This window comes from Podarcis erhardii (genome assembly GCF_964252035.2).
Source record: "Podarcis erhardii genome assembly, chromosome: 7".
NCBI lineage: Eukaryota > Metazoa > Chordata > Lepidosauria > Squamata > Lacertidae > Podarcis > Podarcis erhardii.
Genome location: NC_138511.1, coordinates 51,605,586 through 51,749,764, shown reverse-complemented (window position 1 = coordinate 51,749,764; position 144,179 = coordinate 51,605,586). Strand labels below are relative to the sequence as shown.

Below are 144,179 nucleotides of genomic sequence, written 5' to 3'. Positions count from 1 at the left end.
GTCTTAGTTAATCCCATTTCCATCTCAGTTTTTTAAAAAATCTGCTTGGAAATCCATAGGCATTTCCACGCGCATTTATTAATATATAAATATACAGTGGTACCTCAGGTTACATACGCTTCAGGTTACATACGCTTCAGGTTACAGACTCCGCTAACCCAGAAATAGTGCTTCAGGTTAAGAACTTTGCTTCAGGATAAGAACAGAAATCTTGTTCTGGTGGTGCAGCGGCAGCAGGAAGCCCTATTAGCTAAAGTGGTGCTTCAGGTTAAGAACAGTTTCAGGTTAAGAACAGAGCTCCGAAACGAATTAAGTACTTAACCTGAGGTACCACTGTATACTGTGTTATTTTGCCTACTATGCACATTTTCGCAAACAGGTTCTCCTGAATCTGGTTTTGGGTTACATTTACAGACATATGCATTTTTGTGCATGCTAGATTATATTTTATTTTTTGTACACTTTATTTTTTTGTTCCAGATCTGTAGGGAAGTGTGAATTTTGAATGATAATTGTATTCAATTCACATACTGGTTTGGGAAGTGCAAGTAAGGGTTATTGTCTCATTAAAATGCCAGCTAAACTGAACTAATTGGTTCCCTTCCCAAAACAAGGGTGACCATGTTTTGCATTCCCCAGATATCAGAAGGAATGCCCTATCTATGTTTGTTTTCTTTTCTTGGCTTGGTAAAATAGAGACAAAACCATTCCAAGGCATGGTTTGTTGTTGTTTGTTGTTGCAAGCAAGCAAGCAACAACACTGCAATAGGGTGGAATCCTACAAATGACAAAATGGCATGATCAGGATGTGATCCATAATTCCTTTATATCTAGTAATGTGTTGTTTCGGAGAAACTGAGTTGTAAAAAAACAGCTGCCTCATAATAAGGAATATCACATTATTCAAGGGAGATTTACATGTCATTTGATGGATTGCATCTATACAGTTAACACAGCCTGTGACAAATTCAAATTTGCAACTGCTGTAACTGTCTGAAAAGCAAAGGTAATGACAGGTTCATTACAGCAAAAGCAGCTTGTATTTATTATCCCCCCCACTTTGGTTATGTAAGATTTAAAGAATGTTCTGTTCCTGTACTGATGCACCAGATTGAATAAAGAAAATCTCCACTCTGAAATCCATAATTTATTATCGTCTTCAAACTATAGCATCCTGATCACAGAATCACAGGACATTTAAAAGTTTTATTTTTCAAATGCATTTAACATACAATATGTAATGCATCCTAGAATTCATAGCTGATTTTGTTAGATATATATATATATAGAGAGAGAGAGAGAGGGAGGAGAGTTTTTGGATGTCAAGATTGAAGTTTAGGGCAAGTGTTATTTAACAGGTAAAGAAATCTGTTTAGTGGAGCCTGAACTGTGAAGTCAAAGTACAACAAACACACACAGTTTAAATGCCTGGAATTTAATACACATTTGAATGTGATCATTATATCAAAGGAGAGAAATTATGGCTCAAAGGGCAGTGAGGAGACTGAAAAGGTCTGCCTTTAGTTAGACTAATGAGAGGGAGAGCATTATTGCAAACATCCCTTTATATATCTAAGCTGGTAATTAGCAACATTATTAGTATGTTTGAGCAATTCCAGAGATCAGTTTCTTCCATCAAAGATTAACTGCAGCTGCTTCTTTCCCTGTGTTCTTCATAGTGAGATGCTGCTTACCCAACTGTATTCATATTCTGCTTCTCATTCTCAATCTCCCCTCCACTGTACTGATCACATTTCTCGATAAACCTGACAGTCTTCTTGAGTCGGTAAGTAACTGAAATGGAACTGGATTCTTTTGAGTTCAGGAGATTTTCTCAAAAAGCAAAAATGTACAGGTTTAAAATATACCACAATTATATGTAAAGAAAAGTTCTTCGCATTGGCATTGGGGCATTCTGTAATTCCCTTGAAAAGTTTCTGCCTTCTTTGATATGCATTATTTTCTTACCTTATGCTCTGACTATGTATTTATATTCCTTCTTTCTTCCTGTGTGGGAAGGCAGCACACATAGGATTCTCAGTAAGTCCTTGTCATGTGTTACTCACTCTGAAACAATATGAAAACTGAAACACGGTCTTTCTTTGAAATTTGCACTTTTCCAGTTTTTGCAGTGCAGTTATCCAACTAATAATGTGTACATAAATGCGTATACTAAGTGTGCGAAAAATGTATGTGCTAATGAAAACGATGTACAAAAATGGATTATATTGAGGGAAATTGCTTGCAGGCAATTTTGGGACTGAAGCATGGATAGAGCTTAGAGTTTGACTTCTTTGATCCATCTCTTGCTTACAGTTTCTGTTTTGTTTAGTTTCATTTACCCCTTCAAGGCCTCTCTGTTCTTGTCTCATGCTTTTTCACATTGTGAGTCTGCAGCTACCTTCTTCTGCATTTAACTTTTGAACAGCACCTGGCATATTTTCAGAATCTTTTAAAGAATCGTAATTCGACAACGATAAGAAAATCACTTTTCTTGCAATACTTTCCTCACATCCAGCTCCCGTGGAAGACATTGCCTGTTTCCTGATGTAAATGCAGAATGCAGAACGAAAAAGAAGATTAAATTAAGCTCTTGGAAACCACCTAGTGTCGTTCTGTTCTGATGTTAAGTCTAATAAATCACTATACATTGCTGGTTGTTAGCAATAATGGATATCCTCAAAAAGGCTCACAGTCAGCAAAGGGACATGGTAACCAGGCCAAATCCACATATATGATTATATACTGGTGCAGCCAAGTTTTTCTTTTCCTTTTTTGGCCCAATAACCACTCTTGTTGAGATGCTAACTGTATAACTCTCTTTTGTTGCCTATGTTTTTAAAGGAAGTTAGAGACAGTGGCCATGATCCACAGGGGAGGGGGTGCTCTGCAGGCATCCAGTTGATGGGAAATTCCCCCTTTGATATGCAGCCTGCACCAACAGCTAGCTGTTTTTGCCATGTGTTAGAAAACTTTTATTCAGGCGGGACTTTAGGGAATAATAGATGTGACCCTTCATAGGCCCTTCAGATTTATGAATTTTACCTTTATTATTTCATTTTTTAAAAAAGATAAACCACTTTCATACTAGTGATCTATAAATGATTATAAATGAATAAATATGTAGTTTAGTCCTCAAATTGCTATCTAAAGAGCTAGTTTGGCATGCCAAAATTATTGGGGGCAACCTGTAGGGTTTTATTTTATTACTATGTCATATCAAAATGCTTCTGAAATAGTGTTTCAAAGTTGGTTACTTGGGGTGGGTGGTGGCGGTGAGGGGGCTTATTTTCAAGAAACATTTAGAGACCCCTGGGCCTCATGCAGTAAGTTGATTCTAGTCATATGTTCCCCATAAAAACCCACAACATTGTGGTGCTAGAAGCTGCTTGTTCCAGGGACTGCTGAACCTTAGCTTAAGAACCATTGGATGTAGTGCTCAGCCCTTGCTTTCTGGCTTCCTATGAACCTCTGTGAGAACAAGATGCTGGACTAGATGGGCCAGCAGGCTCTTCTTGTGGTCATCCCAGACTAGGGGGTTGGATTTGAAACTGGTTTTCTCCCTGATCCTAGACCACACTTTCAGAATAAACATTTTCTCACACTACACCATTTTTTAATTGATAATAAATACATTGGAAAACACTTGCCATCATCAGTGTGGCGTGCCACAGCCTTTGAGAAGCACTGTCCTAGACCAGGCATAGGCAAACTCAGCCCTCCAGATGTTTTTGGACTACAACTCCCATCATCCCTGACCTGTTAGCTAGGGGTGATGGGAGTTGTAGTCCCAAAACATCTGGATTGCTGAGTTTGCCTATGCCTGTCCTAGACCAACACTCAGACATATAAGCAAGACAAAGAACCAAGCAGAAATTGGTTCAAGAGGGCTGGACATTTAGACCACCATGACTTAAATTCAGTGATGTAAGAAGTAAGTGTAAGTTCATATGTTATTATCACACACATGGCTGCAGATTGAATATCAATCACTTATTTGCAGCTGTGCTCACAGTTCATTCAAGATGATAGACCTTGGTAGATACAACTGTCTAAATATAGTCTAGGACCGGTGGTTTTCTTACTTTGTGGAGTCTCAAATTGCTTGTGCCTCACGGACTTCATGCATCATACAGGGAAGCTCCTACCTACATAGCAGATGTGCTCCTGCTGTCCTGAGCTGGGTGTCCTCCTAATGTCCTTACCTCAAGATGCTCCTAAGAGCCTTTCGTTGGCTGGCTTATAGTGAATCAAACTTGAGAGAGGCAATTGATCAGCCTTCTGGGCTGAAGTACAAAAACTGTGTTAAAACTGGATGAAACAATGTGCAATAGGCTCAGGGCACAATATGCCTATATGAAAGTATTGCTGTCCTTTTCCATACGGATGTTCCTGCACATTATTTATTTATGCCAGCAGTTCTTAGCTGTGTTCTTTAATGCTGTGAAGAATCTACAAACCTGCAGCCATGAAAGTACAATAATAAAATCAACAATACACTCATCATCCATAAAACATCTATGAATATCAAAAGCAGCCAGATAGAAATCTAAGAGCAGGAGGAGCCTTTCCTGTCTAAATTTGAGCTTATGAAGCTCAAGGTTTTAGGTTAAGGTTGAATTCCAAATCCCCTTTGCACCAGGCTGGCAGTGGTGATGTTGCATTTGGCCAAGGTGTTCCTCTGCCCAGGCCCTCTGGCCTCTACCTGCAAACTGACACCAGCACCATTTCATTGGTATTGAGCTCCTCCTCCTCCTGGCTGAATAGGCAGGTGGGTGGAAGTGTGGCTGGTGGATTTTCTATTACTGGCAGACAGTGAAATGTCCTCAAATGGAGTGTTCCAGGGGTGGGGAGGGGTTGAGACAGCTTGGGATCTGTTGGATCCCAAGTCAGCCCCACTGCCATCACGTGAAGCCACCAAGAGAAATTCACAATGAAATGCTGGTAAATTTTTGTGAGGATTTTTAAAAAAGTACATTGTTGTATATATGTGGAAAACTGGAAAAACGAGAACCTTGGAGCATCAAAACTGGCAGATTTCTCCATCCACAGCAGCAGTGAGTTTGTGGGGATATGCAGTGTGTCAGTCGTTGTGGGCTCTGGCAAATCCCTCACTTTGTCAGATGCTGAAGCCAGGCCTACTCCAGGGTCTCAGGGAGAGGTCTTTCGCCTAGGATTTGTGCCAACAGAAGCGTTTTTCTCCAAAGGCAAAGCCAAAGGCAAAGGCACCACTGAATACAAATGCCTGTATCCCAGCCTTTTTGTATTCAGCATTAATAAAATCACTAAGCCTGAATGTGAAGCCAGTTTCATCCAAACTCCAACCAGAGAATTATTACTGACAGCCCATGTAGAAGCGGTCTGCCAAAAAAGAATGATTTGTTTCCAGTTCGTAAGAGAGGCTTCCTCTCTCAAAGCTGCACACGATGGAAATTTGTGGAGTAACCCATCTTTGTCCAATTTACATATGGAGCTGCATTTCAGGTTGCATCTGATTTAATATCCTATGTTCTCCTCTAGGAACGTCTGAGCAGCCAGCCAAATGCTTTAGTCAGCAATTCCATTGCTTTTGAAGAATAATAATTAGCTACTCTTATATGATAATGATGGATGTACACAAGTTGGTAGGAAAATGTTTGCCAGTGTGTTTCGGGGGGCTGGTGTGTGTGTGTGTGGAGAATGGGACATTTTGACTTTGATTATGCCACTCCTTATTCCCATAAACTAACACCCGTAGAGCTCAAATAGCACTGATGACAGCTTACAATAATTAAAATCAACGATACAAATCTTATAAATAAAACATGTTGAATGTTGACCAGATGTTGCCTAAATATTCAAATTTAATTATTTTAAAGATGGTATGTTGCATTTTTATTACTGTGCATCACCCTGGGATCCTTTTGATAAAGTCAGTGGTCTATACATTTCAAAATAGAAATAAATAAAATAGTCATTGTCAATTTGATGCCTGCATTTGGCATCCCATTACATTTTACTTCAGCATTTTATGTTAGTTCATCCTTTTCAAAAAGCAGACATGCAATCATGTTTAGCTTTTGTTTTTAGGTTTCATATTGTTATTTTTATTGTTTCTTTTATAGTTTATTGATTTGAATTGTCAGCTGCTTTGGATGAGCCTTCTGAGACTACCTTGAATATTCCTAGAGACCGTGCTTTTTTCCTAAAAAAAATGTTTAGGAGTACTCTCATTTTTCTACTCCTATTGAAATACTGCCCCTCAATGAGGCCAAACTTTTAGGGGTATGCGTACCCCCAGAAAAAAGCACTGCCTAGAAGAAAACCCCAATCCCACATAAAACAGGATGGTCAGTCCGTCGAGGTGGGGAGGTGGAGAATGGAGTAGTGGAAGTGTGTGTGTGTCCTGGAGGACTCTGTGTCCTGCTGAAGCTGTTGGCCACTAGCCTAAACCTTGCACACCCAACCTGTAGTGCTGTCCACAAGTGGTATGTAGTCTCAAGATTTCCCTGGGAGGGCATGTGGCCCCCTGGCCAAAAAAGGTCTAAAAGACACTAAGTGCTTCAAACTGCTTTGAGGTTTTTTTGGTAAAAATATAAAGCAATATAGAAATGGTGATAATGATGATGATACTATTACTACTACTACTACTACTACTAGTAGTAGTAGTAGTAGTAATAATAAGCCAGTGTCAGCTGGAGTGGGCCCTCAGAGGCCTTGCATTCACCCAGGCATTTATACCAGGTTTGCTAAAGGGGGAAGAAAATACAGGGTACATTTGAAGCTTCTCTCATTGCCAGGGATGCCACTACTCTGTACCTAATTTTTATTTTCTTTCTCGGGGATTGGAAAGTTGTTTTCCCTCAGCGGCACTGAGAATTCACTCTCCCATACAGAATGAGAAAGAATTCTCATGGGAATTTACTCCCTTATGTAGCCTGTGCATTTGTTTTGCATAAACAGTTTTCTTTTGACTTGAGAACACAAGCTGATAAGGCAGCAGGAGTCCTACAGTTGTTGTTGTTTTATGGGCTAGATGTATTTTTTCTTTAAAGGGAACCTGATTGGGATTGGAGTCCTGGTGCTGAGAGAAGGGGCTGGAGTTAGCCCTTTCTACCTATGCCATTTATGGGAGCCAAATTGCCCTTCTGGACAGGGCTAACCTAAGACATTTTGCTGCCCGAGACAACTAACAAGATGGCATCCCCACCCATTCAGTGTTCAGAAGCTGACGGGACTGAGAGTTCATTCTTATTTCAATGCTGTGTGGCAGCATCCTCCCCCATGAGACAGAGCAGCAGCTGAGCTTAGTGGGTGGAGGACAAGCAGTGTGACATAGTCCACTAGCAGCTTGTCACTGTCCCATCTGCTGCCTGAGGCAATTGCTTCACTCAGCTTAACAGTAGAGCCGGCCCTGCTTTTGGAGCTAATATTTGGCTTGCTGGGCAGTACTTGCAGGTCTTGTAAAATGTGTAGAACAAGTGTGGGAAACTTTCTTCCACTTGAGGGCCACATTCTCTCATGGGAAACTTCTGGGGGTCATATACCTGTGAGTGGGCAGGGTCAGAGGCAAAAGTGGGAGGAGGCCTGAGGCAGCAATGCTTCTGAATACGAGTTGCTGGAAACTACAGGAGGGGAGAGCGCTCTTGTGCTCTAATCCTACTTGCTGGTTTCCCACAGGCAACTGTTTGGCCACTGTGTGAAAAGGATGCTGGACTAGATGGGTCACTGGTTTTGAAATAAATATTTAGTTCATATATATTGACTGGTTTGTCCTCACGATAGCAAACTGACTAACGAAAGCTATAAAATAAAATAATCAGAAAATCTTATTGCCACATATAAAAACCAAATCACAGCAATAAAACAGGTCGTCCATGAAAATGTCCACATTAAATACTGCCAGAAGCTTGGGTAAACAAAAAGCATTTGGATGGCAGTTGGAAACCTAATGGAGTAGATATTTGCTGAATAGAAACAGGCGAGTTCTCTCTATTTGCCTCAGATTAACATGGAAACAATTGAGTTCTCAGGGGACGGGAGGGAAATCAAGGGAAAACCGTGAATCATTTCTGTCTGAATTACCCTCTGCCCACAGCAGTTTCCCCCCTTTCCCCTGGAGACCTCTCAGCTATCACCCACTGTCAGAAATCTTCTCCCAAATGACAGCAGAGGGGTGAACAGGTACAGCATTGCAGCACGCCAGAACACAAGGCTCTGGAGCCCCTGAGCAAAGGCAGTTCTCTCAAGGGTACTGCATCTGCAGGCACAACTGAAATAGCCATGTGCTTCCTTCTTCCTTATTATTTTATGAAATAAAACAAGCAGGTAAAATAAAGAAATGTGTATTGTATTAATATACTTGGATATGCAGAATTATTTCAGCCATGGTTTCAGTCCTGCTCTGGAGTGCAACAAGGCATGTTCCAAACTTGGGCCAGGACTCTGAAGTTACTCTGGGAAGGATTGAGCTGAAACTGAGCCCTCATACAGCAGCAGCAGCAGCAGCAGCAGCAGCAGACACAGCCCAATTGCTAGCAGTATCTGTGTTGCAAGATACTGTCGTGGCTCTGGGTGGGAGACCTCAGAGCTTCCTAAGTCTTCTGGAGTGAAGTGGAGTCTTCTGAGTCAGAAGACAGCAGTGCCACATCCTTGGTTCATGTTTCTGCTACTAGCATGCCCTTCCCTTTCAAGTTCAGAGTCCTTGCCTCCCTCACCTGATGAAGAGGCATCTGAGTTCTGATACTGTGTCCATTTTTCAATTTTTCTTTTCTGGAGGAAAATGTTATTTGTGCATCAAGCAGGTTTCCTAACTTTGCCTGTATGGCAGATCCAATTCTTCAAATATAAGACTGTCTTCATCTTATGCAAATATTGCTCTTATATAGGTGCATTAGGTCTCATTGGCATTTAGACTTTCCTTTCTCTCTGGGTAGTTTTTCACAAATTTAAAACACACACAGACAGAGATATATATAGAGAGAGACTGTCCCAAGAAACTTGACATTGAAATATGCCTGTGTTATGAGGCAAGCTCAAGGACTGAAAGAGAGAGATAAATTATTCCAGTAGGATGACAATATAATCAAGATGCGAGATGCATTGAAGTCTTTCTGTGGGAAATTCTGAGAAAATTTTGGTTGGGATGCCTTTTCTATCCATCTTATTCTCCAAACTCAAAACACTTCAGAATTGTTCAGAGAGCAGAAACACGGCAAGCAAATGTACACAAAGGAGGAACCAGAAACTTGGCAGTAGAACCACCATGACCTCATTTCTTCAGTTGGTCATTTGCTATGATTAAGGGTATACAATTGTATGACATAGATCTTTCTCTGTAGGTGTGTTTGGACAAGTCCACCACATGATCAATAAACCTGTGAGGGTAGACAGGAGGTTCTGTGTTTGCTGCCCTCACCCAACACCACCAACAGGGTGGGACTGCAGGTACACTCTTCAAGCCAGCAGGGCTCCCAGACTCTCAGCTTTTATTAAGGTGGTGGTGGGAGAAGTAAATTGGACATTGCTAAATAAAGTTAGAAAGGAAACTGTGGAGGCAGTTCAAAGCCTTCTGCACTCAGTAAGGCAGCACTCCTAAGTTGCTAAGTGGTAAGAAAGAATAAACGCTGACCACAACCTCCTGTGACTTGGGCTCCCAAAGCAGCAGAGGCTGGTTGCAGCTAGCCTGATGTTAGACAGGGGAAGATTCTAGGATATGTTTGGTTAAGCACTTTCCCCTACGTTCATGTAATATCATCTCCTCCCAAAGTGCAGTGCCTTTACAGAATAAAACACAATTGGTTGTCCTTGTTATGTTTTACTCAGAGCTTATTTCGCTTGAAGTAAATGAGACTTTATTTCTATTATTTATTAATATACAGTTACAGATAGGTAGCCGTGTTGGTCTGCCATAGTCAAAACAAAATAAAAAAATTCCTTCCAGTAGCACCTTAAAGACCAACTAAGTTAGTTCTAGGTATGAGCTTTCGTGTGCATCTGAAGTGTGTATCTGAAGAAGTGTGCATGCACACGAAAGCTCATACCTAGAACTAACTTAGTTGGTCTTTAAGGTGCTACTGGAAGGAATTTTTTTATTTTGTTTTTATTAATATACAGTAATCATTAAACTAAACTAAAATATAAATTGAATCAGCCAATACAACCATAAAATAATCAAACACAGCTGTTTGCAGTTAAAATTCCCAAAGAAGTTGTGCTTTAACACAAGGACACTTTTTCCTCTATCAAGGTTGGCAAAATGTTTTGTGTGTGTATATATGTTTTGTTGAAACTGCACATGCTTAAGAATATCTCTCTTTTTTTGCTTATTTATTAAGGTTGGCTAACCTTTTTGTTAGGGATGCGGGTGGCGCTGTGGGTTAAACCACAGAGCCTAGGACTTGCCGATCAGAAGATCGGCGGTTCAAATCCCTGCGACAGGGTGAGCTCCTGTTGCTCAGTCCCTGCTCCTGCCAACCTAGCAGTTCGAAAGCAAGTCAAAGTGCAGGTAGATAAATAGGTACCGGCGGGAAGGTAAACAGCATTTCTGTGCACTGCTCTGGTTAGCCAGAAGTGGCTTAGTCATGCTGGCCACATGACCCGGAAGCTGTATGCCGGCTCCCTCGGCCAATAAAGCGACCCCAGAGTTGGCCACGACTGGACCTAATGGTCAGGGGTCCCTTTACCTTTACCTAACCTTTTTGTTGTTGTTTTGTTCCTTTGCTGTGAATATCAGGTTTTTAGACAGAGGCTGGGTGACCATTTGTCAGGGATGCTTTAGCTATAATTCCTGTATTGCAGGGGGTTGGACTAGATGACCCCTGGGGTACCTTCCAGATCTACTGTTCTATGATTCTATTACACACACACCACATTATACTAATGAACACTACTTTAAAATGTATTCTATTAGGGGAAATCACTTTAAAATGTGTATATTAGGCAAATCTGAATATAATTATTACACTGAATACAAAAATATTAGGACAAATGTACACTAAAATGCTGTGAAATGTTCATGAGAAGCTTTTTTAAAATGCAAATGGTGTGGAAAGTGGTGAATTGAATTTAAGATTGGAATAAGAGAAACTGCCACTGGCAGATTCATGCCCTTTAGTAAAGTCGTGGATGTAACATTAATGAACAAACAACAAAACAAATGTGATTTAAACAAATGAATGGCAAAGTGAATGAGGAGCTGAATGATGAGAAGAAGTGAAATAATGAAATGCAAATGAACTCTTTGCACCCCTCTGGCCATTTTGCCAGGTGAACAGCTCTGCACATCACTGTTACCTGTTGTGGGAGACTCTCCTGCACTTCACAGTGACCGTAGCTTCTCTCCATATCTCTGTTATTCAGGTGACCACTCTGCCATATCCTTCTCTTTCCTCTTTATCCAAGGCTATGTTTATTTAATTGAAGTATTCTTACTCCTCTCTTCACCTGAAAAAGCCTCTCCTCCTCCCGGAGGGGAGGGATTGTGATCTGGAGCCATTCCCGCGCTCTGCAGGGGGTGTTCCGGCCCCTGCTTGCCATCACTGCTGCTGCGCTGTGCTCCCCGGGCAGCCTACCAATCGAGGGGAGGCTTGGGGGCGGGGTTTAGCCGCTCAAATGCAGCCGCGGCAGCTCCTTCCCCTCATTGCGCTGCCGGATTTCAATGGGTCACCCACCCACCTTCCCTTTAGTTCACTGCTTGGCTCTTGACATTGCTATGGACCTGTGGTTGGTTGCCTTGGTTGCCCAAGGGGCCTGGTAGGAATTTTTATCCAACTGGCAAATTGGCACCAGCCACTTGGTTTTTCGCCTACCTCGTAGCAAATCGTCACAACTTTTAGGTATTGGCAGTTAGGCATTAGAATATGTTGCCATCGCCTACCCCTTCACTTTATGGGTATTCCGTTAAAGGAATCTGGCGGTCATGGATCCTGTCCGATGCCCTGCGTGGCTGGGGGCCATGGCACGACCCCCCGGTGACATCAGGGGTGAGCTTACAGCTGTATTTGCATCAACAGGCTCACCCTACTCGTGGTTAACCCTTGTTAGACTCACTCCTTCCTGAGGGGATGGAGTACAGCTCTGCTGTTTATCCAATGCCTAAGCCAATACCTCTCATATGCTGTAATCAATAAAGTTGTGGCCTTTTTTACCCATTAACCTAATATACTGCATCCAAGTGTCTTTCTTATCCTCAAGTGGGTGGCGAGTCCTTGAATCACAAGAGCTGGTGACATAGAATCACTGGGTTGAATCCACACTTAGTCATGCTAAGAACAGACACAATGAATTGAGTGGGATGGCTACTGCTTTCATTGGGTGATATCCAATGCTACTCATGCCCGGGTATAACCATTGAAATTAATAGAATAGACAATGGGTGTAACTCTGACTATGACTTACATTGGAAATCCCCCAGTGGGTTTAACCTGAGCATAACTAAAACTGCAATCCTGCACTCACTGATCTGGGAATAAGCCCCATTGCATTAATTAGGATAAATTTTGAGTAGACATGGATTTGTATTCAGAGTAGCCCCACTGAAATTGATGTATCTCATTTATGCCCATCATTTCCATTGTATCTACTCTGAGTAGGCCTAAAATGGCATACAATCCATAGTTAAGATTGTACTGCGAGCCAATACACATACTAACAATCCTTGTCTGCAGGCATGCAATTGAGAAGACATAATGCAAACTGAAGAAAGGGTAATGAATACAAATTCTGTTTCCCTCCCTACTCCATCTGATTCAAATTAAAAGAGATTCCAATTAAGCATTAGAACAAACTTTTTGACAGTAAGAGCTGTTTGACAGTGGAATGGACTACCTTGAAAGCTGGTGAATATTCATTCCTTGGTGGTTTTTAAGTAGTGGTTGGCTGGCCATCTGTCAGCATTGCAGGGGCTTGGATTAGATGACCGTTTAGGTTCCTTCCAGTTCTATGATTTTAAAAACTTCTGTTTTTATTGCTCTATAAATTGCCCTGAAAGAGAAACATAGCTGATACACTTCCCAAAATAAAATAGTATAAGATTTCAGCTAATTCTTTGGCATATATTTTTTAACTTGTTCCACTTTGGAATGTGTGCTTTTAAATTTTTTGTTATTATTATTGTTACTGTAAGTCAGAGGAAAGGGGATTTCTCAGGAAAAGAGGCACAGCTTCTCAAGAATTGCTTGCTAAATCTGATGCTATGATGATGAAATTTCTAGAAACTGCTTGACCGAACTGGAAATTGCAATGCCAGGCTAAGGGCAAATGCTGTGACTATTGTGGTAGTTCCCAAATGAAAATAATAATCCCAGGGCAATGCTGCAGTCTCCCATTTCAATGTTTGGACTGGAAATAGTAGTGGTGGTCTTATGGACAGATTTCCCCCAAAGTCCATGGACACGAGTTCATTAGGGAGATTGGGCCACTGCCCCACCACCTCCCAGTCTGACCACAACCAGTTGCCACCTACCTGCCTTCTTCCTTGCAACTAGTCCAGGCCATAGCTATCAATGTTTCCCTTTTTTAAAGGGAAATTCCCTTATTCCGAATAGGATTCCTCGCAAGAAAAGGGAAAGGTTGACAGCTATGGTCCAGGCAATGCTCATCAACTTCCTTTCCTTCCTTAGTCAGAGTGCTGCCCTTGTTGAACAGAGCTACAGTCCTTCCCAATTATTATAGCCCCAATTATATTTTAAGGGGAAAGACACTTGACTAAGGACAAGAGCAGAAGTCTCAAGTGAGTCAGCCCAAATATCAGTCAGCGTCAGAAGGCAAGGCAATAGCTCAGTGGTAGAGCATCTACTTTCCACGCAACAAATCTCTGGCTCAACCCTCAGCATCTCCAGGTGGGGCTGAGAGAGATGATGGTCTGAAATCTCATAGGTGCTGCTGATCAATGTACACAAAGTGAGCTAGATGGACCAATGTTCTGACCCAGTATAACCCAGCTTCCTGAGTTAGGACCAGGAGGCAGAATCAAAGAGCAAGATCACACCCACCCAGGGCCTGCCTGTCCATGAAACAGGATGAAGTAGCCGTCTGAGGCGGTGAATCTGGATGCCCTGGGAGGGGCGGCAGACCCACCTGTTGTTGCCTCTGCCCACTCCCACTCCTCTTCCTCTCATTCTGATGCTGATATTCACTTCACCCTTTTGTTCTGAGGCTGATATCTTCTCCCCCTTCTCACCCCGATGCTGATTTTCACTCCCTGCGCTCACCTCAACTGTCAGGGGGAGCACCATTTTGTGGTTTGCCTCAGGCACCCAAATGCTGGCCTTGAACCCACCAGAGTTCAGGTAGATCTTGTCACTCAAGCATCGCACCCAGATGGCAGGAAGATACTTTCTACTCAGGAAAAGCCAAAAGCCAGCCTGGCAGCTGGAGCTGGTCTAGAGACGGCAGTGATGGATTGCACATGGGGCAGCAATCTAGCCAGATTACTGCTGGCTTCTACGTGGGGGGGGGAGGGGAACCAGCTCTTTTTATGGAGGGAATGTTTACATCAGAATAACAGCAGTTTTATTCTTAAGGTACTTCACCCCTGGAACTTTAGGATAACAAATCACCTATTTAACTTTGGCAAGGACCTCCCCCCACCCCCAAAATGACATAAGAGTCTAGCTAAATTGAAGGGCCAGACAGCTTGGCAGCATCTGCAGTCTCTGTCTTAACTATCCCTCCCTTCATCTCTTGTTGCTGCTTGTATCTTTTTCTCTCCCCACCCCCTCAAGCGTAGAAGACTGATGATATCACCCATCTGGTCATCTTCCAATGTAATCTACACACACGGCATTATAGAGAAGGATGTTCTAGTATGAAATAAGAGGAATCCAGACTTTCACCCCATCTGCTCTATACATTTAAAGCAGGGTCCTACCACTTTAAGCAGTCATGGTTTTCCTGAAAGAATCCTGGGAGTTGTACTTTGTTAAGGTTGCTGGGAGTTACAGTGGTACCTCTAGTTGTGAACGGGATCCATTCCGGAGGCCCGTTCGCAACGTGAAAAGCCCGCAATCTGAAGCACCATATCTGTGCAGGTGTGTGGCGCGATTTGGCACTTGTGTGCATGCATGAAGCGTGATTTAGTGCTACTGCACATGTGTGAGTGGCGAAACCCAGAAGTAACCCTTTCTGGTACTTCTGGGTCACCGTGGGACGCAACCTGAAAAAACGTAACATGAGGTATGACTGTATTAAGAAACCCTGATTCTCCTCACAGAGCTAAAATTCCCAGAATTCCCTGGGAAGAGGGATTGATAGTTAAACTACTCTGAGAATTCCATGAAAAGACGAATTGATTGTTAAACCACTCTGAGAACCAAGAATCTCACCTTCTTGGGAACATGTTCCTAATACTCCTGACTCTAATACTCTTGACTGATGCTTGCTAGGAAATTCACTTGTGAGAAAAGAACATTCGGAGTGTCACAACTAATTACAAAAGCCATGGCCTTGACAAGAGTACACAGTTTTCAGCTTGCAAGGCTTAACACTAAACAAGAAAAATAAAGAATGCCAGTAACCATCACAGTAAGATTTTTAGTTACATTGGCTATCCCTCATAAGTACAATTTTAGACCTTTCCTCCAGTTCAATTCAGACTTTTTCATTTATTTTATTTCCCAGTTTTAAAGTATTTTAATCTCCACCTTGGGATTTGAGGGATTTATATTTATATTAATGTTTTGGTTTTTGTGTTCTTTATATTTATAAACTGGGCGTTTTGATAGTCATCTCTTAGAACATAGTTGAAAGATGGAATATAAATATCCAGTGTTCATATATAAAATGGAATAAACTGTATGAATAAAGAGTTTCCTATGGGATTGTTTTTCCCTAAGGAATGCTGGCTGAGAGTCAGGCTAGGGTGGTGGTGGGGAAACATGTCTCCTGTAGCCTTCCTAATTTTGCTGGACTCCAACTCCCATCATCCCAGTACAAAAAAGCAGCACAGTATATCTGAAAGAGACAAAATTAGGTTGGTAAAGTACTTGAGTTGGTAGTTTTGATCTGTTTTCCAGTAACAATTCTTTTTTGAATCTGCCTTAGTTCAGTAACTAACAGCCACAAAAAGGAGAGTCCTTTAAGTACACGACAAAAGCATTACCTGTCCAAAGATGAAGGTGAAGAAGATGTGGTTTGGCCAAAAAGAAGGAAGTGTTTTAATATGGTTTAATATGGTTTGAGCAATTTGTTTTAAGCATGTCATTTTATATAATTGGTGAACATGCTGCCCCTGTCATTGCCCTCCTTTGTTAATAGTGCTTCATAAATAAGTGTTTAATAAATGCATAGGTCTGGATGTTAGGATATAGTTCTATTCCACCTTAAAAGGGTCAGGCATGACTGTTGTGTATCACATGCCTGTTTACGTCCAGCACAGTCGGCTGGGAACTTCCGTTGTATGTTGCTTTTGCTATACTGCTGTTTTACTGGACACAAAGGCAAGCAAACATGTTTTCCTTTGTTCCTGAACTATGCTGAATAAATGTTGTACATTATGCTCTGTCTGCCTCTTCTGCTGTGTGATGATTTACACACTCTGCTGACAGAGCGTGCACAGGTCTCTAAACGTATCTGAGGCTCGTGTCGCTAATTGATGCTGTTCTAAGGGAGACCGGCTGCTGGCCGGTGGCTGGAGCCAACTGGGGGCCTGCCTGATGCCCCCGTCTTCCCGGCAGTATCCCAACACTGGTATGTCTAATTCCCCCATTGCCATTTTTCAAACTGCACATCATCAGCTTCTCAACAGCACAATCCCAGCCCCAACTGTGCACCCTCCCCCGGTAATTTACCTGGGAGGAATAGGCAGAGGCAGAGCTAGGTTCTTCGGCACCTGGAGTGGCGCACTGCACCTGGGGGCATCCTGGGGGGGTGGCTAGGCTTGCATGTTCCTGGGGAGCTAGCCACACACCCGTGACTCTCCCCTAAACCATCGGGGAAAGGGGGGAAGCTGCTCCGCTTTGCCAGCGGCCTTCCCCCTTCGTTTTGACAGCTCGGGAGTCGGGGGAGGCCTGGGAGTCACGGGCAGGCGGTGCACCAAATCTCACCCCCCCCCCTCAGGATGACACCCGGGGCAGACAGCCCCCATCCCCTACCACCTTGCTCCGCTACTGGTAATAGGACTACTTTCTGAGAAGACATGGTTAGGATTGTCCTGCTAAGCAGCTGCAGCGAACAGATTCCTCCTCCCAATTTTGGTGTTGCTGCAGCCAACCTGGGTGAGGCAGAGTGGTGGCCATGCTGGGGCTGTGCAGGGAGTCAGAGGGAGCACCTGATTGGCTTGATCAGTGTCCCTGCATAGGCCCAGACTTGCTGCCCCCTGCTCTGTTCTGGTGCCAGCTAGGTAAGCTGCAGTGATGCGGGTGTTGGGAGGGTAGATTCGCCCCAACACAAGAGCAGCTACTGGGTTCAAAGCAGCCATCCTAAAACATACTGTACTTTTCTGTGTATTAGACGAGGGTTTTTTTCCCTCCAAAATAAAGTAAAAAATAGGGGGTTGTTGTTTTATACATGGGTAGTGCAGAGGGGGGGACGGGCGATTGGTTGCATCCGCGAGAGCATCTAGCGATTGGGTGGGTGAATGGTGTCTGCTGCAAGGGCTGCTTTGTATTGGCTGCTGCTTTGTCCATTGGGTGGGCTATTAGCAGATGCAGCAAGGGCTGCTTTGGATTGGCTTCCACTTCAGCAATTTGGTGTGCGTCACTTGCCATTGTGAGTGTTTGCCAGTTGGGTGAGTGATATTCGGTTTGGCATTTCCCCCACAAATTGCTCAACAACTCTGGTCAATCCCCCCCCCCCAAAAAAACCCTCAACAACTCTGGTCAATTCCCTCAACAACTCTGTGCCATCTCTCCCCATTTTCTTAAATTTGAGCCCCCCAAAATAGGGGGCGTCTTATACATGGGGGTGACTTAGAGACGGAAACGTACAGTATTTCTTGGGCATAGGGATGAGCACAGCTGCCCTTTGCTAGGCTGCCACAGATATCTCCCCCATCCACTCACTTGTGTTGCACTGAAAATCACGTTGGATTAGAAGCAACCAGGATGGGCGAATCGGTCAATTTTGGTTATTCTCAGTTTCTCATGTTTTCTCTCAGAAGTTCAGTTCTTAGTTTCCACATCAGTTTGTGATCTTTTTGTTTAAGAAAGTCTTCATGTAATTTCATCAGCATTTTTAGTGCAAATTTCACCTGCTGTGCATCTGTTTCTATGAAATTGTGCCTAATATGCATATCTTTGCAAAGCAGTTTCACCTGATATAATGCATTTTGTTTGCCATTTTCACTAATATATGCATTTTACACACACGTCCCCCTTTTTACACGTTGCTTGGCTGAAGAATTACACCGCAAGATTTGAAGAACTGATAATGTTGAAGGGCAGCTGTGTTTCAGTTCATGTCTCATTTGGGAAAGTGTGCACCGCCCCCCCCCCCCAAAAAAAATCTTTACTAAGGAGGCTGCCAAAATGAACCTAGAGGAATTTCTGAATAAACTGGTGTAGGACTGCTCAGGACAAATCAGAGGCCTTGAGAGGTATTCAGGTGAAATGGTTTTCTTGACTAACACAAACTGTTCACAAAGAATCAAATTTAATTTGGACACTTGGAAGTAGAATGCTAGGGTGTCTATATTTGCCAGATTATTTTATTATATTAACCTAACAGAGTTTGCCAGAATTCTGCAGATTTAAATCTCAAAGACCTGTCAGATGGGGGTTCTAGGCCTAGCAGATGAAGTTTTAGAGAGAAGGTGTAGTAAAAGTCAAATTCACAGATAACAGTGTTTGTGTAGCAAAGCTGTGGTTATAATATTGCTGGACTTGTAAAGATGACTAATACTTTAAAGACTCGGGGGTGGGATGGATCTAGTTATTCCAGGAAATTGGCAGCCTGATAACTCGAAGATTAGTAGCGTTAGGAATGGCTCAGATCTGCAGAGTAGAAACCAGATTGCAAAGTCATCTGTGGCCTGTGGACCAGAGGTTCCCTACTCCTGAACTAAGTCAGACTGAGAATTGACTTAATGGAATTGTTTAAGGCCACTGATTTCAGTGGGTCTACTCTAATTAATGTTGGACAACATCCAAAATGTTTGGCAGATGATTAGACGTTTGAGCCTGAAGGGCAGAACTTTTGGCTGTTTAATACATATTAAAGTATTAAATTAATAATGATTAAAGTATTAAATTGATTAATAAAAGAAATTAATAAAAGTTAAAAGAAGAGCAAAAACAACTCCCTTGAATTTAGAAGCTTTTAAAACTGATTAGCTAAATACTCCTGTTGCTTGTCCTTGATGTCTGGTGGTTTCATCAGTGCTGCTGAGGTAATTATTATTATTTTTTGGTCTTTTGTACAGAGAGCAATTGTGGAAATTTCCAGTATAGCAAAAAATACAAGTATCTAAGGTATACAAGTCTTCTATACCTTTACTTGAAAGAAAGTTACTTTTAAAATAATGAGACTTACTTCTGAAGAGACATGTGCAGGTTCATAAAGTGAGCAGAGCCAAAAAAGCGGGGAAATAAGAACATTCAGCACCAAGACAAATGGTAAAAAGTCAGGACCACCAAGAAAACTGTACACTTTACGAAATATATAATTATTTACAAAAATAATAATAGTAGTCACTTTTTAACACAATGGCCAATCTACAACATATATTGAAGCACATGACTTCTCCCAAATAATCATGGGAACTGTAATCTGTTAAAGGTGCTGGGACTTCTAAGTCTGTGAGGGGTGAACTACAGTTTCCAGGAAGTCACATGTTTTAAATGCATGGTGTAAAAAGATGTATGTTGTGGATGTGACCAATAATAAAATTCCTATATAAAAAAACAAATAAATTCAGCTTACAACCTAACTAAAATAAACACACTGGTTGCCAAACAATAACATACCGTAAAATGTCTTCTAAATGCAATAACAAGGCACCAAATTGATTGAAAAGCAAAAGAATAAATAACTAAATAGCCCATGGGGGGGGGGGAATACCACAACCCAGCATTTTCAGTTGCCAAACATAGTTCAACCATATGGTCTTCTTCAGCAGCACATATTGAAAGGCTGAAATATTTATTTGAATTTGGCTGCAAGCTGCATTTACATGTGTATTATACTATTGTATCCAGAAGGTTTTTAACTTTTTAAAAAAATTATTGCATATTGTAAAACTTTTACTTTATTATTATTATTTTATTTTATAATTCATGCAATTGACATTATCACAGTCATCTAAAGGAGCACAATTATTAAGTCATTAAAAGTCCCTAACATGAAATTATTAAATACACCATACAGTTATTTTGTTAGAATAAATATTATAAATAAATAACTATAAACACAATACTTGATAACAACAAGAAAATACTGTTAGGAGTTTGTGGATTGCCTGGATCCCTTTTCTAATTCCTGGACCCTTTTCTAATTCCTGGGTACCGGACACTGGATTTAGCATTTTTAAATCAAGCCAGTCTTGCTTCCTGTGCTCCGGAGATTGCCTGGGATGGGCCACTAAGGAGAACAAAAAGAAGGTGATAAGGCATTAGGAATCTGCTAGAGAGAGGGGCCCCTGCTTTGGCTCAGGGTTAGTTAGCAAGACAGAGGCCAGAGTTGGAAGGAGAGTTGTTGTTTAGCATTGAATTTGGCTGTGTTGTGTTCTAGGGGGAAAGGCTTTCAGTCTATAAAATGCAGCAAGCTGGAGCAGAGGGACAGAGGGCCATGGCTGATTTCTGCTGGCATCCAAGGCCGTGGGCGTGGGAGTAGCAAGAACCTCTTGTAATTCTGTGAGTCCCTCCGTCATAGGCTCAGGGGTATATATATATATATATACACATACCATATATCATAAAGACACCACAGTCTTGGGTGTGCCTCATTCTAAAATGAAACACAAGCTCTGGGTAAATGCTTGGAACCCTGGCATCTCACACTGCCTGTGGTGATTGGGGTAGTGTGCAACAATACTTTGACTGCTGTCTGACCATTGTTTTCCATTTAATTTAAACCTTTCTCTGGGTATATTATTGTTATTTCTTCACAACTGTATATAACAATCAATTCCCTGGCCTGAAAGAATAATAACAATTATAATGTGCATTTATTCATTTCATTATATATAAAAATGTCTCAAAACACTTTGACGAGAAAACAAAACATAGCAACAAAATTCCTAAAGTGCCCCATCTAATGATACCATGAAAAGGACAAATCCTGCCCAACCCCACTAAAAGGGGTGCCCTGCTGGTGCTGCTGCTTTTTATAAGATGGCTTACACTGTAAGTGATATTGACAAATTCATTAGCTGCTTCTGAGTGATATTTGAGTTACACTTGTGCCCAGAGGAGCCCGGATGTAGTAGTGAGAGAGAAGGTTTGTTTGACTTTCAGCAGCCTTCCAAAATGTTTTTGTGACATCATTAGATTTCTTCCCCTCTCTTTCCCATAAAGTACAGAAGGACCCACCATTAGAGAACGAGGATAGGTGTGTGATTAAAGCAGCTGTCTGTGAGCTCAGTTTCCAGATCCCTAGAATATTGAGGATATGACTGAAAACTCTTAGTGAGTCAGTGAAAATTGTTTTCTTTTGCTTGTTGCTGAAAACTAAACAGATTGTGGAGCTAAACACTGTGGGTGGTATTCAGCTATGTTTTACTCAGAGTATACCCATTGAAATCAAGGAATTAATTCCACTGGGCTTAATGTAAGGAAAACATAGTTGAATCCTGTCTTGCCTTGTACAGAACCAATGGTATAATGACCATTTTAAATAAAGCTTTCCTGAATGGACTTGAATTCCGCATTCTTTCCCAAACACAAACCAAATTGTGCTGAGCAAGAGGAACACAGCCTATTTTTGGCATAACAATGTGCTGCTACTTAGCATCAGATTAGGGTCAATTTACACTAAGTCTGCTTTCAAACTGTTATGTAACTGAGTCAGAGGTAGGTCACTGTGTCCTGTTCTGCATGTACAGAGCTTGCAGATTTTGAAGAGGGGGTGGGTGGGTTGGCGGAACAGGTGGCAGGATGCGGAGTGGCAGGGGGAGGGAGCGAAAGGACTGGACCTTGGAGGTCCAAAGTCCAAGCAGTTTCTTGCAATGTGTTTAAAAACCAGGCACCGTGGCATTGGAGCATTAACGGATTTCTACAGCTCATGCAACCCTCTATCATTTCCCTCCAAATAGAATTTTGCTTTAAAAGATCAAAGCAACTCATATTAGCTCAGTCATCCCGGCAATAACTTAGCAAAGCAGGAAAGTATTGTTAGTCCCATCTAATTTTGGAGCTCGCCCAGGTAGCCTGTTTATGGAGCTTCTGTCCTGATTTGCTTGCACAAAGCTTGTGTAGAATATATTTAAATTGTTTTTATACTACAGTGGTACCTCGGGTTACTTACGTTTCAGGTTACAGATTCCGCTAACCCAGAAATAGTACTTCGGGTTAAGAACTTTGCTTCAGGATGAGAACAGAAATCGTGCTCTGGTGGCGTGGCGGCAGCAGGAGGACCCATTAGCTAAAGTGGTGCTTCAGGTTAAGAACAGTTTCAGGTTCAGAACAGACCTCCAGAACGAATTAAGTACTTAACCCGAGGTACCACTGTACTTCACATTTCCAAAGGAAACTCCAACTGGTTTACAACTGGCATTAAATAATCAAATAGATGGTAACAACAACAACAACAACAACAACAATTTATTACTTATATTTACTTCCCCAGCCACACTACAAATGAGAATCGGAGACAAACTCATGTAACATTGCTTGTAGGTTTACAAGAAGTTTTGTAAGGAGTACTATATAAATTACAGTATTGTAAAATGATTTAGGAAGGAGATAATTAGGAGACTAAGTTTAAAAGCATTAATTATAATAATAAAATGCAAGATCAGATAACAAATTTGAAAAATACTAGACAGGATTGACGGAAGTCTCAGGCTATAATAGCCAAAATGAGGATGATGTGATGTGATGTGAAGTTTTGTTTGGAAAATATGTGCAAAAACTAATAAAAATGTTTTTGGTTTTTTTAAAAAAAGAGAGAATCCGAGACAAACTCAATGATCCACATTTAAAGCAACAGAAAAAGCAGGTAAACAAAATATTCTCTTAGGCGTGAATAAATACAAATAGAAAGCAAGGACAATATTACAATAACAATTGCACTTATAAACATGACTAAACAAAATAAAGGAAAAGGGAGGTGTACACATAGCTTCTCCCCACGGTTCAGTTCACACAGTGTTATTAAGCAACTTTGGAACATGCAAAAATGTTACAACTCAGACTCTCACTCAGGGCCAGATTTAGGTTTGATGAGACCCTCAGCTACTGATGGTAATGGAGCCCTTTATATGTCCAGCTGTCCTTTGTCAACAACAATTTGTTGCTGGTTTTTTTGTGTTGAATATATGCTATATAGTAATTTATGGACCTAATAGGTATCTAAAGCCATTTGAACATAACTTATTTGTTTTTTATCTTATATTTTGAAAATGTACGTCCAGGTTTTTTTCCTTTAATTTTTTGGGGGGCCCCAAGAGAGTGGGGCCCTAAGCTATAGCTTGTTTAGTTTATACGTAAATCTGGCACTGCTCTCACTCAAGGCAGCAAAAAACAAAACAGACACAAGCAATTGCAGTTACCACCCAATCATGCATCACTCACTTATTCTATAGGATAATTAAAATTGAAAGTAAAAAATTAAAAGATTTGCCCTTTCCATGCCTCTACACACTTTTAACTCTTGTGTGTTTAGACAAAACACCTGCTATTTTCTCTTTATATTTCAGGCTTGTAAATAAATGAAATGCAGACATCCGAAAACCTTGTTATATAGAGCAGTGTTTACCAAGAGCTACTTTATGCTGCCTGTTTGCTACAATTTACCTAGTTACACCATATGTTGCACACATTTATTATCTTGGTAAGGCGTTGTGATGACATTCATCAACTGCAAAAGTCAAAGCTTTTCTTCTGTTAGTCATTGAGATGATTCAGTAATGCAGCACCAGAACTGTATTTAAAATTTTGTAAAGACTGAATAACATCTCTGCAGCAAATGTTAAGGGTTTTGCTGCTTTGAGTTGTGTCTTTGTGATAACCAGCCTCAAACAACTGACATGCTAAAGTCTAAAGAATGCATGAAGGGGCTATTGCTATAGAGTAAGCTGCCAGGCTTAGCCTAGCTCACTTCCCTTTACCTTGGGAATAAAGAGCTAATCAAGCCTGTTGTTCATCCCCACCCCGGTCTACCCAAGAAGCTCAGTGTGTGCAGAGGTGTGTGGTTGTTCCAGACCAGCTGCATGGGCTCTCACAAGCTACTCTTGAGTTGATATACACAGAATTTAGGAACTTTCACCTCTTTGTAACTAAGCTATGTTTTCCTGTCTGTCCAACCTTCTGAAGCACATAAATCTTGACCTTTGGAGAGTTTGTAAGTAAACCACTTTTCAGTTTACCAAACACGTGCTATTTCCCTATCCCTTTAGATTCCAAGCCTACATCATGAGATGAGGTTTCATGTCTGCCATATGCAGGAGAGACAGCAAGGAAGCAAAAGCGCAGGAGGTTGGGGTGGAGCTTAGGTGTCTAGTGGGAAACCACAAAGTGTATTTTCCATGACGATCTGTTAGTCATAGAAAATACACTATAGGGGTATGAGGGAGGCTGAGCCAGTTCCAGCAGGAACTGAACAGGAAGAAGAAACAGTCTCATGTCCATTGTGGTTTTCTGAGGGGCTATTTACTGAAACCTTTCATAGGCACCATAGGTGGTATTTGTGAGCATATTGGCTCTGGTGGGTGTCATGATGGTAACCCCTGGTCTACTCTGCTTCAGCAGTTCCTCTCTGTTAGAGAGGATCTTTTCCACTCTCTACTTCCTGATCCTTCTAACTATAGATGACAAACATTGAACATAGTCTGTAGGTGACTGTGGAGGCCAATTCTGGATCTCTGCATTTCCGAAAGCTTGAACAGACATTACTCCTCCTTCTTTAAATATCACAAATAAACTGGGCTCACTCTTAATTTGCCACCAACTTAGACAGCTTTAAAATAAGTTTTAAAAAATCCATGGGGGATAAGGCTATCGCACTGGCTATTGGTCATAATTTGTATGCTACCTCCAGGATCAGAACACCAGGGAGCCACAGCAGAAGAAGGCCATTGTCCTTATGTCCTACTAATTGGCTACTTTCAGAAAGTGGATGCTGGCCTAGATGGAGCTTTGCTCTGATCCAGCAGGGCTCTTCTTATGCTTTTGTGATTACGTTGCATGATGCCCATTGTCGTGAATCTCGAGCAAGACTTGGGATGCTGCTGTGTGTGTGGCACTCCTTTGTCCGTAAGACACTCCCTTATACTTTGGCTATTTGCCCCAGTGGCACTTGTTTTATTTTATGAAACTACAACCTTGTTTTTTGTATACAAGAGGGCTTGAAAGAACACGCAGAGGCTACAAACATGTTCCTGGACTCCGGGCATTAGTTAGCATTATACTGTAGTCATGGGAACTCTGAATCATTGTTGAAGGATTGTATCTCATGAATAATGCATCCCAAGCTATTCAGTCCGATTTCCTGTATGCTAGAATATTAACAATTTCCTCCACTTGGGATTCATATTTGTCCTTTTCTATATTTAACAGTAGCACAAGTCTTTTATTTATTAGGTGGCATTTGCCTAGCGCCGCCAAGATGCATTTGCTGATGCTTCCTCTTTGTTCTTTAACATATTCAGAGCTTGCTTTCGAGATTCCTTACAAAAATGTCCCCATCTATTAAAGTTATTAATGAAGTGAAACACATTAATATGCATTTCCCTGAGGGGTGTTCACAAAAGAAATCCTCATAAGCAACACAAATAAATGGTGGATTCTAATACAGCAATATGTAAACATCTGTAATCAGTAGAGGCCACGTCAGGGGAAGCTGGAATAAACTATTTCCTGAGTCCTGTGATGCTGAGCGCCAGATTAAGTTTGGTGGCTGGGCTCTAAACTGTTTTGTTTGTGACTGTGTTATGTACTTTTGTGATTTTGTACTGTAAACTCCCCTGTGATCCTCAGGTGAAGGGCGGTATATAAATTTAATAAATGAAAATAAATAATAAAAGCTACACTGGTGTAGCAAAAGCCTAGATCACATCATTTGTGAATCTCTCCCCATCCCTATATCTCTAATCTTGCTCCAATCTTAAAGGGGAAGGAGGGAACTCAGAAAGGCTTTTGCAAGCCTCCTCCCTCTTTCCTTTTAAGCTCCTGATCTTGGACACTTAAAAGGAGGCAGGAGGAGGCTCCTTTCTCTTTAGGTTTGGAGCACAAGGGATTTTGACTGCATGGTGGCCCCACCCACCTGTCAAATTTGACCCACGAGACAAATCTTGATAAGGATATGACTAGTGGAGCCAGAATGGTTTTCCCACTCCTGGTTTAAATAAAGAAATAACATGTAAAGCCCAGTGTAGCCACAGTAAGCATGATTGCAGCAGAAAATGCGAAACTGGCCCTCCAGAGTAAACCTTGGCAGTGCAGTGCACAGGATCAAAGTGAGAATCATGGTGTTGAAAAACAAGCTCTTGACTCTCTAAATAAATTGAAGAATACATAGCCCACTTACCCCTGAGCAAGTTCAGTTTTCTTTTCACAAGTTTTCTCTGAACTAAGTGGGTTCTGGCTCGCAGCCAACCTGTTAGCCACACCGTTGGTTTGACCGTAATATGCAGAAGTAATTGTTTTGAAAGCTGACAAATGAATTGCCAGCTATTTGATCTAATTGGGTGTAAAAGCGGGCAAGGGTTATGCTTTTAAATGGTCTGAAGTGTTGAATCAGTTAGCAAGAGTCCTGAATAAACAGCTTTGGATCCAAGCTTCAAAGTCTCAGAGTCTAATGACCAAAATTGCATGGTGAGTCTGGTAGCCAAGGGCCAGTTTTCACTAATGAGGGAACCACTGAAATCATTTAGAAGGGAAACCCAAGCTGCTGCCTCACAGTTATTCTGGAAACATGTATTCATGGATGATGCAATCACAGTTTAATTTATGATTACACACCACTCCAACCTGCAGGTGGTGAGATACTCCAGGGGTTTCAAGTGCTTACCTAGGGTTCGATTTCCTGAGTTAAGGTCAGCAGAGACTGTATGTATGTTTCCTTTACACATACAGTTTATACAATATGAACATAGGATGGACGGGCCCATGGCATTAACAGCCCCAAATATCTTGCTTCTCCTTTTTCCATAGCTTTGGTTTCAGCGCATGTTGTGCATGTCTCTGCCTTTCAAGGTTCTAGCCTGTCTTTTCCAGCTCGCTCTCATACACAACTCTCTAGCTCAGCCTCCTTGGGGCCTCTTGTTCTCCATCACTTAGCTGTAGCCATTGTACCCTAGCTCATTGTTTTAGATGCTGATCTAAAGTGGCCAGCTAAGATCTTACAAAGAAACTTGTCTAACCTGTTAAGCAACCTCCTCTGCTAGATTCTAACCCTCACCAGATGCAGCATCCCAAGAACTGGAAGGGACTCAGGGCATAATCCAACCTGACCCCCTCCCCAAACATGGTGACTAAGGTCCCATGGTACACGAAGGATGGACAAAGATAGCATGCCACGTGGTACTCTCAGCTATGCCTGCTGGGGCTGATGGAAGTCTTGGGCAGGAGGTTGCGGAAGGCTAGATGGACTCATAAAGCATGGTGGCCATTGTTGGACTCCAGAAGTTGTTGGACTCCAACTTCCTCTGCTTGAAGTAGCATGGTCAATGCTCAGGGATGATGGGAGCTGGAGTTCAAGACCATTTGGATGGCTCCAGTTGGCTACCCCATCATAAAGGCTATGACCCACAATGGCTAAATGAAACTTCCCTATCCAGGAGCAGTGTGTCTCTGAGTATCAAATGCTGAAGGGGGGCAACAGCAAGGGAAAACTGTGGCTTTCATGCTCTACTCGCTGTCTCCCTGGAAGCATGTGCCTGTTCACCACTGGAAACAAAATGGGACTAGATCAGCTTTTTCTCAACTTCGGATCCCCAGACGCTGTTGGACTGCAACTTCAATCTTCCCTGGCCATTGGCCATGCTGGCTGGGGCTGGTGGGATTTGGGGTGCAACAACATCTCAAGGACTACCCCTGCAGCACTATAATGGTTAAATTGTGGGTGAACATATCAGACGACACAGCGATTCTTCAGACAGCTCTTGTTTATTCACAGGCCAGAACAGAACTGGGCTGAAGGGTTCAGCCAACCTGCTTATATAGAGCTCAACTACAAAGCAACAGTAACAATTTTCTGTAACTATCCAATCACTGAACGTCACTTTCAATTCCTTATTTGCATATGTGGACCTGAGTGAAAACTATCTACAGTATCCCCCTGCTGGCCCAGGGGGAGAAATTCAGTACATGACAATAACAGGGCAGGAATGAGCCCAGGTCAGTCTCAGACCTGTATACTCCCCTTCCTCTGGCATAGCTGCAAAGAGGAGTTTGGAAGCTTTAACTTTTGTTTTTAATTAGAGTTTAGCATAATGTCCCAGTGCTAACCTGTGGTTAATCATCTTCACTCTGATGTTTTGAAACGAGCCTGCTTCAGAACCTTGTTAGAAATTTGCTTGTGTGTTGTTTTTTTAAAGCCATAGTTTGGACGAAGACAGCATGAGACGCTAATAAACCGCTGAACTCCTGAGGACCATGCCAGAAGAGAGGGAAAGAGGAGTTCAAGGCATCCAAGCACAGCCATTATTTCACATTCTTGTAGGGTTATTGTTTCACCTTATTTGAGGAGTTGTTCTTTCTTCACAGTATCTGTTATTGAGCAAAGGGGCATATATACACACACTTCATGGAGGTTCCTCTTGCTTCTGGACACAAGAGAGAAAATGCCTTGGGTATTTTCTCTCTCTGCCAAAAAATCTACCTTTGGGGAAACTTACGGAGATTGTACTAAGAGACCAATTACTGGGAAGAGAGCTACTGGGATCGGGAAAACGGGCCATTTGGGAGTTGCTTTGCCTCATACACAGAAACAGCTTGTTTCTGAGGGGAAATGAGAGGCATCTGGGCACCCAGAGCCAGTAGAATTCTGCTAGGGCTGATGGTGTGATAAGAATAATGATATGTTGGGTTTTAATGACACCATTCACACATGTTAAAGGCTCATTTTGTTTACTTAATGGTAGCTTTTCCTTGTCACTAGTAAAATGAATGACTAAGGCTTGGTTGTTCCCCCAACTGGGAACGATTCCACAAGAATGAAGAAGGTGGATGAACAGGACCTCAGAGCCTGCTCCAGTTGGCCTGTGCTCTCCTTTACCACCAGCAGCCCTGTGATAAAATATAGGGGTGGAAGAAGAATATCCATCTTAAAAAATAAAAATAAAATGCAATGAATTTGGCTGTTCCGACTCAGCAGAGCGTTGCCTGCACCAAACTTCCTCTGGCTTCAGGCACCCACTTATTCTCAAGCTCCTTGTTAAAAATATATATTTATTTTAAATATATATATGCAAAATAGTTATAATATGTATTTTAAAAGTCAAGCTGCATGCACTACTGTTCTGCAGCATAAATTAATATTAATATAGAAGTATCCTTATACAGTATGCATGGGTAACTTCAGGAAACCTGGAGTATATATGCTTACAATATGTGCATATTATAGATGCACTTTTGCATTATAATTTCACTACTGTAACTTTTTTCAGTTTTCTTTTAAAAAGAAAAGCTATGCACTTAGAACATGTTTCCAAGACTTGGTGAAACTTGCCAGCTTTTTTGCTGACATGCATGCTTTTGTCAGGAATATATGGAATATTCAGGCATTGGATGTAAACTCAAAAATACAGATAATTAGGAGATTGGTAAGATAGTGGCAGGTTTTCAGATATGGACAATCAGAATTGCTTGCTAAGCCTTTACTTGGAGAAATTGAAATGGGGTTTGCTCTCCTGGAAGCATTGCTGAATAAGGCTGAAAAATGTTTTGTTTGTGATACATCTTTATGTAGAATATTCTAGGTTTAAGCAGCCAAGCATGTATAGGCAAAATGATAGCAACCTCTTGCTGCTAAGATCCTACAGGGAGACTTATCTATAGCTGAAACAAATAAAGGAGAAAAGCATCCTCAAAACACTAGTCATTGCTTATTCTTCAAAATTATTATATTTGTTAGTTGCTTTTCTCATAGAGGCACAAAGCAATTTATATTAAAACTAATTAATAACATCAAATAAAAATCCAAAAACACAAGTGTACAGATAAGAGGCAGGGCTTATAGATCCTACCTCACTACAAGAGGCCACAATGCCATCCTTCAAATTTAGGGTCAAAAGTCTGATAAAGTGAAGTCTTTTCCCAATGACTAAAAATAGATAAAGATGGCATCAGGTGTACCTCACCAGGAAAGCATTCACAGGTGGAGGGGGGCCACTACAGAAAAGGCCCAATCTTGTGTTGCTACCCTCAAAACTCCCATTGAGGGGCAGATGGAGGAGGACCTCTGATGACCATTGCAGGGTCTGAACTGGTTCACATTGGGAGAGATGGTCCTTGAGGTATCTGGGGTTCTGAGCTGCATATAGCTTTATACTTAAGTTGATGGTAAGAATCCAAAGTTATGTTCTTCTAATTATACCCCCCTGCCCGATTTTCAGTGAGGGCTTTAGAAAATTACGTTTGGCATGTTTATATTTACCACTTTTACTTTAAAACTCTCAAATATTTAAAATTAGTTGTAGAAGTAAATCCCATTTCTTTAAAAAGATCAGATGTTCCAGAGAAGAAGCAAGAAGCTGGATTTTGCTCCTCTTTGTAGAATTTGCAGCAGTTTGTTCAACAAGAGTAAGTATGGACAATATTGAAACGGGACTTATTCTATGTACATGTTTGGAGTGTTAAAGCACAATCCTATGCATGCTTACTCAGAAGTAAGTGCATGCAATGGGGTTTACTCTCAGTAAAGTGTTCATAGGACTGCAACTTTCAACTTACGAAGTATCGGATTGGTGTGGAAGATGTTAGTATATTCTCCTGTCTATTTTATATGACCCTGAGATGTCATTACATGTATCTGCATCAGAATTGTTTCTGGAAAATAATAAAAAATATTGCTACCAAGCAGAAACTACTTATATGATACATAAAAATTGCAGCATGTGTACATGCTAAAAATGTGGCATGTTCAATAGGATGGCTCTTGTTGCAAGAAGCTTTTAGTGTGTGTTTCTGGAATTAAGAGCTTTTAGTAGGCGGGATTTTTGCTTTTTGTAAAGTGAGTTTAAATTATTTAAATCATCAGCTAAGCCTTGAGACCATTTGACTGTAAATTACGGTAGATCTGAATTATTATTTTTTCCCTTTCTAATGCTTTATTATGAAAATCACATTTGGTAAGACTTCTGCTTAATTGGACTTATGTGGTAACACGCTTCTTTTTTCTTTTTTAATAATTTTTATTAACCGGCCAATCAAATCAAATCAAATCAAATCAAATCACATCGCATAAATTCCGAATTACAAAGCCGAATTTTAAATTTTGTTGAGGGGACCCATATTTCAAGATCCGAAGGGGGATTCTGATCATCTTCTTGCTACTGCGTTAATGTCCAAATCAGTCCAAACAAAGTTCATAATTCTATCCAGTCTTATCTTGCTGTTTCCACATCACATCTTGTTCATATATTTTCTCTTTTTTCTTTATGATCTCTTCTGATAGTTTCCTTAAGCCGATAAACACCAATAATAATCCTGTGTGAATTTTTCCGTTCTTCCAATCCTCAAATCGAGATGGTTTCCATATATCATCGCCTTCATAGATAACATCGCTCTTTCCATCATTAATTACAGAACTGTCGTTCTTAAGTCCCTCTGAGGAGTTTCACCCACAATATAAAAACAGCTCTATTTCTCTATTTCTCCTCCCAGACTTAAGTCCTCCAACAGAACTTCCCAATATGGCGACGGTATTTTTAACTGTGTCATTCCAAAGCCCTTATACATTCCACGCTCTTCTTAAAACATGCTTTGGTTCGAAAGTTTATCTTCACACAGCCTTAAATCCACAGCTTAAGTCCTTAAAACGACATTTCTGACTTGTGAGGGGGGTGGATTCTTGTTTAATCACATAAAGGAAAGAAAGGAAAGTTTTTTCCCCTCCCCCATCAGTCCCTTTGCCATACCGAGTCTTGGCGTATCTTCTCATGATTTATACTTGTTCCTCCGACTCGTCTTGTTTTATCAGAGATCTCTTCTGTTAGCAGTCTTTACTCCCCCTCCTTCCTTGAAATATGTGCATTCGCTTCATCCAAATTGTTTCTTTTGAAGTTCTTGCAGCTAGTGGCGCGGATCAGAGACAGCGTCCAGGAGCGCCGAAATCCCACAGGAGGGCATTGTGCCTAGTGCCCCCATCCCCACAAATTTGGGGGTGGTATAGGGCACAGCAGGCAAGGGCAGTCCCCCCCCCCCAATCCTGGGGGGGGTAGGGAGGCTATTTAGTCCCATCACAGCCTCCAAATTACCTTGTGTGGGTCGGAGAGATGTTATTGTCAGCCATCTTCTGATGAGCCCCTAGTGGCCCCTCTATGTGGTAACACACTTCTAGATCATGCATTTTAATGTCCCACAAATAAACTGAATGAATTTGAAGTTAGAAGTTGACTTTTTTTCTAAATCAAAATGCAAACACATTTTTTATGAATGCTGAAATGTAATTGAAATGTTTATATTATTGTATTTTTATTTTACAAGAAATGAATTATTTATCAAGGGATGAAAACAGAAACTTCAAGGAAGTTGTAGAGATTTCCTAAGTTTGGTGGTGATAATAATAATAATAATAATAATAATAATAATAATAATAATAATAATTACATTTTATTATTTATACCCCACCCATCTGGCTGAGTTTCCCTAGCTACTTTGGGCGGCTCCCAACAGAATATTAAAAACACGGTAAAACATCAAACATTAAAAACTTCCCTAAGAAGTTACTAAGCATTTAACAGTCCCCACCTTTTAGTTCAATGAAGCCAACCACAGAAATAGCATACCTCAATATTATCTTAAAACATACTGCTTTGCTAAGTGAATGCCTGCAAAGAGATCACATTCTGTCTTGCTGCACATCTCTGTGATGAAATAGAATCGCCCTCTTCAAGCACTTCTGCTTAAGAGATCTTCACTGTGCTCAAATCCTTTGTTTCCCTCCTGCTTCAGCAGTGCTCCATACATTCCTTTGAAATAATTCCCTCACTCGTTCAGAAGTCATGCAGCCTGAACCTGCTTGAGTACTGTTGGAAGTAAGCCCCACTGAGTTCAATACGATAGGCTTGCAGCCTTGCTTCAGAACTTGTGGTCCCTGTCATATTTCTAGTAGTTTGTTTTACATTTCACTTTTATCTGTTTTACATTTCACTTCTATCTGTAAACTGCTGATAAATGTTTATTTCATACAGGCATCCGAAACATTGTGAGCCACTGCACAAAGACTAACTGCAGACATTAATTAATAAGGAAAAGCATGTTTAGTTTCTGGAAGTTTCTTTATGTTGTTTTTAATTAGAGCTCTATCAGGGGAAAAAAAACCTCACTGGGTGCTCTGTCCTTCTAAGGAGCTCACTATATTATTGAATTCACTTACTTTGGGCACAATCAATCTGAAGTTGGAAAACTTGAGCATATGTTTAACAATCAATCCCACTGAAATCAAAGGGACTTAATAATCCTGTTTAACATCAGTTGAAATGCATCAGTTAATTCTGCATTCCCTACTTTTGATTGTTTACATGAAAATGGCTTTGAGAGCTGCTTTTATGAGATTTTCAGTCATAGCCTTAGCTCTGCGCTTAATTATTTCAAAAGATTTATTTAATTTTAGAACACATGTCCCAATCAATGTTAACACATGCCTTAAGCATTTAAGTTTATTGTCCTTTAAGCAGTTAGACACAGATTTTCATTAATTCAGTTACAAATGCAATGCATTTGCACACATGAGAGATTTTAGCTTGCAAACTTCCTGACAAGTTACTGGAAAAGTTTCTTAGTTGTATGCTGTGACATCTGTAGTAAATGTTATTTTAAAACTGTAGCACAGTTCCCATAAAATGGGTGTGGTTGGTCTATTCGCAAGGATTTTGGATAACGATAAGAAGATATTCATTATCTGTGGGAAAAGATAATAAACAAAGAAAGTGGTGGCAAATGCTTCCAGCTTGTTCTATTTCAGCTATTCCTTATTTTTACAATATACTTTTGAAAATAGTTCTATAAGCCAAATATTTTCATAGTTACAATGTTTCATTGTATTTGGTGTATCCTTTACCCAATATTGATTGTTAACTATTTGGGGGGATTCACCTTGGGCAAAATAATGAAGACCGCTGCTTGTGCCCACTCAGTCGACAAAATGAAACACTTCAAAAATAATAATAATAGCCATTGTTTATCAAATACCATCTTGATGTAGAAACACAAGTACTAAAAGCAAATCTGTCCCATGTTAGATTGGTGGTTTGGGAGTCATTTGTCACCAACAGTAAGTAGCTGCAGTTTTATGTGCTAATTGGCCAAATCCAGCTTTGGAAAAATGGTCGTTCCTCACACATAGGAAGCAGTCTTATACCAGATCAAACAAATTTCTCTTCTAGTCAGGCACAGCAATCAGCTATAGTCTGGCCTTGCCACACAACATGATAGATAAATGCTGGGCCCTCTCTATTTAAGCAATTAAAGGATCTGAAGGCAAGCACATCCCTTATGCTTTTGTCTTCCTAACTGAAATAGGAAGACAGATGTTTCACAGCAGCATTGGAGTAATGAAAGGGACCTCAAAAGCCACCCACACAGCAGTTGGAGCAGTATTTTCTTTTGGAAGACAAAAGATATTACCTGGGGCAACCATGATTTCATGTTTCTTTGATCTAATCCTGAGAAAGGTTAGATCATTCTGGGGATCGATATCTCTCACTGTGCTTTTTGCTTTCATTGCGAGCTGATGAAGGAGACCCGCGTATTGTACTGTAGTTGAGTTGTCGAGAGTGGTTCTGATTAGGATGCCTGAAAAGGAAGTCATTTGCTGCTTTAGGATTAAACAGGGCAACATCAGAACCAAAACTGCATCCGAGGTTAAGGACACTTCTGAAAAAGCCATTTTTACTCTGGAGAAAGAACAGCCAATCAGCAACTGTTACAGGTGAGGAGAGACAATTAAACCATAAATCGGAATCTTTCGCCTCCTTTTGCTGCCCTGTATCAGAGACTGGAAAAAAGGAGAAGGGACACCGAGTTGGGAAGTAAACTGCCACTCCTACTCCATGCATTTCAATGAGGTTTCAGTAACCTATGAGACAAAGGTTGTAGACTAAGACTGTCAGGCTGTAATCAGAATTACTTGGGCCAACCCTATGAAAAAGAGTTTTCAACAGTCTTCTCCATGCAGCTTGATATCCATTTCTGCTTACAGTGAATAACTATTATCAATGGTTACTAGCCAAAATAGGTATGTTTCACCTCCACTGCCAGAGGAATTATGCCTTTAAATACTAGTTTCTGAGAATCACAACCAGATAATGTGCTATTGTACTCAGGTCCTGGTTACAAGCTTCCCACAGGCATCTAGTTGGCTACTGTGAGAAAAGGATGTTGGACTAGAAGGGTCAGCTGCCTGATCCAGCAGGGCTCTTATGCCCTAAGGACCCTCCAAGTGTCTATATTTTCCAGGGACAGACCAAGATTTTCAGAAGCCATCCCAGTTTCTGATTTGATCACAGAATGTCCCACTTTTCCTTAGGACATCCCTATTTTTATCGGAGAAATGTTGGAGGGTATGAAGTTAACAACTCCTGAGCCAAGGAGATAACTATACAACCTTTAGAAGACATCTGAAGGAAGTTATTTAATGTTTAATGGGTGGCTTATAAATAATAATAATAATAATAATAATAATAATAATAATAATAATAGTAATAATAGTAATAATAGTAATAATAGTAATAATGGAATAGGATGTCCCTATTTTCATTGGAGAAATGTTGGAGGGTATGCCCTTATGTTCATTCGGTACAGACATCTGGAGATTCTACTGGGGTAGGCACATGAATCTTCCCTCAAGAATCTCAGTATTTGGGGTAACTAGACAAATAGCTACAAAAATAATAAATGGTCACAGACACTTGAGATCATTACAGTAGTTACATACTGAGTGAACCCCCAACTTCCAGTAAATGGGAATGCTGCCACCAATTAAAAAACAAACAAACCCGTAATTTTATCCAGTGCTTTTTTTTTTTTAATAGAAAAAAGGGTGCTGGTACTCCCCATGAAATTGTTGCAGTAAGTGCCACAGTTTTAACACTGGGCTGGGGGGAGGGAAGTTCTGGTACTGTGTACCCTTTAGCACCCCCAGATAAAAGCACTGATTTTATCCACTGTGTTAAAGTGGCAAAAGTGTTTTTAAAAACAGCATTTGTGAACTTGAAGAAAATGCTGAGGCCTCACACACAAGTCACAAAGTACCCGTCAGCCTCTTGATATCAAATAAACTATTCACCCTGATGACTTCTGCAGATTAAAAGAAACCAGTCCTCAGCTTTGAATTCAAACTGTAAATTAGAAGAACCCACTTAGCTTAAAGCAAGATTTCTGCCAGGGTGAAAAACAGCACCAATCCAAGAAAATGTTTCATTAAACACATGAGCCTGCCAGGTGCAAGAGACCACATTCTTTGCTAAAATTAACCCAACTGCAAAAGTATTTTTGTTCAAAACCCCACTGTTACATAATTGCCTCAGGAATTCAGTTTATCTTTTCGTACTCTAACAATATTAAATGCTCTGAGAAGCTGCTGCTGAAAACAACTCCAAACCAAAACGGCTCAGCTAAGGATTGAAGAATTGAGTAACTCGACCCGGAATGGAAGCACACTGCCTGTGCACAACCCTCCTTTCCTCCAGTACGCTATGGCAGAGGTGGGCAGACTGCAAATTTGTGGATGTACTTTGGATTTTACAAAATTCCCAAGTGCACTAACAGGAGACAGATGCTGTGGGGGATGGGTGTAGATTTAGAAAGAGGGAGCAGAATGCCTTCAAATGATGCTTAGCCCATGGATTTCTTTTCAGTACCAGAACTGAGCTCACAATCGTTTCATACAAAAATCCACCCCTTGTTTTTCCATTCAGCTTTCTTCGTTTCAATAGCCTAATCTGGAAGGGGAAAGCAACTTTGTTGTTGTTGCTATTTTAAAACATTTGGAAGATGGAAACCCTTGCAGATCTACTGCAAATCAACCTACTAACTACCAATAGATCCCAGTCTACCTTCAGCCTATCCCTGGCTTATGATTTTACAAGAATTCAAATAATCATGGAATATGGATTTTTATAAATGTCCATATATGAAAATCTGAGGGAAAACCTATTTCTAATTTCATATCTTAATGTAATAAATTTTGGATGAGAATGTGGTATTGAACCTAATAAGCTGATTTATATTGTTTCAGTTCACTGCGCCAGTATTGTCAACTTTGATTGGAAGTCCTATTGATGGAATGCCAAATTGAATAAAACTTGTGAAGCACTGTGCAAGTCAGAAGAGCTCTAACCAGCTACACCATGAATTCAAGTTAGTTTCTGATGCAGAGTAACATAATGGCATAACTGATTGTCACTGTCTTTAGTCGTATACTTATACACTCTTTTTTATTAGCTTAAATATAATAGAAGTTTTTTATTTGCTTCATTGATTTCCAGTTTAACCCAACCAAGCATCCAAATTCATTATCTAGGCTTACCAGAATAAAAAATTCCCTTAATTTTGTCACCTTTTTTAAAAGGAGACTTCAAATATAAAAAGAAAAATTCCAAAAGGCATCTTTTTGTAAAAAGCGTTGAGTGTACTTTGGAGAACACCCAAAAGGCAGATCTTTACCTTCTGCATTTATGACAATAGTTCCAATAACTCCTTCATGTGACTGGATCCTCTTTAAAGTTCCTTCTACCTCTGCCTGTAAAAGAAACAAAATCACTGTACAAAATGTGAGCACTAGCCCGAGGGGTGTATCTGACCTCCAAAAATTTGAATCTGTTTAAAGATAATTATGAGAAATGTTGGTCAGAAATCAAAAGAGATTTGGAAATATGGTCAAGATTGAAACTTTCCTTGTTGGGCCGAATAGCAGCTATAAAGATGAATGTATTGCCGAAAATGTTATTTCTGTTCCAGGCCCTACAGATCGTGGACAAAGTGGAATGTTTTGGAAAGTGGCAGAAGGATATTTCTAAGTTTGTTTGGCAGGGCAAAAAGCCCCGAATAAAGTTTAAAATACTAACTGACGCGAAAGAAAGAGCGGGATTTGCCCTGCCAGACTTGAGGTTATATTATGAATCTGCAGCCTTCTGCTGGTTGAAAGATTGGATTTTATTGGAAAACACTGATGTCCTAGATCTGGAAGGGTTTGATAATGCTTTTGGGTGGCATGCATATTTGTGGTATGACAAGGTTAAAGTTCACAAATTGTTTAAAAACCATATTGTCAGAAGAGCAATTTTGATGGTCTGGACAAAATATAAGGACTTATTGGAGAGTAAGATTCCGAGGTGGCTCTCACCGGTGGAGGCCAAGGCACGTAAGAGACTTAACATGGAAGCCTACTGGCCTAAATATTGGGAAATAATTGAAAAAATTGGAGACAATTGGAGGTTGCTGAGCTTGGAAAAATTAAAAAACAAGGTGCGAGATTGGTTGCACTATGCTCAAATTCAGGAGGTTTTTAAAGTGGATAAAAAGGTTGGATTCCAGGTGGAAAAATCGAAATTAGAGACAGAACTGTTAGAGCCAAAAAATAAACTACTTTCGAGAATGTACAACTTGCTGCTTAAATGGAATACACAGGACGAGACAGTCAAATCCGCCATGATAAAATGGGCGCAGGACTTGGGGCACAACATTATGTTTGAAGACTGGGAAAGGTTATGGAACACCGGAATGAAATTTACGGCATGTAGTGCCTTGAAGGAAAATATTATGAAAATGATATACCGGTGGTACATGACCCCAGTCAAACTTGCTAAGATATATCACCTGTCTGACAACAAATGTTGGAAATGTAAAGAGGCGGAAGGGACATTCTTTCACCTCTGGTGGACTTGCCCGAAAGTGAAGGCCTTTTGGGAGATGATTCATAATGAACTAAAAAAGGTACTTAGATTTACCTTACCTAAGAAACCGGAGGCCTTTCTTCTGGGCATTGTGGACCAGAGAGTACTTAAGAAAGATAGAACTTTTTTTATGTATGCTACCACAGCAGCAAGGATCCTGATTGCTAAGCATTGGAAGACACAAGATTTACCCACGCTGGAGGAATGGCAGACGCAGTTGATGGACTACATGGAACTGGCCGAGATGACTGGCAGAATCCGAGACTTGGGAGAAGAAACAATCGAGGAAGACTGGGAAAAATTTGAAGACTATTTGAAAAAACATTATAAGTTGTATGAATGTTAAAAAATGCACTTTTGAGGAAATTCTAGCTTCAGCAATTGTAAACTAATGAATTGAAAATTAAGGTACAAGAAGTCAGAGGTGGAATAATGAAATAACTTTATTATGTTTAAGCTAAAAGATGTCGGTTTAAGCTATAAGATGTCGGTTACAACACTTTGGAAATTAGATAACATGATAAAATGAAAGATACAATAAGTTTTGAAATAAGTTAACAAATTGCTGATGTTTTGTATCACAGAGAACGCAGGGTTAGGAAGATGCGGGGAAGTCCATTGGATTTGCTGAAAAAAAGGATTATGGAAATTTGTAACTTCTCTACTTTATTTTCTATATCTGTCTTTTATTCTTTTTTTCTGTATTTTATAAACTTAATAAAAATATTATTAAAAAACAAAACAAAATGTGAGCACTAGCCCGTAACATTTTGGCAGCAGCCAAGATTTCTAACCAATTTCTAACCAATTTGGTCTCCAGCTCCAGAACATGGGATGGTATCCAACTAAATCAAAATCAGAGCAGACCCACTGAAATTAATAGACTTTAAGTTAGTCATAACCATTAATTTCATTGGGTCTGCTCTAACATTGAATAATAATAATAATAATAATAATAATAATAATAATAATAATAATAATTTATTTATACCCCGCCCATCTGGCTGGGTTTCCCCAGCCACTCTGGGCGGCTTTCAACAGAATATTAAAATACAATAATCTATTAAACATTAAAAGCTTCCCTAAAGAGGGCTGCCTTCAGATGTCTTCTAAAAGTCTGGTAGTTGTTGTTCTCTTTGACATCTGGTGGGAGGGCGTTCCACAAGGAGGGCGCCACTACCGAGAAGGCCCTCTGCCTGGTTCCCTGTAACTTGGCAAGGGAACCCTCAGAAGGCCCTCGGCACTGGATCAAACCCATCAAACTAGCTACTGAATTAACAGCAATGGAGCACTTGTGGAGGGAGTCCTGTTGCAGAACAGCATCTGGAATTATGGAATCATGCTGAAGGCGCTAGGGAAGGAGGCTGCTCTGCATTAGAGGGGCAAGTTGGAAGGCACATGCTCTTAGTGAAGCAAGAGAGGTGCTATGTTAAAGGGTAGATGGTAAGATGGAGGCTTAAAATGTCATCTATATTTTTCTTTAAAACCCAGCATTAAGACAGCCACCTGCAGCATGCTCTATTCCCACATATAGTAGTCTGCTCATGTGGGGTATCCTGCTACCAACACCCTGACAGCAGCAATACTGAGAGCAAAAAGCCACATTCAGAGTTGATAAGAAACCAGATGGGTTGGCTCCTTAAAATCCAAGTTAAACTCAAGCTCTTTGGTTGATTTACACAGGCAAGAACCAGCATACCTACTTACACAAAAAACTTATGTTCAGTTTGCTCGTGGTTGCAAAAAAATGTACATGACTCATAGATAGAAGGATGGGACACCCCCCCCCCCTGCATTAAGCACTGGTTCCACAAGATTTGGGAGACAGTAGTACTATAATATGCGGGTGGCGCTGTGGTCTAAACCACTGAGCCTCTTGGGCTTGCCGATCAGAAGGTCGGCAGTTCGAATCCCCGCGACGGGGTGAGCTCCAACCTAGCAGTTCGAAAGCATGTCAAAGTGCAAGTAGATAAATAGGTACCACTCTGGCAGGAAGGTAAACGGCGTTTCCATGTGCTGCTATGGTTCGCCAGAAGCGGCTTAGTCATGCTGGCCACATGACCTGGAAGCTGTACGCCGGCTCCCTCGGGCAATAAAGCGAGATTAGCGCTGCAACCCCAGAGTTGGTCACAACTGGACCTAATGGTCAGGGGTCCCTTTACCTTTACCTTTAGTCCTATAATAAGTAATCCATCAAATCCAGGTTATATGACACTGTTTTTATTTATAATTTCCTGAAAGGCTGAATATAGATTGAGAAAAGTGCCAGCACAATACAAAGCAATGGTACTAATTGTAAAAGTTTTATTCAGTTTACAGGAAAAGTGGGTGTGGGTATGGGTTGTTTTGTGTGTGGGTGTGGGTGTGTGTGTGTGGGGGTGTGTGTGTGGGGGGGGTGCATGTGTATCTAAGTCCCAAAGTATTTTACAAGTTAAAGGCAATAAAAACAGCAAATATCAAAACAATTATGTCAATATTGTCTTTAATATTTTTCCATCTTCTCTCCCAATCCCTTTTCCTTTTCAGTGAGCCTCGGAGCAGGGACTGTCTTATGATTGTTATCTGCAAGCCATGCTGAAAGCCTTATTTGGCTTAAAAGTGTGGCAGGGCAATGAGGGTGGGATATATCCCCGAATCTATGTAACGTTCTATATCTATATATCTCTGCGTGCAATATGGATTCTGTTCTATTGTACAAAGTTGATTAAAAGCAAATATAAATCCATTAAAGCTATATATCCTCACAATCTGTTCATCCCATTGTAACTATCTCTGCCAGCGTCTACCTGAATCTCATTAGGCACATCACCCTCACCAGCATTCCAACACATTTCTTAGCCACAGAGTATGTACACAATCACACCTTGCAAATTACATGCAACTCAATCCTACTTTTTTTTTTAATCTCAGAAGTAAATTGTACTGGATCAGGGTGCTTTGCCCCAAATTAGTGTGCAAAAGATTGCAGCTTTAATCACTGTTTTGCTGCTGCCTCTGCTTCTGTGTGCTGTCACATTTAAAATTCATTCACTCTTGCTTTAGCCATTCACAAATTTTAAAAGGGCAGAAAATGAGTGAAGTGGGTTTGTCAGGTATCACATCCAAATAGTGCTTTCTGCATTTTGCATAAAAGGGCAAGTAATTTTAGGGTGTTGTCGGAAAAGCACCTAGGAATATTAATAGATTTATTATGACAGAAGCTTTGGGGAAACGTGAACCAACCATACAACTACTAGCAGTTAGTATACAGTGGTACCTCAGGTTAAGTACTTAATTCATTCCGGAGGTCCGTACTTAACCTGAAACTGTTCTTAACCTGAAGCACCACTTTCGCTAATGGGACCTCCTGCTGCTGCCGCGCCACCGGAGCCTGATTTCTGTTCTTATCTTGAAGCAAAGTTCTTAACCTGAAGCACTATTTCTGGGATAGCGGAGTGTGCAACCTGAAGCGTATGTAACCTGAAGCGTATGTAACCCAAGGTGCCACTGTATTACAGTCAGTGTTATTATATGTGTTTACATCTGGAGGGCCACAGGTTCCCTATCTATGTTAAACACACTTACCTAGGAGGTGAGCTCAATGGGGTAGGCATGCATAAGATTCTCCTAGCCTTAAGAAATGTACACTAGTTCTCTTGTTTTGCAAGCAAGTTCAGAGTTAAACGTACACAGGGTTTCAGTCTGAGGCTTCCATCCTAAACACACTAAATAGAGAGGAAGGCCTTCTTTGGTAGGGTGGCCAGGTGAAAGCAAAGAGGATGCGGCCCCTGCAGATTTTAATAGCTGAATACCTGAGCAGGTGAAATCCCCTCTTCTACGCAACTATTAAAAGCTGGAGAAGCCCCACCCCCACTGGCAGAGGAACGGGAGTGCGGGGGGAGCGAACCGCCACCGGCAGTGCGATCCCAGCAGGGTGCCATCACAGCTGCCCCCCGCCCATGCTGGGCGCCCCACCCCCACAGGCGGTGTACCCCACCCCCAGGACGTGTGCCCCCACCCCTACGGGCAATAAGAGACTGCTGCATTGGGGTAAATTACCCCCCCACATGTCAGCACCAAAGGAAGCTGACCACATCTTAAGATACTTAAGATATTTTTTTTTTTTTTATATAAATATTTATTAAGGTTTTTTTTTTTAAAATATAAATGCACACATAAAACAATCTTACTTTTATAACAACAAATTCTTCACTTCTTTGGACTCCCTCACGTCCCCCTCTCCCATTTACATCATTAAAAAAAAAAATTTTTCTAAACAAATTATCAACTTGTTTACAATCTCATGTCCACACATTCCAATATGATTTAACACTTTTTCCAATAAAATTTTTATATTTTCTTTAGTCTCACTTATCATCAAATTTAAATCTAGTTTAGTGGTGGCCAGTTTTTTATAATCTAGCAGCCTTCTTAACATTCAAACAAATTACAATGTTTTTGTAGATACATCTTGAATTTCTCCCAGTCTTCCTCCATCTTTTCTTCTCCCAGGTCTCGGATTCTGCCAGTCATCTCGGCCAGTTGCATATAGTCCATCAGCTGCATCTGCCACTCTTCCAGTGTGGGTAAATCTTGAGTTTTCCAATTTTTTGCGATGAGAATCCTTGCTGCCGTTGTTGCATACATGAAAAATGTTCGATCCTTCTTTAACACCTTCTGGCCGACAATACCCAGAAGGAAGGCCTCTGGTTTCTTAGTGAAGGTATACTTAAATACCTTTTTCAGCTCATTGTATATCATTTCCCAGAAGGCCTTCACCTTAGGGCATGTCCACCAGAGGTGGAAGAATGTTCCTTCATTTTCTTTACATTTCCAACATTTATTGTCAGACGAATGGTATATTTTGGCAAGTTTAACTGGGGTCATGTACCATCTATATATCATTTTCATAACATTTTCCTTCAGAGCATTACATGCAGTGAAGTTCAACCCAGTGGTCCACAACCTTTCCCAGTCCTCGAACATAATGTTATGCCCAATATCCTGTGCCCATTTTATCATAGCCGATTTAACCATTTCGTCTTGTGTGTTCCATTTTAGCAGCAAGTTATACATTCTAGATAGTACCTTGGTTTTGGGTTCTAACAATTCTGTTTCTAACTTCGATTTCTCCACCTGGAACCCTAACTTTTTGTCATTTTTAAAAACTTCTTTAATCTGAGCATAATGTAACCAGTCTCGCACCTTATCCTTCATTTTCTCCAAACTCTGCAATTTCCAATTGTCTCCATCTTTTTCTAATAATTCCCAATATTTTGGCCATTTGGCCTCCATATTGGGTCTTTTTCGGGCCTTAGCCTCCAGAGGTGAGAGCCACCTTGGAGTTTTGTTTTCCAATAAGTCTTTATATTTCGTCCAGACATTGAACAGTACTTTCCTGACAATATGGTTCTTAAAGGCCTTATTGATCTTAACTTTGTCATACCATAAGTATGCATGCCAACCAAAAGCATTGTTAAAACCTTCCAAATCCAGCACGTCAGTGTCTTCGAGAAGTAGCCAATCTTTTAGCCAGCAGAAAGCTGCGGCTTCATAGTACAACTTTAAGTCTGGCAGGGCAAAGCCACCTCTTTCTTTCGCATCTGTTAATATCTTAAACTTAATTCTGGGCTTTTTGCCCTGCCAGACAAATCTAGATATATCTTTCTGCCACTTCCGGAAGCACTCCGTTTTGTCCACAATCTGTAATGTTTGAAACAAAAACAACATTTTTGGCAATACATTCATCTTAATAGCAGCAATTCGGCCTAACAAAGAAAGCTTCAAAAGATACTTAAGATAAAAAGGTAAAGGGACCCCTGACCATTAGGTCCAGTCGTGGCTGACTCTGGGGTTGTGGCGCTCATCTCGCTTTACTGGCCTAGGGAGCCGGCGTACAGCTTCAGGGTCATGTGGCCAGCACTGTTTACCTTCCTGCCAGAGTGGTACCTATTTATCTACTTGCACTTTGACGTGCTTTTGAACTGCTAGGTTGGCAGGAGCAGGGACCGAGCAACGGGAACTCACCCTGTTGCGGGATTCGAACCGTCGACCTTCTGATACTTCACCTTTACTAAAGAGAATCATAAGGATGATTATGAAAGAGATTTTGCCATATTTGATGAGCATTTTATTCCCAAGCGTGATGTAGTTCATGGAAGTGCTTGTTTCTATTAGGGGGTTCAGAGGCCTTGGGAGCCAGTGGAAACCTTTGTGAGACACCTTATGAAATGGTAGAAAACTGATTTTGGGGACGAAAAGGAAGATTGCATCAAATACATGGTACTAATAGGCATCCTGGAAAATGGATTCTCAGACTGCATATGCATACAGATTCAACCTTTCATACTGCAATAGGAATGGTGAAAAATCAGAATAGAGATCAGAAATCATCAGAAAGTAACCTGGAGGTCTCCAGCAAACATAACGCTAAAAGAAGAAAGTACTCATCCACAGAAAGCACTACGAAGAAACTCTCCTGAGCAGCTTGGAGTAAGCCTCAGACAAGTTCAGACTTTTCTCAGTTCAGGTATACTAGATGTGGGGGGAAAACAGCCCTGGGGTGAGGTGCCCAGCCAGAAGAACCTGATCCCACAAGTGTAAAAAATCTTGGGATACTTTGCAACAGGCTGCCAAACTAAGACAATAACAGAAGTAACAAATGGCAGCCCTGATATACTTTTTCTCAGATCTATTGGTTACGATAATTAAGAGCCAGGACTGAGAGTGGAATCAAACATCTGTGGCGAACCCATAGACTTTAAAATGGATTCAGGTGCTGATGTGACAGTCATATCAGAAGAAACACATCTTAATCTTGATCCATCTCCTATGTTGACACCTGCTGGTACCAGATTAAGTTGCCCTGGAGGACCCTTGACTTTTTTGGAACAATTCTCTGCAAAAACATCATACAATAATAAAATCTTCCATTTCAGTGTGCATGTGATTAGAGGATCAAAAGCAAATAGTCTCCTCGACTACATTGTAGCAACCAAAATGGATTTTGTAAGGAAAATAGTGTATGGAGTTCTTGGACTCTTAAAAGGCAACTGTTTATATTATTTTGAAGGATAATGCAAAACCATATAGCGTATGTTCACCTTGGAAATTCCTGTTTCATTGCACCACAAAGTAGAATATGAACTAAAGAGAATGGAAGAAGCAGGTGTAATAAAGAATCTTACAGATACTTTTAAATTTGTCACTATTCTACTAGAGTACTAACATTCTTGAATCTGCAAGACTGTTCTAGTTAAGTTGAACAGTAAGAATGGAAGACTCAGGCCATTGTAAAGAAGTACCTGTCATCCAGATCCTGTGTCATTTAGGCCAATTGAGGAGAATTTATTAGAAATCACAGACATCTACAGTTAATGCCAAAGACAAAACAAATACCCAGAGAGATCCCTTGTGTATGTCTAGACTTGGCATCAGGAGATCTACCTGTTGCAACACAGCCAGAGAGGGAGAAAGATAAACAGTTCAAGAGCCAAGTTGTTGCTTGTTATGGCCAGGTAGTCAGGAAGCCCCTTCTTTTTGTGGACCATTACTAGCCATGCACTTGTTTTATTTCTAAATAGAATTTATATATATATATATTTTAAAATCATGTTTATTAGAATTTCCAGAAAAATCCAAAATATAAAAGAAAAAAGAAAGAAAAAAAAAGAAAAGAAAAAAAATGAAACATTTACATTTAAGCCTTACTTTCATTAACATCTTTCCAGGACTTCCCCACCCCGCCCCCTCTTGTATTCCATTTCCATTAAATTAAATTAGTTCCACAAGTTCTTACCCCAAATTTTAAGCTTATTATAATTGGCCCAATATTCAATTTAATTCATCTTATATGACCACTTTCCCTTTAAATTCCACCGTCCTTCAACTTAAAATCCCCCCCCCTCAAGATCGACCCCTGTTCCCTTCCACGGACTCCCCTCTTTAATACACAGAACCGAATGAAATAAAAAATAAAGAAAACATAGTTCAGAATATAGTTTTACACCCTTTGGATTCCGAATTTCCCTCCCCCCTTTCCCGGTTTCGATCCCTAATGTCCATCAATCTATCTACTGTCATCCTGGAGACCCCACATCCATGTCCAGATCTCTCTCAGCTCCACTTTGCCATCTTTTTAGTAGTCTTTGCCATCTTTTTATTAGTCTTTAATTTCGAACACCCAATCTTGGAAAAGCTTTATCTCAAGAAGGTCCATTTTTCTTCCATCCAGATCTCTGTATTCAAAAGTAAAACTCAAATTTTGTTTCTTAATCCTTTTAAGTCTGGATGTCCCAAATGCTCCCACTTCCAGCTTAGTCCAATTCTTGTTGTTCTCTTTCCTCACTTTCCTCAGGTTTCTTTTCCTGTTCCGCTGCACAAACATTCTAATTCCAAAAGCTTCTAGTTCCTCTACAGAGGCTTTATTTATTTATTCAGGAACAAAAACTTGCGTCAAGTCCCTTCCGTTCTTCAATAGATATATCTATTGTCTCCTTTAGTGTAGAGACCTCTGTAGACAAAATAGTGTTTCATTTTTGCGGCTTTCCCAGGAGATAAAAAGTCCTGTTCAATTCCACGAGTATTTTTCCACTTACAACGATTCTTGTAGTGTCCCAAAGCTCCCTCTAGAGGGATTACAGTAACTTAGTTTCCTTCCAGATCACACCCAAAAGTCAAACTAACTTGTTATTCCTTGTTTTCAACAATTTATATCCAAATTGTAACGAATCTAACCGGCAAAGTCATCGTAACAAAGTTCTCCTTTTATTCTCCAACTTTGACAGCTGCTTTGACAGCTGTCAAAATCTCTATATCTCCTCTCCAGGCTCTCTCACGGATCACTCCCGGTTCCCGGGGGGTTGCACTTTAGCTCATACGTTCCACTTTTCTCCTCCAGCACAATCTTGTAGTTTCCCATCGTGAAATTAATAGCTTTTATCAATAAAAAACAGACCCTTCTCTCGATCTTAGTTGTCAGATCCTTGCTTTAAATCATCTACAACAGGGGGGAGACGGACTTCCTTTTTGCACCTCCGCCGCTCGTTCCGAATTAAAAAAAAAATATTTCCTTTTAGATACGATTTCCCAATTACTCACGGGTTGTTATTTTTAGTCCAAATTTTCAATGGAAGAAGTCAGTGCTCTCCATCAAATGGCATGCGGCTTCGCTCGACAGGGGAAGCGGAGGACTCATAGCACCACACCACCCCCCGTCCCCCGCTCCGCAGCCTTTAAAAAGGCTCCTTCGCGGGTCGGGGGGGCGCAAACGGTGCCCGCCGAGTCACCAGGTCCATGGGCTTCTGCGCCCATGGTTTTTGAGGGTCCCCGCATCACCGGCGCGGTGGGACCCAACCCCTGCTGAGCAGACTCCCTCCGGAGCTCGGAGGGAGTCCGCCATTCGGCGATGGCGCCAACCTGGAAGTCTAAATAGAATTTATATAATATGGATTGCAAGTAACTGAGGGAAGGAGATTTGACAATGCATTGGCCTAATCATTATGCATTAAGTTTCCCTTCCCGCTCTGAACAGTCAACCTCAGTTTATTTTGCTTTTTAAAGATATAATTTATTTGCATTTAAATTCTGCTTCATGGCCCAGAACTTGGCTTCTGATGCAGCACCCAATAAAAGGAATCATGTTTGACAACAAAGCAAAATGTATGCAACATAATGGGAGTCAACACTTTACAATATAAAAGCAATGATTTCAAAAGCCATGGTTGCTAATATATGCATTTTAACATATAACATGTTGGAGTGATGTGAACAATGGGTTAAATAGTGTGTGGTCTCATGTCTTGAGTTAATAAATCCCCCACATCTGGATGTTCTGAGATAAGAGATTCAGTGCCCTGGGTTACTATAGCAGCAGAGGAGAGATTGAGTGTATGACTTGCTGAGTCATTCACCCTCCCATTGGTTTAGGAATATAGAGGTGGGTATGATAGTCTCTAGGGCAGGGTTTCCCCAACTTAGGTTTCCAGGTGTTTTGGGGCCACTAGTCCTGCTAGCTAGGGATGATGGGAGTTGTAGTCCAAAAACAGCTAGAGAACCAACTTTGGGAAATGCTGTTCTAGGGCACTGCTTTCATTAAGTCATCTTGTCTTGTCCTGATGCTGTCGTGTTTGCTGTTAGAGTGAAGGAGAAGATCTCCTTAAGCCACATGAAACGTTTTAATCTTTCATGAAGAAGTGAGTAATTTCTACCTCAAACTGCATTCATGATCTTAGCGACCATCTTCATGGCATCCTTCCATTTTAGTTGATTGACACTAAAGTGATTCTTGGTGGATGATACAATAAATGAAAGGACACTTGATGCCATGCTTTTGAAGCAACCCCATAAGCCCCAAAGTTTTCCCTGTCATTGATGATGCACCATCTGTTGCTACAGAACTTAGCTTGACGAAACCACCAATTTTCTGGAGTATGGATACAACTTCTTTGCAGATATCTTCTTCTGTCATACCAGAAGAGAAGCTATGACTAATAGCTCCTCCAAAACAGTGAAATGGCTGGCCATGCCACGAACAAATATTATGAGCTGTGCAATGCCTGTCACATCAGTGCTTTCGGCAAGGGCAATTGAAAAATATTGTGCGTTCAACAGTTCCTCATGCAGCATGTCCAATACATTTCGAGATAAAGACTCTATCTGGCGCGACACCATTTGATGTGTCAAGGGCACTGATTAAAAACGCTTTACTGTTTTTTCCTCCTGAAAGGCTTTGGCCATATTTATAGCACAGAATTTCACAAATTCACCATCGTGAAGCGATTTCGTATGTTGCCCTATAGATTCTGCCACAACAGCTTCCTGTCAGTTTGTGAAAGTGTTGCGTCTGATGGGTGAATTTCTTTTTTTCAGTTCCTTAACAAGGATTTATCTGGCTTCATCTTTGACTTTACTGGACACCCCAAGGCATGATTCATAAAACAATGACAATTGACATTATACAGTTTGGGCACACTGACTACTGACTACCCCCCGCAGGCAGCATGCCACGCCCCCAGGATGCGAGCCACACCCCTGCCGGTGGTGCTTCATGCTCCTGGGATGTGCCAGCCCCGCCCCTGCCTGCTCTCCACCCTCCGTGCCGGAGCATGAACCTCTGCCACTGGCAGTAAGGGTCTTTTTCTGACCTATCTCAGAGTTTTAAAAACAGTTTTAACAGTGCATTAAATCTCAACCTAATCTTTGTTGGCTGATTAATAATGCACTTTCCCCGAGTTCATTAATAAATGAACTTTCCAAGGTCTGTGTAAAGCTGTAGAGAAAAGAACACTTGTCACCCAGTGGTGGAAGCAGAAAGTGCAGAGAAAATTTAGCATACGTACCCAGCATGTCACCCTCTTTTGCATGTTGGATAGAGTTGCATTCTGCATTTACTGTAACTGTTGGAATATGTTCAAGAGCAGGAGGGTGCTTAGGGCATTTGTGCCTTCTTGCCAGCCAGCTATCCTCAACAAGGGTGCATCTGGAGATTGGTTCGCCCTAACCTTTAGTGACCTCTGACGAGCATGGGTCACAGATTTGGAATGGAAAGAAAGGCTTTCTTTTTGTGAAGGGGAGAGAAAACTGGTTTCTTGTATAATGCTTCAAATAGGGAATTGCTAAGCTTTACTGGCTCAATCACTGCTTGCTGAAATCCAGTTTAGGAAGGGAAGCTTAGAGCTACCCTAGACCTGACTTAGCAATTCCTATTGGCGCAGAGCTGCAGAAGCCTCTCTGCTGCCAGCTGCTGGAGTTCCCTCTTGCAACACACTCTGATTGTTGCTGCTGCAGCCTCTCTGCTGTCAGCTGCTAGTTGGAGAATTCCTTATTTGCAACACTCTTAAATTTTGCATCTGAAAGGTGTTTGCATCTGTGAGTAAGGCCTAAGAGCACGTACTTCCTTGGCATAGCTGGAGCTTGAGAGAAAGTTGGGACATTGTAGACTAAAATAGATTTCCGTACAGCTCCCTATATTATTGATCTCTTGTTGACCCACTGTTGTTTGTTAGCTGAATAAATATCATTTCTTGCACGTTCCTTAGGAGCTGTTACTCGGACTTGGCGTCCCAGGTTTCCTGGGTAGGGGCTTGAGCCAGAACCTAATATACTGTCCAAAAGACAGGGTACTGGCCTTGTCCATCGAAGACTTGCATATTTATTTTGGCAGACGCTTTTGTGGATTAAAGTCCACTTCATCTCATGCACACTGTGTTATTCTCAGTTGGCTGATACAGTGGTACCTCTGGTTATGAACACTTCTGGTTACGCATGCTTTGGGTTATGAGCTCCGCTAACCCGGAAGTAGTTGCTCCTGGTTGTGAACTTTGCCCCAGGATGTGAGCGGAAGTTGCATGCCAGAGGCACGCATGCAGCGGGAGGCGCCATTAGCAAAAGTGCGCCTCAGGATAACAATGGTTTCAGCTTAAGAACGGACCTCCAGAATGCATTAAGTTCGTAACCAGAGGTTCCACTGTATATACGTGTGTGGCTACTGGGGGTGGGGAGTGTAAATGGACACTGAAAAGGGTGTGTGTGGAGAGGAAGTAGAGCCAAAAGCAGACGCAGCAGTAGCTGTATAACATTTTGATGAAGAGCCAAAGTGGAATTGCCTATTAAAAACTGTATGTAAAAACTATGATGTGAAACCAGTTATGATAATGACTTCTTTAGTTCAGCATCTGCATAGAATTTAATTCCATTGCATGAAAAGGAGACAATTAATCTGGACACTGCAAGGCTGACAGAACCAGCAACTATAGAGAAGCAGTAGTGGATCAAAACGGTTGCATCTGTGCCATTTCTCTGCAAGCTGCTTGGAGAGACTTTATGATAGACTTTTCCATCTGTGATATGAGGCCTTGGCATCCCGAGGGGGGATAAGATTAGAAGGCAAACAACAGCCATGTAGCCAAAACAAAAGTGAAAGCATAACATATTTTGGCAAGCTAGTGCTGGACGTGGAGAAGAACTCTACACTGCCCTTCCAGGGTGATTATGGTAATTCATGATCTACATCTTATGTGCCCACCTGACTAATGAAATAAGTGCAAATGTGGAAAAAGCCACCTCTCTGGTTCAGCTCCTGATCAGACTCATTTTGTTGTGTTAGTTACTGCTTTCATTCTTCTTGGTGGTGGTGGGTATTTGGCTTTTTTCCCCTGCTGTTTGTTTTGATTTGTGTGCTTTGCTCAGCTGAACAAGGGCCTCAAGGTCTGGGCTAACTGCTTTGTATTGGCCACTCTGAACTTTATGCTAAATTAAGTTGCTAAGCAATTTAGGACTTCTGCTTTACAACTTGATGTGCTGAAGGAAGTTAGGAGAAGACAACGTTAATAATGTTACTTACACAGATTGATTGCTTTGTCAGGCATGATTATTCATGCCATTATTAAACCATGAATTGGTTTGTGCTATTTCTATCATGTTCCTGTAAGTTGTTATATTTGCTGCAAATTCCATAATGCCATCATACTTTGTGCTCCGATAAATAGATTGATTTGTTCCAGTTACAAATCTTCCGTCTGTGGTTATTACTGGTTATGTTTACTCTCTGTTCCACCTGGTTGTTACTGAGTATATTCAAACTCTGGTCAAAGGACACAGTTAATACTGGTATATTAATCAGGACTTGCATGGTGTGCACTACCCTTGATGGGATCCCTGAATTAATAGAGAGTACGTTTCTCCACTTAAAGTATTTTATGAATTTCCTGTCTTCTAATTCAGTCCCATCTGCACTACACAACTAAAGCTGTATCACTTCACTTTAAACAGTCAAAGAATCCTGGGAACTGTAGTTTGCTAAGGGTGCTGGTGGTTGTTAGCCGACCTTCTATTCCCCCACAGCTACAATTCTCACAGTTTCACAATCAGTCCCTCTTCCCAGGGAATTCTGGGAATTTTAGCTCTGTGAGGAGAATGGGTGTTTCTTAGTAACTCAGCATCCTTAAAAAGAGCAGCTCTGGAGATACTTTTCAGGGAGTCATGATGGCTAAAGCGGTATCATATAGTATGTATGTATGTGGCCTAGGTATGGCAAGCTTCCTGGCTAAGCTTGACCCGTCCATGTGATGTGGTGCCCAGCTCTGGGGTTTCAGCCAACCACTACAAGCTTGTGAGTTGGAAAAGGTTCAGAACTCTATTAGCTTTACCTGTTGGTACTCCAGCTGTGTGCAGAAGTGGTCCGGCTTCCTGTTTGGACTGGAATACAAGTCCTGTTAAATTTCCTCCCATCTTTTAGCCTGACCTGAATAAATGTAGAATCTTTGAATGCCCTCTCCCTCTGTGTTTCCTGCACCATGTTTTCTGAACACTGCTGTCCCAAAGCAGTTGTCACTAGCTCCCTGGAGCATCCTTGTTTTCTGAACATACACAGCATTGTGGAAAGAAAGAACAAAATCTGAATTGCTTCCCCTCATCCTCTAGATGGTGCTACCGTTATGTCACAAGGAGCTGCGTGCGTTTTTGTTCTAAGGAGCGACTCCCTGCCATGCATAACTTGGTCAAAAAACAAACAAGCCAACTATCTTTGTTTGTGTGTTGATGCAACGCTGCGCTTTATTTTCATTCTCTTGTGGCTGCAATTTACAAAAAAGGCCTATGTGGACAATGCACCCAGAGTTAATTAGTGGAAAACTTTTGTTTTTTTTTTTTTAAATAGCTCAAGAATTAATTTAGTTTTAAGAAGCACTTGTTTGGTCAAATTCTCTGCATGTCCCTGGGTGTCTTCCACAAAGGCATCTCTGTGGCACACCAAGACCTAGAGTGCTGATGAGGGCAGAGGTGAGGCGAGTCGTAGCCGGTGCTTCTGATTAAGTAAAGGCAATAAGCGCCTTAAGACTCCCAGCAGATGCCTCTGCTTTTGTATGCTAATGGAACTTTTATGGACCATTTTCTTTTTTCTTCTGAGAGCAGATGTAAGTATAGGAAAATCACTTCTTTATATCAAGAGCAAATTGATAATAACTGCAGCTCGCTTGCAAAGCAGAAACGGCACAGTCCCTTTTTAAACAATCATGGCAATAAGGCTCATGGACGGGTTTGTGGAAATGGATGTTTCATATTCTTATAACTTCCCTCCCAGTTAAGCAGACTTTGCGTAAGGACAATGTTCTTACCCAGCACTTTTCTTTGTTTTAATATCACGAACTTCTCTTTAGGGCTAATCTGTTTGCTCTTCAGTGACATCCTTGCATGCAGAGGTTCAATCCCTGGAGCCTTCAGGTAGAGCAGGGGTGGGGAACTGCCTTTCAGCCAGAGGGCTGTTTTCCCTTCTGTGGGGTGGACATGTGGCAGTGTGGGGTGGGACCAAAGGCAAAGGTGGGCAGAGCAACAATGGTGAGTGTTACCCTTCCACGGTAGGTGCATAGTGCATGGAGACTGGACTCTCCAGTTAGTGGAGTTCTTATTGGTCCAACACATCACCCCAAGTGCAGTGAACGGCTGGAGCCTGGCGGAGTTGCTTATGGGGAGGAGGCTCACTACCCTCCTTGATCGTATGCACCCCGGCCAGGCTCTTGAGCAATGGCCATCCACTGTGGTGCGGGGGGCTCCAAGAGGGTTTTCCCCGGGGGACACTGTGTACGTCCGAAACTATGGGCCCAGACAGGGTTGGGTCCCTGGTATCATTGCCTGCTGTACAGGTCCGGTTTGCTACAAGGTAGGGTTGGAGGGGGGACTGGTTTGGAAGAGACACCTCAACCAGATCAGAGTCAGGGCACCTCCGATCCCAGAACTTCAAGCGGAACCAGAGGACAGAGAAATGGGTACTTCGGGAGATTCTGTGCCCAAGCCAGGGTGGGAACCAGATGGGTTGCCGGTGACTGAGTTACCCCAACAGGGCGACTTCAGGCTGCAATCCTCAGTGGCTCCATCGGCAATGACCCCTTTGGAGCCAGCCTCCCTGACCGCCCCACTCAGACTGCAGATACCAGAGGAATCTCCTGGGTCACCAATTCGGGCACAGGAACTGCGACGGTCCCAGCGGGAGCGGGAAAGGCCGGCACACCTTGATGACTATGTTTGTTCCTTTTGTTAGGAAGTTGGGGGGAGGAGTGTTAAGCATTGGGTTTAACACATTTTATGTTACAAGGCGGTGGGACGCGGGTGGCGCTGTGGGTAAAACCTCAGTGCCTAGGACTTGCCAATCGCATGGTCGGCAGTTCGAATCCCCGCGGCGGGGTGCACTCCCGTCGTTCGGTCCCAGCGCCTGCCAACCTAGCAGTTCGAAAGCACCCCTGGGTGCAAGTAGATAAATAGGGACCGCTCACCAGCGGGAAGGTAAACGGTGTTCCATGTGCTGTGCTGGCTCGCCAGATGCAGCTTGTCATGCTGGCCACGTGACCTGGAAGTGTCTGCGGACAGTGCTGGCTCCTGACCTATAGAGTGAGATGAGCGCACAACCCTAGAGTCTGTCAAGACTGGCCCGTACGGGCAGGGGTACCTTTACCTTTACCTTTATGTTACAAGGCACATTTTAACCAATTGTATAAGCGTTGGTAGACGAACGTTCTAATGGCAAGTAAGCGCATGCACTTTCAACTGTCAACTGTCAATGGTCAGTTCATGCTCGGCATTATTATTGTGTTGTCCAGTCAGTTTGGTTCTTGTTTTCCTGTGAGTGAGCTGTTGTCACTGACAAATGTTAAATAAACGTAGTTGAGGAACTTATACTGCCTTGGGCTTCTGACTTCTTCCGAACATTTAACACTCTTCAGCATACCTTTTGGGTGGTTTACCGTTTGTGGCCCTTTCAGATCTGCATACTATACACAAGTCTTCCATGCTAGGCTTCTCCTCTTTAGGAGAATGGACAGGGCAGGCCACAGGCCTGGGCAGGCCAGGCCGTCCTCTTATATACCTGCTGGGATTGACAAGGCATCTGACCCTCACCTGAATCTCATAGCTCTCCTGTAGCTGCCTCTGATTAGTTATCATTTAACTCTTGGGGTAAATAATTAGCATGACACATCATGTGCATGGAAGCTGCCAAACCAATTAACCAACTAGAAAGATTACTGTTAATAGCACCAGTAAGTTGATATTGCTGGATAGTTTTGATGAACTGCAAAAGCATTTTTAGTTTGCTTTCTGTTGCCACCCTGGAACTTTTCTTTATTAGTGCCACTTTGTTTTGTACGATTCCTCGCAAATGAAGGAAAACAACTTTTCTGCTTGTATATGTCAGTGTTTCCCAACCTTTTTTGGGCAAAGGCACACTTGTTTCATGAAAAAAATCTCGAGGCACACCACCATTAGAAAATGTTTAAAAAATTAACTCTGTGCCTATATTGACTATATATAAAGTAACTCTCTTTAATAGGAATCAAATAAACACAAAGAAAGTATTTTATAATTACTTTATTATGAAATAGTAAGTACCGTATTTTTCGTCCCATAGGATGCTCCGTCCCATAGGACGCACCTACTTTTTTGAGGGGGGAAAAAAAGGAAAAATTTTTTTCCTTTATTTCCCCCCCAAAAAACCAGGTCGGGGAACAGTGGGATGGCGGTGCTGCGCCTCCCCGCTGTCCCCCGAGCTTGTGGGGCTGGCCCATGTCTGCCTGGCGCGAGGGGCGCTCTGCTTCCGGGCGCCCTGCGCGTCCGGCGGCAGGCTACAGTCCGCAGCATGGGGAACCCTCTGTTTCAGGGCGCCCCATGCGCCCCCCGGGTGCGCAAGGCTTGCCAACACGAGCGCGGAGCACGGGGCGTCCTCCGAAGGGCGCCCCGTGCTCCGCGCTGCCAGCTGCCGCCCGCAAGCCTTGCGCTCCTGGGGGGAGATCCCCCGGGTGTGCAAGGATGGCCAACACCAGCGCGGAGCACGGGGCGTCCTCCGAAGGGTGCCCCGTGCTCCGCGCTGCAGGCTGCTGCCCGCAAGCCTTGCGCTCCCGGGGGGAGATCCCCCGGTGCGCAAGACTTGCCAACACCAGCGCGGAGCACGGGGTGGCCTCCGAAGGGCGCCCCGTGCTCCGCGCTGCCAGCTGACGCCCGCAAGCCTTGCGCTCCCGGGGGGAGATCCCCCGGGTGCGCAAGGCTTGCGGACACCTGCGTGGAGCACGGGGCGTCCTCCGGAGGGCGCCCCGTGCTCCGCGCTGCAGGCTGCTGCCCGCAAGCCTTGCGCTCCCGGGGGGAGATCCCCCGGGTGCGCAAGGCTTGCGGACACCAGCGCGGAGCACGGGGCGTCCTCCGAAGGGCGCCCCGTGCTCCGCGCTGCCAGCTGACGCCCGCAAGCCTTGCGCTCCCGGGGGGAGATCCCCCGGGTGCAAAGGCTTGCGGACACCTGCGTGGAGCACGGGGCGTCCTCTGGAGGGCGCCCCGTGCTCCGCGCTGCAGGCTGCTGCCCGCAAGCCTTGCGCTCCCGGGGGGAGATCCCCTGGGTGCGCAAGGCTTGCGGACACCTGCGTGGAGCACGGGGCGTCCTCCGAAGGGCGCCCCGTGCTCCGCGCTGCCAGCTGACGCCCGCAAGCCTTGCGCTCTCGGGGGGAGGTCCCCCGGGTGCGCAGGACTGGCCTACAACAGTGCGGAGCACGGGGCGATGGGATGTGGGAGGGAGCTCGCTCCCCGCCCCGCGTGTGCTCGCCGCCGCCGCCCCGCCTCTCGCCGCCCGACTCGCCCGCCTCCCTCCCACGGCACACCAGGCAACGTCTCGCGGCACACTAGTGTGCCGCGGAACACCGGTTGGGAAACACTGGTATATGTTGATAATATAATTTTGGTTACCGAGGACAAGCAAGACTGTACAAAAACAAGATTGGGTGCAAGCCTGGCCAGGACGTAGACGTTCTGACTGTAACAAAGGTTGCTTGCTTGATTAACAGCTGTTGGGAACTTTAAGGTCCCTGCTCTCCCTTCTTATGGTCTTTGTACTGGACCTGGAGACTTCAATAGAGAGCATTCCATGTCAAGAAGGAGGGCAAGTGGGCACTCTATCAAATGACAGGGCAGGAATTATAGTGGTACCTCGGGTTACATACGCTTCAGGTTACATACGCTTCAGGTTACATATGCTTCAGGTTACATACGCTTCAGGTTACAGACTCCGCTAACCCAGAAATAGTACCTTGGGTTAAGAAGTTTGCTTCAGGATGAGAACAGAAATTGTGCTCTGGCGGTGCGGCAGCAGCAGGAGGCCCCATTAGCTAAAGTGGTGCTTCAGGTTAAGAACAGTTTCAGGTTAAGAACAGACCTCCGGAATGAATTAAGTACTTAACCCGAGGTACCACTGTACATGGAGAAATTACACCAGCCTTTTCGCTGGTGGTGCTCATTGTATGCCTCGCTCTTCCCAGACCTGCTCTCTTTTGTCCTGTATTTTGGAGCTTTATAATTTAGGAAGACTTTGGAAGAACTGGTTGACAAGTGTTATCAGTTGCTGACATATGAGCGGATTTTATTTGCTGCTATTCTGTGCTTCTGGTGCACCAGGGTTTACACCAGCATAATAAAGTTGGCCAGGATGCCAGAAGGGATACAATTTACGAGCTTTGTCCATTATTTGCATAGCAGGAGGTGTTCAGTAAACAGTGCAAAGGCTGAGCTGAAGCATTCCCTGCTAGTTATCTGCTTTCAGCAATAGGGGTCACTGTTTGGTAGTAGTACCCAATTGGTTAGCTGCCAGATTCTAGAGCTCTCTATTGGTGGCTCTTAGGTAATTCACAAAATACAGAGTCCATTCATAAAACACAGTGTATATTCATAAAGCAGTAACATAAATCTCCATAGCTACATATTGGGTGTATATTTCAGCGGTTGAACGTACAGTAATTTCGTTGTCCCCGAGAGGGGGCAATGACAATAAAGATATTATTATTATTATTATTATTATTATTATTATTATTATTATTATTAGTTTATGGCCATGCTGTAATGTAGTGCTTATGCGACTGTGAATGAAAGGTGGCTGGGCTCATTATCTCAGGGTTTGGGGGGAGAGGTGACAAAACTGATTTCCAATAAGTGCCCCCCTTTATTTCCATAACAAGTCCTTGAGTCTGTACTCTGAATAGTGACACCAGGGACCTAGAAGGTACAGGGCTTGTCAGTCCAACCCCTGCACAGTCTCATCCGGATTGACGTTAAGGCAATTGGAGCAATTGGGCCAACTTGGGCCCTGTGGACCGCTATAGGGGAGCCCTGCACCAGGGCAATATAGATGGATTTTATTTATATCTATAAGATTTTGCAGACTCTGGCTGTGAACTGGGGCCCTACAAAAAATAATAATTCAAGTTGCGCCCCACTGCTTCAAATTGGGCCCCACTGGCTAGCCCTGAATCTAATAGTTGCTGGGCCTGAGTTGCCCTGCCCTTGCTTGAAGTCTTGGGTTTACAATTTTGGGAGAGGGGAGACTGCAGCACTGGGGAGAGGGCAGGCTGGTGAGGCCCCCACAACTTAGAGGCCCAAGTTGCCCTGCCCTCACATGAAGTCTTGAGTTGGCAATTTTGGGAGAGGGGAGACTGCCTGCTGGGGAGTGGGTGGGCTGGCGAGGCCCCCTAAATTTAGAGGCCCTAGGCGTCAGCCTACTTAGCCTATACATAAATCCGGCATTGGGTCAAGGCAGTGGCTGCCCCTCTGCTACCGCCATTGCTACAGCATCAATGTCCCAAATGTGTACTGTAGTATTTATTTATTTAGCCACGCTCCCCAGCTGACCAGATTGGTCAACCCAAGGAGTGACGCAGCCGGGGACTCCTAATGGCACGGGGGCGAGCTACACCCCCCACGCAGAAGGGAGACCTCGTGATAAGCTTGCAAAAAGGAAATGGCTTTGGTGGGCAGGTGCTCGGGAGCTGTAAGAGATTGCTTTTCTAAAATTGCCTGGGGGGCCGTTTGACACCAGCCCGGGTGCCGCTTGTCCTACAGTGATGCCTGCCCTACAGTGATGCCAAAAGGTTTTTTGTTTCTTCCCCCGCCAAACAATTGTTTGACCACTCCATGAGTTCCTTGCTATGGTGCCATTTTTTGTGTGTGACCCCCGCCCCCAGACCCTCTCCCAATAAAAATTAAAATGGCCAACTTGCTTTTACACTTTGGCTTTGTGGCCATTGGCCAGTGCAGCTATTTAAAAAGGTAAAGGGACCCCTGACCATTAGTTCCAGTCGTGATCGACTCTGGGGTTGCGGCGCTCATCTCGCTCTATAGGCCGAGGAGCCAGCGTTTGTCCGCAGACAGCTTCCGGGTCATGTGGCCAGCATGACTAAGCCGCTTCTGGTGAACCAGAGCAGCGCACAGAAACACCGTTTACCTTCCCGCTGGAGCGGTACCTATTTATCTACTTGCACTTTTATGTGCTTTCGAACTGCTAGGTGGGCAGGAGCAGGGACCGAGCAACGGGAGCTCACCCCGTCATGGGGATTGGAACCGCCGACCTTCTGAACAGCAAGTCCTAGGCTCTGTGGTTTAACCCACAGCGCCACCCACGTCTCGTGCAGCTATTTACTTGAGGGGGGGAAAAAGCTTAAGACACACCTGAGCAAAATGCTTTGTCTATCTCCAGCTAGCAGCTTGCTAACCAAATGTTAACATGATATTGGTGAAGGTGTAAGTCTCGCAAATCCTTTTATCACATTTCAGAAGCCAGTAAGCTCTCAGGTCATTGTGAGCCAGTCATAGCTTTCTCTCTGTTGCTCAGTCTTGCCTCATGGTGCTGCTGTGAGTATGACATTGGCTCTCTTGTGCACATAACGGTGCAGAAGGCTGCCTGGAATTCCTTGGAAGAAAGACAGGATAACAATTTAAGAATTTCAAAACAGTGGACCCTATACTCCACTTGTGCAGCAGAACTTTCCTCTTCTCTCCCCTGCATCTGCCCCCACCCCCAAATACAATTAAAAGATGGTTGGAGGGCCTTCTGGAGTTGATTTTGTGGGTGTGCGAGGAGAGGAAAATGTAGTTTTGTTGCACAAGTGGAACTCCATGTGTGCAGCATTGCATACAGAGCCAGTGTAAAACTTCTCCAGAACTATGAGCCTATGTACTGTATTGAGTTGTTCTGTAAGAAACGTAGTGTGCAGCCTCACCAGTTGAATTCCTCCTTCATATGTCATTTTAACTTAGTGAGGCTCTAATCGCTTTGGCTACCTTCTCTGACTCCTTGACAGCTCACTAACCAAATGCGTTATTCAGTTCAATCCCTCAGCAGCCTGTGGGCTGCGAGGAACCGACGGACGGCACTAAATCTACATGGAAATCTCTGGACATGATGTCAGAATAACATCCCTTTGATGGATCTGGCACTCCATGAGCACTATGCAGGGAAGCGAGTTAATAAATAACTGAAAGCGATGACATCTGAGAGGAACCAGGAACCCGGCCGATAATGCTGTCTTTTTGAGCAGAAATGCCCGGCTTGCTTTCAAGCTGGCCAAGTGCTTTCCTACTGGCTCGGGTACAAAGAGAGGCAAACGAAATCACCGCTGGCACACAGGTTCCTAAGTAACGGAAATGTAAATAAGGATGCGTTTCTTTCCAAGCATGATTCATGAGGCTCCTTGCGGAATTTCAAATGGATTCCTGGATGCATTGTCAATAGCCCAGTGATCCATGATGCAGAGAGCCGTTGCTGTCTCCAAGTCTTGAATGCTAAAGGAGGGGAAAGATTGGGACTTCTGAAAGCCTTCATTCGGCAATGAGTGGATGCCAACTTTTCCATGCCTCTTTTGACTGCTTGACCAGTTTGCTCTGATCAGGACAGTATCCTTACTAAACCCTTCTTTTTTTCTTACTGTTGTGGGGTCTGTTCTTCTTGACATAGTCTGTGGGGAAATTCTCTCCCCCCCCCCCAGCATTTACAGTGCCATCCTAAGCACGTTTACGCGTGAGATGGGGTGGGGGAGAAATCCGGTTAATTTTGCATTTGAAGGTGAGCCTGCCTAATTCATACTTACAGAAAGGCAGCCATCCTTAAAAATTTGCTCTTCTCTGAATTTTGCAATGCAGTTCTCCATCCAGATAATGTGTACAAAAACATATACAGGGGTACCTCAGGTTACATACGCTTCAGGTTACAGACTCCGCTAACCCAGAAATATTACCTCAGGTTAAGAACTTTGCTTCAGGATGAGAACAGAAATCGGGCTCCAACGGCGCGGCAGCAGCAGGAGGCCCCATTAGCTAAATGGGGTGCTTCATGCTAAGAACAGTTTCAGGTTAAGTACGGACCTCCGTAACGAATTAAGTACTTAACCTGAGGTACCACTGTATGCTAATAAAAATAAAATACAAAAGTGGATCACATATGGGGAAATTGCTAGCAATAAGGTGTTGTGTGTCAGGGACTGGCTGGACACTGAGGAGTGGTGGCTGGATACTGAGGAGTGGGCACCGGGAGCAGCGGGGTTGTAGACTGACTTGGAAGAAGGGACCAGTGGAATGGCGGAGCCTGTAACAGCCGGGACAGGCAGGAGAGCAGCAGGATTGACGGGTGAAGAACCAGATGCAGGAGGAGGGAAACATAGGTCAGGCTGGTGTAGTCAAGGGCTTCCACACCTCCTCCTCCTGTCCCCACCTCTCCTGCTCCACTGTCTCGCAGGACCAGAAGAGGACTGAAGAGGGAGGAGCAGAAACAGGCTACATGAATGCATAGCCTTCACCTGCTTGCACACAGCTTGGAAAGGGGAGATACATGAGCTGAGGTCTGTTGCGGCAACTGCCTCATTGGATGCTGGGGTAGCTGAGAGATGTAGAACTGATGGGCTACGGTTGCTTTGGTTTCCAGTAGTTGTGTAGAAGAAAACATTTTTTGTGGATGCTGCTTCCTGTTTTGAGAGTCCCCTTGCAAAGTGGTGTGCATTCTGCAGCCTTGCTGGATGTCCTTGATTCAGTTAAAGCACAGGAGAAATTGAAGTAGGGGGGTATGAAGTAGGGGGGTATGATCCTTTCAGAGTTAGCCACATTGTTCTGTTAAGGGCATCCATCCCTAAAGATGGTTCAAGTTGGATGGAGGTTTGGCAGTAGCACTACAAGGCCTCATGTTTGATAAATGCCTTTAAGACTGTCCCATGAATCTTTTTATTTATTTATTTTTGTCCTTAAGTGGGCGAATCTACGTTTTATACGATCTCACACAAAACATGATGGTCGCAATAAAGCTGTTGCTTGAAATCTTCCCTGATTTCTATTTATTGTGCAAGGTAATGCCAGGGAAGTGGTAGCTTGATTTATTTATTTATATTTATTTATTTTTTAAAAATGCTGTTGCTTCTGTGGGTGGGTGTTTTCATTATCTGTTGCCAGCCAGCTGCGCTGCCATTTTTATTATGCCAAGATGAATTATTTTGATGATTGGCAATAGGCTCCTTTCTTATAATTTTAAGTTCTTCATTTAGGAATTGTCTGTTCTCTCACCTCATCTACATGAATGCAAATGTAAAGCTTTTTTTTTTTTTTTTTGCCAGTATCCTTCCTGCGAACAGCTGTCGTGGGGGCGGGCGGGGAGGAAAGCAACAGAAAGCTCAACAACAATTTGATGTTAAAAACTGTTTTCATCCATTCGGTTAAGTAACTGCAGAAAATGTCTCTATTTGTGAAAACTCTATGGAAATATCTCCACTATAGGTGTCATTTGGCAGCATTCATTCCGTTGTCTCAGGTGCAGGCACCAATCCTGATCCCGAGGAGCTGTTGGGAACAGCTAGGATTTGGAGTGGGAGCTTTCATCAAGGGTGTCAACTATGAATAAAATATTGGGGTGGGGGACGTTAGCCCCGCCTCACATAATCAATCACAAGACATGGTGCACACACATCATTTCAATGGGGGGGGGTTGTCCCCCTCAAATATTTTATTGTGGGGGCGAAGGGACCTTGGTCCTTAGGAGGTGGCTCCTATGCCTGTGGTGCAATGGGTCAGTGCACCAGAAGGCTGGTGGTGCAATGGCTGTGGGAATCCTGCATTGTAGGGGGTTTGACTAGACTCTCGGGGTTCCTTTCAAGTCTACAATACTATTACTCTACTTGAGGTCACAGGTAGGAGCAGTCAGTGCAGAATTGTGGTGTGTGTATGTTTCCGAGCACAATTCAGAGTGTTGGTGGTGACCTTTAAAGCCCTAAACGGCCTCGGCCCAGAATACCTGAAGGAGCGTCTTCACCACCATCGTTCTGCCTGGACACTGTGATCCAGCACCAAGGGCCTTCTGGCGGTTCTCTCACTGCAAGAAGCGAAGTTACCGGGAACCAGGCAGAGGGCCTTCTCAGTAGTGGCATCCACCCTGTGGAATGCCCTCCCATCAGATGTCAAGGAAATAAACAGACTTTTAGAAGACATCTGAAGGCAGCCCTGTTTAATGACTGATGTTTTAATGTATTTTTAATCTTCTGTCGGAAGCCGCCCACAGTGGCTGGGAAAACCCAGCCAGATGGGCAGGGTATAAATATTAAATTATTAAATTATTATTATTATTATGTGTGAGAGAAAAATATATATATAAATAGTCTATAAAGTTGGGGAAACTATGACCTCAGGGTCATGTGGGTGGAGGGAACCTGGGTGATCAGTTTAGTCCCCTGGGAAAAGCAATCTGCCCTTTCCCAGGCAGCCTGCTGAGTGGAGAAGAGGGGGGGGGGGGAGAAAGAAGGGCCCCCTGAACTACTTCTGGCTCCCTGCCTCAGCTAGCGTACTGCCCCTGGCATATTACCCTCCAAGTGGGGACAGGTGAAACTGTCAATTTCAGTTTCTAGTTTTCCCAATCTCCCCCACATTTCCACATCAGCTTGCAATTAAAAACAGAACAAAAAACAACAACTCGCAGACATTTCTCAGACCTCCAGTGTGACTTGCTTCTAATGTAAGCTTGTTTGTATGCAGTTCTGCCTCTTACGCACAATCTGGACAAGCGATGCTTCCTGATACAACGTACGTTTGTATGTGATTTCTGTTTTCATTTTCATGCATGCTCTATAAGGTAAAGTAAGGTAAATGAGCCTTATGGGTACAGGGAGGTATACAAATTTAATCTATAAATTAAATGAATATGCATTGCTGTGCACATTACTTGACTGGAGAACTGCCTTGCAAAATTTGAGTAAGTGAGGCTTTCTAAGGGTGGCTCTGCGCTGGTCCATTATTGTTTTGGAATGGCAGATTAACCTTAGAAACACAGACTGAATCAAACTTCAGCCCCAGCCCTGCACCCGAGGGAATGCAGCCCTTGACTGGGGAAAAATATATATATTTCCCGCCTTTGGTTTAATGCAATGCTTCTACATTTTCCTTTATAGATACAGCTGTTGGGTGGAAGGGGAAAACTCCTCCCTCCTGAATTTGATGTTTAAATTTTCTCCCTGCCCCCCCTGTTCACTATATAATGTCTTTGAATACCAATTACTGGAGAACAGCAGCAGGAAGTGTGGGCTATGGGTCTCATGTCCAGCTTGGGGTCCTCTCACAGATATCGGATTGACCTCAATCAGGAGGCCAGAATGTTGGACTGGATCAGCCTTTGGTCAGATCCACCAAGGCTCTTTTTTATGTTCACGTGTAAGGTAATTCATCTGCAAAGAGCAAAACGTCAGGACTTAATATTAATGGACAAGCTGCCAGCCCATGTCTGAAAGTCAAACAGACAAGAAAACCACTACTCTTCAATCAACCTGACAAAGTTTTCTTACATATGCAACATCAGTGGAACATGGTTACAGGCCTCTGACAACATATGGTGATTTGTGGAATAAGCTTTTTGTTTAAAAACTGAACATGACTTATGTGTTTAATGTAATTAAATTGACACTCTGTGATTCTGCTGAGGGTGGGTGGGTGGATGGGTTTGCTGGGTGTTTAATGTTGCTCTTTGTATAAATAAGTGCAGTTTTTAAAAAAAATAAAAATAACCCCCCCCAAATGTTTTAACCCCCATCTTTATAAAGGGAAATTTGAACGAGAGTTAGCAGAGTGTTACTGTGATTTCCTCTCTCTCCTCCCCCCACGCCTGCCACCCTTCATTGGTAAACTTAAACTAAATTACATGGATAGTTTTAATTAAATTTGAATTGGCTGGGGCTTTACACCACTTTAAAGGCCGCTTGAGACACTCGAGTTGCACTTAAAATGTAGTGTTGTAATTAGTGAGTTCTACATTTATTATAGTGGTAACTGCACTTTAATGAATTTATTTAGTACTAAACAAAGCTACCCTAAACAGTTCTGATTACAGAAGGCTGTTAACTTCAGCTGTGTATTTATTCCTTCTCTTAATTCTGTATATCTTTTGATTTGGGCTTCTTATATGGGGACTGGGTAATTAGAAGAGATGCTGGGATGGTCTCCCATTTATCCATTTTTAGATCCACAGCAGTGTAGAATCTTTTCTTTGTGTGGGTTGGCCCCTAAGTCCAGGCATGAAAATAGTTGTAATGAGGTATAAAAAAGGAAGCCACAAGTGTGCTTAAATTGCACAATGCCTCTTGTATCATTGTCTTGAATGCATGTCAGACTAGATCTTTAAACCTTGGGAAGGACCACTGCTCAGTGGTAGAACATCAGTTTTGCATGCAGATGGTCCTGCGTTCGATCCCTGGCATCTCCAGGTAAGGCTAGGAGAGACGGAAACCATGGAGAGCTGCTGCCAGTCAGTGAGCACAGTACTGAGCTAAATAGACCAATGGTCTGACTTGTTATAAGGCAGCTTCCAGTCTTCCTATGAGAAGCTTCAGTCTTTCTGTTTCTAAAATCCAGAATAGTACCCCTGTCTGTGGTGGCTGTAAGAAGAGCTGCAGAACAAATAGCAGTCATTGCTTTTATTGCCGATGCTCAGGCTGTGAATGCCACTGCTCATGATGTCAAAACAGCACCGTCTGGAAAGGAGTGAGGTGGCAGTAGGCCTGGGAGAACCCCAAAGTTTTCAAATGTATAAAAAAACCCCACCTAACCTTCCCCCAGGTTGTTTTTTTAAAACAATGCTATAAAGCTATGGTTTTCCTAGTAGTGATGTATGGAAGTGAGAGCTGGACCATAAAGAAGGCTGATCGCCGAAGAATTGATGCTTTTGAATTATGGTTCTGGAGGAGACTCTTGAGAGTTCCATGGACTGCAAGAAGATCAAACCTATCTGTCTGGAAGGACAGATCTTGAAGCTGAGGCTCCAATACTTTGGCCACCTCATGAGAAGAGAAGACTCCCTGGAAAAGACTCTGATGTTGGGAAAGATTGAAGGCACAAGGAGAAGGGGACGACAGAGGACGAGATGGTTGGACAGTGTTCTCGAAGCTACCAGCATGAGTTTGACCAAACTGCGGGAGGCAGTGGAAGACAGAAGTGCCTGGCGTGCTCTGGTCCATGGGGTCACAAAGAGTCGGACATGACTAAACAACAACAACAACAACATCAGGACTGAACATACTCCGGGGCTACAAAAAGCTGACTGCTGAGGGGTAGTCAAACTGGCAGGAAACTGGGTAGGAGGAAGGAGAAGTAACAGCTGACTGACTGGGACACTGACCAGAAGCACCCTACACATCAACATTTTGCTTCAGATCCCTTGTGACGATTACCCTTTACATTTATACAGTCTGCTACAATGCTCAAAATGCTGAGCATTTGCTACAGTATATATTATTTCCATACAGAAACCCAGATCACTGTTAAAATCCTCTCCTTGTTGCAGGTAAGGCCTGGGGTCAATTATTATGTTGCCACTGGTAGCTAGATGACTGCCTCTCTGCTTCAGAGTATCATTAGGAAGATTTTGGCAGAATAAGACTGGCAGGAGGGAGAGGGTGCTTGACTCTCCCCTTGCTTGCCACATTTTCCTTTGAAACTCCCCCTTTGTGAAATAAGGATGGGGTCTAGACACTCAGCATGGAAAGAAAACAGCAGGGGGATGAGAGAACAATGGTTGGAAACACCTTTCGGTTTCCCCTTTACTGCTGGAAATTGCCCTCTTCTTATAATGACTTGGAATAGAGATATACTCTTAAAGGACTTATATTACATGTGGGTGTAAGGCAATGTGAACTTTGGCCGTGACAGAGATCCTAAGATAACCCAGCAAGTTTTATTGCTGCAGTGAGATTTTAACTATGGACTTCTCACTAATGGGTTTGGGTTGGTTATTGGTTTCCTGGCCAATAAACAACATTAGCTCTTGGTGTACAACTAACATACAAACTATAGATTAACAGCTTCCAGGTAACCAGCTGCAGCAAAACCAGTGAAGAGTATTGTGGCATCTTAAAGACTTAGCCTATTTATTGTGGTATAAACTTTCATGGAGCAGAGCCCAATTTATCAGATGATATAGTAACAAGCTGCCTGCAGCCTTCAAAAGTAAAATGAGGCTGAAATCAGAGCTACTGTGAACATATGGTACTATTTGTTATACCTTCAACAAATTGACTATTTCCTTTACATGACTCTAGCTCAGGGTTGGCATTGTGGTCTGGAAAATGCCACAGAAGTTGCTTCCAATTCTTGGGGAATCTGTGAGAGCAATCAGGATGAACGAATTTGCACATGCTGTGTTACCATAGAGAAAACATGCAGACTCTGTGGTGCTCCTTCAATATCGCCAGTAAATCAAAATAGTCTCTGAGTACCTATAGTGAGCTTCAGCAGTCTACTGACTTCCCCTTGCATCACAAAAGAAATAAGAACCAACCCACACCTACAGGTGATTTATGCTGTCAATACATCTACCATCATATCTCAACATCTTTCATTTGGATCTCTTGTCCTGTTGGCTTCATTTCTTGCATCCTCTTGCAGGTCGAACTGTGCTCTCTTTGTAATTTCATTGCGTTGTCGCTCTTGATTTACGTTGGCCTAGGTGAGAGGAGCAACAGTTCTGGTATGTCCGTTTGCTTTTCCTGAACTGATTTATGCCACTTACACATCTATTGCTGAATATGGCTTTCTTTGCCATATATTTCTGCTACTCTTTTGTGAAATGTAACGTGGATTGTTTGTGTGCCCTCGGTCTCGCAGGGCTCCCTTGATGGCCCCTTGGTTTTGAGACAAGCAACTCGGAAGCAGCTTATTTGCATCAATCTCTATCACTTGTCTTTCCACAGCTCCAGGAGAAATCAAATCTTCATACCTTCCCAACCCCATTCTCTCTCTCCCAAGCGTTTCCTCCCTTCCTTCAGCTATCGAAGCTACACCATGCTAATCTTTATTCGTAATTCATACCTATTTTTTAAAAAGCTGAGCATTATTTTGGTTGCCTTTTTTGTTAGTTTCACAAGAAACCCTTTCAGTACTAACTGGGAATGGCATTGTGTCATAACGTTGTCAATATGAGCTGACTTTTCCCTGATAATGATTCCTGGAAAAATCTGATTTATTCACAAGACCTCTGCCTGTACGTCTCAAGTTTTTCTTTATTCTTTGCCCTGTGGGGGGTATCTCATAACACCAACTCTACAAGGAGAGATCTTTTGTCAGAAATTCTGTTTCCTCCCACCATAATTTCACATTTGTTCAAGCACCTGGCTCTGATGTCTGTGGAGTTACTTAAAATTCACAGTTCCCATGGATATAAACAAAATCCAGCTAGTCATTTCTCTACCTTACAGTTAAAGTCGGGGGGGGGGGGGCGAGGATGAGTTTTGCAGTGACCATTAATTTTGGGGATTAAAAATAAAGCCCTGAGCCAGTATGTTTGAGTGAGAGAATGAAATTCTTGTCTAGCCTCCTGGCCGGTGTGTACTCTTAATCCTTCTATGACAGTTTCCGTAACATATCCAAATAAGACTGTGCTGCAAGGTGTACATGTGCGTTCATACATGCACACCTACAAGGATTTCATATGCAACTTTAATATCAACTGCTCTCTGGAGCAGCTAATCATGGCGGCTCGAAGAAGCAAAGCCCTCTGGGACGCACACTGCGGTAGTTAAGTGTACACCTGTGTACTACCATCATCTTGGTACAAAGGTGGTGCATAAGCAGAGCAAGGCCGTAAAAGGGATAGATATTGCTGAGCCTCTTTATGGGAATATTGATAAAGCAATAATGGAGAAGAAAAATAATACATCAGATCTAAGCTGTAGATGGGAGAGGAAAGGAAACCAGGATGTTTATCAGCACTACATTGTGAATGGTCATTGTAATTATTCAACATGCATCTCAGCTTCAATGTAATTACCACCCTGTGTTTCCTGTGTTTCATTTCCCTCCGACCTCACTGCTGTCACTTCGTTCTCTCTCACTCTCTACCAATATGCATGCGTGTCTTCCAATTCAGGATAAGGTTCCGTGTGTGTGACAGAATGATCCAGAAAGCTCATGCTATTAGACACTTGTTATTCTTTTGAGGTGCCACAAGGCCGTTTAGTTGTTTGCACACGGAGAAAATGTTTCTCTCCTTTCTGTAATCAAAGCCAGTGTGGGCTAAGCATGTGAACTGTTGGCTTGGAAAAGCCTCTTTAACCGTCTTCACCAATGAACTCAAGAGGTGGCCTTAGTCAACTTGTCATTCTTCATGAGTTTTTGCAGAGGTTTTCCACATAACAGAACACATTTTTATATGATAATTTCACTAACATATGGATTTCGTGTGCGCTTTTACCGATATACACATTTTTGCATGCATTGCTCACAAGACATCTGCAGCAACCAATGCCTGTGCCATTGTGTGTGACAGAAGGACAGGCATTGTACACTACGGGAGCAGCAGCAGAAAATGCCTATTTTTGCTTCACCACTCTATGATATTCTGTCTGTTGTGGTACCATGAGGCCAAAATGGGGGTCTTGTCATTTGGGCAGTCCAGGACCTCCATGAGCAGAATTTCCCCAGATGCTCAAAGTGATGCTACAGGCTTACTGGGAGGGAGAGGTGTGAGGCAGTTGGAAGGTTGGCTCAGGGCAAATGGACCAGCAGAGCAAATTAATTCAGTGCTCCCGACATTACAGTTGCACTGTACCAACCTTCCCAATTAAGACATATATTTTTTAACACAGGCATTTTAATTTGCATAATTGTCTCCACCTGCTGTATGTTTCTAGCTGCTGTCCCTGATATTATTGATAATGTTGGGTTTGTATTGTATGGTTTCATTACTAGCACCTGTTCTCCACTGACTTGGAATCTATTGGTTGAAGGGTGATATCTAAGTGTTTAAAATAAATGAAATTATGATCCTGCTGATGCTTCAGCCCAGACATGGACACTTCTAGGCCGTTGCTGTCTGCTGGATGATGTCCATCTGCAATGTTGCTTTCCCTATTTTATGTGTATCTCCTTCTGGAGATACAGTAGATGCTTGGGTTGCAATTCACATTCGCAACCCTCAGCGTCCGCAACCTGCAGCACCACATCTGCACACGCATGGGTTGCGATTCAGCGCTTCTGCACGTGCACAAAGTGCGTTTTAGCGTTTTTGTGCATGTGCGAGCACCGAAACTCAGAAGTAACCCATTCAGGTACTTTCGGGTTTTGGTGCATCTGTAACCCGAAAACACGCAACTTGAAGTGTCTGTAACCTGAGGTATGACTGTACACTCCTTTCCTTTGAACTGTTTCCAGATTATTGATTACTGACCTTCTATGTGTCATTGCTGTTGCATTGGATATTGATTGGTGATATTTAACAAACTGGAAAAAGTTTATGATCTTGTGTGTGTTCTTTTTCCAACCCAAGGCCCCCCCCCGGGGGGGGGATCCAGACAGCACAGGTGATGGCAATCATGACTTTTCATGACCCACTGGGTTGAACAAATGAAAACTCTATAGTAAAGTCAGATGCTGGAAGCTTTTACTCTACCTTATTGAGCCCTCCCTAGTCATATTATAGGAGGTCCTTTAAGAAGATGCACCAGAGACTGAAACATGGACCTTCTACATGCAAACTATGTATGTATGTATGTATGTATGTATGTATACATGTGTTTTTAAAAACCTGCTCATCTCTTCATGGGTGTTGGTGTTAAATTCCAATTTCTGTAAGGCTGAGTACTGAGCAGGCAACTGGTGCACAATTTAAGCACAAGCTAAATCTTGCTTTCCAACAGAGATTGGCCTATATAGGAACCTGGTGCATGCAGCAAAACCAGGCAGAATTGTACCCCATTGGGGTGGCATCAGCTGATTGAAAGGTGTTGTGGCTTTTCTAAAAAACGGCCTTGCAATCCAGATTAGAATCCAATACAGGTTCTAGCCCACAGACCAGAGGTTCCTCACTTAGGGTCTTACATTCTAGTCCTCTGATGTTTTCTTGGTATGATGATGTCTAGAAAGGAAAGGCAAAACTTCATTAGATTTCTTCTTATTTTAAAATAAGAAGAGAATGCTTACCAATTGCAATAGCCTGTGAGGGCTCTGACAGGATCCTAGAGTCCTCCCACCTCCTTCCTAAACCTAATTAGTCTTGCCCAGCTTTGTGAAAGAGTTGGAAGAGCTCTAGGACACTCACAGAGCACTATGTCTCACTTATCTGGCTTTGGGAAGGCAATGTGAGGGCTGGGAGGGTGGGCATTAATGTTGCTAAGGGCCACAAAAAGGCCTGCTTCGAGAGCCACATCCTTGGGCTGTGTGATGGACCAACCTGTTCTAGTCCAACATTCTTAAGAATTACACCTCACTGGCGCTCTCACTGGGGATGCGGGGTGTCCAATTTTGACCTCAACCCCCTCCCCGCTGGCACGACAAAGCAGTGAGCGGCTCAAGGGTTCCATGTCAAAGTATTCTTGCAGCCCACTTGGTATGATAAGTTGGACCGCCCTGAACTAGAACCTGGGAGACCAGAGTTCAGACCACCTCTTGGCCACCTTTGGGTGGTGACTGTGTCTCAGCCTTATTGGTCTCACATGATCATTCTGAAGATGCAATGGGGATCGAGGAGGGAGTTATGAATGCCACCATGACCTCATTGGAAGGAAGGTGAGAGATAAACATTATCAATCAAAATAAAATAACAGCACAAATTCCAGCTTCGCTGTGTGCTTAAAAATAATCACAAGGCAACTTATAAATGAAACTGGTGAGGATGATGATGGAGGATTTCTTACTGAAGTCCAGATGTGACCAACAGAGGACCACTTGGAGCATCCTTTTGGCTAGCAAACTTTCTCCCGTGTTCCTAAAAAAAAAGGATAACTAGCACTATGGTGCTGAAAGGGTTACACTTTCTAGTTTCATAAACACCGGCATAAATCAGAAGGGATTTTCAAAAGTACACTTTGAACGGATTGTATATGAATTGATTGATTGATTATACTTGTTTTAATTATACCCATAAATGTCAAGCAATTTCATTAAGTAGTAGAGTGAGCATTTATTATGACCAAATACCTACTTGGAATGTTTTATAATTTCAGAACAAGCATTTTATATTTAATGGACATTGTTAGGGCTTGTTATGCAGGCACATGGGTAGCAGATTTCAAAGAAAAATTGGTGCTAGTCTAGAGTGACAGTAAATATATATCACTTGGAAATGGGTATATTCCCTGGGGGACCAGGTTTCCAAACATGCACATTATTATAGAGAGCTGCAAAATGTGTATGCAGTCCAGCAACTTCTGTTGAGAAGAGCCCCATTGGTTTCATTGGGACTACGTCAGGAAAAGAAAATGGGAAGTCAAATTTTTGAGAGTCAGCACCTACCCAGTATGTGGGAGGTAGCAGCGCCCTCAAAAATCCATCCCAGGAATTTATTGAATGTGTACAGTGCAACTTATCTGGCCCACCTCTGTTGCTTCTATTTGAGTTGTCTGTTTGTGAAACAGTCCCCAAAGCCATGCTCTCACACGTGTCATATGTTTGTTCCCCTTAGTGATGGGCAAGCTCTCTGAAGTTCTCCAAGGCCCAGTGATTTTGAATTTCTAGGGTGGGGATGAAATTGGGAATTATTGAGTGCAAGAAGCCTTGCACCCATCCAAGGAAAATTCATTCTCAGAGTACTAGAATGAGCACTTTTCAGGTGGTGGTTTGGATAAGATGATGGTGATAATAAATTATTTTTACCTTACTCTTCCTGACAAGAAGCCCAGAGAATTCAACAGTCTTCATAAATAAAATATGTAAGTATTATAAAAAGCATAATACTATAGCAATGTGGACGTGGGTGGCGCTGTGGGTTAAGCCACAGAGCCTAGGACTTGCCAATCAGAAGATTGGTGGTTCGAATCCCCGCGACAGGGTGAGCTCCCATTGCTCAGTCCCTGCTCCTGCCAACCTAGCAGTTCGAAAGCACGTCAAAGTGCAAGTAGATAAATATGTACCGCTCCGGCGGGAAGGTAAATGGTGTTCTGTGTGCTGCTCGAGTTCACCAGAAGTGGCTTAGTCATGCTGACCCCAGAGTTTGTCACAACCGGACCTAATGGTCAGGGTCGCTTTACCTTTACCTTTATAGCAATGTAGGGCTGTATCCAGTATTGGTTACAGAGCAGGCTGATTGAAATGAATGGTTATGACTAATGTAGGTCCATTAATTTAGTGGATCTACTCTGAGTAAAATTTCATTGGATACAGCACATATGCACTGTGATAGTCAGCAAAAGGCATAAAAAAAAGCCAGGAGAGGGCAGAAGTTAGATTGGGATCTGCGGGGATCTGTTGGGTGACTGCAGTGGGTCAACAAGGGGGTGTTTAACTCTTAAGTGTTGAGCAATGACAACAAGAAAATGACCATCACATACAATTCTAAGATTGGTGAAAATTCAGTTCAGTTCTAGTACTTAAACCAAATTCCTGTGCTCAGCCACTCTATTGTAGCTACAAGTAGATTGATGATTGATCCCCATTGCAAAGATAATAATAATAAAAATAAAAATTAACATGTGAAATGCATGACCATTTAGAACAAGTCACACCTAGGTAGAAAAGCATAGCTTTGGGGGAACTGAGGCGGTTTCTTGTGTGATGGAAGGGGAAGAGATGCAAATCATTTTTGTTGCTTAAAACTGTGCTTTTCTGAGTTTGCCAGAAGTCATATAGGCAAATGAACATTTGAAGGCATTCTCTGGAGGTGGGGGGTATACCACCTACCTCTTTAAAATTGGTTCGCTCCAGTCAATCGCTGCACTGCTGTGAGGTGTTTGCTCACTTGGCGAGACAGAATTATGTCTTGTTTCATCTGTCAAATGCTGGAAGCAATATCTTCATACATTGTCTCAAACATATTTATCTGGCAAATACTGCCTCCCTCCCTCAACTGTAGAGAAGTACAGTTCTCCATGTTACAGGAGAACTATAGGAGTCTGGCAGCAGATGATGGATTCTAAGAGTTGGGGATGGCCTGGTAGACCCTATTATCTACATTGTTCAGGTCAAACAGGTTAGCAGGTTTCCTTTCATAGTAAATCGAAGACCTACAAATCTCTTTGGAGAGGATTTTGGAGCCCAAAATGAGTGTGCATATGCCACAGGAAACAATGATAGTCTATCATATCACTTTCAGTTAGTTTGAAAACTACAAGTGAAAGAGTGATAGAGCTCTTTATTTGGATGCAAAAGGTCCCAGTTTCAACCCCTCTAGTCTGAAAGCTTGTACGGCTCAGTGACTGACAGCTATAGACAGTACTAAGATGGTGGGCACCAATGGTGCAACTAGGAATAGGGGAGGCCTCTTCATAACTGTTGTCTGCTTCTAACCTGAGAAACAGTACTGCGCCATGAGGACTTCTGCCTGTGCAGTGGCTCCTCCCTCCCTTCCCCTCCCTGTGCACCCCCCCCCAAATCTGTTCTGGGTTTTCCCCCTAATCCTCCAGAGCAGATTCTGGGACGAGTATGGATGTCACTACTGAGGGGGGTGACAAAATGCCAGGCAGCACTCACCATGGGACCTGCAGCGCCCCTGAGCCACACCTCTCTTTTGGGAGTGACATGGTGGCTCGGGTGCCTGCAGGCTCTGCACTGCCCCAAATGGTCCACCCGCTGCCTCCCCCTCAGCTGTAGGGTGGCTGAGTGAAAGGAGGCAGGCAGACTCCTCAGAGGCCCCACGGAGCATCCTTCCCCAGCTAGCCCCCCCCCCCTGCAGGTGGCTGGCCCCACCCATGGGTGCAGTGCATGCACGTCACCCCAGATGCCCAATCGGCTTGCTCTGCTGCTGAGGAGAGGGAGGGGAAGTTCCATTGCTCAAATGGAACTCCTTGCACTAACAGAACTACTTCATTGCATGCCATCCCATGTTCCTACAATACTGTCTGCCTTCTGTCACTTCCTATATAGTAGTGCATTTTAACAATATGGATCTGCTGAACTTTGAAGAGTCCTGATTTTGGGAAGAAAGCTAGCCTTTTTGTTTTTTGTTTTAGGGAGGTGAGAATAAAGGGAAAAACAACTCAGAAATGTTCTCAGAGAAATTTTGACTCAACCCTAACACTGAGTAAAGAAAGAGATAGAAAACTTAGTTACAATTCATCACCTGAGCTTATTTTCTACTGATAACATTTTGCTTTATGCACCTGGTGCATAAGAGGGAAACTTGCAGAAAGGAACTCTGTTTATTATTATTTTTTATTGTGCTGCTTGCCACTGTTTTCTTTTTTGGAAAAGAAGTTTGTTTTATTGCTGCTTTCATGTTCTTTGGTTTTTCTTTCTTTTAAGCTGCCGTTGGGTCAAAAAGCATCCTTGGAAATATGAAAATATTAATATTTTATTTGGTTTTATTTAAGAAATTTGTATACCAACCATCATCAAAAGGCTATGGGCAGCTTACAAAATAGTAACATAATAACACAATGCACATTCATAACATAATATCCATAAAATACAATATCCATAAAATACAAATGTATTTGTATAAAAATACAAATCATCATGGTAAACAATGCATAGTGATACATAATCGGTAGCAGTGTCAAATTAATCACATTGTCAACCCAGCAACTAACTCCACAATTCAACCCTTGTGAAATATTGTTCATATTTATTAAATTTATATTCTATGCTTCCAAGGGCAGAAGACACCTCAGTAGTAGAACAAAACAATATATAAATTACTCTCACAGCTAATAACTTCTGAAATTGGCCCTGCCCAATAACTTCAATGAGTCTACTTTGAGTAGGACTAGTACTGGCTGCCAGGCGATATTTTTCAGCCTTTAAAATGCTTGGAATGTCTTTAAATCCCTCCTGAACTGTTAAAGGTTTAGAGAGAGAGACACTTCTCAGCAGGGAAGACGTTCCACAAATAGGGAAATACAAGAATCTAATAACGTAAGTTGTTACCTATGCATCATACGTACATATGTAATAACAGCAGCAGCAGCATAAAAATAAGTATAAGAGTAGTTTTAAACATACATGTGGAAGCCGTAAAGAAAGATAAAATAAATGGCTAGAAAGGAGTAAACAGTGAGAGTCGCGGCTGGAGTATTTGATACAATGTGCAGCTTGCTTCATTTGATCCTCGCTATTCAGTGCCTTGATAGATCTAGAGTCAACTAGGTGCTGTAAAACATCTGAAAGACAACAAAGGTTAAAAGATTTTTCAGGGTCTTCTCATATTGAGCTGTCATCAATTCTATTACTAGAATGGCTCCCGGTTTCTATTTGAAAGGGCCAGAGCGAACATGGCTTCTTCTCTAATTAAATTCTCATCTTTTGCCCAAGTGGTTGAAAGGGCAACTGTCTTAAACCTTTGAACTTTATTTGTAATACAAAGCTTCAATTAGATAAAAGACAATAATTAGCAAATCTTTTATCTTTGAGCATAATTAAATCTTTAAGGGAAGACATCTTAATCAATGGCTTGTAATGACAAGTTCATAAATTAATTAATCCCACCAATGAGAGTCTGGCGAGGATCGATGGATGTTAAAAGAGATTCAGGATGAGGGGACACCGCTATAGTAACACTGTAGCTCAGTTCAATGTGGTTTAAAGATTCCCTTCTCTAAAGTATTAGCTGGTTGAAAAGCGTATGTATTATATAAAGGAAGTTCACTAAATATTCACCTTTTAAGTGAAGAGTAAGCATTGATGGTTTCCCTCAATCAAACTTTAAAAATATTTCAATACAACTATTTGGTTTTTGTATGAAATGCCACGTAAGAGCTAGTTAGTGTGAGCATAGTGTCACAGTTAGGTCAGGAAGATCAGAGTTCAAATCTCCCCTCAACCACGTCACTTTCAAGGTAGCCATTAGCAAGCAACCATATTGCAGCCTCCTTGGGGTTAGCTGCCTCCTTGGGGTTGTAGCCAAGACAGAATGGGACCATCCAGGTCAGCAAAGTTTTGTGGCTTGGGCCGGTTTATGGTCCTGCAGACGCCGCAGTGGGCCAGAGTGCATGCAAACGCTATTTCCGGCGCTCCTTCTGCCATGGAGGAGGCGTGCGCAGCTTTCCATTGGCTGCAGGAGCTTCCTTCATCCAATGGGAAGCCGGCCAGTGCCGCAGAAGGCAGTCCCCACTCCGCTCCACACGTTTAGCATGGCGCATGGGAGCCAACCGAGCAGGCGGCGGGGGTCCATGGGCCGGTTAAACGACCCCCATGGGCTGCTTGTGGCCCACGGGCCTTAGGTTGCCGACCTCTGATCTATGTACACCACTCTGGAGACATTGGAGAAAATGTGTTAGGCTTATCTCCATGCAGTAAAATGAGAATTCATGTTTATTTTTATGCTATCAAGTGTTTTTTTTATTGAAGTAAGGAGATAATCCTTGTCTACTGGAAGAGAGCTTTCAAACTTTCAGAGCTAAACTGCAAGAGGACACTACATGCCGAAGTAGTTTGTCACTTAGCTAAGCCTGGAGAAAATTCTTATGGGTGGTGGTGGGGGTGCAGGCTTTGTTGTTGCGCTAAATTTACTTTCATGGTGGCCAAGTAGTCCACCTGAGTGTCATTTCATTCTACACAGCATCTGAAGTCTGCAGCCTTTCCAAATGCTCCCTGAAAATCACATTACACCAGGGGTGGAGAAAATCAGGCGCATGACCCTGATTAGACCCAGGATAGGACATGTTTTGGCCCTGGTCCCATTTTTGTCCTGAAGGCTGTTTGTCACAAAGCAGGCCTACTTGTGACATCAAGGTGTGGGAGGTACAAATGTGTGGGACAAACACAACCCCCCAGAACAGCTTGGAGGCTTAAAGGGCGCTCCCAAGCATCACTTTGCAGGCAGGGCTTCATGTCAGTGCCTATCGACCGACTTCACTGGCCCCACACTGTGCTCTCCTCAATTGCAACAGGGTATCAGCAAAAACAGCCACTGCCACTGAGAAACTGAAGCTGGGAAATGCCAGCTCCTTTGTGCCATTGTTGCTTCCCATGAAATTCTGGGAATGGGCGTATCTGTCTGTTTCAATTTCTTTCTCTTTCTCATTTTTCCACGCTTAAGTTCAGTTTTCACCATTTACTCATCAGTTTGTACTTTAACAATGAAAAGCAAGTCCTCGTGAAAATCCAGCATCATTTTAATACAAATTTCTTCTAATATACACACCTTTGTATGCAATTTTGTCTAATATACACATTCTTGTGAATCAATTTCCTCTAATTTAATGGCTTTTTAGACATTCTTTATGCACATTTAATCTTAATTACACATTTTTGTACACATCCCTGGTCTGGATAATTGCACTGCCAAATTTAGAGAAGTGTGAATTTTGAAGGCTTGGCTGTGCTTCAATTAGCATGCTATTTTGTTGAAATAGGTAGGTTCTTCTATTAAATGTGAACTGAATCTAATTCATTCCCCATCCCTGTGAAATGCAGATTTCTTACTTTTGCACTGAGACACTTGAAAATCTTTTGGCATTGACTAGCTTGGCAGGTTCACCCTCCTTGTCTGTCCTGCAGGCCTCCCTTTGACAGGGAATGCCTGTATCATCTCACACTTTGCAAACATCAGCCGCGTGACCCATTTTAAGGTTGCAAAATAGATCTAAAGATTCCCCAGGCACTTCTGTTCACAACCTGGGCCTTTGGAAGCCTATGATACAGATCTAAACTTCATGCCTCTTATATATATTCTCCTTCTAAGCTTGTCGCCTGTGTTGTCAACACTTATATTTTTAACAAGTTTGGGCTTTGTGAGTACCTTTATCAACAGAACAACTGTTCTTTCCACCCCATTAGGATTCCTCAGAGATAGATGTTGACAGCCTGCTTGGATGAAGCCGAAGGATACTTTACTTGCTACCTTTTCATTTCAGGCTTGCTTGCTCACTTTCACAATGATCCTGCACATCAGTAGAGCAGATGTGGCAAACCTTTGGCTCTCCAGATGTTGCCGAACTACATCTCCCATCAGCTCTTGGCAGTATGGCCTGGAATGGTGGGAGATGAGGTTCAGCCACATGTGGAGGGCCAAAGGTTTATAAATATAAACCACACCTGGTTCACATTATCTAAGTGATACCTGGAGCATCGCTTACTCAGATACAAACTACTACTGCTGCTAATAAATGCTGCACACTGACTTGTCAGGCCTAATTTGGACAGTGATACACCCCCAAAGGGTAGCTATTAAGTTTAAATTGAGTACTGGTAAGACTGAACAGCTCCCTTGCATAGCATAATGCTTTGGCTCCCATAGCAGATTCTTAACTGCTGCAATTTGAATCCTTAGGTAATAGTTTTTCGGTCACTGCAAATCACCACAAACCAAATCTGTTTACGACACTTCACTATTCCAGGCACCTGATCCTTTGCCAGCTCAGCTGAACAGCACGGTTTCGTAAAAGGAGGGAGGCAGCTCATAACTTTAAGATAAGGAACTGAAATATTATATCACTGTAGGCTGGGAAAATTTGTGTCTCCAAAGTCTGAGGGCTTTCTTTCACAGCTGCATTGATTTGGTATCTTGTAGGGTTTCGGAGGCAGAACGAATGCCCTGTACCACTTCAGGTTGTGGGTGGAGTGGACAGAATCATATGATCTGGAAAGCTGTCTGTGGACAAACACCGGCTTCCTCGGCCTGAAAGTGGAGATCCGTGCCGCACCCCATAGTCGAATTCAACTTCTCTTAACTGTCCAGGGGTCATTTACCTTTACCGTTTTACCTTGTATGGAAATAGTTAATGGCATCAAGAAATATAACAATGGGGTTTATATCCTCTCATGAGATTTGCTTTAAACATAATCAAGTCAAAAGTTGATGGCAAAAGCTGAAAATGCTGATGTTCTTGCTGGGGTACACATAGAAGGGGGTCTAACTGGCTGCAGAAGAATATTATGTTTTTATTTTTAAAAATATGTTCACCCCACACTTGTGTGTTGTAGCACTTCAAGGTGGCTCTCTGCATCAGAACACCAAATAATTTGCTTTCCTTCCACCCCTCCCATAACTTCCTTTTAGTAAATCTTGCTGATGCTAAATATGTTTGCAACTATCCTATAACAAGTGTAACCAGATCAACACTGAGATTCAACAGTCAATTAAATGTTATTGCAATTTTTTTTAAGGAAGCTGCTATGGTTTCTTTATTAACACACCCAATCTCTGGGAGATAGCAGAATGGGCTGTTTAGAAAAGGGGGAAAGGAATATAGCATAAAGCAGGCTGAGAATACGCTTTTATTCATGTGTAGTTGTGTGTGCTGGGGCTAAGGGCTCAAGAAGCAATTTGAGCATAACCAGAGCCCTGCTAGATCAGGCCAAAGGCCCATCTAGTCCAGCATCTTATTCTCAGAGTGGCCAACCAGTTGCCTCTTGGGAAGCCTGTAAGAAGCAGCCAAGTACAACAAGGCTCCCTTCATTCCCAGCAACTGAAGAAAGACAAAACCTCTCTGCTCTTGTCTCCTCAGCTGATACCCCGTTTTTGTTCAGAAAAGTGTTTCCATGGTTTATTTTCTCTCTAGACAATGCCTGTGTTGTTTCAGTGACTTTGCTAACATGGGGGAATGCCTTCTTCTTCATCACATCCCAAAGGATACAGGTGCAGAATGGCTAGGCGGTTGGACTGTAGCTGTGTGGCAGAGTACATATTTTATAGGAGGAATGGCCCAGGTTGCCTCTCTGCCATCTACAGTTACATTTGTCCATTACAGGTGATGGGAATGGCTCCGTCTCTGCCTCAGACCCTGGGAAGATGCTGTCATTCACTGCCAGTCAGGTTAGGTAATAATGGACTAGATGATATACATTCACACCTTGCCACTCTAAACAGTTATTTATTTAAAATGTATGCACCCTTCAGTTTTACAGCACGAAGGACAGCTTGGAAAAACCATTAAAAACCACCCACAACTTTAAATATCAATATGAAATGCATTTAATGGCAGGAAGAAGCAAAGGTAGTACAAAACATAAGAACTTACGCAGTTCACCCACATTTAAAACTAGTCTAGAAGAATCTTTGCTTGGTGTTAGAAAGACCATGGACTTGGCGCTAGGGAGCATTTTGGATATGTGTGTAAATAAGGTGGTCATTGACAGGTCGGCTCAGAGGACTTGGGCACCTACACATTCCAAAGGATTCCAGGGAAGTTTTTCAGATACACACTCAGCATGTGACTTGTTAGGTCTCATGTCCGTTTACCTGATTCACAGATAGCACTAAGCCATGGTTTATGAAACCACTTGGAACCGACCTCAAGGTTAGCCCCGCAAAGAATACATGGCAGTAATCCATATTTGAGGTTACCAGTGCACAGACATCTGTGGCCAAGTTCTCCTGATAACTTGGCTGCATAGCGGTCTTAGCAACCGAAGCTGCTAAAAAACATTCCTAGCCTCTGAGGATGCTTGTGTCTCTCTAATGACAAGAGCTCAATACCAGAGTTCCCTCAATCTACACACCTACTCCTCTAGGGAGAGGGCAATCCCTTCCAGGCAGGCAATTTACTGACTCCGGAGATCTGCTCCCACTGTGAACCAATTGTCTGACTTGGTATCAGGCTACTCCACGTGGTGTTAGGAGCTTTTATTCTGAGACTTCTCCACAAAAGCTCTGCAAAACCAAGTAAGGGGGAGGAGTGGCTTTGGGCCAGCTGTCTTTCAAAGAGGTTTCTCGACTGCTCCTGGTTTTCTCATTAAGGGAACCTCTGATAACCTCCTGAGAAACTGCAGGGTTCCTTCCCAGAACACAATTTGAAAGCTCGACTGAGTCAAAGAGAGATTGTGCTACTTACTGGGAGTCAGGTTAGCCACCTGAAGGTTAGTCATTTGCATAAGGACATGAGAAACTTGTCTAAATGCAGATCCTAAATTGCCTAAAGAAAAGACACAGGGTGGTTAAGTAGCCCTTAGTGTTAAGCTGTGAAACAAATACTTAATGTTTCTGTCAGCAGTGGGGAGTGGCATCAGGAAAGTGTCAAAACAAGTGGGGAAGATCAGATTGTAGATTAAAACAATTTTTTAAAAAATGGAAATAGACCACCAGATGGCAGTGTTTCATTTGCAATTAATGTCCTGAAATGACAGGCTCAACTGTTTTCTTTTGACTTGGGTCAGCCAAGGTCTGTTCAAATAAATAGCCAGATTTAGAAATGTGAAAGTGAGGAATAATATTAGTTAATTAAGTAAAAAGCAGCCAGGGTAGCCCATCCATAATCACAAACAGACTGAGGCAGCGGGAGCTGGAGGGGACAACCGGCTCACGTCCTTTAGAGACGAGGATTTTCCAGCTGGTGTGAAACCTCAGATATGGCAGCGGCCAGAGAAACTTTTTTGATTGTGGGCTGATTTACACACATGTGCAACCTCAAATCTTTCCCCAATACTTGCTGAGTGGAAGCTTACCGTGCTAACCGAACTCCGTGGAAAGTGAGAAAGTGGACAGAGAAAAGCCCCCCCCCCATGACACTAGAACTCGTAGACATCCAATGAAACTTTGGGCAGTTCAGGACAGAGAAAAGAAAGTACTTTTTCCACACAGCACGTAGTTAAACTATGGAACTCTCTGCCACAGGAGGCAGTGAAGGCCACCAACTTGGATGGCTTGAAAAGAGGATTAGACCAATTCATGGAGGATAAGACTATCATGGGCTACTAACCCTGATGGTTATGTTCTTTCTCCTCAGTCAGAAGCAGTATGAGTACCAGTTGTTGGAAACTGAAGGTGGGAAGAGTGCTGCTGTTTCGCCTCAGGTTGGTCACTGTGAAGACAGGATGCTGGAGCAGATGGGCCACTGGCCTGATCCAACAGGCTTTTCTTGTCGGGTCTGAGATGATTTGAGGCAGAGCTGGCTCCATCATTAGGCAGAGTGAGGTAGCTGCCTCAGGCGGCCATTGCTGAGGAGATTGGGGGACAGCAGCTGTTTAGAGCAACCGGGTGCTGGAGGACAGAGCTGTGTGTCTGTGCCCCCTAAGTCTGCTGTCCTCAGCTGAAATAGAAGATCTTGTCTTGCTGCCAGCAGTGAATTAGATGGCAACTGCCAGCCCAATTGGCTTCTGTAGCTGTAACTGTGCCATCTTGTTTTTCACCTCGGGCTGCGAAATTTCTTAAGCCAGTTTAAATATGATGCAGTGTAAAATCTCTGCCTGTTAGAGGTATTTAAATAGGACTATACGTCTTAAATAGACGTATTTAAGATCTTCTATTCCAGGGGTCAGCAAGGTTTACCTCACCTGGGCCAGTTCACCCCAGCAGAGATCCCTCTGTGGCCCGGATGTGCGCGCGCACGCGTGCAATTTCTGGCGTCTGCGCAGAAACAATTTTCAGTGCCATGGGAGTGAGTCCCCACTCTGCGCTGCGCCAGTTTAGCGCAGTGTGCGGGGACTTGACGAGCAGGCGGCTCAGTTCGGGGGTGGCTTGTGGGCCGGTTAAATGACCCCCTGTGGGCCACTTGTGGCCCATGGGCCTTAGGTTGCCTACCCCTGGTCTATTCACACATCCCACTCATCCCTTGTGGCAAGTTCAGACTTATCACAGTGGAGACAAAAGATAATATTTCAGGTTTGAGGGATGTAAATTTTTCTAGAATGTTATGCCGGGTTTGTTTGCACACAGGTTGCTGAGCTGGCAGTATATGAATGCGGGAAGTAATAAGATAAGAAGTTATAGTGAAATATTGTCTGCATTTATGGATTATGTTGTGAATTAAATACAAATGGGGAAGTTTAAGTATTTATGGTTAACAGATTGTATGTACTGATCCAACGATTATGCTTTGGTTTAGATCTTATGGAATTATTTTATTGATGAGCATGTTATATACAATTTAGTTTTTTGTCTGTCTCTTTGTTTTACCATGCAACGTACCTCTTTTACTCAACTGGGATTCTGGTTTTATATGTGTCCTATACTGATATATATGCACAATTTTAAGACTGGGGGAGGAACAGGACCCACCCAGTGGCCAATAATACTGATTATACTGATGGCTGATGCGGTACCCTTCAGATATTGCTGGACAAGGGTTTGTATCATCTGTGAGCATTGCTTACGAAGGCTGGGGTTGATGGGAGTTGTAGTCCAAAAGCAACGGAAAGGAAGTACGGTACATTGGCTACCTCTGCCGTACAAGGTAGGTGTTAGGATTATAACTAGATAATGCATATGGCATGGTTAGAACACCTGAAAGTTGTATACAAATGGTATTATTATGATTATGATTATTAGCTATTGACGACTTCAGTATGTGGAACTGGCACTTTTTACAAGTGTCATATCATGCTTTTTCTACACTTCTGCACTTTTAGTGTGGCAGCCCCTATTCTTTGGAATTCCCTGCCTATTGATAGTTCCTTTGCTGTACTGTTTCCAATGCCTGCTAAAACTTTTTGTTTAGGCAACCCTACATGTAATTTCATTATGTATATTTGTTTTCAAACTGCTGCTTTTATTTGTATTTTGATAAGTTTATGACAGCTTCAACATTTGATTTTTATTGGTATCCTTTCATTTTTAATATATTATTTTATGCAAACTGCTTAGAGGTCTTCGTTGATTAGGCAGTACATATCTTGTTGAATATTTTTAAATTTTATACAAGAACATTTCCCCTATCAATGGAACTGTCTCCTGATCCAACTAATCAGTGGAAATTAGAACATGCAGATATTTCTGTATTACTACCAGCATATCATCTAACCCAAGACAAAATCCCTGCCCTGTGACTTGTCTTGAATTTTAATTAATTGATTTTGGCTCTGGAGGCTTTCTGTTGAAGTTTCAAAAGACACACTGCAGCAACAGATTTTGGGTGTGTTCCATTCATTCTCTGAGTAAGCTGCAATATGTTTTCAGAATGTAGCTTGCTTAATGTTAAAATGTATTGCACATACTAATTAAGGAAAATAATTTTCAGAAGATCTGAGCACATTTGATCTAGTAACATAACTGCTGTGAAGTTCATCTCACTTCTCTAAACATTTCCCTATTTCAACAAGTCTTCCAAGTGGAGATTTTTATCCCAGTCAATATTTATATTGGTTATGAATCTCTCTCTCTCTCTCTCTCTCTCTCTCTCTCTCTCTCTCTCTCCCCCTCCCCCCCTCTCTCTCCTCTCCCGTTTTAACTGTTTTTGTACATGTAATGGTTTTTAATGGTTTTTGTAATTGTTTATTGTATCAGGATATCACGTCAAGAAGCATCATAGGAAGCGATTCATAAATCAAGCAACCAATAGTGAACACGAATACCTTAGCTACAGTAACAGAAAATTCCTGCAACAACTTTGGATAATTTTAGGGGTTTTTTTAATGTTCTGTTTTTGCCCATTGTCTATGGGTTCTGAATAGTGCTAGAGACTGATGAGCATTTTAAAAATATTGTTGTTGTTGTTGTTGTTGTTGTTGTTGTTGTTGTTGTTGTTGTTGTTGTTGTTTGCAAAGGGAACAGATTCTTCCATTAGTACTGGTGCTACCTTTACGTTTAAAAAATAATCTTATTAATGTGCCACATGCTTTATTATTTATTTGTTTGTTTGTTACATTTATATACCATCTTTTCTTCCAAGGAACTCAAGCTGGTGCACATACTGTATTTTTCACTCCATAAGATGCACCTAGTTTTTAGAGGGGGAATGCAAGAAAAAAAAATCTTTAAAGGGAGCGCTGAGTAGAGCCTGTTTGCATCCCAGGCTCTGTTCAGTTCTCCCTTTCATGAGCTGCGAGGAGCGTGTGTGTGGCTCTTGGGGGCTTTTCCCCGAGGAGGGAGAAGGGCAGCCCCTCACTGACAGGCTGCCTTTCTCCCTCCTTGGGGAAAAGCCCCCAAGAGCCGCACACACGCTCCACACAGCTCTTTAAAGGGAGCGTGGCTCTTGGGGGCTTTTCTGGGAGGTGGGGGAAGGGACAGAGCTGTGCGCTCTGTCCCTCCCCCCACCTCCTGCAAAAGCCAGGGATAGCCCCACGAAGTCTCCGCAGGGCAGAGGGATGAAGGCTCCCCGTGCCCTGTGGAGGTTTCGTGCGAAGCTAGCTGCTCCCTCTAGCTGTTCTGGCTTCTGGGATAGCCCTGCAGCCTGCATTCACTCCATAAGATGCACCCACATTCCCCCTTACTTTTTATGAGGGAAAAAGTGCATCTTATAGAGCAAAAAATACAGTAGTTCTTCTCCTCCCCTTTTTATCCTCCCAGCAACCTGGTGAGGTAGGCTAGGCTGAGAGATGGTGACTGGTGCAAGGTCACCCACTGAACTTCATGGCTGAATGGGGATTTGAACCCTGGTCTCCCAGGTCATAGCCCAACACTCTAACCATTACACCACACATAGAATCATAGAATTGTAGAGCTGGAAGGGACCAAATGGGTTATCTATGTCCAATCCCTTGCAATGCAGGAATCTTTTGCCCAACGCAGGGCTCGAACCCACAACCCTGAGATTAAGAGTCTCATGCTCTACTGACTGAGCTATCCTATGGAGATGGTGTTCCCTTTTTCTTTAATCTCTAGGTTCGTCTTCCAAAGCAACTACTCTATTCCAAACTTAAAAATGGAAAGCGTAATGCTGGTGGTCAGCAAAAGAGGTTTAAAGACGGTCTCCAGGCAAATCTAAAAATATGTAGTATAAACACTGACAACTGGGAAACACTGGCCTGCGAGCGCTCCAGTTGGAGAACAGCCTTTACCAAAGGTGTCGTGGGCTTTGAAGACACTCAAACTCAGGACGCAAGGGAGAAACGTGCTAAGAGGAAGGCACGGTTGACAAATCCACATCGTGATCAACTCCCGCCCAGAAACCAATGTCCCCACTGTGGAGGGATGTGTGGATCCAGAACTGGCCTCCACAGTCGCTTACAGACTCATTGTTAAAACCGTGTTTATGGAAGACGATCTTACTTGGCTACGAGTGATCGCCAAAGAAGAGAAGAAGAATCTCTGCAAATGGTGAGACCGACATAGCCATTTCTAGAACGTTTGGCAGACGGCTGAACCTGGTGTGTGCAAAGAACAGTGCTAGCAATTTAGCAATAAAATATTTCTAGATAAAGGAGAATGCTTTCAATGGATAGGTTCGTTGGTTTGCCATAATTAGAAGTGTCAGCTTTCCAGGCCACCTTGGCACTTGTGAAGGTAGGTCAGTTGAAATGCTAGTCTATGTTTTCCTATATCAGGGATGGCTAACCTGTTTTGGGCTGAGGGCCACATTGGCTCATGGCCAATGCACCAGGGGCCACGTGTGAAAAGTGAGTGTGGCCATTTTTTTTAAAAAAAGGGAGGTCTTGAGGGATGATGAAACCCTTTGGTGTCACATAAACACTGTGGGGGACCCAAGGGAGTAATCCTAAAAATGAAGTAAAAAATCAGTTAAGAGTTGCATCTAGTCCTACTCAGAACAGACCCATTGAAATAAATGGACACGACTAACATAGATCTATTAATATAAATAGATCTTCTCTAATTACAGATAGGTAGCCGTGTTGGTCTGCCATAGTAAAAAAAAATTAAAAAAAAATCCTTCCAGTAGCACCTTAAAGACCAACTAAGTTAGTTCTTGGTATGAGCTTTCGTGTGCATGCACACTTCTTCAGATACACTGAAACAGAAGTCACTAGACCCTTCTATATAGTGAGAAGGTGGGGAGGGGTATTACTCAGAAGGGTGGTGGGAATGGGTGATTGGCAGATAGCTGTGATGAGCCTGTTGACGACTCTTAACGACTGCAATAGGTCTTACAGGAAAAAGCAAGGGGTGAAAAGGTGAAAAATGGCTTTGTCATGTATAATGAGATAAGAATCCAATGTCTTTGTTCAGACCAGGTCTCTCCATGGTTTTAAGTTTGGTAATAAGTTGCAATTCAGCAGCTTCTCTTTCCAGTCTATTTCTGAAATTCCTTTGTAATAGAACAGCTACTTTGAGATATTGTATAGAATGTCCTGGGAGATTGAAATGTTCTCCTACTGGTTTCTCTGTCTTGTGATTCCTGATGTCCGATTTATGTCCGTTTATTCTTTGGTGTAAGGTTTGGCCTGTTTGTCCAATATAGAGAGCTGAAGGACACTGTTGGCATTTGATGGCATACACAATGTTAGACGATGAGCAATTAAATAGTCCCGAGATGGTATGTGTGATGTTGTTGGGGCCAGTAATGGTGTTGTCCGGGTGTATGTGGCAGCAAAGTTGGCACCTGCAATAAACCCAGATGCCAACTTTGCTGGACATAGTTGGATTTGACAGGACATAGTTGGATTTAGCTCTTTTTTAAAAAGCCAACTTTTGGAGGAACCACAATTCATATCACAGTGAGGTACCTATAGGAGCAGCCAGTAAAAAACAATAATTTTAAAATGTAAAAAATGATTTTTGAAGAGCTAAATTTGGGGGGCTAGAGGGTGCACAAAAATGTTATTTGCTCTCATGGCACCATAGCAGGGAACCCACTTTTTAAAAAAGCATTGTTTGTGTGTTTGACAAATTTTGGGGGAACCACAAAAATAGTTTTATGGGGCACCTATAGAAGCAGTCAGAAAAATGTATTTTTCCTGAAAGGCCCAATTTGGGGTATCTGAGGGGCACAAATTTTTTTTTGGCATCAGGGTGTTTCAGTTTCAGTGGTAGGCTCCAACCCTAATATCACAGAAAATATAGCCCAGTTTCTTGCTGTACTGCCATCAATACTAGATCACAATTATTAAAGGGAGGATGAGTTCTGAGTCAAATGATCTGTTTTTATGGATTGTCTTATGTTTTCATTTTTAAAGGCCCAAATTGTGTGCATATTGTATTTTCTTTTCTCGGCTATGGTCTTCTTGATAACCCTACGATTTATTTGATCTGTGTGGTCTGTAGACCAAACAAACTGAAACTATTGCTGATATGGGGAGTAATTACTGCATGTGGCTTGGAAACTAGAAAAAAAGAATAGCTTTGAAGAGAATTGACTCGAAGTGGTTTAAATGAAGTTTCCCTTCCTGTGGTGCACAAACATTTTCCCTCCTTCTTTTTCCTTCTGCACAACAGGTCTTACAGGGATTTCGAAGGGATGAAAACCCGCTTATGTGAAGTGAAAGTTCTATGAGTGTACACACTTCTTTTCGAACCGCTTTCGGCAGCCTGCAAAAAGTAGAAAGCCTTATTTTAGGGCTCCAGTCAATGGGGGAACAAAGTTACCCAGTTACCATAGGAATAGAATCCTATGTAAATGGTTGCTGCTGTTCTTTTTTAGGACTCTTTAGATGACAAAGATAAACAAATCTTTTGGCCATTATCTAGATGTCTAGGCTATTCAGACTGTGCCCAGCCCCTGGGACTGAGAGTAAAGATTTACAGCATCCATTAAGAAGATTCAAAAGGAAAAACAATAGCAGCTGCCCAGTCAGGGTGGGGGTGTTGGGGGCTTAATTCTTGCTGGGAATGTGCCGTGTGCCCTCTGTTTATGACACTCACCCTGAATTACAATGCAAGACACACACACACACACTGCTAATTCTCTACCTTGCTACATTGCTTTTGCTCCCAGAGTCAGCCAATTTGTGTACGGACAAGAATAAAAAGTGCATTGGAATGCATTAGGTTTATTGCAGACCCAAACAATGCTTTGAGCAAAGCTGCTTTTAAGCGCATTTTATTAGAAATGTGTTTTTTAACTGTGCTTAGGGAGTCCATTGCCAGGCTACAAATGATGTGTCTCTGCGGTTTTATTTATTCCTTGCGAAGAAGCTGTAGTCTTGTGTGCGTGTGCGTGTTTTACTGCAACATGCTTTTTCTTCAATTAATCATTTTGATTTCCTCACGCTGTGCATATGTCATTTTTCCTTGCAGTGTTAAGACTTTATCAAGTATCTATCTTGTAGTGTTTAATAAATCATTTGTTGGTTGTACGTAGTACAGGGTCCTTCAAGTGAGTATTAGAACATTGAGTTGCTGCTACATTACTTTCTTTTGACACTTCGGCTTTTTCACTTATGGGCTGTAACTCAAAGGCTGAGACAGCCGCTGCAAAAATAGAAGGCAGCATCTAATCGCCTAACATTTGTTTCAATAGTCATACAAACTTCAGCTAATCATATTATTTATCATCATTTCTTCTGTTTTTGAGAAAATAGGGTAAAGTGTGAGTATCAACGATGGTGGAGGATTGGGGGGGGGCTGGGGATAATAAATACAAGCAGTAAAATATAAGCTGAAGATGACAGAGGAGTTATAGGAGGTGATATAATACACCCCGAGTTTATATTCCTTAGTTTACAGTCAGTGCAAAGGACTCCAAATCTCTCATTAAAATGTCCTTAATCCATCTGATAGGCTGCTCAAAGCCTCATAACTCTACCTTTGCCAATTGCATTTCTCTTTAGAGCCTTACCAAGAGGCTTCCCGAAGCAGAGAATCTCTTCCCCTCAATTATCGCTGCTGGGGCAATAATTTAATGATTTGTATGTTTCTGTTTGGAAGATTTCTCACCCACCTTTCACCATAGGGTCCCAGGGTGGGTTTCAACACTGTACTATATACAATTATGAAAACAGATAAAACTGTTGCAATTATAAAAAAAATACATAAAACCCTTCCAGCCAGAACAGTAAAAATATGTATATCAGGCCAAATTGTAGAGAGAAAAAATGTGTGCATTAAGGGAAAGCGGCACTGAAATGCTGCTAAATTTCCATGATGACTTTAAAAAGAAGAAGCAAACTGATGTGGAAATGGGAAAAATCTGAACTTGAAATTGGAAAAACGAGAAACTGTGATAAACGGAAATTCCTTTCCTAAAGGTAGGGATGGTTTTGGACCACGTAAGGAAAGGGCATGGATTTTAGTCGGCATTCAGACTAAGTGCTCCTTCGTTGGAGACGTTTGAATTTTCTCATTGCTGTGTCATAGTATCACACAAACTAGCTTTGCAGCATTAAACAAAGAACCACTTTATAAGGGGAACTTTGTGGTGTCAGAAACTGCATGATTGTGGGGCTTCCAATTGTCTCTGCCAGAGTCACCAGCCTCCAAGCCCTGCCTAGAAGTGATGTGATGCCAGCAAATCTACAGGCCTGATGTGACCTAAGAGGACACTTGCGTCTTGGGCGGCAAGAAGTTGGAGGGGGGGGGCAGATGTTGGGTGTGCTGGAATTGGAGGAAGTGGGAGGAAGCCCCCCCCCAGTGTACTGCCTCACCAGAGCACACCAGAGGTGAGGAAGTCAGCTCTTGCAAGGGACAACGGAGGAAGTATGGCCCAGCAGGGCTCTTTGATGATGTCCAACCAGCAGTTCAGGAAAGAGATACCAGAACTAGGAGGGGGTTTGACTAATAGCAATAATGATGAAGTGGACCTATGGATGGGCGAATTAGGGAGTTTTAACAAAACAAATTCCTTCCAGTAGCACCTTAAAGACCAACTAAGTCAGTTCTTGGTATGAGCTTTCGTGTGCATGCACACTTCTTCAGGTATCTGAAGAAGTGTGCATGCACACGAAAGCTCATACCAAGAACTGACTTAGTTGGTCTTTAAGGTGCTACTGGAAGGAATTTGTTTTGTTTTGACTATGGCAGACCAACACGGCTACCTATCTGTAACTGGAACTTAGGGAGTTTTAGTTTCTCTTAAATTCAATTCTCTACATTTTCAATGAAAATCCACCAGCATTTAGTGTGAATTTTTGCTACTATATACATTTTATATGCACTTTTGCCTAATATTCATACTTTGCAAGCAATTTCCTCCAATTTAATGTATTTTAATGTTATTTTCACTAACATATGCATTTATATCCACATGTTACCCTAGTATATAGGGACACGGGTGGCGCTGTGGGTTAAACCACAGAGCCTAGGACTTGCCAATCAGAAGGTCGGCGGTTCGAATGCCCGCGACGGGGTGAGCTCCCGTTGCTCGGTCCCTGCTCCTGCCAACCTAGCAGTTTGAAAGCACATCAAAGTGCAAGTAGATATATAGGTACCACTCCGGCGGGAAGGTAAATGGCGTTTCCATGCACTGCTCTGGTTCGCCAGAAGCGGCTTAGTCATGCTGGCCATATGACACGGAAGCTGTACGCTGGCTCCCTTGGCCAATAAAGTGAGATGAGCGCCGCAACCCCAGAGTCGATCACAACTGGACCTAATGGTCAGGGGTCCCTTTACCTTTTTACCCTAGTATATACATTTCTATATACACTGACTGGCTGGAGAACTACATTGCACAATTTGGAGAAGTGTGAGTCTCAAAGGATGGCTGTGGTTTGGTTTGTGTATTGCTTTGTAAAGTTCTATTGCAATATGTCATTGATGGAATTATATAGGATTAGTGGTGAATTTAGTTGTTCTGTGATGCTTCCTTAGCATTGCTGCATTATGGCCCTGTGGAGGTGCACTCTTGCACTGCAATGCCAGAACAGCAGGGCGGGAGACCCAGAACATGGTATAAAAAGTTATAGGAGTTCAGCAGGAAATTACAGAGTATGCACTGATTGCAAACAAAGTAGTACTGGGGGGCGGGGGGCTCATGTTCCAGGGATGGCAAAACCACATGGACTCAACTGACACCTTTAGAAATGCTCCAGTGGAAGTATCTCTAGCCTTCCAGAGCCAGTGCTCTGAGAGGGCCTTGCCTAGCAATTGAGGCAGAGAGCTTAAATCCTCTTTTCACTTCTTTTTTTAAGTCACTAAAGAAAAATTGCATATCTAATGTATACATTTAGGAGAAATCTGAACTAAAACTTATTTCGATGAGTACTTCTTAAAAATAAATAAATCCACAAACTGATGTAGTGACTTAACTTAAAACTGGGAAAATGAGAAACAGAGAGACATGAAAACTGATGGTCCATCCTTAGTTGCAGTGGACAAGCCAGTGGCGTAGCGTGGGTTGTCAGCACCCGGGGCAAGGCAAGTAATTTGCGCCCCCTAACCCGTGGATTTGCGCCCCCTAACCCGTGGATTTGCCCTAACCCCAGAAGTTGCGCCCGGTGCGGCCGGCCCCCCTGCACCCCCCACGCTACGCCACTGGGACAAGCAACCAGTGGCATAGCAAGGTCAGGTGGTACCCGGTGCAGAAAATTTCTTGTCAACCCCTCATTGATTTTTTCCCCCTGCAAAAATGGTTTGATTTGATTTTGTCACCCCCCTCAGAGGTGACACCCAGGGCGGGCCGCACCCACCCGGCTCCGCCTCTGGAAGCAACATGCTTTAATGAACTATGACGCCTCTACTGCTGAACGCTTGGTGAAGGATTTAAGCAACTTGAATAGGAGAGGTCCAGTGTGTGAATTTCAGAGCAGACGCACATTACGGCAACTGAACTTCGGATATGATATTGTTATTACAGGAATGTTCTAGTGTCATGTTTGGTGAAAAGGAAAAGAAAGCCCACTCTTGGTCAAGTTTCATGAATTTACATTAATTAATTTTCCTGTTTATTCTTTTTTGTAAGTTGCTCCGGCTGTTTATTGTAGAGGAGCAAGATATAAATATTAAATAGCAATAACATTACCCATGGAAGTTGGCCAATGGGGCAGGATGACTCTTTTGGAGAGGGTCAAATGGCCTATCCTGATTGCCTTTGCAAAACAGTGAGCTGGCGTTTTGTTTTCGGTCTGAAAATAATCTCACGATTGATGAGGGAGAACTGAAGCAAGGCACCCGCTTGCTTGCATCTCCTCGCTTTGCCACCCATCCTGCAACTGTCAAAACGACGGCACTGCTTTCCCATAATAAAATGTCCATCAGCAGCCTCGGGGTCTGACATGCCAGTTTTAATCAACCCAACCCCCTTCTATTTCTCAAATAAGTTCCAGGGATTCTGCACACCGTGAGCGGTGCCTCTTTTTTCTCATAATGTGATGCTCAATTGGTGTAATGGGAACACAAGGCATTAATAAAAGATTAAAAGTGTGTGTGTGTGTGTGTGTATGGAAGGGAGGGAAGCTCTAAGATTTTTAAATTCCAAGTGTATCTCCATAGACGTGTCTTTATAAAAGGCAGTTTCCTAGACAGGTGTTGAAATGCAGTTCTCTCTACATGTTCAATTATAAAATCAGACATGTGAACTTTCAGATTGCTGTGCTGAGCAAAACAGATGCAGGCTTTTAAAGACGATTAAATTAAGGGAATTCAGAGTTGTTGTTTTTTAAAGAAGAATCACAATCTCAGTCGAGCACAGTTGGAAAACTACAACATGTTACCCAAAAACCTCATTAAACTGTCATAAACTTTCTGCTATTTTTCCTTTTCTCAGCCTTGCTGATCGCCAAGATATTTCTGTTTCAAACAGCAGCTTCTCTTTGAACTGGACTCCTCATAGGTCCATGTTTTGTGACAACAAGGCTGTTTCCATGGGGATGCTGGCTTGTGATGTCACAGAGAATGGGACTCTCTTTTCTGCTGGAGGAGGACATTGAGAAGCATGCAAAATATTTGGAAACAGGCCCCCCATCAGGAACGAAATATGCCCAGTAACTTCATGAGCTTGATAAAATACCAGCTTGCATTAAATAAAATAACATTGCAGTGTGGCAGGCTCCTCCTCAAGGTTCCTGCTAGCTACACATAGTCCCTTCCAGGATACCCCATTCTATTCCCACTCTTCCCCAGCAGACACTCTCCATTGCATGGCCACTGAGGATTCTCAGTCCTCATTTGCCTTGGTTGTTTGCTTCTTCCTAAAGCATTTTTGGTTCTTCTGCAAACCTTGGGAATTTCCTTAGGCCGCTGTTACATTATCAGCATTGGCAGTCAGCCCCAAACATCACTAATAGAAGGGATGATTATTTTAAAAGCAGCTGTTTGTGGAAGCATCTCTAAAACGTCTTGTATCTTTTCCAACAGTAAGTGGTGTTGAAATACCAGACACTTACACGTTGGGGGGGGGGGGAGTGATATTTTCCAAGGTCCGCCAAATAACTAGATTGCATGGTTACTTTAAAGTAAAACCTACTATGTTTAGTGAGGCATAATCTCAGTAGGGATGAAACGACCAGTGGTCTAAACCACTGAGCCTCTGGCTTGCCGATTGGAAGGTTGACGGTTTGAATCCCCAAGACGGGGTGAGCTCCCGTTGCTCTGTCCCAGCTCCTGCCAACCTAGCAGTTCAAAAGCACGCCAGTGCAAGTAGATAAATAGGTACTGCTGTGGCAGGAAGGTAAACAGTGTTTCTATGCACGGTGTTTCCATGCACTCTGGTTTCTATCATGGTGTTCTGTTGTGCCAGAAGTGGTCATGCTGGCCACATGACCCGGAAAGCTGTCAGTGGAAAAATGCCGGCTCCCTTGGCCTCAAAGCAAGATGTGTGCTGCAACCCCATAGTCAGGTTTGACTGGACTTAACCATCCAGGGGTCCTTTACCTTTACCTTTAACCTTTATGTTCTCCACATTTCTGCAGCATTTTATGATTTATTTTTTTTAAAAAATGCATATGAAAATTCATCAGCATTTTAGAGCAATTTCCCCCTAAATTTTTAAAAAATGTGTGCAATTTTCCCTATTTTCCCCCCATAGCATTCTCACAGATTTATTCATTTTTATGGAGCTATTGTTTTTGTTTGTTAGTATGCAATGTAAAGGTAAAGGTAAAGGGACCTCTGACCATTAGGTCCAGTCGTGACCGACTCTGGGGTTGTGGCGCTCATCTTGCTTTATTGGCTGAGGGAGCCGGCGTACAGCTTCCGGGTCATGTGGCCAGCATGACTAAGCCGCTTCTGGCGAACCAGAGCAGCGCACGGAAACACTGTTTACCTTCACACCGGAGCGGTACCTATTTATCTACTTGCACTTTGACGTGCTTTCGAACTGCTAGGTTGGCAGGAGCAGGGACTGAGCAACAGGAGCTCACCCCGTTGTGGGGATTCGAACCACCGACCTTCTGATCTGCAAGTCCTAGGCTCTGTGGTTTAACCCACAGCGCCACCCGCATCCCAGTATGCAATGTAGTTTTGTGTTTTTATATTGTAAATCACGCTGTGATCCTTGGATGAAGGGTAGTGTAGAAATTTAATAAATAATAATAATACAAATACTTTCCCCTAATATATGCAATTTTATAAAAATTGGTTGGAGATCTGCATCACAAAATTAAAAGAAGTGCGAATTTTGGAGGATGGGTGTGTTTCAATTCATATGTTGTTTCTTCTCTTCCAAAAGAAGCACACCTTCTTGACTCTTAAGAGCTCCCTGTTATCTGTCCAATTAGTACATGAGATCAGGAAGGGGGATATAAGAGACAGGGCCTTCTTGGTGATGATGCCATGGTGGTGGAGTTCCTGCCTGCTAGGGGTCCACCAGGCTCCCTCTGTGCTCACTTTCAATCAGTGAGTTTCTGACAAAGCATCCCCAGCAGTCCCTCCTTTCCCCCTTTTAAAGCCTGCTCAGAAAGCCACCAGGGCATGGGAAGGTGAATGCGTCAGTCTTGGCAATGTGACAGCTGCCCTCACCTCCCTGCCTCTAGTTCAGTCTACCCACCCTTCAACAGTCCCTGTATCAGAGACCCTACATCAGGCACAGCAGCAAGGCATTCCTCTGGCCATTGGCAATGTTGGCATATGACTGTTTTGCTTTGCTGATATCTCAGTCTGTTCTCCTCTCTGCCACTTTTTCAAAAACTCCTAATTGAACAGAATATGAAGGGGGAGGGGAATTGAGCCTTTTGACTCCGACAGTCAAACGCAATGATTGAATTTTACGGCTGGCTTTATAATGGCAATACTTACAGAGCCAGACAGGTAGCTATTTGAGCACAATGTACGATCCTCTATATAAAAAAAGATGCTTTACTGACAAGCTGTGTCACATAGGCAAGAAAGGAGTGATGCTCTTCAGTTCTCCAGTTGTAAACATACATGGTAGAGTCAGCCTTTTATTCCTAGCAAGGAAAAGCCATTTGACAGGTTAAAGTCATTACAGGAAAAGAAACCTGCATCGTAATTGTTCAAATTAGAGTTGACATCAAATTTTCTAAGCACTCAAAAGCGTAATAATTTGTACCTAGAAAAAAATGTGTTACGTGGGCTGGCATTCAAAAGGTCTGGATAACCAGATGTTCAGATAAATGAAATAAAGTGCTATGGGGTTACATGGGAGACACAACTGGGATTTTGAATCCATAAGAATTTTGGCTAATGAGGCTTAGGGTTGGAATAATGTAATTAAGAATATATATATATATATATATATATATATATATATATATATATATATGCTTTCGTAGATTTTCACGGGTACAGGAATGCAGGTTTTGGTGTCCTCGGGTGTCTTCCCGTGTAAAAGTTGGGGTGTCTAGGCGACGTTTCGACGAGGTCTCACTCGTCATCTTCAGGCTGGTGCTTTCGGCTTCTTGTTACTGGAACAGAGCAGGATCTCAGTGTTTGAGTTCCTATAAATACTGTAGAGGGGGTGTGGTGTATAGCCTCCAATGTTCTGGGCAGAGAGGAAGTTCCCAGGCTAGTGTGCCTTTTCTTCTTTTGTTCCTTAATTACTTGAGAGATATCTTGAGTGATTTCTTGAGTGATATCCTGAGTACCACTTAGGTGGGTCATTAGGTGTGGATTAGTTGTTAAAGTCTTTGTGTCTTGACCTCTTGAACTTTGTGAAGAGTTTTCCTGAGAAGATGGCTGTACTGTACTTAGTTGTGCTCTGGCTTGGCTTCGTGTATAGGGGCGAGCTGTGGTTTTGTGGCTTGTGTCAGCCAGATCTGTGTAGGGATTGCAGGGGGGTGCAGCATCCGGAGGTGCCACCATGGATTGGCTACTGGATGGTGTCTGTAATTCATCTGTGGAGAGGGTCTGGGTTTGGGTCTGGTGTGGTTGATTGGTGTTGGCGTTCTGTGTGCCTCTGGATCTGGTGTCAGTTTTTGTGGGGAGGGCTAATTTCCAGATGTCTGGCAAGCGGGATGTGTCGTCACGCTTGTTCATGTTGTGAGGGTGTTTCTCTATCTCGATGGCTTCCATGATTATTCTCTTGTGGTGATGTTCCGTGTTAAAGAGCAATTTGGAATCTGCAAAATTAATTTCGTGTCCTGTTTCTTTCATGTGTTGGAAAAGAGAGGAAGTTTTTTCTTCTTTTTTGACGGCATTCTTGTGTTCTGCGATACGTGCATTTATTCGTCTGTTTGTTTGTCCAATGTACGTGGCTGGGCAGACTTTGCAGGGTATTTCATAGATCCCTTGGTTTTCCAACTGGATTTTATCCTTGGGGTTTCTGAGGATATTGGCTATTTTTTGGTTGGTGCAAAAGGCTGTTTTGATATTGTGTTTATGGAGGATTTTGCTAATTTTATCTGTAGTGCCCTTGATATAAGGGAGGAGGGCCATGCCATTGTTTTCTTCTGTGTCTTGGTTTTTGGGGGGTGTTTCCTTTTGGATTAGCTTCGTAATCCTGTTTTGCTGGTATCCATTGGCAATTAACACGTTTGAGAGATTCTGTAACTCAGTTGTCAAGTGGTCTTTGTCAGCCAGGCGTTTGGTTCTGGAGATGAGAGTCTTGGCTACGGAGTTTATTTGTGCAGGGTGGTGGTGTGATTGTGCATGTAAGTAGCGGTTGGTGTGTGTTTTTTTCCGGTAGATAGTGTGTCCTAGGGAGCCATCAGGTTTTTTGTAGATTAGGACGTCAAGGAAGGGAAGTTGGTTGTTGGCTTCTATTTCCATAGTGAATTGTATTTTGGGGTGTAAGTTGTTGAGATGTGTGAGGAAGCTATCCAGTTTTTCTTTCCCGTGTGGCCAAATTACAAAGGTGTCGTCAACATATCTGAGCCAAAGTTTGGGTTTGTGTTCTGACTTGTCTAAAGCATTGGTTTCAAAGTGTTCCATGTACAGGTTTGCGATGACCGGTGAGAGGGGTGATCCCATAGGTGCTCCTTCTATCTGTTTGTATCTTTGTCCATTGTGGATGAAGTACGTGTTGGTTAGGCAGTGGTTGGTCAGGTCCAAGATGTATTCGGGGGGATTGTATTTGTTTTGAATAGCTGTCAAGGCTTCATTAATGGGCACTTGTGTGAAGAGAGATACAACATCGAAGCTCACAAGTAGGTCATTAGGATGTAGGTTTTGCTTCTTTATTGTTTCTATGAACTGGAAGGAGTTTGGTACGTGTGAAGAGATGGATTCTGCATAGGGCTGAAGTTGCTTGGCGAGAAATTTAGCGAGATTTTGTAGAGGTGAGCCTATGGAGCTGACTATTGGTCTGAGTGGTGTTCCTTCTTTGTGTATCTTGGGGAGGCCGTAGAGTTTGGGGCATCTGGATGATTTTTCTCTGGGGATGATTCTTAGCTGGATTTCTTCACTGATAGGAGAGGCTTTTATTTTGGATTTGGTGGTTTTTTCCAGGTAGGTGGTGGGATCTGTTTTTATAGGTTTGTAGGCAGGATCTTGGAGTAGATTTGATAGTTTTGCTTGGTAGTCCGATGTGTTCATCACCACTGTGGCATTACCTTTGTCTGCTGGGAGAATGATTATGTTGTTGTCTTTCCTCAGGTTGGTGAGTGCTTTCTGTTCTTCTTTGTGTAAATTGCTTCTGGGTGGTTTGCTGGAGCAGAGGATGTTGGTGACTTCAAGTCTGATTTTATTGGCTTCATCTGGGTTGATTTTGGTTAGGCTAGCTTCGACTCCGCATATGATGTTTTCCGTGGGGATGCGTCTCGGGGCGACTGCAAAGTTGAAACCTTTGGAGAGTACTTTGGTTTCAGTTGTGGTGAGGATCCTGTCTGATATGTTATGTACTGTTTGTTTCATGGGTTGCTGTGGAGGGTGGCTGGGCTTCTGGCGTTTCTCTAGTTTGTGGAGTTTGTTGGTGTGTGTGTCTGTCTTATGTGAGATGTGTGTGTCTGTCTTATGTGTGTGTGTCTGTCTTACCTGATGGCTCCCTAGGACACACTATCTACCGGAAAAAAACACACACCAACCGCTACTTACATGCACAATCACACCACCACCCTGCACAAATAAACTCCGTAGCCAAGACTCTCATCTCCAGAACCAAACGCCTGGCTGACAAAGACCACTTGACAACTGAGTTACAGAATCTCTCAAACGTGTTAATTGCCAATGGATACCAGCAAAACAGGATTACGAAGCTAATCCAAAAGGAAACACCCCCCAAAAACCAAGACACAGAAGAAAACAATGGCATGGCCCTCCTCCCTTATATCAAGGGCACTACAGATAAAATTAGCAAAATCCTCCATAAACACAATATCAAAACAGCCTTTTGCACCAACCAAAAAATAGCCAATATCCTCAGAAACCCCAAGGATAAAATCCAGTTGGAAAACCAAGGGATCTATGAAATACCCTGCAAAGTCTGCCCAGCCACGTACATTGGACAAACAAACAGACGAATAAATGCACGTATCGCAGAACACAAGAATGCCGTCAAAAAAGAAGAAAAAACTTCCTCTCTTTTCCAACACATGAAAGAAACAGGACACGAAATTAATTTTGCAGATTCCAAATTGCTCTTTAACACGGAACATCACCACAAGAGAATAATCATGGAAGCCATCGAGATAGAGAAACACCCTCACAACATGAACAAGCGTGACGACACATCCCGCTTGCCAGACATCTGGAAATTAGCCCTCCCCACAAAAACTGACACCAGATCCAGAGGCACACAGAACGCCAACACCAATCAACCACACCAGACCCAAACCCAGACCCTCTCCACAGATGAATTACAGACACCATCCAGTAGCCAATCCATGGTGGCACCTCCGGATGCTGCACCCCCCTGCAATCCCTACACAGATCTGGCTGACACAAGCCACAAAACCACAGCTCGCCCCTATACACGAAGCCAAGCCAGAGCACAACTAAGTACAGTACAGCCATCTTCTCAGGAAAACTCTTCACAAAGTTCAAGAGGTCAAGACACAAAGACTTTAACAACTAATCCACACCTAATGACCCACCTAAGTGGTACTCAGGATATCACTCAAGAAATCACTCAAGATATCTCTCAAGTAATTAAGGAACAAAAGAAGAAAAGGCACACTAGCCTGGGAACTTCCTCTCTGCCCAGAACATTGGAGGCTATACACCACACCCCCTCTACAGTATTTATAGGAACTCAAACACTGAGATCCTGCTCTGTTCCAGTAACAAGAAGCCGAAAGCACCAGCCTGAAGATGACGAGTGAGACCTCGTCGAAACGTCGCCTAGACACCCCAACTTTTACACGGGAAGACACCCGAGGACACCAAAACCTGCATATATATATATATATATATATATATGAGACTTATTTTTGTAGCTAGGGATGAGAAATGAAATAATTTCCTCAAAAACAGTAGTTTTGTATATGCATAAGAACATATGCAGGGTCTGTGTGCTCTGTTTTTAATTATTTTATCGGAAAAATATTGATTAGTAATGCAACAAATAATGCATGTATTAGGGGAAAGGTGTGCATAAAATGCAAATATTATTGAAAATAACAAAATTGTTTGCAAAAATGTGCGTATCAGGAGAAATGCTTTCTAAAATACTGTACATGTTTTTAAACAGGGTCCCTTCAGGAAGAATTAAACAAAGAATTAAAGAATTTTAAGCAAAAATTGCAAACCTATGTGGAAATGGGGCAAATTGACTGTACAGTTGGGAAAAAATGAGACACTGATAGAAACCAAAATCTGCAGATTTGTCCATCCCTAGATGCAGACTATCTAAACTTAGAAGTAACAGCACCATGATACCCATTGCACCCTATGCATTAGGAACTTGCACAGCATATAGCTTTCAATAATTTCTCAGAAACAGTAAAATGAAACCTTTTCTTCACTTAGTTCTGACCCAGGTGGCTTGCTATTGCATTTCTGACAATATTCAACATAGCTTCAAATCTGAGCTAGCAGTCCTTCTGCAAGCTATAATTAAGCAGTGTTTTTGTTTTCAAATTTAGTTAAGGGCCTATATCTACATAAATTTGCTCCAACCAACTAATGCTTAGTAAATCTTTTTTTTTTATTATGAGAAAAATCCAAGCGCTTGATTACTGCCCCCGCCTCCGCCGATATCCACACCACTTTTGAGGAATGTGGAGTTTTCCTGTTGAAAAGGAAAATGGAGGGGACGATATGGGTGGCTTGATTCATAAACTGTGCATAGCATCCTGGAAAGAGGATTAAGGGAAAATATAAACCACAAAGTTAAAAATAAAACCTCTCTCTCCAATACAATGAGGGAAGATTTCTAGAGGGGTAAAAGAAAAGCCTTTTCCCTTCCCCACCCTGCTGAAACCTTTCCCCTTTGCGCTTAATATAAAGTGCTCAGGTCAGAGGCAGGCAGTACTGTGGGGGGAGATTTTGGTGCTCATTCTGTGACCCCAAATAGCATCATAAGGCCCCTGGCCAAGGGATCAATGGTGGTTTGTGGTCATTGAGACCAGTAGGGCAGAAGACAGGGAGAGCAGAGCCAATGATAGATGGAGTGAACTACTTCTACTTCTGTCTGCATCCTCCTTCCTGAATTCTACAAGGACCACTGGCGAAGGAACTGGAGGGGGTGCGGGGCAGGGGACACACACCAACCCCTGCACCGATGGGGGGTATCACCGCGGCCACCCCCAGACACGCGCCGTGTGCACCTCCACCATGCTGGGCACCATGCCCCCACAGGCAGCGCAGCGCCCCCCCCAGGACGCATGCCATGCCCCTGTGGGTGGTGCACCATGCCCCCAGGATACACACTAGCCATGCCCACGCCTGCTCTCTGCCCCCGGTGCTGGAGCATGCAGTTTCGCCACTGACAAGGACAACTTTGAGACTAAGGATAAGGCAACTGCCATGCAGTGCCACCTCATGGACTGGTTGCAAGGAAGAAGGCAGGCAGGTAGGGGATGGCTGAGGGCAAGGCTTGTCGGGCATGGTGCTGGTGCCCCCTTTGTTATCATAGAGTAGCCTTCACTGCCTTCACCACATCACTTTGTTGCAGATCCCCATTTTCTTAGCTTCTTGCTATGCTTTCTTCCCAAGATTACTCTCGTCGGCGAAAAGAGTTGCATCCTGCATCCTGGCCTGTATAAGAGTAAAATATTTATGTGCTGCTGTCTTTTTACTATGATCATTGTGACGTTGTTGGAATTGTTCTGTCCTGTCAACCCTGCTATGTTTGTCAGCTCTGTTGTTTAGGTGTCAGCCGTAGTTCTTATATTGAAACAGTTCATGCCGGAGTGGAGGAAAATACGTTGACTTGCAACATAATGGAAATGAGCAACAGGACCTTCAATAAATAGGTTTGCATTTCAGCTCAGAACTAAGCAATTAGATTTTTCAATAACACTCTTGGCGGAGTTAATGGATATCTGCTAGAGGCGACGGAAACAGATTATTTGTATTGAATTTATAGGAACATGGAGCCGGAAGTAGGACTGCAATGCTAAGTCAATCAGCTGGAGTGATCAATTAAAAATGTTTCAATCAATTAAAAAGGTGGCCATGTTTACTCAAGGGCACAGACTTTTAAAAAATGTTTGTAAATGCAAGGGCTTCTTTTTTTAAAAGCACCACAAGGTGCCAGATGGCTGCCATCTTAGAAAGGACATTCTCCCTTATCTCCAAGGCAGACATGGACAGCAGATGGCAAGTACAATAATAGCTGAGGCGCTTCCTTCTAGGGAGCAGGTGTGGTGTGGGGAGACTTCTGGGGGCCAGACAGAGAGGCCTGGGAGCCCCCCCTGCTTTATAGAAAGTAAGTCTCACCATCTACCACAAAGGATTTAAGAATTATGGAGGAAGAGAGTTTAAGTGGCATTCGTAATATTTGCAAGATTACAAATGAGCCACAGAGACTGGATTACAAGAAACAAACTTTACTTATTTGTGTGCTGCTACCAAATCATATACAAAACTTGGAGCTAGTCAGCTCTTCTTAGCTTCCTTTCCCTGCTAGTGTCACCCAGAACTGATTCCCCCTACCTTCAAGTATTTCTAAATCACATTAGTTCCTGCACCCATTACAGTATTTGTTGGTGTGCTTCAGAGGGACTAGCACAGTTGCCAAGGGAAACACTCCTACCCCACCCTGGCCAAGTCACCATTTCCCCTTTCTTTTCAGGGCAAAATGAAGATACTTGTACCAGAGATTCCCTGTGAATCTAAAACTGGAGATTAAAATAGGATTGAATCATGAATCTTTTATATGCTCTACTGCAGGCATGTCCAACAGGTCGATTGCTATCTATTGGTCGATCGTGGGGGAGCCTGTGGTCGATCGTGGGTCGACCCCCCCAAGAAACTTTGGTGGCTGCCCCCAAAAAGAGCTCGACAACTCTTGGCAATGGGTAGATCACTGCCAGTTTTTTTATACTGGGAGTAGATCGCAGTCGCTTGGAAGCTGGACATGCCTGCTCTACTGCATGGCTGTTCCCATATCTCCTCTTGCTACCTTTAAACATCACCCTTAATGGCTGGGACATGTTTCACAGGGGGGAATGCACTGGGACAACCGATCTCGGTGATCACGGGTAGGAGGAGGAGTTATGCTAAGACCAGACCATGTCATTACAGAGGAGGCAGGTTTAGTCGTTGTCTGAGGACTATCCCTGCCTCCGGGTCTGGTCCTGACCGGATGAATACTGGAATCAGCAAGGGATACCCACATGACCTGAAAGTGTTGCTGTGCAATGCCAGGTCAATGATTCATAAGACCACTGCCATCCATGACTTGATCATGGATGGAGGACTTGACCTGGCATGTGTAACAGAGACTTGGTTGGATGAAGCAGATGGGCCTGTCCTTGCCGCTGCTTGTCCACAAGGTTTCTCTTACACACAGCAACCCAGGTCATGTGGGCGGGGAGGGGGGGTTGCAGTGATTTTTAGGAAGTCATTAGTTTGCACCAGGCGTCCTATTGGGAAGACCCAGTTTTCTGAGTGCATGTTCTGGAAGTTGGGCAATAGGGGCAGTACAGGATTCCTTTTGGTGTACCGACCTCCCCGCTGCACCAAGGATTCCCTGCCCGAGCTGCTTCAGGTCGTGGCGGATGTTCTCCTGGAGACACCTAGCTTGGTTGTCCTAGGGGATTTTAACATCCATGCCAACACGACCTTACAAGGGGCCGCTCGGGACTTCGTGGAAAGCATGGCCTCCATGGGGCTGTCCCTGAATAAGTCTGGCCCAACCCGTAGCCGCGGACATGCCTTGGACCTGGTGTTTACCTCTACGGATGTTGGTGATCTGACACTAAGTAAAAGTGAAACGAAAGAAGTGCCATGGTCAGACCACTTCCTGGTGCAACTGAACTTCTCTGCGACCCATCCCCTCTGCAGGGAGGTGGGACCGATTCGGATGGTCCGCCCCCGCCACTTAATGGATCCAAATGGTTTCCAGAGAGTGGTAGGGGATGCTTTATCCCATGTTGATGGCCTTTCAGCCGATTCCCTGGTGGCCCGCTGGAATGTGGAGTTAACCAGGGCTATTGACTGTTTGGCTCCGAAGCGCCCTCTCCGATTGCATGGAGCCCGGAGAGCCCCGTGGTTTTCCATGGATCTGAGGGCAATGAAACAATCGTTGAGACGGCTAGAGTGCCGGTGGCGGATAACTCATTCCGAATCTGACCGGACACAGGTTAGAGCTCAACGTCGAGCCTACCAAGTGGCGATAGCGACGGCGAAGAAGACTTTCTTCACCGCCTCTATTGCATCTGCAGAAAACAGCAGCAGGAGACTCTTTCAGGTGGTTCACAATTTAGCGGAACCACCTGTAACATCGGGGCCCAGTACGGGCCACATGTTCTCCTGCAATGATCTTGCAAATTTTTTTGCAGATAAAATCGCTCAGATTCGGGAAGAAGTAGACTCCACCGTGGGAGCAGGGCCGGGGCGGGAGAGTGCTAGAGTCCTGTCTGGTCAAGTTGTGTGGGATCAATTCCAATCTGTTACCTCCGAGGATGTGGACAGGCTGCTTGGACGAGTGAAGCCAACCACCTGTCTCCTGGATCCTTGCCCATCCTGGCTTATAAAAGCTAGCCGGGAAGGACTGGGCGATGGGCTTTGTGGGGTGGTGAATGCTTCCCTCCGTGAGGGAGCCTTCCCAGACCCGCTGAAAGAGGCGGTTATTAAACCGCTTCTTAAAAAACCATCTTTAGATGCGGCCACGATGGCCAATTATCGCCCAGTCTCAAACCTTCCATTCTTGGGCAAGGTGATTGAGCGAGTGGTTGCTGAACAACTCCAGGCACGCCTGGAAGAAGCGGACCATTTGGATCCCTTCCAGTCGGGATTCAGGCCTCATCATGGGACTGAAACTGCCTTGGTCGCACTGGTTGATGATCTCCGGCGGGCTAGGGACAAAGGTGAGAGCTGTTTCCTAGTTCTGCTGGATCTCTCAGCGGCGTTTGATACCATCAACCATGACATCCTTCTGGACCGTCTTGAGGGGCTGGGAGCTGGGGGCACTGTCATACAGTGGTTCCGCTCCTTCCTCCTGGGCCGTGTTCAGAAAGTGGTGGTGGGGGATGAGTGTTCAGACCCCTGGGCTCTCACTTGTGGGGTGCCCCAGGGTTCTGTCCTCTCCCCCATGCTTTTCAACATTTACATGCAGCCACTGGGAGAGATCATCAGGAGGTTTGGGCTGGGTGTTCATCAGTATGCAGATGATACCCAACTCTACCTCTCTTTTAAATCAGAACCAGTGAAGGCGGTGAAGATCCTGTGTGAGTGTCTGGAAGCGGTTGGAGGATGGATGGCGGCTAACAGATTGAGGTTGAATCCTGACAAGACAGAAGTACTGTTTTTGGGGGACAGGAGGCGGGCAGGTGTGGAGGATTCCCTGGTCCTGAATGGGGTAACTGTGCCCCTGAAGGACCAGGTGCGCAGCCTGGGAGTCATTTTGGACTCACAGCTGTCCATGGAGGCACAGGTCAAATCTGTATCCAGGGCATCTGTTTACCAGCTCCATCTGGTACGTAGGCTGAGACCCTATCTGCCTGCAGACTGTCTCACCAGAGTGGTACATGCTCTGGTTATCTCCCGCTTGGACTACTGCAATGCGCTCTACGTGGGGCTACCTTTGAAGGTGACCCGGAAACTACAACTAATCCAGAATGCGGCAGCTAGACTGGTGACTGGGAGCGGCCGCCGAGACCATATAACACCGGTCTTGAAAGACCTACATTGGCTCCCAGTACGTTTCCGAGCACGATTCAAAGTGTTGGTGCTGACCTTTAAAGCCCTAAATGGCCTCGGTCCAGTATATCTGAAGGAGCGTCTCCTCCCCCATCGTTCTGCCCGGACACTGAGGTCCAGCTCCAAGGGCCTTCTGGCGGTTCCCTCACTGCGAGAGGCTAAGTTACAGGGAACCAGGCAGAGGGCCTTCTCGGTAGTGGCGCCCACCCTGTGGAATGCCCTCCCATCAGATGTCAAAGCGATAAACAACTACCTGACATTCAGAAGACATCTGAAGGCAGCCCTGTTCAGGGAAGTTTTTAATATGTGACATTTTAGTGTATTTTTCATCTCTGTTGGAAGCCGCCCAGAGTGGCTGGGGAAACCCAGCCAGATGGGCGGGGTACAAATAATAAATTATTATTATTATTATTATTATTATTATTATTATTATTATTATTATCTGGAAGCAGAGCTGCATATCAAGAAAATTTTGCAGCAAGAGAATCCAAATTTGATTTCAATTTTTTTTTGAGGTGTGTGTATTGGGAAAGGAGCAATGTAAGGAACAATGTCCGTTCTTTACAAATGAAGAGATGTTAATGATTTCCATTGCAGTCTAAGACATTTCTGCAGTGTAGGAATCAACCTATTCCTTAAGAAGTTGTGATGGTGGTTGAACTATCCCTTCAGTTCTCAAATATTAAATCTGCATTTGATCATCTGCACCTCAAAATCCTCACCCAGTATTTTAGAAAATGTTCCTATTTGCACAGTTGAATATAAACTCCCTACTTTAGGCATCCACTCCATGTTCAAGGCTTTGTCCTGCCAAAAAAACCCCTACACATTCATTTTAATAATATTCGTGCAAGAGCTTTCCATGAACCCCCACTGGGGGAAAAAAGATGGCCCTTGGCAAGAGTTGATTGTGTCAAATTGTGTCCTGTATTAGCATTTAAGGTGAAGAGAAGATTCAAAATGCCTTTGCTAATTTTATCTTACTTCCTCATTTAAAAATACACTAAGTTTAAACAGTTTTCCTTAAAAAAAGATAACACACACAGCAAGAGCACATATGCCTGACATTTTGTGTTACTAATGTTGAGGTTCATTATATACCCTTCAGGGTTATCTCCCCCAGAATTTAATGAAGCAGCAACATTTGGGTTGGTGTCTACCACAATGTTAGTACTGTATATCTATTTTGCAGACTCCATGAAAGTTCTGAAACTTGTTTTGCGGAAATGTGCTTTTAATAAAAGGAAATGGAAGTGTGCGTGTGTGCGTGTATATATCAGCTTTTGATGCAAAATATAAATTGGATTTGGGAAAGAAAAGAGACCCCTTTAAGCCCTCACTTCTCCCCTATTAAGATTTTTTACTTGTAACTTGGCCTCTTTTAAACTCCCATCTCGTGAATACTCGCTTCTAATCTGATACCTCAGTGTACATATCTAAACATGATCAGTGACAGTTTTAGCTGCGGGGTGAGACTTTCTGTGACAAGGGCAGTGAGCTCTGATTGGAGACCATTCATTGCAAGTGACTTCAGCTGTCTCTTCAACTGACACTTGGTGACTTGAGGAAGGAGGGATGACGAAAGCTTTTTGGACAGAAAACTTCCACTGACAAGAACGTGACAGCTCCTTCCACAGCTGGTTTCTGATATGCGTTGCAAGGGGCCCACACAGTTGCTAATTTAAGTCGGAGCGGTGCTGTGCAGTCGTGGTGCAAACAAGTTCTTGTAGATTTGTAGCTCATCTGCGAGGAATGGCAGAGGAAAGGAGGTCCCTTGATGGGGCTACAGCAGGTCCATCACATTCTCGATAGGCCATGTTTATTTAAAGCAAGGTAAACTGAACCTCAAGCAATTCCTAGGTCTCATTAAGTCTTAGTATGTAGCTGACTATAGTGTATTTGGTTTATTCAAAGCAACTTTTTTCCCCTCCCAGAGCCTGACTAGTCCAGTAATAGTATCCTTGGCCTCCAGATATAACTGTCAGGAACCAGACTGACAGGTGGATTTGACTCAGAAGCAGTCTGGAGGCTTGCCGGCAAGTTGGGGCAATATGACCCTCCTCCATTTAAGTGGCTTCCAGAGATGAAGTGAGTCTGGGCCACTAAACTACACATTACAAGTAAACCCATTTCGTAGTAAACTATGGTAGTCCAGAGAGAAAAGTCCTGCCAGCATTTTACTGAGCAAGCTGAACAAAAACAGTGTAGAATTTGAGGAGAAAGGAAGAGAGCGGTTTTGTCTTTCTTAAGTCAGTTCTACGTAGCAGGAAGGCATTCAACCAAACGTACCCAGAGCACATGCTACCTCAGTACACATCACAACACACTCCCTTGCTGCAAAGCAACACTTGCCTCTTGGTAAGCTGACTTCCTGATAACAGAATTAACCCTTAATTTGAAAACCCAATGATCCTTGCTGCTGCACTTCCCCAGAGCGACGATATCAAGTTATTTACGGAACCTATAAATATCCAGGTGGATATTATGACACCTACTGTCTGAGCTGGTGTTGCACAATGTCTAGGAGACTGAGCTACAAGTCAAAAGCCCCTTTGAAATTCCCCCCTCTTGAATATTAGACTGGTTCCAGCTCTTTGCCTTTTCAGCACCTACTGACCTTCCTCTTTCACCAAGCCTTTCAAGTGGAGATCTTTCCCAGTCTGCAAGCGTACTGGAATAGCTTTTAGATGTTTTCATCGCTTTATCATTTGTGTGCTTGCCACCTGGGGCCCCTTGGGGGGGGGGAGGGAAGGGTGAGATATAAATTTAACAAATAAATGGAGAAACAAATAATTATCCATTTCTTCATTTCTTTATCCACTTCATGTATCTGATGAAGGAGTCTTTGCTTAACAACAAATGAGTCAACTGAGGTGCTCTTGGTCCCTGTGTTTTTGTTTTGTTGGTTTTGCTGTAATGGACTAATGCAGCTTACTCTATCGGAATCTCTGAGCAGGACAAACTCATTTCCTGGGGTGCCAATGAATCCAAGGCAATTAATATAATGGTTGAAGAGGCTTGCTCATTCCCACAGTGTTTTTCTCAACTCCGCAATGGCATCCAGTTAGATAATTTGCCCACAAGGCAAATTGGAGTTCACCTCTCATCGTCATCTGTCTATGTGCTGTTTATTCTCTGCAAGAGAGACAGAGAGACTAGATCCGTCTTTCAACAATACTGCAAGGACAGAAACCAGAGCAGGAGATTTTAATAATGCTGTGGAAGAGCAACAAGCTACCCTTCTGTACATTACACAGGTGGGACAGACTTGGCGGGGTGAGAATTCGCTCGGAGAGGTAAGATTCACACCTTCCCCAGAGAAATAACTTTGCTTCCTTTGTCTCTTTTGATTATAATCTGCCAACTCCAAATAAAATTAAGACTTTATGTGTGTGCAAAACTATGGTTAGCTTCATTTTCTGGGTCTTCCTCAATTGAAGATAAGGGGGGAAATATGAGGTCTATCTTCCAATAAGATTTTTTTTACATTTTTCTTCAAAAGTCAGAAGTAAAGCTCACATAGATCCTATTTAATGCTAAACTTAAAAAAAAAAGTTTTGAAATAGATCTATACAAATGCTTTTGAGATAACAATAGTGGAATGAACTTGAAGCTGTAATTTTTGGGGGATCTGCATGGAAAAGCACTGTCCCTGGTGCTGTGTTCTGTTCCACTTCAGCACAGCTAGTGTCAAACTGCCGGTGAATATGTAGCAAACCTTTACAGCAGCCAAAGAAAACATCTGGTTTTAGGCAGGATCTGGCTTTCTTTCTTAAAGCAAGAGAGCTGCATAGATCAGTACCTTGCCTTGTCTAATTCCATTAATGTGATCTCTTGTCCATCCCGTGGCAGTTTAATGGGCGTTATTTGTGGTCCTCCATCAAATAAAGCCATAGCCATAAATCCCACGTCACGTAAATGAAGGTATAAACGTCAATCTGCATTACCGAATAATATTTATGATTTTAATTAAATGAAACTCACTGTGACGTTTATTAGATCACAAGTTACATGTTAATGGCAACAAAATGACTTGGGCTGATATGAGTATCTCTTAGAAATGCTCTTAATAATGAACGTGTTGTGGGTGGGTGGAGGGTCAGTTCAAAATAACACAATAATATGGGGTTTGTTTGATGCAAGAAGAACATTGAATCACATCTTGGTTGGTGGTTCATCTACCTAAAATGCATTGTAATGAATGGGGCCTGCATAACAGCATCTTGCTAGCCACAGAACCAACAACATTCAGTCAAGATGCTGAAGGCTTGTCTGTTTCCTTGGTTTCAGGAAGGGTCTGCACTGGAACTTGGAGCTCTAAGGCATGGCTGGGGAACTCCAGGGGTGACAGTCAGTGGTGGGTGGGGCCAGAGGCAAAAGTGGGTAGAGCAACAAATGTAAATTTTACCTTTGGTGCAGTAGGTTAGTCTCTCTGTGCAGTCATACGCTCATCTCTACCCTCTGTCTAGAAAAGCAAAATACATTATCAGCCTTCAAGGATGCATTAAGGGGTGTGGCCTGCCGTGGGGAAATGACCCAGGGAGAGTCCTGAGGGCTAGATAGAGGGACCTGGGGCTGCATTTGTCCCTCAGGCCCAAGGTTCTCTACCCTGCATCAAAACAGCTGTTGCTTCAGCAGTGAAGCGCCTCTTGTTGAGAACTTACAGGTAAATAGGAGCTGCAGGCTCCATCCCTTCCCGGCTCTCAGGCAGGCCTTGATCCAGGCAAGGTGCTTGTACACAGTTACACCACCTCCCAAGTAGCTTCATGTGCAGATATTATTTCTGTTATTATTCATTATATTTATTAGTTGCCTTCCTCACAAAAATGGCCTAAAGTGACTTAACGTTAAAAATACAAGGGGGAAATACTGGAAACCTGTTGCCACCTTGTTAGCTAAGGAAGGTAAGCAGCACTCCTTTCCTGTGAATGTTTAATGCATTTCTGCACCCCACTTGTTTCCTGTAGGGTTTCATTTCATAACTGCTGTTGCTACCCAATGGTATGTATTTGACACAGCTCTAATTTTAATTGACTTGTTTTTAATTTCCCATTCTTTGATATGGGGCAATGAATCCAGTCATTGCAGCTGATCTCATTTTATTTGCAACCCTGATATTGAAACTACTGGGCAGATTTTTAATGGCTGAAATCCTTGTCTTGGCAAAATGTACAGTGTTTTAATGAGTTTAGGAGGGGCAGTTTGGCAGAACGGCCATTACTTAGGTTTCAAAGAATAAGATTTTTATCAGAATCTTGAATTTCTCTAAGCTATTCCCTGAAGTTCAGAATACTTCCATGGAGTCAAGGAAAGTTCAAGAACGTGCCTCTCACTACTGTGGTTACAAAAGAAATATAACAGCATGTGGAAAAAAAATCCATGCATTCATTTAGGAACCAGCACACCTGAGTGGAATTGTCTAGGTTTTTGTTAACAAAGCACACTGACCTTGTTTCTGTTGCCTCTTGAATTGGTGGCAAACATTGCATGAGCATCTGCTGGGACCTAGTGTAGCACATAAAAGACGTCCAGACTTTTTTTGTTCCTGGAGAATTTCACTCTGTTACTTGTTCGGTAAGGCTTAGGGGATACTCTCTACAGTATTATTTGAAAACCTATGCAATACAGAGACGTGTTTTTTTTGCTTTCCAGCTCTGTTGTAGATGTCAAAGTACCTTTTTAAAAAATTGTGTATATAGCAGAAATTTGGTAAATGTTAACATTTACTGGTTATTCACAAAATTAAGGCACAGCAGAACTTATCAGAAGTCTTTGTGCCATAAATAATGTGCTTTTTGACATTTATACCATGGGAAATGTTCTTTGCTAGGGAATGGAAATGGAAATGACTTTGGGATGATATTTACTGGAGCAATCAGCTGCCTCAGAAATTACTGGTATTTACCAGTAACTGTCAGAAAATTTTACCCTGGACCTATTCAGAAAAGTTTTTTTTAAAAAACAAAAAACAGGCTATCTCTCCCCACGTTTAAACTTCTTCTTGCATATGCAATATAAATAATACAGTCAAACATTAAGTAAGTTTGTAAGTAGTTTAGAATTGATTGCATCAGTTAGATGTTTTCTAATCTGTCTCTTAACAGATTGTCCCAGAGTGAGCTGTGAGTAGCTGATGGTAAGGGAACAACATTGTTCTTTCCAGTGTACTGAATAAACATGTGCCATAAAGTTTCAAAGCTGTCTTTGGTCTTTGTTTTCCTGAGCCTATTCAAATTCTAAGATGTACAAGTGTCAATATTGTACAAGTTTCTCACATTTTATGTAACTAGCACACACACATACGCACACACACATACCTGCTGCCAAATCTCGAGCCAAAAAAGAATACAGCCCAAGCTGCTGCCAGCCCAAGCCAGGGAAAGAGGCACACCCGAGTTCAAAAAACCCAGACATTTCCTTTAAAATGTAAGAATCCTCCTGGATGGCCATGTTGGCCCCCCCAAAAGAGGACATAGCCGGGTTTTCCCAAACATATAGCAACAAACCAGCCAATATATACACACACATTCATAGAGAGGTATTTGCTCTTCTTAAAATAAAATAAATAACTCTATACAATGTGTTGTCAATTTTGCTGCCAGAGATGTCCACACCCAGTCCGGGTAATAAGATGAGGAATGACGGATGAGAACCAGACAGCAATAAACCAAATGAGGCAGGCACCTGAGAGATGCTTTGCTTGTGACAGAAAGAATGGAAGAGGTATGTGCACTCAACATTTAGAAAAATGGTACCTAAGCCATTCTCCACCTATTGTCGTTTGTTTATAATGTACAAAAAAACCTCCATCGTTAAGGCATTCAATTCCAGACTGGCTATTTTCTGAAAGAGATCATGTAGTTCCATAAAGGGAGTGGAATATACAATGAATTGTCCATTCCCTAACCAGAATCTACACCTAGCAACCCTATTTGGATGGAAGTCACTCATGCAAATATGCAATAATTATTTTTGTCAGACTGGGCTGCTTAAGATCTCATTAAGAACTGAGCTCCATAGGCAAAGCCTGTGGGGATTTCAAAAAGGACTGCTTCTCACTTTCCGTCTTCTGGTTTGCCTTGGTCCATGGCTGGAAGCTTCCTGGATCAGTGCAAAGCAAAGGAATGCCTTTGGATGGGAAGTCTGTGTTTGAATTCAGCATGCCTGAGTGGCCGGGGTTCAGCAAGGCTAGCATGTGTATTTGGCTTATTAAAAACCTACAGATCTCAACTGAGCCCAAAATTCAAGTGTGCAATGTGGAATTGCTGTAAGGGAGCGTTTAAATGGCCAAATCAGCCTCATTCAGATAAATGGGGTTTTGTGGTCATGACCTTTTTATAGTGACAACCTGACACTAATTTTGAAGGATCATATATTTATGTCAGCTGTCGTTGGAGGGCATGCAGTGTGACTGGAAGTAGGTCTGCACGTTCCAAGACTATACTTTGAGTTTTAACATGCTGTTACAAATGTTAGAGGAGGCTCCCCCTCTTAAATATTTTATATATATATATATATATATATATTCACCAGCTTGACAGTTTTTCAAACATATTCACTGTCAGCCCTAACAACCTGTCAACAACTGCCGTTATGTGAAAATTGCAGAAGCTGGTTTGAGCACTGTGAAAAGTGACATCCATGCCACAAGGATAAAGTTCCTCAGAAATGGAAGACGAAAACTTTTGAAAGGTGCTGTAGCCCTTCCAAGTCAAAATGAACAGTCAGATATCTGGGGAAAAACATACAGTTGTCACATCTGATATCTATTTCCCCCTTCCCCTCCCTCAAATTGAGGTGTATGGAAAAGAACATAGATTAGGACAGAATATTGTGGGTAACTGTTTTGCTGCTCCTGATTTGCAGTCTTCTCTCTCTCTCTTTCTCTTTTTCTCTCTTTCTCTCTTTCTCTCTCTCCTCTCTTCCTTCTCAGCAGCCTTCTTGGGTGTTCCTTCAATTAAAGCCCAGGGGAAGACATTATGAGGTAACTCCTTCCACAAGGCTTTTTTAGATCAGGAAGTGTAGGCAGCCAGGCAGGCTGCAAAACACAGGTGACATGCTTAGACAAAATACACACCATTCTTGGCCACCCAGCAATGATAAAAGTATGCTCAAAACTCTGTATCCAACACAGTGGCGTAGCGTGGGTTGTCAGCACCCGGGGCAAGGCAAGTAATTTGCGCCCCCTAACCCATGGATTTGCGCCCCCTACCCCTAACCCCCAGATGTTGCGCCCAATGCGGCCGGCCCCCCTGCACCCCCCACGCTACGCCACTGATCCAACACAACACTGGAGAAATTCTGAAATGTCCCGCGAGTGAGGCAGAAAAATGGGTGCCTCTTTCACAAAGGAAGAGAACTTTCGGAACAACACCAGATGTTACGGGAAGACAGAAAAATATGGATGGAATGAACTAGAGACTCCAGATCTTGTTTCCCCTCTGGATGTTCATTCAAAGTCAGGGGTGGGGTACCTCAGGCTTGGAGGCTGAATGTGTCAGGAATTAATGTGCAGCCCAAAAGAATCCCTAATATGCCCAACACCAGGACCAAATACTCCACCCCTGTACCCAGTTGAACAGGAAGCAAAAGGTTGAATTTCCTCCATGACCCCTTGGGTCTGCTCTTGCACTGCATAGAAAACTCAGGTGGGCACAACTGGTAAATATAAACCCTTCCCTGTCCCTACACTCAGGTCTTGGTAATGCAAGCCAGGTCAGCTCATCCAAGATAAAATCATGACCCAGGAAACTCTTATTTAAAACTGACCTGGCATTCAGAAGCTGCACCTACAGACGCAAGGGCTGGCAGGTAGAGTAACTTCTATGTCCCTGGCAAGGGGAGGATCCAAGACAGGGCACAGCGTACAATTGAACAAAGACGTGATCCAGTTGGAAGATTGAATGCCAAGCTTGGACTCGCTTTGTGGGACAGACATGTGTAGTGCAACTAGAACACCAAAGAGCCCAAGTCTGCACAGATGTATGCTAGAAGCTTTGAAACACTCCAATTATCTAGCTAGTCCTCTCTCTCATTTTGCAGCATGAGTCTCCTAATCCCTCTGTGGAGTTCAGGTGACAGGCAAGGCTTGTCTGCCTTAACTAGTCATGCACTGACACTGAGCGTACTTGATCTGGGGCTGGTAGTTTGCTTCAAACATTGTTCACGCAAATGGGTCTGGCAGCTGGGAAAGTACAGGGGTGTGTGTAAAAATGCATGCCTAGCGATCCCGACTTCTCTCTCTTCAGAACAGATCTGCCGTGCTGTTCCTGCTGGCTGTTTGAAGAGCCTTGACTTTGAAGCCCAAAGAGAAATTCATTTCCCAGGCTTTGCAATTCATTGAAAGATGAGGCTGATGACCACAGAAAGGGTCAATCAGATTAGCCCTTGATGACCCCTGTGTTTGTGTCTTTAATGGGCGTCTTGCAAAATGATATTTCCAGTTTTTAATGCTGTGCCTCGTATGTGAGATCATACAGGATATTAGTTTTGATTGTCTGGTGCCACAAGGATTGCAATTGATTGCCCCCCCCGACCCCACATATCTCCTTTCTGTCTTGGCTTCCTCTGCCTTATTGCATACCTTCTAACAATATATTCATGCTAACCTCTAAGAATGTCTTACAGTACTGATATCAATGCCACATTGGGCATATTTATTTATTTTTTTCTTCATTCAGTACAGAGGCTAATATCTTGTTGTCTTTTGTCTGAAACCACAGAGCATGAAGTTAGGAATTGTTCCGCCCTCTGACAGTTGTGATGCCTAGAGAGAGAAATTATAGTCTCTCTCTCTCTCTCTCTCTCTCTCTCTCTCTCTCTCTCTCTCTCTCTCTCCCTCTTATTGTGCAGATCCATTTTATTAAAAGTTCCATTAGTATTATCGTCTCCACCTTGTAATTCCAAAATGCTCAGCATAGACAGGTATGCATTGTTATCCAGATCTACCCAAGGGAAGGACCATGGCTCAGTGGTAGAGCATATGTTTGCATGCAGGAGGTCCCAGGTTCAATCCATGGGAGAGATGTTGGTTGGATACCATGTGTCAAGGCTGGAGTCAGATGCAGGTCAAAATGAAGAGACAGTCAGTTGCCAGCAAAGTTAACTATTTATTCAAGGAAAAGGCATGCACCTCAGCAACACTTCCCAGCAGGTCTTGCCCCTATAGAGCAGTTGACATGACTGAAGGTCCCTGCCTTCCACAGCTCCTAAGGCTCCTCCTCTCCCAGATGTTTCCCAAACAGTCTCAAATTGCGTCTGCGCACCTCTGGTCTCTGTTCTGCCCTCCTCATTATTCTGCATGTTCCTGGAGGCCAGCAGGGAGGGGAACTTGTTGCAGCTGGAGAGGCAGTCTCTTGACCTCCCTCCTCTGCTTCAGCCTCGGAGTCTGAACTCTGACCTCTCCTCAGTTGTCCCATCCACAGACTCTGAGCCTTCCTCCTCTGGGATTTCCCTTGGGGTTTCCCTGGCTGGCACTTCCCACCACTCCTCGTCATTCTGCCAGGACCTGACACCATGGAGAGTGGCTGCTAGTCAGTGCAAACAGTATTCAGTTAGATCAGGAACTTTAACCCTTTCAGACCCAGGACCCACTTTTAACCCAAAGATAAATTTGGGGACCTGTTTCTTAATCTTTTACCATACATTTGCATCCTGTTGCAGCCCATCTTGGATGAGGCCATGAACTACTAGTGGGTGCAGACCCATGAGCTGAAGACCAGTGAACTCGATGGCCCAATGGTTTGATACTGAGCCAACTTCCTATGTTTGGTGAAATGGTCTGAATGAGCAAATGGGACTGTTTAGTGTCAACCACAGGATCAAGATGGCTGACAATCACCTTGTAGTTTCCTTTGGAAATATGCCAAACTCACTGATCCAGTAGCCTATCTATCAATTGCTATTTAGGTCAGAGAAAAATACACATGGGAAAAAAATTAGGGGCACTTGGGCAGTTCAGCTTTATTAAATTCCTTAGCACCTTTGTGAAAAGTTTCTAGTCATGCGCTAGGCAAATTAGAAGAATGATGATCAGGACTGGTTCAAGGAAATTCCACAATGCAATAAAAATAATTGGTTTAAAATAATGATCTTTGGTTCATTACTAAAGTATCTTAATGATCACTTTAGGACTTCTTTTCTTCTGTCTGTTCCTCTCCACCACCTTAATCAGTAATTAATTTTAAGTACAACAAAATTAAGCCAGATTCATATCCTATCTGCAGATAATTATCCAGGCCTAACCTCACCCCTAGGATGACATTTAGTTTTTAATAGTTTTTTTCTTAGAAATAGTCATGGACTTCAATTAACTGGATGAGACAATATATAGGCAAGAATTGATTGATGACAGCAGATTGGCTCCTGTGTAGCATGGATAACTCTTTGCTCATTGTATATATAATAAAAACTGAGGTCTCTCAGTCCACCCCTTTCTGCAGTGAGCAAATTGGATAGGCATTTGTGTAAGATAGAACTAGTTTTTATTTTTTTATTATGTTTCACACAGGATAGGAGAAGGTGAAGAGCTCATAGAGCTATGTGGGGAAAGGGATACAGCCCAGTGGTATAAAGCATTTGCTTTGCATGCAGAAGATCCTAGGTTCAGTCCCTAGCATCTCCAGGTAGGACTGGGAGAGACTCCTACCTGAAACCCTGGAGAGCCACTGCCAGTCTGTGTAGACAATACTGAGTTAGATGGACCAATGGTCAGACTCAATATAAACAATGAGAGTCCCTAGAAACAAAAGCATAAAGAATTACAAGACCAGGAACAGGAAAAGGCTATATAGAATAAACTACATCAGTGAAGATACAGAAACACAAAAAACCAACAAGTATGAATATATAAGGGACGCGGGTGGTGCTGTGGGTTAAACAACAGAGCCTAGGACTTGCCGATCAGAAGGTCGGCGGTTCGAATCCCCGTGACGGGGTGAGCTCCCGTTGCTTGGTCCCTGCTCCTGCCAACCTAGCAGTTCGAAAGCATGTCAAAGTGCATGTAGATAAATAGATACCGCTCCAGCGGAAAGGTAAATGGCATTTCCGTGCGCTGCTCTGGTTTGCCAGAAGTGGCTTAGTCATGCTGGCCACATGACCCGGAAGCTGTACGCTGGCTCCCTTGGCTAATAAAGCGAGATGAGCGCTGCAACCCCAGAGTCGCTCACGACTGGACCTAATGGTCAGGGGTCCCTTTACCTTTATGAATATATAAATATAATTTAATAATTTAATAAATAACAATACTGTTGGGGGGGTTATTGTCTTTGTTATGTATTTTTGTGTTTTTATATTGTAAACCACATTCAGATGAAGGGCAGTGTAGAAATTTGACTATTATTAATAATAAAGATGATGCTAAACCCTGAAGATGGCACACTGGTAGGCAAAAATGAGCTGTAATCGCTCAGTCTTTTTATATTCAGTCTGTTTTCTCAATTGTCTTTTGAGAGAGTAGTAACATTCTTCAACTCATGAAGAGACATCCTGGCTCTTCTGGTGCTTTTCTGGCCAATAAAGTGTTTTTTTTTCCCTTTGCAGTTGCATTTGCCATGATAAATTCTTTAGCCAAGATGAGCCATCAAGCATTTCACTCAAATATGGTAAGGTACATACACCTATCACAAGGAAAAACAGGATGACCCTAACTCTAACCCTGGTTTTTTTCCCCCCAGGGAGAAGTGTGTGTACAATATTTGAGTGAAATATTTGATGGTTCATCTTGACTAAAGATTTTTGATTATAGACTCAAACCTTAATCTGCTCATTGATTTTTCTTCTTTCCCCGTCACAGTCCAAGAACCATTTCAGGTATAGCAAGAAAGGAAAGTGTAACTATCAAGAAAATGAATACCCCTAGCTCTTCAGCACACAATAAAGTTAAGTGTTTTTGACTTCTTGAATAATATATCGAATCTTTTTATTACTTTGGAAAAATCTAAATGTTACTTTCTAAAGAACAAAGCACAACATTAGCATTTTAATACACAGTGATGCATTTTTTCCCAGGGGTTTACAGAGCCTTGCCTTATGCAACTGAATCTTCACTCAGCCTTATGATAAATTTCAAACAAGAGGCGGTAAACTGCATAATTCAGATTAATGCCTCACTCGCATTCAGATTTTTTCCAGCACTTCACTGGAGAATGTTAAGATAATAGAATCACAGAGCTGTAGAGTTGGAGTCATCTAGTCCAACCCCCTGCAATGCAGGAATCCCATCCACAGCCGGCCCTGGGTGGGCTCAAACCGCCAACCTTCTGGTTGACAGCCAGACACACTGACCAATAGAATGGTTTAGGATAGAGGTGAGGAACCTTTTTCAGCCCAAGGGCCTCATTCTTCTATGCACATACTTTTGGGAGGCTACATGCCAGTGACTTGGCAGGGAAAGAGCAATGAATTTAAATTCAAACTTTTGCACAGTAGTCAAGTTTCTACACACACTCAAATATCCCTCTCCACAGTGGCGTAGCGTGGGGGGTGCAGGGGGGCCCGGCCGCACCGGGCGCAACATCTGGGGGTTAGGGTTAGGGATAGGGTTAGGGGGCGCAAATCCAGGGTTAGGGGGCACAAATTACTTGCCTTGCCCCGGGTGCTGACAACCCACGCTACGCCACTGCCTCTCCATGATCCATCCAGGCAAGAGGTGTCATCAGAGTTCAAGGATACATATCAGCCAGACAAAAACACTCAAGGGAAGTGTGAAACTACTAGTGAGGGGTGTAGACTGAGGAGAGGGGCTGTGGCCCTATTAGTTTTCTGGTTTACATGCATAATTGTTTTTGTTTGTGACCTAGAAAAGCCATTTCTGGTTCAGGGATGAAACATCATTGAAGCTAAGCAGGTCTGGTCTGGACATTGCCTGGATGAAAGACTACCTAGAAACTCAATGACTGTGTTCAGATGTAACATCAAACCATAGTTTAGCATTCAAAGAAGTAGCCTAGCCTTTTCCTAGGCTCATGTGCTTTCCCCCTCCTCTTTCTGGCACTCTTGCAAGGAGGAGATCTAAAGTTTATGCTTCTGGTTTAGATTGACCACAGTTTAGCGTGTTGTTCAGAGCCTAAACTGTGGTTAATCTTAACTATGGCTGGTGTAAATAAGCCAACTTCAGAAATTATGGCTTGAAGTTGGCTTGTTTCCACTAGTCATAGTTAAGTTTAACTTGTTTGTTCAGGTTTGGATGACATGACAAGCTACAGTCAATCAAACATGGAAGACGAAGCGCCTATACTTCTCCTTGCAGACACACTGGAGGAAAGGCTAGTAGAAGCCACCCCCAGAAGTGTCTTGTTGGGTGTGGCAAAGCTGCTATGCCAGTTCCCCAGCTGTTGCCTCCTGGGAGGAGGAGAGACGAGGCAGTAAGGGGGTTAGCATGAATCAGGAATACTTGCACAAGCACTGGATTGCCTCTGCTGTTATGTTTCCACCCTCCAACCACCCCACTGTCTCACCCCTCTTCCACTTGGTAAACGGCAGTGACCAACCTGCTGGGCAGTGAGTGTAGTTCTCCATTTAGCAAGCTGCTTCTGGCCACCTCTAGTAGTCTTATTTGATAAAAGCAGTATATGAATGTAACAAATAAAATCCCTAGACCATAGGGGCAGAATCCAGTCAAAATGAAGGTCTTTGAAAGTTCCAGCTGAGATCAGTGCTTAATGTTGGCTGAATCAGAACCTCGATGTCATTGATATGCAAGCTACTATCAAACCTTGTATGGAAGAGCTGTAAACAAGATGTACGTTTCTTTTACCTCTTTTGAAGCCCTGTAGGATAACAGCAGTGAAGCTCTCAGGACCCAGGCAGCCGCTGGATAAGTCAAACAGTATTTTAAATACCAGAACACGGAGCTTTTCAGGAAGAGATGACAGAAGCATATGTTAGGGGGTGCCCTGGGACTTCCATAAAACATCAATGAACACCGGGTTTGAATATATTTTGTACTGCTCATTTTATTGACAGGCTGTCATAACCAAGCAAGAGAAAAACATAAAACCATAAACCACAACAGCAAACCGAAATAAATTGCTGCCAGGCTACTAGGTCAATACTAGTCTCGCAGTGTTCAGCTAATACACACACTTGGCTCCTATAATGATGGAGAAGGGTACTCTAATTCAGAGTGGTGGCTTGGTGGGGTGGGAACTGATTCACACAGGCAACATATCCTACTTCTGAATAGCCGCAGTCTATCTGTCCCTGGGTGCAATTGCATAGGCAAACGTTAATGGGGCTATTTCCAGTTAGCATGTCGATCACGTGCAAACACCTGTACACGTGTCACAAAAAGACACGTGACCTCCAAGATCTTGGGCCTTATAGTGTACCATGGGGACTTTGCCTTGCAGACCAATTATGGGGAATGGTAGCAGAGCACAAATTTTGCCCACTCGTGGTGCAAAATCAAGGTCTGATTTTATTACAGAACTTAAAAATGATCAGTATGTTTAAATATACATGGAAAGGCTATTCTGACATCACCCTGCCTGGACCAGTTGTATGGGGAAGGAGGGAGACAGAGAAGAACAGGCAGAGCTAGAGGGAACTACTTTTGCTGTATATGCGGTGAGGACATAAAAAGAGCCCTCTTGGATGAGACCAAAGACCCATCTAGTCCAGTATCCTGCTCTTGTGGTGGCTGCCCACAAGCAGGATATGAGCACAATGGCCTCTCCCCACTTGTGATTTCTGGAAACTGGTATCCAAAGACATATACTGCCTCCAATAGTGGAGATAGAAGACAGCCATCATGACTGATAGCCCTATCTTCCCTCATGAATTTGCCTAACCCTCCTTTAAAGACATCCAAGCTGGTGGCCATCAGTACATCTTGTGGGAATGAATTCCACAGTGTGCTGCATGAAGAAGTGCTTTATTTTGTCTGTCACAAATCTTCCAGTATCCGGCTTCATTGGATGTTGCCAAGTTCTTGGTATTGTGAGAGAGGGAAATATCTCCCTATCTGCTTTCTCCATGCCGTGCTTAATTTTGTGCAGCTCTCTCGCGTCTCCCTTACTCGCTTTGTTTCTCAGATTAAGAGCCCCAAATGTTGTAACCTTTCCTCACAGGGGAGCTGCTCCAGTCCCTTGATCATTTTGGTTGCCCTTTTCTGAATCCTTTCCAGCTCTGCAGATAAGGGAAAGAGGAGGTGGGCTAGAGATCTGGCAGGCTTCTGTGGCGAGGTTCGTTTGACAACAATGGGAAATTGAGTCTTTAGGGTCGTTGGCCCAGTCCTGTGGGACACCCTGCCAATTGCGATTTAACGGGAGCCTGCTGTGCCAATATTTAAATGTCCACTGAAAACTTTTCTTTTCTGCCAGGTGTAGGCAGGTAATTAAGAGTAGATCCCACACAATGGGGTGTGTGGGTATGTCTGTTTTCAATTTCTTTTTGCTTTTAACTAGTTTTTAACTTTCTGTGATTTATTGTTTGGTTTTATGTTTTTATATTGTTGTAAACCACTGTGATATGTCTTTATGCTGCAGTAGTATATAAATATTTTTATAAATAAATAAAGCAAATAAGCCTATTTGCAATGAGGACAACGAGGGATGAAAACTGTGTGAGTGTCAACTGATGGACTATATGCAACTGGCCGAGATGACTGGCAGAATCCGTGACCTGGGAGAAGAGAAGATGGAGGAAGACTGGGAGAAATTCAAGAAGTATCTACAAAAACATTGTAATTTGGTTGAATGCTAAGAAGGATGCTAGATTATAAAAAACTGGCCACCACTAAATTAGATTTGAAATTTGATGATAAGTGAGACTAAAGAAAATATAAAATTTTTTGGAAGAAGTGCTAGATTATATTTGAATGAGTGGACATGAGATTGTAAACAAGTTGATAATTTGTTTGGAAAAAACTTTTAACGATGTAAATGGGAGCGGGAGACGTGAGGGAGCCCAAAGAAGTGATGAAATTATGTCTGTGATAGAAGTAAGACTGTTTATTATTTGTGCATTTATATTTAAAAACTTTAATAAATATTTATATAAAAAAAAGAAAACTGTGTGAGTGTCTGGAGGCGGTTGGAGGATGGATGGCGGCTTACAGTTGAATCCTGACAAGACAGAAGTACTGTTTTGGGGGGACAGGGGGTGGGTGAGTATGGAGGACTCCCTGGTCCTGAATGGGGTAACTGTGCCCCTGAAGGACCAAGTGTGAAGCCTGAGAGTCATTTTGGACTCACAACTGTCCATGGAGCTGCAGGTCAATTCTGTGTCCAGGGCAGCTGTATGCCAGCTCCATCTGGTATGCAGGATGGGACCCTACCTGCCCGCGGACTCTCTTGTCAGAGTGGTGCATGCTCTGCTTATGTCCTGCTTGGACTACTGCAATGCACTCTATGTGGGGCTAATCCAGAATGCGGCAGCTAGACTGGTGACTGGGAGTGGACGAGACCATATAACTCCAGTCCTGAAAGACCTACGTTGGCTCCCAGTATGTTTCCGAGCACAATTCAAAGTGTTGGTGCTGACCTTTAAAGCCCTAAATGGCCTCAGTCCAGTATACCTGAAGGAGCGTCTCCACCCCCATTGTTCAGCCTGGACTCTTAGGTACAGCTCCAAGGGCCTTCTGGCAGTTCCCTCATTTCAAGAAGCGAAGTTACAGAGAGGGCCTTCTTGGTAGTGGCGCCCACCCTGTGGAATGCCCTCCCATCAGATGTCAAGGAAATAAACAACTGTCTGAATTTTAGAAGACATCAAAAGGCAGCCCTGTACAGGGAAGCTTTTAATGTTTAATGTTTTATCACATTTTTAATATTCTGTTGGGAGTCGCCAAGAGTGGCTGGGGAAACCCAGCCGGATGGGTGGGGTATAAATAAATTATTATTATTAAAACGTTGCAGGTTTCAGCTAAACGAGGGAAGAGTAGAGAGTGAGATGAGAGAAATGAGAGGCAAGGAGTCGAAATGGTTCCTCCAGACACATGAACGTGACACATGGACAAGCCAGCACATGCAATCCCAGACTCCATTCAAACCCCGATTCCATAGGTGGGGAACAATTGGCTCTCCAAATATTATTGGACTACAGCTCCCATCATCCCTGAGCATTGGCTATGATGACTGGAGCTGATAGGAGCTTGAGTCCAACAGTATCTAGAAGGCCACAGGTTCTCCACTCTTCATTTATATGCTTTTATGAATGCCTTTATAGGTATTTTGCTGTTACATTTGTGCCATTAGCACCTATTGGCTAGGGAAGGAAGAAAAATACCAAAACCAGAGGAAAGCTGAGAATAAAATCTTGAAAAGGCAATTAAAACATAAAACAAAATTTTGCAGGCAACTGCAGAAAATAGAAGGAATTCTTAGTATGAACAATACTGCTTTCTCCCACAGAAAATGTACCTGCATAACACGAGGAGAACTTAGCTGTGTTTCTTTGGTTAATCATTATCCCATTGAGTAATTTGATTTTAATTGATGTCTAGCTCATGAATAAATCTATTCATTCTCTTTAACAAAGAATTCACACAGGTGGATTTCTGCTCTCCCCCTGCTAGAGAGCAATCCAACACTGATGGTCTCAACAGATAGACTAAGTCTGGCAGCTGATGGGAACTGTGTATGCCAATAAGTAAGGTAAATATTAGCATACTTGATAAACTCACTGTGGCCAAGATCCAAAGGAGGACTGTGCAGCAGGTGCAGGAGAGAAACTGCATGCATCTTGAGTAAACGGACCAAGTGAAGGGACTAAGGATGGGGGAGAAATTGAAGTCATTTTGTATTTGTATTTTTATTTATTAAATTTATATACAACCCTTTATCAAAGGATCTCAGGGAGGTTCACAGACTAAATAATGTAAAGAAATGTATGTATATAAAGAAACATGAGCCTACCCTAATTTGCACTTTCCAAAACAGGACATAAACCAAAACTGAAACACAACTATCCTTTGAGAACTGCGTTACAAAATTTGGGGCAGTGCAAATTTTGAAGGATGGCTGTGTTTTGGATTTCACACTGTGTTGGAAAGCGCAGTTTAGGCAGGCTTGCCCTTAAATGTGAACGGAATCAAATTTCTCCCCCATCCCTAAGGGATGCTTGAATTTCCTCTCCTGTTGTCATGCTAGGATTGGGTAAGAATCTGTCCCCAGGCCTCAGAATGGAGAGAGCCATCAAGAAGCAATGCCTCCTCCGTGAAGACCACTATATTGAATCAGCATGTTAGTGTAATTCTGCGTAATGGGCAGAATGCATATGTTTTACTGCAGTAAGTCTCCTGCAAGTGCCAATTTTATCAGTAAAGATTTGGAGTATTCCTCCCACATACACACGCACAGATAAAGTTAGACAATTTTGAATAGATTTCTTCCCTTTCTGTTATCTGAACATTGTTGTCATGATACCATACAGCGCCTGTTCATTCTAAACTCTGCTAGAGGGCAAAAAAAATATTTATGGCATACTTTAAATAAAACATATTATGTGTTCGTACGAACATATGTATCATTGTCCCTCTAGCTGAAGCAGATATAATTTCTGACAAGGTGTGCATGCAGCCTCATGCAGAATTCATGACTTCGTGTTGCATAAGAATGAAGGCGCTCCTTTTGAAACACTTTTCTAGCACAATAAGTACTCATTTTCTAAACCAAAAATGGGGGGTGGGTGGGGGTGGGATTCTTCTTGATTGTTTTGGGCAAATGCTATGGAAGTGAGGAGTCTTTCTTTCTTTTTCTTTTTCTTTTAAAAAGCATTATATGGGATTGAGATGGAGAACCTTGTCCAACCAGGTTTCCCATCAAATTCAGCTGAATGTCTCAGTGCAAATATGACATGAATTTTCTCTCAGGCTACTGGCAGTCCAGGTCAATAAATACGTGTCTTGAGTTATGGGTAGTTGAGCATTTTTCTAGGAAGAAAAAAAAGTAGTATCCATATTAATGTCCCAATGTCAGTTAACTCCTAGAAAGACAGCAGTCCAGTTGAATTACCTTGGGAAAAGCAACTTTACAACGGGGTGAGTTTTCCATTACTATTTCTGTGCTATGTGCAAAGCAAGGCATGAAATGAAATGTATGCTGCCCACTGAGATATCTGGTTGGCCAATGGATGCTAGACTAAATGGGTCTTTGGCCTGATCCAGCAGGAATCTTTATATATTTTAATATATGCTCCATAGTAAGCTGAACTTGCCCATTCTGCCCATATTTATGTCTGTAGAGCATGAGACCTGAAAGAAGCACATTTCACTCATGCTCTGCCACTTTTTCTGATGAACACCGAAGACATGCCTGTGGTGGCACAATCTGAAGGGTGAGTATTAAACTCATTCACACTGTAATCCAAATCTCTGGCTGGCAGCATGGGAGTGGTGTAGCAGGGTGGATTTAGGGCTGTGAGATAGATGCACTGAGTGCTGAGCCTGGTAAGTGAGGCAATGGGCTTTGGGAAAGAGGTGTGAGGCTCTGACAGGGTCCTTGAGACCTCCTGTCTCCTTCCCAAAGCCTAGTTAGCACTTACCTGGCTTGGGGGAGGAGGAGGGAGGAATCTAGGACCTTGTCGGAGCCCCTACGCCACCTTCCCATAGCCAGGCATGTGCTTACTGGGCTCCCTCTCCATTCAGTGCCCAGTGTGGGGGAACCAGTCACATTGCCCTAAAACTGCCTCTCTGACTGTCTCCCGGCAATGCAATTATCTGCAAGGGATTCCCCCAAAGCTTGGTTAATGTTGCTAGTCTTCATGCCATGTTTGCAGAGCACAACACTATTTAACCCTACTTGACTTAGCTACTTACTTGTCTGTTTTTCTCAGAATCCAGTCCCTCATATCTCAAGGTGCTTCTCTGTGCTGGGCAGATCAGAGATGGGGATGACTGTGTAACAACCTGTTCTCTACAATAACTGATAAAGAGGTTTTGCTCTATAGCAACTGATAAAGAGGTTTTGCACCCCGCTGGCTAGTGATAACATGTGGAGGGCTGGCATAGATCTAATTGTTTTACAGGTTAGATCTATAAGCTCCCTACAGAGCTCCCTGTGGACTGAGAAGTGCAGACGTATGAAAGTGGTGTTGATCTCATCTTATGGCTTAGACGCTTGGAAACATCTTGGCTTTTTTTTTTTTTCATTCATATCATACCACAAACAATGTTTTCTTAGAAATTGTGATATAAGCCTCAGCAATAAATCAGTTAATGGTTTCCTTGAAATGCAGGAAGAAAACAGGCAATCAGCTGACCCATCAGCGAACTCTGTTATGCAATGTGTTCTACACTTTCCATTTTGATAACCAGTTATTACAAAGTGGGGGAAGTGGACTAGAATAACTAATGCAAAATATGATAGCTTAGGGACTTTCCAGGGATTTTTTTATTTCATTTTTTTTTTTAATGTTGCCAGTCCATATGGATTTGTCAAATAGACTGAAGATTCTTGTGCAGTTTCCTCAAGGATAGTGGCTTTAAAAAGAACTCAGGGGATTGTATCCAATTCTAGTAAACTCATAGAAGCTAATAGACAAAACTTACAAAGGTAAGGACTTGTGTTGGATACAGCTCAGGAAAGCCAAGCAGGCATTTTAGCACTATACAGGGAAGCAGGCTTAATTTTAAATGACGTAAGGTACTGTCAGAGCTGTTTGTCCACCTTTGTTCCCCATTCTGCACTCAGCTCTCACTTGTGGCTCCTAGAAGCTGTCAGCATGCAACAGTGGCCACACCTTGGGAAGAGCTTCGACTGGCCGGCTAAACCAGGTGAGGGTAGACGATGAGTCTCAAATCCTCTGTTAATTAGGGACTTCCCCTGCAGGTGAAGACAGGTACTAGCAGATTGGATGAGACCAAGAGTGGGTCCAACTGTCAAGAAGGCAATTTCTGCACATGCTGTGAAGTGAGGGGCAGAAGGGGCTCATCAACTGGGGAAGATAGTCCATCTAGGAGAAGCAAAACTCTTATTCTAAAGCTCTGCTGCCTAGCAGGATATCTTTGGGAGAAGAAAAGGCTAAGGACTAAACCCTACACAAATCCAGAGTGGTGTCCCTACAGCGGTTCAATGGCGCCTTTCACACCTCCTTCCGACAACTTCTGCAGCCAAGCTGGTGCCAGACATATTGCTTTCCTTTCCTTTGGACCACATCACTTAAGCCAGGAGGGGATCTTGTCGTCTGGGTGGCCCAAGACACTGCCCAGGCTTGCCCCCTGGGGAGGTCACTTTGGTACTGCGAACCCAGTGGTTCCACACCTGGAGGCACACTTCATTGTCTCTCAAGACAGATGGATGCCAACAGCAACAAATGTCTCTGTGATGTTACTACCTGTGCAATATCCCATTTGGTTACACAGACACAAGTGTGTGGGCCAAGCAACCATCTCCCCTTCCCCTCACAGGAAATCTGTACAGAGGACCCAAGTGCATGCAGCTGGTGAAGGATGCACACCTGCATCCATATTGCAATGCTCTCCCAGAGCTATTGAACTGCAGAGAAGCACTTTTTGATGTCCACAGGGATGTGTGTCTCCATCTGGGGGCTACCAGTCTTTCCACTCAGCTAGTTACGCATGATGAAAACTTAGGCAGGGCTATTACTATTGTCCAGAAGGTGGGATTTAGCTACTGTGATAGATCTGGCTCCGTTCCTGTATCATTAAGCAAGCAAGCATGCACACACACACACACACACACACACACACACACACTGCACAGTATTTCATAATAAATATGTGTCTCTTTTATTAGCATAACTGGCTCTTTGATTTGTTTTAGGTTTTATGATGTTTAGACAAACGGATTTGGACAGTTAAAATTCCACTTAGGCTTGATGCATTGTATCTGCCTGACACACAATAACATTGATTTATAAGATGCAATGAATCTCTAATTAGATTTTGGCAGGATAGTCGCAGTCAGAAAAGTTCCTCTAAGTGCTCCATTGGAAGGTGTAATGAAGGCCATCTTTTAATTAACCAGTTCCCCTCCAAAGGACTATAAACATAACACCCTTTTGCCTCTGCCCTTTGACCTGTGTCACATCAGCCTTCTCAAACACACTCTTCCAGTGTGTGATTTATAGGGTATATTTAAAGAGTGATCATTACTACAACATGTGGTGGATACCAGATCTCAGCAACACATCAGCAACCCCTTTTTTTGGTTAGCAAACGAATGAAGCAAAGCTTCAGGTTGAAAAATGAGTTTATGATTACACAACAGTCTTAAGTGTTCTGTAAATTTCAACTTTTATGACCGCCTATTGTAAAAGCAGAATAAAAGGGACCATTAAATAAATAGGAAGAACTTATTTTCAATCAAGTTTAAGTGAAAGACTTGGAGAGAGATTCAACCCAGAAGTATGGCTTCACTTTTGTGATAAATGGGTACAACTTCACTTTATGTTCTTGGGAGATCAATGGAACTGGGTACTTCAGAGTCAGGCCCTTTTTCATTTCTGTAGACCTGGGGTGGCTAGATGGCAGATTGTTATGCTTGATACTGATCAATCCTTGACTTTGACTAAGCACTGAACCCCCTAATGTTTCTAGTGTTAAGGTACGCACTCTGGCAATGGTTTTTCATGTGTGGTTAAAACATACCTAATTGTGAAGGCATTCCTGGGCAATGATTTTTAGTAATACCTCTGCAGACAATTCTTGATATTTGTGGTATTTTGGGGTTTGGTTTTTTTGAAGTATTTTATTCTTATTTTCATTTATGAATCAATTCCTAGGGGACACCCAGGATCATTCAGTTTGTAACTTAAAGGTCATTTCTGTTATTCATAAGGTCCACTATCCAAAAGGAGGATGGTTGGGAATGTTGCTTAGCAACCAGGCAGAGTGGCATTATCTCTGCTGAGGTAGCATATGGTTTGATTGGCTGAGTAGTTCTGAGGGAAATTTTTCCTGTGTATGTTTGGTTGACTGTATCCCTGCTATGTTGAAAGCCTGTCCTAAGAAAGACAAAACCTATTTGTTCCTTTCTCAGATTATATACTGTTTTTTGTTCAGTTTGCTGAGCAGAATGTTATCAAGACTTTTCTCTCTGCACTCTGCATTCTTTAAGTAACTCTGCTAACATGAAGCATCTCAAAGCTATTTCATATTTTTCACTGTTCTATTGTATTTATTTTGTGCTGTAAACCAACTTACTGTGTTTTTAAATGAAAAACGGTATACAGTGGTACCTCAGGTTACAGATGCTTGAGGTTACAGACTCTGCTAACCCAGAAATAGTACCTTGGGTTAAGAACTTTGCTTCAGGATGAGAACAGAAATCACGTGGCGGCAGCAGAAGGCCCCATTAACTAAAGTGGTACCTCAGGTTAAGAACAGTTTCAAGTTTAGAACGGACCTCTGGAACGAATTAAGTTCTTAACCTGAGGTACCACTGTATAAAAATGTTTTAATAAATAAATAAATAACATTTTGATTGTCAACATTGGCTCTAGTCAGGGATAAGCTTGAAAGATTTGTTCCTACGAACTCTTACTCAGCTTCAGTGTCCAGGACATCTGTCTGTGAAATAATTATCATGTCATTGTTATGTGAGCTATTTGCATCTTAGAGGCTTGTTGTTGACTCAACTATCTGCACAGGCTGATAGTTTGAGATGATTAACTGATGTCATGGATGGTGTGTTTTGTCCCTGCTAAGGGAATAGCGAGTGGGACTGACATTTAAATGGCTTTTCTTTAAACATTACAGCAGTGAGAGCAGTAAACTGAAAGCAGATGCAAATTCTAGTCCAGAAAAGGCTTTAGAAGCAAAAATTTTTTTTTCTGCACTTCAAAAAACAAAACAAAAATGAAGACACAATATTGACCACTCCCCAGGAAAAGCTGAGGAAAAACTACAGAGATAAAGAGTCATAGCTTTGAGCTTCAAGATCATTTAATAGGAATGCCTATAAATCTCTCTCGGTTGTTGTCTTGATGCTGTGGTTCCAATTTATGCTTCTTTTACAGATGTAATCACAGGATTATAGAGTTGGAAGGGACCCCAAGGGTCATCTAGTTGAACCTCCTGCAAGGCAGGAATCACAGCTAAGGAATCCCTGACATTTAGCTATCCAATCCCGGTTTAAAAACCTCCAGTGAAGGAGAGTTCACCACAGAGAGGGGAATATCAGTATATTTCCAGTCGGTGTAATCTTCATATGTGTTCGCCCACGACTCAGGTCCATCCCATTTCAGCAGTACCTTGCCATTTCAAAAACGAAACCAAACACCACCACCACCTGCATGAAGATTTGCTGTTCCCTTTCTCAAAATATGTGTTTCTAACAATGCTTGGAAAGCTCATTTAAAAATAGATTTCAGTAGGACTTACTCCTGTGGTGACTTATATAGGATTGCAGTCTTAGGGTCTTTACCATCCTTGAATGATGTAACAAATCTTAATGATTATTTCATCCTCACAGCAACAGAGGCAATGCTAACTATGCCCATTTATCGGTGTAAATCCACAAAACACCAAGAGTTAATGTTGTTGGCTTATGCACTAACCAAAACTCAGCTCACACCCTGAGCAAACTTTGGCTGCAAGGTTTTCTTCAAATAGGCAAGAAGCGAACTTAGTGCCAAGACAATCTTAAACATGACACATCTGTTGATTTTGGGTCATGGTGGGGTGGCAGCTCCTTCTACAGCCAATGGTGTAATGGAATTGTTAGTTGCTTAGGAATGCCTGCTGACCTCATTTGATGGCCTCTTCTCCCCTGACTGCCCATATTCCATTCTTTTCTTGCATCCCATTCACTTCTTCCATTGGGTGAATTCCCTTCCCTGTCTTTACTGGTGGGTTAAGCTACAGTCAAGAGGAAGGGTCAAAGGACATGCATTACCCATGCTTTGAGTAACCCCCCCCCTTGATTATTGCAATGAGTGTACATGAGTTAGTTTATGACACTTCATTTGGTTAAGAATATGACAGTGTGGTGTAGTGGTGTAGTAGTGGTGTAGCAGTGTGGTGTGGCAGTGTGGTGTAGTGGTGTAGTAGTGGTGTAGTGGTGTAGTGTGGTGTAGCCAGTGTGGTGTAGTGGTTAAGAGTGGTGGACTCGTAATCTGGTGAACCGGGTTCGCGTCTGCGTTCCTCCACATGCAGCTACTGGGTGACCTTGGGCCAGTCACACTTCTTTGAAGTCTCTCAGCCCCACTCACCTCACAGAGTGTTTGTTGGGGGGGAGGAAGGGAAAGGAGATTGTTAGCCGCTTTGAGACTCCTGAAGGGGAGTGAAAGGCGGGATATCAAATCCAAACTCCTCCTCCTCTTCTTCTTCTTCTTCTTCTTCTTCTTCTTCTTCTTCTTCTTCTTCAGACAAATTACTAGCTGAGACTTGATTAAATATGCATGGGGGGGCAGGAGGGGAGAGCAGTGGGTTGTATTCATCTAAGTCCTACACAGAGCAGACCTGTTGAAATTAAGAGGCCATCTGCCTGTGGTGGAAAGGGTAAGAAGCAAAAAGTAGATGGAACAACAAATGCAAGTTTTCCCTTGTATGTGGCAGGTTAGTTTCTACACACTAACACCTCTCTCTCTCTCTCTCTTATCCAGGCAAGCAAGAGGCACTCTCAAAGGACACATTTCAGCTAGGGATCCTCTCAGGATACAGAGCAGTTCAGGATACAGAGCAGCTAGGGGAGAGCTCAAAGGGCCAGATAGAGAGGCCACATTCAGCACTGGGGTTGAGATTCACCATTCCCGATTTTAAGTGTAGCATTGGTAGGTGGGAGAGGGTAGCTGAACCCTTCCCCTGCAATCCTTTCCCAAACAGCTTCTTTGCCATTTGGTCACTTATAATTATGACCACCAAGAGAAGAATGGCAAATAGTTTAGGGTTGTGAGGAGGAATTCACAGCCACAGGTGTGAGGAAAGTTGTCTCTCCCCCCTTTCTATCAATGCTCTGATTTAAAGCCTTTTCCCTCCACTTTTTGCACTTTTTGCAATGATATAATTCCAACACACTGATCTACTGCCATCATATGAAATTTCTGTGCTATGGAATGCTTGAAAACTTACTTTGGAATCAGCATGTACAGGACTAGTCTTCACACCCTGCCTCCCTATTGTACAACTAGAAGGTACCAAATTCACTTAACAGTTATGAGTCTTATTGGAGACTTGCAAAAGGCCCATCAAGTTTGATGGGAAGGAGAGGAGAGGAATGTAACTATCTTCCAGCCTTCTTGTATGTATGGATGTATGTGTGTATATGTGTGTGTGTGTGTGTGTGTGTGTGTATAAGTTCACATCATACCATCCTTTTAATGCCAAGTGAAAAACTAGGCCTTCTCAATAATTCATGGAACACAGGAATCTCTTATATACAGAATCAGACCACTGGTCCATTTAGCTCAGTATTGTCTACACCAGGGGTAGTCAACCTTTTTACACCTACCGCCCACTAATGCATCGTTCTTGATGGTAAAATTTCCTTACCGCCCACCAGTGCTTGATGGAAGGAGGATTTAGCTTGTGCTCTAGAACCCCCTACTGCCCACCTAGAATCTTGAAACGCCCACTAGTGGGCGATAGGGACCAGGTTGACAACCCCTGGTCCACACCAGGTGTCGGCAAGGTTTACCTCGCCTAGGCTAGTTCACTCCTGCGGAGATGGCTCCATGGGCTGCACAGACGCAGTTCCCACTCCGTGCAGTGCTGGTTTAGAGCCGTGTGTGGGGATTCGCCAAGCAGGTGGCTTGGTTCGGAGGTGGCTTGTGGGCCGTATAAACGACCCCTGTGGGCCGCTTGTGGCCCATGGGCTGCAGGTTGCCGACTCCTGGTCTATACTGACTAACAGGGTTATACGTAGGAGCCTTTTCCAGCCCTATCCAGATAGGGAGAAGGCCCTCTGCCTGGTTCCCTGTAACCTCACTTCTTGCAGTGAGGGAACTGCCAGAAGGCCCTTGGTGCTCAGTGTCCGGGTAGAACAATGGGGTAGGAGACGCTCCTTCACATATACTAGGCCGAGGCCATTTAGGGCTTTAAAGGTCAGCACCAACACTTTGAATTGTGCTCGGAAACTTGCTGGGAACCAATGAAGATCTTTCAGAACCGGTGTTATGTGGTCCCGGCAGCCACTCCCAGTCACCAGTCTAGCTGCCGCATTCTGGATTAATTGCAGTTTCCGAGTCACCTTCAAAGGTAGCCCCACTTAGAGGGCATTGCAGTAGTCCAAACAGGAGATAACTAGAGCATGCACCACTCTGGCGAGACAGTCCGTGGGCAGGTGGGGTCTCAGCCTGCGTACCAGATGGAGCTGGTAGACAGCTGCCCTGGATACAGAACTGACCTGCACCTCTCTTATAAAAGAGAGATATAAATAAACAACATGGAGTTTGCAGAAATATCAACAAGACCTGCTTATATATTTTTTGATACCCATTGGCTTCAATGTTTGATTGAGCTGTTTTTTTGCTTTTGTTTCATTTTTTGTTTCTCAGGGAAACTTGAGACAACTCACTTGTATCACGTTGGAATGCTGAAATAAATTGAGATGCTAATGTTCTGTCTCAGAATTGCAGCAGTCAATAGAAAAGTGTCACCAGGTACAAACAAAGGAGAGAAGAGCCAAGTTGTCAGCAGTGCGAGAGAACTTTGTACTTCTGGCTATCTTTTAACAGATTCCAGTTGTGTCCACATATGGAATATTCTGCAGGACATTTAAATCAAACTGTTATATGTTCTTGTGTGCCTTGTTTCTCTTTCTTTCCCTGCCTCCTTCCCCCTCCACGTCTTAGAGCTGAACTTGATGCTGGTTTTATTGGTCATGTGTTTTATGTGTTGGGGGGTGGGGTGGCAATAAAACTCTCTCAAATAAAAAGGCAAGTCTTTGGGCATCCAGAGAGCTTGCGGGGCAATTGAAGCCAAATGTTTGGATCCCAGGAAACTCTCCAAGGCTGGCTATTTACAGTGTCAGCTTGCACGTAGAGTACAGAGTTTAACTTTATATCGGGAACTTCGCTTCTTTTTTTTCTTCCTAAGATGTTTGCCATTTCAGCTCTATGCACAATCAGCTGAATCAGTTAGAAATGAAATCCCTCTTGGCTCCATGAGGCTGGACCCTTGCCCAGCAGAGAACCTCAAAACTGGGCTTTACAGGGGGATAATGCGTAGGTGGAAATTCTAATAATCATAGCTTTCTGAATGCACCCTTGCGGAGTTACAGGAGGGGATGGAGAGAGAGAGAGAGAGAGAGAGACTAATGCTTTCTCAGCTATTGTGATCTAAAAGTGTGTGTGTGTGTGTGTGTACGTGCATGAGTGTGTGTGTGTTTCATGCTGGATCAAAATCAAAATGGCAAAAAGTTCAGTTGTTGAGGGAGGAGTGGGGTTGTTTAGTTTCTTTACAGTGGTACCTCGGGTTACATACGCTTCAGGTTACATATGCTTCAGGTTACAGACTCCGCTAACCCAGAAATAGTACCTCGGGTTAAGAACTTTGCTTCAGGATGAGAACAGAAATCGTGCTCCGGCGGCGCGGTGGCAGCAGGAGGCCCATTAGCTAAAGTGGTGCTTCAGGTTAAGAACAGTTTCAGGTTAAAAATGGACCTCCGGAACGAATTAAGTACTTAACCTGAGGTACCACTGTATTAAAAAATTTAGTTTCTTTGTATAAAACATTTAGATTCCGCCATTACCCTAAAGATACTCAGGGTGGGTAACAATAAGATAAAATAAAATACATATGTATAACACAACAAAAACAGAAGATTACACCCATATACCCAAGTCTTTCAGCTGAGTGTCAGTGATTCCTCAATGCCAAGTTCCCCCCAGGTGGGATTGGACAATTGACTGAGGTAGGCGGAGACCTCTAGGTATCCCACCTGAGGGAGGCAAAGCCAAGCCTATGCTGTTGGAGCCGCTTCAGATCTAGGGGCTGCGCGCGTCCACGCAAAGGGCGCCCCCCGTTTTAAATGGGGAGCTGTCAGGGGAGGGATTACCTGCCCACACAATAGAGGGAGGATCTTACCTGGGAATCCTCACTTGGCTCCAGGGCATCAGGGCCTGCCTAGGGAAAAGGATCCCCTTTTAAAAGGGGTATCCTGAAATCCATTACCCCCCGATATCCTTTGGGAACCCTGCCGCGGGGGGGGGGGAGGCCAAAGGCCCCAGGCTTACCTTCTTTGGAGGTCTTTAAGCAGAGGCTTGACAACCATATGTCAGGAGTGCTCTGATGGTGTTTCCTGCTTGGCAGGGGGTTGGACTCGATGGCCCTTGTGGTCTCTTCCAACTCTATGATTCTATGATTCTACCTTTGGAGCGAGGAAGTCCAGCGATGTCCTTCCAGGAGAAGCTCTGGAGCCAAGTGAGGATTCCCAGGTAAGATCCTCCCTCTATTGTGTGGGCAGGTAATCCCACCCCTACCTGGCCTGGTCTCCTTGGCAATGCCTCCCCCCAGGTGGGATTGACAAGTGACTGAGGTAGGCGGAGACCTCTAGGTATCCCACCTGAGGGAGGCAAAGCCAAGCCTATGCTGTTGGAGCCGCTTCAGATCTAGGGGCTGTGCGCGTCCACGCAAAGGGCGCCCCCCGTTTTAAGCGGGAAGCGGTCATTGTGGGGATGTTTTAACCAAGCAAGGAAGGTGCCAGTCATATTCCAGGGGAAATTCCAATTCTGAGGTGCCACTGCTGCGAAGGCCCACCCAATGTATGAAACCCAGCCGAAGGACATTCAGGGGGCCTTCCCTGCAGATTGCAACTCCTGGACAGCAACATACAGGGAGAGGCGTGCTTTTAAGTATTTAGGCCCTAACTGAAGCAGCTCACTGGGTAGGGTGGAACCAGGGTTGTCAGGTCAGGTATACCCCATTTTCTGAGATGGAGTGAAAGCAACAACAGCAAATGCCAATCATATTTGCTGGATTGATTTCCCTTCCTGACATGGGTTGACTAAGAAGACACTTCATATTTCCATTTCCGTTCCTATCATAATTCTCCAACATCCTTATCTGTGAATCAGAACAAATTGCAACCCCTTAGATTAGTCAGTGCAGTTCAACACAGTTCTTGACTCTTTACATCTATGAAAGTGAGGTGGGTATGCTGCCCATTCAAATTTAAAAACAAGCAAATAGCATTTCAGCCTTGCAACGTATGACACGACAGGATTGTTGTTTTTAAAAAGCATGTGTGATACCAGTGTTGACACATATGTAAGGAAATGTGCACATAAAACTTGCAGTATTCATCATGTGTAAAAATATGTATTTTGAGGACGCTGATGACGAACCTCACAAGACAATGGGAGGTGGGACCTCGGGTATAAGGTGGATCTCAACAAATGGCAGACTCTGTGGAAAAAGGGTATGAAGTTCACGGCCTGTGCAACCCTTTGAGAAAACTTAGAAAAAATGGCGCATCGCTGGTATCTGACCCCGGCAAAGCTAGGAAAGATGTACAAGAATACCGATAATATATGTTGGAGATGTAGAGATAAGGTGGGAACCTTTTTTCATGTATGGTGGACTTGCGATGTGGTTAAGAGATTTTGGGGGCAAATTTATGAGGAATTGAAAAAGATTTTGTATAATTTCCCTAAAATCCCCGAGGTGATTCTTTTGGGAATGATTGAGGAGGAAATAAAAAACACAGACCAAACCTTCTTTCAATATGCCACGGCGGCGGCAAGGATTTTAATAGCACAGAAGTGGAAATCTCCCGAAATGCCCTCGATTAGAGATTGGCAAGTGAAATCGTTTCAATATATAGAACTAGCGAGTTTAACACAAAGAATTAGGCACCATAATATGGTCAATTTAAAAAATGAGTGGAACAAATTCTTAAATTATATTGAGATTAATCTGGGAATTAAATATATATCAGCAGACAGTAGTTAACACTTACGACGTTTAGAGTGTAGAATCATTGATAAAACAACTGCAGAAATTGTATAAGTTTATGTAACCCAAAACTGAGTTGGACGGAGGTTTTGTCTTTTTTGTTTTTTTATTTTTGTTTTGTTTTGTTTTTCCTGTATTCCGTTTTTTATCTGTTCTTGGCTCGGTATTTGTATTTGTATGTATGTATGTTTTATTTTAATGTCTTTTTAAAGCATGTTTAATAAAGTTATGTAAAGTTAAAAAAACAAAAAACAAACAAACAAAAAGACAATGGGAGGTAATGATGGGTAAAGAAGTGTGAAAAGGGAGTGCTCCCTCCCTCCCAGTAACCACACATAGGATAGGGCTGTTCAACAGAGATTAGAGGGTCAATCATCTTCTTTGGCTACAAAGATAGGAATCCCTTCTTTTTTTGCATTGCCACAAAGTCTGAAGCTTGCAGCATGCTTTGAGAGCGCCGAGTTGTATTAAACGGTAGACTGAGAGAGGGAAGGAGAAGAAAAAGCCCTCTGAAGAATTGGTGCTTAATTACAACTTAATTAGCATAATTATGCATGCTAATAGCATCTCAAATGAATAACAGTTGTCAGGAGGTTGGGACCATCTGTAAGAGTGTTGGATTAATACATCATTTTTTATTTCTAACAACGCTGTAACCCTTTGCCTGAAAGTGATTTTCATTAATCAAGTTCATTTTTATTATATAGAAAATTTGGCATTTTTCATTATGGGCCATTATCTTTTCCCCCATGTAGTCCTAATACAATACTAATGAGACCCCATGTGGCTACTCCAGGCTGACAATGGTAGTACAGGTGTATTATTATAATTGTTACAAACAGCATGTTGTACCTCGGGCCTAGTAGAGTTCTCGTCCCAAGGTACCCGGGTTTCTGGTTGGCATCATCCCCAGGGCTCAGCAGAGTTTCCAGGGCTTTATAAAAAACATACACGTTTGTGATCACGGGGAGGGAGATTTAAAGAGACAGAGCTGTGTTTGTTTTCAAGATGGCTAACTTGGAAGCTTTCACATTCAGCTTTTCAGACTGTCCACCACTATTCTGCCCTCAGACGCTGGGCTCAGGAGAAACTGCATGTGCTCTTCTTGAGGGTTTTTGCGGCGAAAGGGATGGTGCAATGGCAGGGCTATTTTAATGACACCAATATTTATTTCATGAAGACTTGGGCGGAACAAATAGTCTGAACGTTGCTCACTGCAACATGTCAGCTTAAGCGGAGGGGACATTGTGGTATCGGATGCCTCAGAGTAGTAAGATGTGTGGCAAACAAATAATGACAGAGTATGGTAAGATTTCCAAATCGAATATGATAGGAAATCTGGTATTTATTTGACAGGGATCAGACAGCTGATTTCGATTTTCTGTGGAGGTGCCCAGAATTCGAGAGCAAATTTATTTACAACTTTTGGAAAAACAGCTGTCCTAGTCTGTTGCTGTTAAAACAAAACAAAAGTCTCCTTGCACCATAAGGATCAACAAATTGCTCATGGCAAAAGCTTTCAGAGTCAAGTTCATCAGAAGGAGGAATTGCGACTTGGTGGTAGAGCACATGCTTTTACATGCAACAGGGTCCCAGATTCAATCCCTGTCACAGCTAGTAAAAAATAATATCAGATAGCAGGTGAAGGAGCTGTGCTGGAGAGCAGCTCCGAGCCAAACTAGCCAATGCTAGGAACTGATGAATCATGTTCTTTCTGGTACATATTACCATTGCAGGCCATCTACCCACCGCATAAGTAAGCTTTGATCAACACAGATATTGTGTGTTATTTTTCGTCTATAGCCAATTTCCAGATATTGTAAGTGTTTTCATTTGGGGACAACACATATGGGGCTGTAGTTAAAGAAATTAATAGCACTTTTATTTATTAGCAATTTAAATATAGATAGGTAGTTGAAGTTATGCCACAAGTTCAACAAATCCTTTTCTTCTTTGGTATTTCAGATCCAATTTTATCCCAAAATCTCTTAATTTGGGGGCACTCCTACCAAAGCCTTAAAAAATATTGAGTTATTTTAGTACCTAGAGAAAAATGGATCGTAGATGACATCTAATATCCATCATCCCCTCCCCTCTACTATCTTAGAAGAGGAATCACCCATTCTCTCACACACATAGAATCATAGATGAGAGGATGCCTCTTCTAAGATGGAGTTTGAATGTGAATCATCTAAAATTTATTTAATTAGATGACAGCCCTAGAATTCTGACATTGGCAGCCCAATGAAAAGCAGTCCCACATACCTCACTGTATATTTCTGGTGTGGTCCTGCATGTGGAAATAAGTTTCCTCCTGCTTTTGAATTGGCTCTTAATTTATTTAAAAGGGTTGTTTAGGCTTTTAATTGGCCCATAATGATAAACTGATAGCAAGTTAGATTTCCATCAACTTACTCATGAATTGCTAGTATTTTAGTAATAAATTGCCAGCTAATAAACTTCTTGTAGCTTGCCTTTGTAAATGCCAACGTAAAGGCCTAAACACTCCTCGTTGAGTTAATTACACATTTAGTGCTTGTGTAATTTTGAATTAATTGCAGACCAAATGGATTTATGGTTCATGTACTTAATAAGCCTTGGCAAGTGCCCTTTTAACAATCCATTGGTATTTAGGATCCTGGCGATTTTATTATTGAAGAACAACCAACATTGTTCATGGGTCAGGATCCTTTCCCCCCAATAAGCCAATCATGTGTCTGGAGAATAAACATATTGTGTATAACCAGGATCGGCTTATGTCGTGGGGCCAAGCCATAACAATAGCCTCCTGGTCGTGGTGTCCCGGCCATATACCAGGCGGGGCAAGGCAGCAACAAGATCAGGGCCAAGTTGACACGCAAGTGGGATCACCTGGTTGACTCTACCAATGTGTCCACGCAATGCCAGCCTTGCCACTCCCTTCCCTCCCAGTATGTGGGAGCGACTTTGCTGTCGGGAAGCTATTGCTGTAGCTCTGCCCCACCAGATTACGGTGTCCAAATGCATAGTGAATGGCTTTCCAAAATAATGAGTAGATGAGTTGGACAAATTTGTATTCTGAACCATGCCATTGCAAACTGGGTGATGCTCTCTGCTAAGCATCAGGAAAAGAAGAGTGTTGTCTGGTCTTTGGTGTTACATCAGTTTCGTGCAACTCCCTCTGTCCCCCCAAGGTACATTTTTGTCCTGGTTTTCTGAAACAAGAGCATTAAAAAAGAATATGACAGGTTTTCATAATGAATAGAACAGAGTTTTAAGCAGGCCCTATGGAAACCCAAATGTGATGCATCAACCCCTCTCTAAAAATATAATCATACTCTCCTCCCTTGCTGATTCTGTCACCTTTTGAAAACCATTTTAGTTTCATAGGAGTCTTAAGTACTGACTCTAACTCTGTAGCCTTCTGCAGAAAGCATATGCAATATGTATGTATCACAGACCAAGCAATCATGCATTTCAGGGAGAAGATGACGGTCAAATTGCAGTAGCAGCAGAATATCTTTTGTGCAGGAAATACCCTTTCAGCTTGGAATAGCAAGCTGGTGCCCTCTGTACAAGAAGAGAAAGGCTGAATGGCTGGGGAGTACAAAGGTAGGTCAGGGTGATGGGGAAAGGGCAAGAGTAAAATGAAAAAGGAGATCCTTGGGGGGCTGAAATGGAGTTTGACGCAAAGCAGAACCGCCTAAGTTCCCCACTCATATAAGTTGCTCAACTGTCTGATTTCCCTTGTTGTTGAGAGGTCGGAAAGGTAAATTTACAAGCCATACATAACAGATGTTGGCCTGTTGCTAAAAGATGTTTCTTTTTGGGTGTGTGTGTCTTCTGGTGTAAGCCATTTATTCCACGTTTACAAATGCACCAAGTCAGGAATAGCCATTGGAAAAGAATAGCAGTTCTCTTCCTAGGTTAAATGCCTTCATGGGCAGAGACTTTCATGTAGCAGTGTTTATTTTGTGAGTCTGCAAATTTTTGCTCTGGGCTGAAAGTTCATTAATTTTGAGTTGGGTTTGAAGTGAAAGAGGAGGGGGAACTGTTTC

At 43.0% G+C, this 144,179-nt stretch overlaps 1 protein-coding gene and 2 long non-coding RNA genes across 3 annotated transcripts; 2 read left to right on the top strand and 1 right to left on the bottom strand.

Annotated features, from left to right (window-relative positions):
* Positions 1-33,884: 33,884 nt before the first annotated feature.
* On the bottom strand, positions 33,885-112,241 carry DYNLRB2 (dynein light chain roadblock-type 2; the record flags this gene model as incomplete). The annotated part of the gene is made up of 4 exons (XM_081871494.1): positions 33,885-34,140; positions 34,866-35,033; positions 37,905-37,980; positions 112,155-112,241. The coding sequence occupies 4 exons, from the start codon at positions 112,239-112,241 to the stop codon at positions 34,097-34,099; spliced, it is 375 nt and encodes a 124-aa protein (XP_081727620.1). The 3' UTR covers positions 33,885-34,096.
* Positions 112,242-112,683: 442 nt separating this feature from the next.
* Positions 112,684-117,915, top strand: LOC309347416. The gene is made up of 4 exons (XR_014158934.1): positions 112,684-112,704; positions 114,452-114,483; positions 116,284-116,331; positions 117,596-117,915. It is a non-coding gene; the product is annotated as an uncharacterized lncRNA (long non-coding RNA).
* A 13,129-nt stretch (positions 117,916-131,044) lies between these two features.
* On the top strand, positions 131,045-133,070 carry LOC309346641. The gene is made up of 2 exons (XR_014158716.1): positions 131,045-132,237; positions 132,612-133,070. It is a non-coding gene; the product is annotated as an uncharacterized lncRNA (long non-coding RNA).
* Positions 133,071-144,179: the final 11,109 nt, after the last annotated feature.